The sequence below is a fragment of the Neodiprion pinetum genome, chromosome 3 (genome assembly GCF_021155775.2).
Source record: "Neodiprion pinetum isolate iyNeoPine1 chromosome 3, iyNeoPine1.2, whole genome shotgun sequence".
Lineage (NCBI taxonomy): Eukaryota > Metazoa > Arthropoda > Insecta > Hymenoptera > Diprionidae > Neodiprion > Neodiprion pinetum.
Window position 1 is genome coordinate 18,057,359 of NC_060234.1, and position 144,179 is coordinate 18,201,537.

General features: G+C 36.4%; 5 protein-coding genes and 1 long non-coding RNA gene across 20 annotated transcripts; 3 read left to right on the plus strand and 3 right to left on the minus strand.

Annotated features, from left to right (window-relative positions):
• Window positions 1–1,490: 1,490 nt before the first annotated feature.
• On the minus strand, window positions 1,491–12,649 carry LOC138190666 (uncharacterized). Of its 2 annotated transcripts, none has more exons than XR_011176688.1 (3): window positions 12,439–12,649; window positions 10,666–11,507; window positions 1,491–3,671 (listed from the first exon to the last, which is right to left on the minus strand). It is a non-coding gene; the product is annotated as an uncharacterized lncRNA (long non-coding RNA). The 2 variants fall into 2 exon arrangements; XR_011176687.1 differs by lacking the exon at window positions 12,439–12,649 and adding an exon at window positions 11,717–12,431.
• Window positions 12,650–18,584: 5,935 nt separating this feature from the next.
• On the plus strand, window positions 18,585–22,395 carry LOC124214966 (uncharacterized). 2 transcript variants are annotated; one of them, XR_006882244.2, is made up of 4 exons: window positions 18,585–18,681; window positions 18,873–19,032; window positions 19,132–19,972; window positions 20,132–22,395. XR_006882244.2 is itself a non-coding variant. In XM_046617776.2 (4 exons), the coding sequence occupies exons 3-4, from the start codon at window positions 19,810–19,812 to the stop codon at window positions 20,792–20,794; spliced, it is 816 nt and encodes a 271-aa protein (XP_046473732.1). In that variant the 5' UTR covers window positions 18,597–18,681; window positions 18,873–19,032; window positions 19,132–19,809; the 3' UTR covers window positions 20,795–22,395. The 2 variants fall into 2 exon arrangements, 1 of the variants encoding a protein (XP_046473732.1); XM_046617776.2 differs by having other exon boundaries at window positions 18,597–18,681; window positions 19,132–19,962.
• Window positions 22,396–26,021: 3,626 nt separating this feature from the next.
• LOC124214967 (uncharacterized) lies at window positions 26,022–27,675 on the plus strand. Its single transcript, XM_046617778.1, has 2 exons — window positions 26,022–26,131; window positions 27,219–27,675. The coding sequence occupies exon 2, from the start codon at window positions 27,219–27,221 to the stop codon at window positions 27,513–27,515; it is 297 nt and encodes a 98-aa protein (XP_046473734.1). The 5' UTR covers window positions 26,022–26,131; the 3' UTR covers window positions 27,516–27,675.
• A 1,729-nt stretch (window positions 27,676–29,404) lies between these two features.
• On the minus strand, window positions 29,405–37,862 carry dre4 (SPT16 homolog, facilitates chromatin remodeling subunit dre4). 4 transcript variants are annotated; one of them, XM_046617764.2, is made up of 20 exons: window positions 37,443–37,862; window positions 37,256–37,360; window positions 36,426–36,590; window positions 35,845–35,997; window positions 35,613–35,759; window positions 35,244–35,510; window positions 34,827–35,162; window positions 34,355–34,724; window positions 34,067–34,265; window positions 33,376–33,757; window positions 33,064–33,246; window positions 32,051–32,182; window positions 31,745–31,914; window positions 31,461–31,641; window positions 31,287–31,365; window positions 30,850–31,015; window positions 30,595–30,681; window positions 30,430–30,495; window positions 30,245–30,364; window positions 29,405–30,121 (listed from the first exon to the last, which is right to left on the minus strand). In XM_046617764.2, the coding sequence occupies exons 1-20, from the start codon at window positions 37,509–37,511 to the stop codon at window positions 30,115–30,117; spliced, it is 3,384 nt and encodes a 1,127-aa protein (XP_046473720.1). In that variant the 5' UTR covers window positions 37,512–37,862; the 3' UTR covers window positions 29,405–30,114. The 4 variants fall into 4 exon arrangements, with proteins under 4 accessions (XP_046473720.1, XP_046473721.1, XP_046473723.1 ...); XM_046617765.2 differs by having other exon boundaries at window positions 30,245–30,361; window positions 37,443–37,861; XM_046617767.2 differs by lacking the exon at window positions 30,430–30,495 and having other exon boundaries at window positions 30,245–30,361; window positions 37,443–37,861.
• A 1,819-nt stretch (window positions 37,863–39,681) lies between these two features.
• On the plus strand, window positions 39,682–55,064 carry Sf3b1 (splicing factor 3B subunit 1). 4 transcript variants are annotated; one of them, XM_046617760.2, is made up of 19 exons: window positions 39,682–39,937; window positions 40,255–40,433; window positions 40,561–40,647; window positions 42,785–42,911; window positions 45,350–45,429; window positions 45,864–46,031; window positions 46,138–46,354; window positions 46,682–47,086; window positions 47,169–47,632; window positions 47,768–48,125; window positions 48,281–48,573; window positions 48,654–48,779; window positions 48,871–49,092; window positions 49,195–49,377; window positions 49,826–50,014; window positions 50,112–50,287; window positions 50,383–50,655; window positions 50,753–50,969; window positions 51,078–55,064. In XM_046617760.2, the coding sequence occupies exons 1-19, from the start codon at window positions 39,910–39,912 to the stop codon at window positions 51,234–51,236; spliced, it is 3,951 nt and encodes a 1,316-aa protein (XP_046473716.1). In that variant the 5' UTR covers window positions 39,682–39,909; the 3' UTR covers window positions 51,237–55,064. The 4 variants fall into 4 exon arrangements, with proteins under 4 accessions (XP_046473716.1, XP_046473719.1, XP_046473718.1 ...); XM_046617763.2 differs by lacking the exons at window positions 39,682–39,937; window positions 40,255–40,433; window positions 40,561–40,647 and adding an exon at window positions 44,888–44,956 and having other exon boundaries at window positions 42,895–42,911; XM_046617762.2 differs by lacking the exons at window positions 39,682–39,937; window positions 40,255–40,433; window positions 40,561–40,647; window positions 42,785–42,911 and adding exons at window positions 42,933–44,078; window positions 44,888–44,956.
• On the minus strand, window positions 53,666–109,922 carry LOC124214965 (prominin-like protein). 7 transcript variants are annotated; one of them, XR_011176759.1, is made up of 16 exons: window positions 109,546–109,922; window positions 85,744–86,011; window positions 82,977–83,329; window positions 82,750–82,871; window positions 82,583–82,606; window positions 78,740–79,035; window positions 77,064–77,213; window positions 76,747–76,962; window positions 76,077–76,632; window positions 75,761–75,919; window positions 75,061–75,182; window positions 69,215–69,265; window positions 67,059–67,220; window positions 59,649–59,702; window positions 56,942–57,052; window positions 53,666–56,584 (listed from the first exon to the last, which is right to left on the minus strand). XR_011176759.1 is itself a non-coding variant. In XM_046617770.2 (15 exons), the coding sequence occupies exons 1-15, from the start codon at window positions 109,865–109,867 to the stop codon at window positions 56,572–56,574; spliced, it is 2,925 nt and encodes a 974-aa protein (XP_046473726.1). In that variant the 5' UTR covers window positions 109,868–109,922; the 3' UTR covers window positions 53,666–56,571. The 7 variants fall into 7 exon arrangements, 6 of the variants coding, with proteins under 6 accessions (XP_046473726.1, XP_046473727.1, XP_068990841.1 ...); XM_046617770.2 differs by lacking the exon at window positions 59,649–59,702; XM_046617771.2 differs by lacking the exons at window positions 59,649–59,702; window positions 82,583–82,606.
• Between the last annotated feature and the right edge of the window lie 34,257 nt (window positions 109,923–144,179).

Genomic DNA, 144,179 nt, shown 5'->3' on the forward strand with positions numbered 1-144,179 from the left:
GTGAAAACTTAAACATCAACGTTGTGCATTTTTGATAATGTTGGAATGGTTAGGGAATAATTTCGCACGAATTGTTTTATTAATCAGTATAAAAGTACTATCATTTATGTGGTAAAATACAATATTCGTTTATTGCGCTATCGTAGACAAACATGACAATTTATATTACATAAATAATATGCCCTTTGATTTTCACGATGTCTTTTTCTTTTATCTTCTTCTTTTTCTTCCTTCGAATCTTTTTTCTTCAAATTTTTTTCTACGCTGACGCCATGCACATTGATATTTTTGATTTTTATTCCTTTTTTCTTTTGATTTTCTGAAGAACGAATATTATTTATTATTATTTTATTTCATTTATTTTCATTTGAAATTATTTGTTTGGTATCGTATTTTTTATGATTTTTTACGTAATACACGTTTTTAAACTCGTTTAGCAAAGCACTGGATAAGACAATGTGGTCAGTATCACAATTGATACTCCTAATATCAAGAACTAATAAGTCACGCGCGAATTGCTTTAATGTATTATTAAAAAAGAAACGATTTCCCTCAAATATGTCGCTAAAATTTGTCGCGCGTATATATAGGTTAGCGCTATAAAGTATCAACATATTACAAATATTACATCTATAATGTGTAGGTACATATGTATATTTTTATAAAGTACTCACTTAATTTCTTTCGATATTTCTTCGTCCCTTTTTTCGTTAATAAATGCACTTTCTTCCATTTCCATCTTTTAAGCACTTTATATACACAAATTTCACAAGTATACAAACGATTGACACATCAGCAGTCACCATCTGTGGATGCGCGTAGCAGGCTGTAGTACAAACACACGCGCGCAGGCGCCCAGCGCTACTTAAACGAGACAGACGGAGCAGGCATACATTTTCGCCGCACGGTAGAAAGAGAGGGGGATATTACCCCCTCTCCATCCGTCTTACGCTTTTTCGATCAGGCTACGGATCTGACGCGAATTTAACATTTTGTACCCATCTGAAAAAGTGCCAAGTGCCGCTAAAGAAGTTTTCACTTCAAAAAAAAAAAAAAATATGCTACACCGTGAACTTCAGTACACGTTCATAAATATATCTTTTGAATTTAAAGTACCTTGAGAAGAGAATGGGAGTTGTTTCAGCTAGGAAGAGCTAAAGTTACGATGAAAGATTTTTGCTGCATAGTTCACAAAATTTGCAAATATCTCATTGTCAGTAATACGTTGTCATGCACGTTTCTTGGTTATAGAAGTCAAATGTCCAATGATCAATATCAAAGACACTTCGAATTTCAGTTCAATCAATTTTTCTCAAATAACGGGAAACCTTATCAATTACGTAAGAAGTTTGTAGTCCCATCTATCTACATCTATTGACTTATAGTTTGATGACTTTATATGGGTAATTTACAGTTACCTGAATCAAAAAGATACGAAATTTCAGTATCATATTTCAATTGAAAATTTATTGGACGTCAGGTTTTTTTATCGTGAAACCACACTACAAAGCGTTTTTTACATCACGTCGATATTGACTACTCCACTAACAATTACTACAAAAACTGTAAATTGAAAAACTCTGATTTCTTAATTTTGTGTTTCTTTTTCAAAGCATGGATCGATCCACCAATTTAACTAAGGGGGTGCATCGGCTCTTCCAATTGTCGCGAATGAGAGACAGAGAGGCACAAGATTGTTGTCCGCGCGACCGGTGCGAGAGAGAAATTGCGCGATCATAAGCGACCACTGATATATATTGTAACGATCTTAGCCGTTACGGAAATAAATATGGATCCGTGAGTTTGATTACCAAGCCAAAATCAAAGGCGTAAATAAAATGTCGTGAAAAAGCTTTAATTGCAAGATATGTGTTTCTCGTTTTAAGTCTGAAACAAGACTGTTTTTACAATAATGTTGGTTGACACAGCAACCTTATTCTTTTTAAATGAGTTTTAAATGACTACTAGATCATTAAAAGGGGGCAAAACGGGTGATTTCACCCTTTGTAACGATATATACACCAGTGTAAGCGACGCAGCACACACGTAATATACATGCATACATCGTATGCCATGTGCTTTGCGTCTCTCCTCCGCTAGCCATTGTAGGGGGACGAAGAGAGGGGCACGGGATTGTTGTCCGTGCGACAAATACGAGGGAGAAATTGTGCGAGTCACAGGTAATTCGGCCATTCCGGAAACTAGCGAATTTCACACCGGCGTACGTCACATGCGTAAGGTTCACTCGATCTGGCGGGAATAGCCTGTCAGTGTTTAACCATGTTGTCATCCTATGCGCCGTACTCAGGTCAAACTAGGAAATGGTGCAACATGTTTTTCAAGAGGCACAGATAGACATCACCAATAATATGTTATGGTGTTGGTGGATCGATTTAGTTGGGTTTTTGGAGTTTACTCCTTAACCCTCCGTAGACACACTATAATTTGCGCACCTCCCTAGACACACACGGGTCTTCGGTGTCCTACCGTTTTTTATCATACATAGGCTTGTTCAAAAAATCTGAAAAAATTCAAGAGAGTAGTTTGAGATCTATAGAAAGAGAGCATGCATTGGGTTATGGATGAAAATCAATCTGTATTATTGTTATTTAATTAATGGAAATAGAAACAAAATGCGAGAAATTCACGAATTCACTTAAAAAATCATAACTTTTAATGAAATTAATTGAAGAAAGTAATAATACCCGATATGTTACTTGACATATAGGAGATGAGGAAAAAAAATATAGCATTATGAAATTGTTATAAAAGTATAATTATTTGAATAATTGAAAAAGTACAATTTTTTCGAGCGAAAATTGCGAAATTATGTAGTCCTCGTCGTTGTCTGAGGAGCAAGCACCAAACAAATCCTCCTCAGGCGCTTCTTGCAACATTTGCTGTCGTACTACCTCTGTTCTATCCATCGCGTCTCTAATTTTATAAATTGAAAAAAATGTTTAAAACAATTTTTTTTATATGTACAATTTTTTTTATAAGTATAATTTATAAATCAAACTTGTACTTATTTTTGAAGTCCCAAATAATGCACACAAACAAAAAAAAATTCACGTTTTTATACTTCCGTAGACACACATGGGCCTCTCGTGTCCACTGACAAAGTAAACAGCTCGGTGACTCACCAAAAACTGAGGGCCATAGCCGCCTTTCGGTACCTGGGTGCTTTTTATTATTGGTTTACATGAAAATAGTTGATTATAATGATTTATTTTGCACTATTGTTGTATACAAATGGTTGAAAACTGAAAGCAATCAATAACTATATACATAAATATTTATGTAACAATGAAGAAAGGTCAATAATAAAATCAGATAATGGAGAAAAAATAACTTCTATGTCGGTTCAAAGTGAAAACCGAGTTCTTCAAGTGCTGCCAAACGAAAGATCGGAAAAAGTACACATATCAATAAATACGATAATTTTTAAGGGAAAAGGTGATTGTCGGCTATTTTATTTTTTTTTTCTTGATAGGCAGAGAAACAACGATGATTCGTAAATCTTCGAGTGTATTTTAACTCACATTTGGAATCTACAAGAAATTTTTTTTATCATCAATTGTCACAAAATGGCGAAGTTATTAGCTTACTATTGAAGCGCCTCGCCGCTGGAATCTCGAAGTAGCAGGAAAGATGAAGTGCGTAATTCGTGTCTGAAATGTAAAAACTAAAATTATTTTGAATTGACATATACTCATGTAATAAAATAATCATGTTAATTTTCGTTCAGAATTTTCTTTGTAAAAATCGTCACTTTTTACGTTCGAGGTCGACAATTAATATAATATCACAGTTCTTTTTCGGGTTGTTTTAGTACATAGATAATTAAATGATGTGGCAATTAAAAATAATTGTAGTTTTTACATTTCAGACACGTAATACGCACTCTAACTTTCCGGCCGATTCCAGACTCTAGCGGCGAGGCCCTTTAATGGTCAGCCGTTGACTAAAGATACTCGTATATTCTTCAATCAACGGGTTAATTAATAACGGTGCCGTTTTGCAACAATTTGGTGACGAAATTTTTGCTCGAACCTTTCAAACATGTGTTAAAATACACCTGAAGTTTTAAGAAGCTTCGTTCTTTATTTCCTTATCTAAAATAAAACCACCGACAATCACCTTTTTTTGGCCTCTAAGTCAGAACACTGCGTTAAATACTGTCTCATATACGGAGCATCTCATTTCATCTCAATCAAAATTACCGCATCCATGATATTGTTACAAAGGGTGAAATCACCCCTTTGCCCCTCTTTAATGATCTAGTAGTCAGCATAGATAAAAGACGTTTATAAACCTCTTATGTCTTTAAAAAGAATAAGGTTGCTGCGCCAACCGATATTATTGTAAAAACAGTCTTGTTTCAGACTTTAAACAAGAAACACGTATTTGCATTAAAAGCATTTATCACGATATTTTTGTTCACGCCTTTGATTTGATAATAAGTAAACTCGCGGATCCATAATTTATTAACGTAACGCCTAAATCGTTACAATTGGTGTCAGAAGCGGGATCTTGAGTTCTTATTAATTGAATCAACTCAGTGCGCGAACTTTAATTATGAGTAGCAGTCGTTTGACGCGCTCACGAAGAAGAGAAAGTAGCGGAGAAGAACCTTTTGTTATGGAGAATCCGCGGGTCCCTGAAACAATTCCATCGCCTTCAGTGGACCCTCTTCCAATTCCTTCGACAATCTCTCAAATTGATCTGCTGAAGATCATGTCTCAACAGCAAGAGGCTGCTGAGCGCCAACAACAGCAACTTCTTCAGCTGCTTCTTGATCAACAAGAACAGCGAAAAAGAGAACAAGAACAACAGTTGGAACAGCGAAAAAGAGAACAAGAACAACAGTTGGAACAGCGAAAAAGAGAACAGGAACAACAGCTGGAACAGCGCAGGCTTGATCGAGAGGCACAAGAACGATCCGAAACTAGTCTACACGAACTGTTCCGGACGACTGTGGCAGCTCTTCAGACTGTTCATCAGGTGAATGGCTCAGGAGAACCGGCTGTCACTCCACGAGGTTCCGGAGTCATTACGCCGCTTCCCTCTCCTGTTCCTTCTCCTGTTCCCGTTCCCGCTGTTCGACAGGTCCGACATCCAGGACAGTTCCAGGATGTACGAGACTTAAGGTCTGTGCCTTTTACTAGGGGAGTAGTTGAATCCCCAATTGGTAGAGTAACGGTTAATAATGAGGTTGGTTTTTCCGAGTCTTTGCCTCAAGTTCGACCTCAATATTCTCATTTTAATCAATTAAATAATTCAGGATTTCCTGAGGTTGCTTCTCAGATTAATGAGAAGCCTCTTTATCCTTTAAAACCGCCAATTTTTGACGGAAAAATACCATGGGCAGATTATGAACGCCAGTTTAATACAATTGCTAAACATAATCAGTGGGACTCCGCCATGAGGGCCCACAGTCTTGCCTCCTGTCTTCGAACGCCGGCTTTGAACGTTTTAACGGCGTTGTCTGAGGAAGAAATCTCTGATTATGAAAAACTTAGTTCTGCATTAAAGTTGAGGTACGGAAATGACCACTTAACAAAACTGTACACAGCACAATTACAGACGAGAAGACAAGGACGAGACGAAGACCTTGCGTCTCTTAGTCAGGACATTGAACGGCTTTCTCGTATAGCTTTGCCGGATCACGAGCCGTCTCGTAACTTATTAGCAACGCAAGCTTTTTTGAATGCGATTAATGATCCGGAAATTAAAATGGCCGTTGGAACGTCGGGCCTCACTTCTCTGCGGGAGGCAACCGCCAAAGCCCTCGAGGTGGAGGCAATGAGAAAGCAATATTTTGGGTTAAGCAAACTTCGTCGGATTGAGGTGTCTGAAAACACCTCAGGAAGACAGAGTTTTGAATACTCGGAGGAGCCAAAACCTCAAAATTATAAAAATAGAAATAACGGTAACAATTTTAAATCAAGAAATCGAGGTTCTTTTCAAAACCGTCGAAACGAGCGTATAAATAAAAACGTGGTTGTGACAAGTCAAACTAGCTTGACTTGTATATTTTGTAAAAAAACAGGCCACGACGCCAATCATTGTTTTTTAATGAAAAAAATTAGTGGAAAGCCGATGCAAGGCTCGAATCCAAATTCTTATAATTGGCGTAAGAAAAATATAGAAAAAGGGGAAGCAGATCCTCAATCGAGTTCTTCAACAGGAACTCACTCAAAAAACTAGTTTCAGATGATTTGTCAGGGCGGAAATCATCGCAGATTGTTGGTAGTGAAAGCCCTCTTAGAGAACAGTTTTTAATTAGAAGTCTGCGACAGTCTGGTCTTTACGCGCGTGGTACTGTTAATGGCGTCGATTGTCTGTGGGTAATAGACACGGGCGCGGAAGTAACCGTAGTTCGATCGGATCTCTTTAAATCCGATGACCAGATTGTTCCCTCTTTTTCTCTGCGAACAGCCACTGGAGAGACGACCCCGGTTTTGAGACAGGCTACTGTCCAAATTAACCTTTTTGGGTGTATCGACTCTCCACATAAGGTTTTTATAGCAGATATAGAGGATGAAGGTATTTTGGGAATAGACTTTCTTACAGCTCATAACTGTGTTATCTCGACTAAGAGAAATTCACTAGCTTCAAACAATCGCGAAATAACTCTTTGTACAAATAGGAATGGAATTTATTGGACTCCTCCTAGAATTCGAGAAATAGAACTGTCGGAAGATGATTTGCAACAACATTTTCCTCTTCATTTACGGAGCCTTGTTGAGAAATCTTCGATTTCGTTAAATTCAGCTCAGGAAGAATCGTTTAAATCTCTTTTGCTAGAATTTAAAGATTCTTTTGCCAAAGATAGTGGTGATAAGGGCCGATGTACTTCTGTCAAGCACAAGATCGACGTCGGAGAGAGTTCACCAATTAAACAAGCTCCTCGAAGACTCGCTCTCAACGCCCGAGAAGAGGTGAAGAAGCTTGTGGAAGACATGTTAGCGAACGATGTGATTGAGCCATCGTCTAGTCCCTGGGCTTCACCAATCGTCCTTGTTAACAAAAAGGACGGATCCAAACGATTTTGTATCGATTACAGGAAGCTGAACGATATAACGAAGAAAGATTCTTACCCTCTACCCAGAATCGACGAGACCCTCGACCTGATAGCTGGTGCAACTTGGTTCAGCACCATAGATCTTCAGAGCGGATATTGGCAGGTCGAAATGGATCCTCTAGATAAAGAAAAAACAGCTTTTGTTACGGGTTTAGGAGGATTATGGCAGTTCAAGGTTATGCCGTTTGGTTTGAGTAATGCCCCGGCTACCTTTGAACGAATGATGGAGGCTGTTCTCCATGGGCTCACGGGCAAAATATGCCTCGTTTATTTAGACGATATAATCGTTTTTGGCAAGAACTTTGAAGAAGAAGTTCAAAATCTCAGACAAGTTTTCGCTAGGCTGAAGCAAGCAGGTCTGAAAATGAGCCCGAAAAAATGCCATCTGTTCCAGAAAGAAGTAGGCTTCCTCGGACATATCGTTTCAGCACAAGGTGTGAAGACCGACCCATCCAAAATAGAGAAGGTTTCTTCTTGGCCGACACCTAAGAATAAAGAACAAATTCAGAGCTTTTTAGGCCTTTGTACGTATTACAGAAGATTTGTAAAAGGTTTCGCTAGTATAGCTAAACCTCTCCATCATTTGACCGGAATCAAGATTCCTTTTGACTGGACCCCGGAATGCGAAGAGGCTTTCAAGAAATTGAAGGAAAATCTTATTTCTTCGCCGATTTTAGCTTATCCAGAGGTCGAAATTCCTTTTATTTTAGATACGGATGCATCTCTTTCAGGAATAGGCGGGGTTCTGTCACAAATTCAGGGAGGTCAAGAGAGAGTGATAAGCTATTTCAGCAGAGTTTTGAGTAAAACCGAGAGGAATTATTGTGTCACTCGTAGAGAGCTTTTAGCTGTTGTTAAGACCGTAGTACATTTTCACCATTATTTGTACGGCAGGAGATTTTTTATACGTACAGATCATGCTTCTCTCAGGTGGCTACTTTCGTTCAAATCTCCCGAAGGTCAGGTAGCTAGATGGTTAGAAAGGCTCGGTCAGTACGATTTTGATATTCGTCATCGAGCCGGAATTCATCATGGAAACGCCGATGCTCTCTCTCGTAGACCCTGCGAGGAAATGCCAGAGTGTAAACAGTGTGCACGATTAGAGAAAAATCGTGACCCCTCTCTTATAATACGGAAGATTTCTTTCAAAAATAACCAGGAAGAATGGAGAAAATCACAACAAGAGGACGACACTTTGAATCAAGTGAAGTCTTGGAAAGAAGCAGAAACTCGCCCAGACTGGCAGGATATATCTTTAGCCGAGCCAGATTTGAAAATTTATTGGGCTCAATGGGACTCTATTCTTTTAATTGATGGAATTTTATACCGGAAATGGGAGTCTGCAGACTTGAAAGAAATTAGGTGGCAACTTTTGGTTGCCAGGTCTCGAGTTCCAGAGATTCTTGCTCTTTATCATGATTCTCCCGCAGGAGGACATTTCGCTTCGAATAAAACTCTGGGCAGAATTCGCAACTTCTACTTTTGGCCCCGTTGCCGGATGGACGTTGAAGATTGGTGTCGAAGATGTCGAATCTGCACGGCAAAGAAAGGACCTCGAGCGAAAGGACAAAGCTCTCTTCAAATTTACAACGTGGGAGCTCCACTTGAAAGAATAGCGATGGATATTCTTGGACCTCTCCCGATAACCCATTCTGGAAATAAATATGCTTTGGTTATTGCTGATTATTTTACTAAATGGCCTGAAGTGGTTCCTCTCGCTGATCAAGAAGCCTCTACTGTAGCACAGGCATTCGTTAAAGAATTTATTTGTAGACACGGAGTTCCTCTAGAACTTCATACTGATCAAGGCCGAAATTTTGAGTCAACCTTAATGAAAGAGGTTACTCAGATTTTAGGGGTTAGGAAAACTCGTACAACTCCTTTGCATCCGCAATCTGACGGCATGATAGAGCGTCTGAATCGGACTTTGCTACAATATTTGTCGTCCTTCGTAGAACAGAATCAGAGAGACTGGGACTCCTGGATCCCTTTCTTCCTTTTATCTTACAGATCTGCGATTCATGAGACGACGAAGCAGACGCCAGCCCTCATGCTTACTGGAAGAAATCTTCGACTTCCGTCAGATTTGGAAAAAGGCCCTGTTCCTGTGCAAAGACAGCATCAAACAGATTATGCCTTTTTATTACAACAACGTTTAGAAGAAATTCATCACTTTGCTAGGAATAGAATTTCTATGGCTTCAGATAAATTAAAAACTCGTTATGATATTCGAGCCAGAGATTTAAAATTTAATCCTGGAGATTCTGTTTGGCTTTTTCAACCTCGAAGACAGAAAGGACGATGTCCAAAGCTACAAAGAAATTGGGAAGGCCCTTACTTAGTGGTTAACCGGATAAATGATGTTGTTTATAGAATCCGAAGATCTCCTCATTCGCGTCAGAAAGTGGTTCACTTGGATCGTCTTGCTCCTTTTGAAGAGGATCAACCTGGAACAGTCTCTCCAAGACCAGGGACATCCTTCGAGGTTAGATCTTCAACCGAACACCCTTGACGACTGTGATCGACTTGACCTTCTTTACAGTCGATTATCGATTGGGAGAAGAATTTACCTTTCGGAATTCATTTGAGTAAAACTCGACCGCTTACGATTATTATAGAAGGAAATATCGGATGCGGAAAAACAACTTTCACCAAGAGGTTTTTAGCAGATCGCCAGGTCTGTACACTTTTAAAACCTCTTGAAGAATATCGAAATGTAGCTGGAATTAATCTTTTAGATTTGATGTATCAGAACCCAGATCGTTATTGCTATTATTTTCAGCATTTCGCTCAAATGGTTATGTTAGATAGACATCTGCAGACGACTTCATTGCCTGTAAAGGTGATGGAAAGATCGATATACAGTAGCAATTGTTTTGTAGAAGCTCGTCGAAGGTTAGGTAATTTTCGCGACTTCGAATCTCATTTATTGACAAAAAATTTTGATCTTCTCATTCGCTCGTCTGAGCTCAGAGTAGATTTGATTGTTTATTTGCGAGTTTCCCCAGAAACTTCTTTTGCTCGAGTTAGTTCCCGTTCTCGTGAGGAAGAATCGAGTATTTCTTTAGAGCTACTCAGAACTATCCATGAGGTTCATGAAGATTGGCTAGTGAAACAAACCTTTTCTTCTTTATCGGCTCCTGTTTTGGTTATCAATGCAGAATCCACAGCCGACCAAGTTTATTCTAATTTTTGTCTTGCAATGATACACGGACAAAGTTAAACCTTTGAATTTAATATTGAAAGAATTTTATTCTTAGAAAAAAATTTGGTTTAAAAAAAAAAAAAAAAAAAAAAAAAAACTACATTGAACTACATTAATGGGAAAAGGCGACTAATATTTAAAATCTTCTTAATTTCTTCTTTGACATTATCGCATCCCTCGCACCCTTCCGTTTTCTTTACTATATCGAATAGACTCTGTTTGCAAGAGCGACAAAGCACTTTTTCTTTGAAAAAAGTCAGATGGAGAGAGACTTCTTGAAGAAGAAATTCGGGTTTAGAACTAAAAAAAAATGATTGAAACAAAAAATTATTTTCTTATAATTTATTTGTGTTATTCGATATGATGTACTCACTGTGACTCAAAGCAGCTTAGGCATAGCAAGCCGCTTCTTCCTTTTTCGGAAACGGCATTCAGCTGGCCGCAAGACATCTCTCTCCAAAGAGAGTTAAAATAGTTAGACCTTTCCATTTCGCTTAATTCGTCCGAATTTTCGAGAGAGAATACTTTTATCATCATAGCTGCATTCGTCGAAGTATGTTCTTTTGCATCCATGTCTTGTCTGTCTTTAACGACTACTTTTCTTATAATGATTTGTTATTTCTGCGTTGCTAATCAATTTGAAATTTGTTTTCTTCGGTTGTTTCTTTCTAGAAACTTCTTCTCTGGAATCGAGTTTTGTGTCGGATAGGCTTTGGTTTAAGGAATAATGTGAAATGAGCCACGATTATTTTTCGAGGTCGATGAGCGATTGCTTGATTTTCACATTTTATTAACCTTAAGTGTCAGTTTTTGTGAGCACTTTTTCAGGTTATTTGACACAGCCCTTTCCTTCCAATCTTCCCCGATTCCTGAGGATGACTGGTGGTTTTATTTTGAAGAAGGACGCAGAAATAATTCAGATAAGATCGTTTCTTTTCTTTTGAATACATATTCAATTTATTTTATTCAAGTATTCTCCCAAATTCACTTAGTGAATTTGAATTGTTATACCATCGCTCACATTTGTCCTTCCAAAACTCTAGGGTGAACTATTTCTAAAGAAGTCACCCCACGATTTCCTTATTTTATATGAAGAGAAGTCTGTTTTCGTCTTATTTGGACCTGGAATTGTCGGTTCCCGTTTCGGTGTTTTCATCCGAACCTGTTTCGGAGGGATCCTTCATGAAGAAAATCGAATTTCTTCCCGACGTCAATCTGGGCCGTTGCGGAAAACTTTGTATTCATGAAGCCACATAACACTTAATAACACTAACCTTTATAAAACATGGCACATAAATTTTTGAGATTATTTAACACTCGACTACCTGCTCAAGGTTTTCTGTGGTTTACCTTGAGACTGTGGGCAAATGCCAGATAGTAAAAAAGGGAGTTCTTAAATTTTTAGAGCCACAGCTCCAACTCACCTTTGAGCACTGACTACTAGAATACTTTTATAATTGTTTTATCTTTTCCCGAGTCGGGACGACTCTTTTCCTCGGGGGGGAGTAGTGTTACAAAGGGTGAAATCACCCCTTTGCCCCTCTTTAATGATCTAGTAGTCAGCATAGATAAAAGACGTTTATAAACCTCTTATGTCTTTAAAAAGAATAAGGTTGCTGCGCCAACCGATATTATTGTAAAAACAGTCTTGTTTCAGACTTTAAACAAGAAACACGTATTTGCATTAAAAGCATTTATCACGATATTTTTGTTCACGCCTTTGATTTGATAATAAGTAAACTCGCGGATCCATAATTTATTAACGTAACGCCTAAATCGTTACAATATGTTAATAGTGGCTCTCAAATTTTTTTGACATCACATATATTAATATTGTAACGTTCTTTGACGTTACGGAAATAAATATGGATCCGCGAGTTTAATTATCAAGTCAAAAATCAAGAGCGTGAATAAAATGTTATGAAAATGCTTCAATTGCGTAATATTTGTTTCTCGTTTAAAGTCTGAAACAAGACTGTTTTTACAATAATGTTGGTTAACGCAGCAACCTTATTCTTTTTAAAGACATAAGAGGTTTATAAACGTCTTTTACCTATGATGACTACTAGATCATTAAAGAGGGGGCAAAACGGGTGATTTCACCCTTTGTAACAATATTATATGTGGATCGCATATGAATATTTACTTTTTGGTCTCTGCATCATTATGACATCTGATCTATTATATTATTATTCATGATCCACGTATACATTCTTTTCCCGGGTACCTATACTTTAATTAAATCACGTTTTTGCTAAAAATTTTGGAAGAATCTTATTCTCATTATTAATTTCTTGTATGGCCGACAAGTCGGTAACGCTGTAACTCGGTAAGTACACACAGGCTAAGTGTTGACTTGGGCTTACCATTACGAAGACTGTGTTACTCGGAAGCAGCCCCCTGACACACGCTACTAAAAGTGGTTCGCAAAATGTCCCTCGATTCTGCCGCCAATCTCCACCACTAGTGGCGCTAGTAGTTGTCTGACAATCTTGCGCGCGGTCAGCGAGGGCAGCGAGCGTGTCAGAAGTCTACTAGCGCCACGTAGAGGAACTAAAAAAAAAGTGTGTGTGTCAGCTCCGACGCACGACTGGAGTTTACTCCTTACGAACGATAATTATGATATATATCGAATAGAAAAAGAGGGTAAATGAACGCATCTTCCAAAATGATAAGAGAAACAAACATATATCTATAATTATTCAGATTATTTATATTACTTCAAAAATTTCCAAATTTTGAGTGCATATTCGTAATAAGTGACCGCAAAAAGCCCTGAGTACCAACTTTCGTTCCCGGTAAACGACATTTTACATTTTCGGTCCGCCATATTGGATCCGCCATCTTGAATTTTTAACTTTTGACTGCGGATTCGTAATTGGCGACTCCGAAAACTTTCAAGTCCCAACTTTTGAGTACAGATTCGTAATTAGCGACCCCGAAAACCCCCGAGTACCAACTTTCGCTCTTGTCACACGACTTTTTACGTTTTGATCCGCCATATTGGATCCGCCATTTTGAATTTCCAACTTTTGAGTGCGGATTCGTAATCAGCGACCCTGAAAACCCCCGGGTGCCAATTTTCGCTCTTGTCAAACAACTTTTTGCGTTTTGGTCCGCCATATTGGATCCGCCATCGTGAATTTCCAACTTTTGAGTGCGGATTCGTAATCAGCGACCTTGAAAACCCCCGTGTACCAACTTTCGCTCTCGTCAAACGAGTTTTTGCACGTTTGGTCCGCCATATTGAATCCGCTATCTCGAATTTTCAAATTTTGAGTGCAGATTCGTAATCAGCGACCCCAGAAACCCTTGAGTACAAAATTCAAGTCGATAGTAAGTAAGAAAAAATGTGTGCCGCTAAGGGTTAATATACGTAATGAAATTAATATACATATAAATATAAAATATATTAAATCAATTAATCAAAAATAATAAAAACACCAAATGTAAGATCTGATTGTTCGTATTTGAAATGTATATTATTCATAAATGTAAACGATAAGCTTACCAATTAACCGCATCCATGTGTTTTTCGGATTCTTCTTCATTATCATCTAAATCAATTTTTTCCATATTTTCAAATATTTTGACGTGATAACGTCACGTCTTATAGATTCATACGCATGCACACAAACACACGTACAAACATACGTACACATTCACCTCTCAGACCAGAGGTAATGAACTATACAGTGAGACTACGAAGCACCGCACAAAGAGGAGACCCCAAGTATAGGATACGCTGTGTAATGTATTTCATCTCATTCTTTTGCACGTTCAATATATATGTTTGTCTCTTTCTATAACGCCTCAAGTTTTCGAGTTACACTTGATTTTACTCCTCATATAATTTCCGTACCGGGCCCTACAACTCAAATCGTTTCTTAAGGAGTAAACTCCAAAAACGGGGACAAAACGCGAGCAGTGGTGAGTGTCAGGAGGCTGATCCCCGCGGTATTTTAAGGTTAGATTCGACGGTCATGGGTTATGTTATGTTTATCAAGATTGAGTTTGTTTCGCGCTCAGCCGACTATGGCGCTGTAGGTTTCTCTGTGTCGCCAATATAACTGTCTTGTGTAGAAATTAAACCGTCTCAGATCAACGTTACCAACTGTACCATAATTGTCGTAGATGTAGCATAATTCTGGTGTACGTACAATGTAGCATAACGCTTATACAATATAATGCAAATCTACGATAATTTTCGTAAGACCAAATGAAAACAACATATGCAAATTGTAAAAAAATGTATGGTATAAGTTGAAAAAGAAAGAGAGAGAGTAGACGTTCATTTTACAATTGCAGCGATACTAGCGAGAAACGGAGTAATGATAAGGTAATATTGTGGGAGATCTGTTCAAGCAGGACCGGGATCCCGGTCCCTTACTTGTGGCACATGCCCCCAGAGGGTGATAGCCAAGATGGTACCTACCACGCCATCTGGAGGAGAACATACCTCCCTAAATATTATCTTAGTAATGACAGATAGTCTTTCAACCTGTAACGTAAATAAACTTTATAGTCCGATTTATTGATATTCATGGCAAAAAAATGCATAAATGGAAGTTTTTTGTGGTTTTTATTGAAAGTAAACAAAAGTACGATAAATTTCTTGTTAGTACCATAATTTTACGGCCCTGATACCATAATTTAGTCTGTCAAGGTTGGGAACACTGTCTCAGATTCAATATCCCCAAGTGTACGTATAGTAATGTTCATTGATTCATGCACCGTGGCTAACTTTATTTTTTTGACTTTTGTTTCATTTCTAATCGTGTTGTATGTGTCTATGGCTGGCGAAGCAGATAACAGAAGCTGAGAAACCAGAACGAGAGGTGCGAGAGTACGAGATCTGAGTTTATACGGATGACAGCGGCGAGAGGCTGTGTCGTGGCTTCTCAGCTTGTGCTGTCATCTGTATCTGTGTGTGTGTGGGTGCGTAACAAAAGACAAAAATGAATTCGTCAGGTCCTGTAAGTATAAAATTCTTCAGAATACGAAATTCATTTATTTAATTTTTCGTTGTAGTTGTGTTGAAGTGGAAATAATTAAAACTCTCGTCACGTTTGACCTAATATTACCCAATTTCTAACCTATAATTCAAGAATATTCATATTCATAACCTCTTATTTGCAGCCTAACGTAAGCATGTAAACAATACATATGCTTGTGTGAGTAATACGATTCCGTCTCTGTCAGCATCGGGTGTCCTATGACACGGAATGCACAGGCCCAGAAGTGCCGACACCCAATCACAGCGCATTTCAAATTCAGCGCTAAAGGGAACTATCGCAATTTGCCGGCGATCGTTCCGTGCGTGTCATTTCCGTATCATGGGACAGTAGTGTAACATCCGACCGGAACGTCCGTATGTTTTATCGACTATTATTACTGCATGCTACTTTTATCAACTAACCAAACTCGAAGTACGAGAATCTGGTAACCATAAAGAATTAAAACAACTGTCTAACTTTTTGGAATATCCCTAGATGGAAAGAACTATGAAATTAACTAACCAAGGCTTAAAAACCATGTTACGAGATCTTGGCACTACAGAGAGCTATAATATTATTATACGTTATTATATATCACTATCATATTAACACCATAATTAACTAACACGATTATATCCAATTATCATATAGCACTCGACAATGCCATTTGTGCATTCGAAGCTGAGAGCTATACTATAAGCAACTTACGCTTTACCATATAGCCTGGAGTATAGAAGACTGTAAAACCATAGATAAATGTATAACCAATATAATGTAAAGATAGCACTGCTGCAATAACCCATAAAACCAGAGACTGCAAAACCTTCAAAACCGTGAATACTAATTATCCAGCATGAACTATACCTTCCTTCATAACGCCGTATTGTAGGCAACACGCGCAACGTTTTGAAGGCAATGCAGATCTCCAATGTGAAGCCATACAGAGCTTCACCTAGAGAATACATTAGGAAACTTACCGGCGAAACGAGCAAAGGTAAATCAACTCGCACTAAACTCAAAGATGCATACGTGGCAACGCCCAATGACAGGCAACCAACAAGTATAAAGAAAACGTTCTAGAAGCTTCCAAGCCGATTTATATCAATATAAGAATTAACAATTACAGAAGAGAATTATATACAAAAAGCACACATGTAAACCTGCTCTAAAGCTATGAATTATCAAATTATTAAATACCCTAAATCTGTTAAGATAGTTATAACACAAACACCTAAGAATATTCGCAGCAGCGCGATTCTAATAATGTTAAGCAAATAGCAACTATGTTTTATAAACAATCGCTATTGTACTTCAGGTGAATACCGACAGTAATCGATTATAATACATATGTAATTTTATATAGATACACGCTATAAAACTAACAAACGACGGGTAACCAATATGACATATGGACTTTGTAACGAGCAAGATAGTAAAAATATTAAGAAGTAAACAGGAAGAAGCTCAGTAGCCGAGGGGCCAAGGGGGGCTTGCGCCTCAACAACGAAACTCACGCAGAAGGGAAAATTACAGAACAAAGTCCCCGCACCTACACCACCGCACCAGTGCAGCGTTATACCATATGTAAAAACTTACAATACAGTAATAGCTAATGAACTAAGATCACAGGCGTGCATGCGGCGAAGATGTCGTGTCCTGATTAGAATTCCTAGAAAAAGGGGGAGGTGCGCAAAGGTGACAAAAAATCTAAAGAGGGGGATCGTTCTGCGCAACGATCGACCCCTATAAAAACGGCCACCGATCGCTCGATCATCCTCTTGGTTTCTACCACCAGATTCGTCATCTTGTTCCGGTACAGTCTCGCGGTAAAATCCTTTTGTCTTTTGCATTTAAACTTTTCATACAACGTTACTCTGCCCAAAAGTCCAGCGAGCTTTCAGCTCCATTTTGTCATATTAAGTTTAAGATCTTACACTGTGTAACTCCGTTTTGTGACTTGAAATATTAAACTTATAAAATAAATCGAAGTTAAGGGGGGGGTAAGGTTAATTCGGTGAAAAAAAAGCATGTTTTTAAGATTTTTTTTTGGCAATACGGATGGTGTTAGTTTATTCAGGCAATCCATACATGATAATGTAACATCTGAACAATATTTCCCTAAATTTTCATTGCAAAATATCAAAAATTGAGCGACTGACGATGAATCTCCGGAGGCGCCTCGAGAAAAAGTTGTTTTGCGGTGCCCATCATAACTCGCAACCAAATCATGTGAAACGAAAAAATCAAAATGCATTTGTTAAAGGAGATCTTTGTCGAGGTATTCACGGGAGGATTTTTTTTTTTTTCGATTTTTCGATTTTTCGTAGCACTTGGAAGCCAAAAACCAGATTTTCGCTAAAAAAAACGTCTAATTTGTTGTTGTAAAATTGATAATTATTGAAAAAAAAAAAAAAGCTCCCGACAATACCTGGTGAATAATGTGAAAAAACACTGTGCAAAATTTCAAAACGATTGGTCCAGTAGATTTTTACTTATGGTGGGCACGGACTTCAAAAATGACAAGTCTCAGAAAAACGCTTTAGAGTTTTGCGTACTGAAAAATTCAACATAAAATTCGATAATTTTTCTATACTCCCACAGAGTCGTCGATGCCAGGTCCGTAGAGCAAAAGGCTTCCATCAAGATGGTCTAGAGCATCTTTTTGCATTTGTCTACGCAAAACTCTTTCTTCTTTACTGTCACGCGCCGCTTGCTCCTCTGCTTTACTAATTCGCAACTCGTCAGCTTGTCGTGCCCATTCGTGAGAACTTGGCCCTGTCGGGATGTGCATCTCTTGCATAAAGGCCAGCAACGCAAAAGAACCTTCATTGAAAGTACATGCAGCTACATGAGCTGCAATTTCAACGATTGTAGCGGTGCCACTGACAGACTTTGGCTAATTTTTCGGGGCATTTTTCGATGTACGAACACGAACGATAACAAAGTAACACTTTCGATGTACGAATTGAAGGAAAACAGAGTCAAAATTTTAGCGTCACTTGTTACTGCTCAGCACGGCGTACAGTGTTTAACTGATGTATATACCATGCCTCGAATATTCTTGACTCTACCTGAACAGACCCGTTCGGTTTTAATTGGGCCGGGTGAGCGCGTCGCGTAACTGTCGGTCAGGTATAAAACCTCATCCCGGAGCAACGGACGCTTACTCATAACTTCCTCAATTTTGCTTCAATCGACTTGAAATTTTAACACAATATTCTTGACATATTGTGCAATCAATTAGAAAAATAAAAAAAAATTGAAAAAAAAAAAAATTTAATACGTTACCCCCCCCTTAATCAAAGTATTCAAATATATTAGAGTCAGTTATTCCGTTAAATCCTCTCACCAATCTACGCTGCAACTCGTCACATCCAGAGTATTCTCAAGAGGTAGGCCAATTAATTAAATCTTTTATCCAATTATTACTCCTTCTTCGGTTCATTCGATTAGAGCGACAGAATGCCCGTTGTCCGGTGTATTTCAATACTTAATCGGTAATTGGTGACCCAAACTACTGATGTGAGTCTAGCTGTGGCTGTGTGAATGATTCCGGTGTCTAACATCTGGAAATTTCCACCAGGTACCGTTCGACGTCACAGTAGGAAAAATGCATCCCGTAAATCAGTGGAGCCGGAACGCCTCTGATTGGGGCTTGAAAAGTCACTGGATTCCGGGTTCGTAGACACGGAACAAATTCCGGACTGTGGGACGGCAGCCTCGCTCTGGACCGATAGCTATATGTATATTAAATATAATAGTTCCATGATGCCGCACATATTTACGTTTATTATAATTATTATAATTTTGGTCACTATATCACTGTATTACTATATTTAAAGGATCAGAACGTCCGGAGCGACGCTGGTGATAAAACCGTGCACAATTAAATCTCGGAGTTTCGCGGACGCCTGTTCTGCCTCTCCGCCTTAGAGATTGGACTCTTGTACCCTAGTCTCCGTGGTCAACTGCTTCGCCGGCTATAGACACATAAAACACGAGAAGAAAGGAGATAAAAGACGAAAAAATAAAGTTAGCCACGGTGCATGCATCAATTACTGTACATACATACGTAACCGTTGCTGAGAACACAGCCGTCCTCTTCCACTTATTTGAGAACTCTGATAGCATTGCATTACCACAGCAAGAAAAATAAATGTTGCCACACAAATTGACTAGTAGGAGTGGTAGCATTGATATAATAATAGGAAACATTGAAAATTTGTTTGCTTTCTATCTCGAGAGTGCGCTGGTGGTGCGCTGCGTTAAAATTGTGTTACCAACAAACGTGAAGGAAAACTCAAAAGTTCTACTATCCTTTGGTTATTTCATCACCCAGCTCGATTCAAGTGGTAATACTTGCAATCTGTGTCGAATCAAGAATCCTGTCCTAAACTGTCCTAAAGCAGTGAGTGTCACCCCATTGCACTAATCTTCAGTCGAATGAGCCTCTAGTTTGAAATAGACAGGAATACTTAACTGAAATATTTTGCTGTTGTGTGGTTCGTAATGAAAGAGTAATGACTGGGTGTTCAGTTCGAGGATGTTCGAATTCCCGAGAAAAAGGTTTTCTAATGAAAACATTACCAACCGATCCAGATAGGAGAAGACTTTGGCTGACAGCTATCAATCGGCCTGCTCTTATGAAGAGTAAAGCACCTGCTTTATGTGAGGTATGCGAATGTATGTATGTGTATATCTTTCCATCATACGACATTCAGTAAAAATATGTTACTGACTAGAACCATAGTCTTGTATACAAGACCGTGATCAGAACTGTATAAGCTGAAAGTATTTAGTTGCTTACAATAAAGTTAATGCATTCTGCCCCACAAATGCCAGGTACATTTTGACAATGATTGCTGGGAAATGCCGGGTGTTGGTGGGAAACGGAAGCTGAAAGATGATGCAATGCCAACCCTCTTCCTGAATTACGTTGGCAGAAAACAGCGTGATGATGTGCCAATTGTTACTCCACCTCCAAATTATGTATTCGAAGTAATGGTTCCCGACCTAATCATCCAAACAGACATGACCAGGGTGAACCAGCAACACGCAGTTATTACTCCATCTTCAAACTATGTATATGAAGTGATGGTTCCAGAACTAATCGTCAAGGCAGATGTGAACAAGTCGACAGAAGAACCAAAACCTAAAAGTTCAAACACAGATCACGAACATTGTAATAAATTATATGACAGATGCTACCAAAGATTGATGTACTTAAAAAAAAAATTAAAAGCGTATCGAGCTGAAAATAAGCGGTTGCGAGCCTTGACTTGTGATGGAGATACGTGTAAAGGCATCCTGAATGATGCCGAGATAGAAATACTTGAAAAAAGATATAAGAGGTGTGAAAAGTGGTCCAAAGATACATTAGAACAAGCTTTGTGGCTCAAGTTAGCGTGTGGAAATGCTGGATACACTCAACTAAGAAAACAAAATATCCCACTGCCATCACTGCAAACACTAGCCCACATGCGACACGTTGAATTTGACTGCTGAATTAAAATACAGTAGAATCTCAATTAACTTATTCTACAAAACTTCACACGATAGAAATAAAACACTACTTTTTATGTCATAGTTGCATGTTGCAAACAACATATTGTTTGTTATATAATGTAAAGCAAGGCAACAAATTAAATTACATTTCACTTTCTGTCATCCAAGTACAAATAAGATCTTGAAATTTAGTAGTCACTGCGTGATGGATGGAAAGGAAAAATCATAAAGTAATAAGTAACAAAGTTCTATAAATCAAGATTCATCATTTACTGTATGAAACGAAATGACTGTACATCATACTGAGACCCTGGTTTGATTACATTCATAACAACGGGTATGTGGGATAATTGTTTTTTACTACTGAACACGATAATGAGATCAAATTACAAGATACTAAGTTACTAAAGATCACGGAAATGATAGCCAGATTTCCCATAATGAGTTTGCAACTTGGTGCTAGTAAGAACAAAAGCAACTACATGGTTCACAGTTGGATCAGAGATTAAAGCAGCTAAACCTAGATAGTGATCTATACAGAGTGTTTCTATCGAAGTGCTAACAAGATATAATAGGATTTAAAAAAAAGGAAAGAATCTAGCCAAAAAAATTTTCGGTTTAGAAAATTACATAATGAGATAGACTCAGACAAAATATTAATCATTTTGCATCGCTTGCCAATAGGGATCTAGATACAATAAATCAACACAATACATACGTTCACAAACACAATACGTAGAATTTTTACGTGTGGATTAATTTATATTCCGTTTTCATTGCAGTCTCAGTTGTAAAATGGTGAACTCATAGTTTTGTTGGCATTGTAAAGCATATTGTTCAAAATGGAAGTCAAACTCTTTAAAGCTTACTTTGGACTCACAAGGAAACAGAAAAATTTATTTTACATTGTGAATAAACGTTAAAGACTATCAGTTATTTGATAGGGTTGATTGTTACTCCTACTACTCCATGTCAATTACATTTCTAACTCTTAAGTTTACTTTTTTCGTTCTCACGCTGATACATCTCCAAATCATCACAATATAAGGTTATTAAATATAATTGACGTGTGTAAATATTGTAAATCAGATGTTATGCAAATAATTATTTGATATATGAACTATCATATCATTTCCGAACAATGTGACTTATATAGGGCATTCCATGCCAACTCAAACAATGTTGAACCCTCATCACTTTTGATATTGTTCAAAAAAATTTTACCAGATTGTCCCAACTCCAAAACAGTACCCAGAATTGTTTCAGATTTTTTTGAGTAAATTTGTATTACTGATGATTTTCGAAAAACAACATGTCTTATACCGTAAATTGAAAATTTGAAAAAATATTCAAAAACCTTGTGTCAAGTATAAAAATTTTTAGGCCTAGACCCAGCGTGGGCTGGCGATCCCTTCTGCTCTTTTCTGAGCTTTCTAAAGAAATAAAAAAGAATTGAAAAAATTATCATTAGGGTGGTATTTTTTTTAATTTAATTTTTTTCTTCTTACGTACCCGTTGAAGTTAGTTGTTGGCCTCAAACGAAGCTTTGTAAAACCGGAATTCTGTATCAAAATACTAAAAGATGACTCGTCCAGTTTAAATGTTTCAAATACTAACCGCCATAACTCGAAAACTATCCCAGTTGGGAAGCTGTTTTTAGTTTCGTATTATAAATAATGAAATTTTCTAAAAAAAAAAAGATCCAGACTACTATACACCTAAATATTCATCTTCTATTCGATTCGAACGTGTGTAAAGTGGATGGAAAGTTGCTCATTTCGAGTAGAGACTTCATTACTTCCCTAGGGAAGTAATATGCAATATAACAAAACTGAATGATTTTATTTAAGAATGAGTGTTCTTACATTTGATTTATATAAGTAAAATCAAATATGAAACGTAATTATTTTATTTTGCCCTACATCATACATGCACAAAAAAGGGCCTATACGTGCACTTATTGAAAACAGTACTGTGTGTAACAGGAGGAGCAGGCAATTACTTACTACTCGTATAAGATGATGATGCTCAAGTCGAAGTCGCGGTTGCCGAGGACACCCGGCATCATCTTACCCATTAGACATAGCCCATTTCTCTCCTTTGTTGCACGATGTACTATTATAAATTTCTGGCAGCAACAGGATATGTATGTTTCGTTCAGCTGCCATTATTTTTCGAGTTAACTATTTACACCAAATGAGAAAAAGCTCGGGATTGTCACGGTATTGTAGTTTGCAAATAATGATTCAAGCAAAATTCAAAGATAAATTTACTTTTGCGAAAAACCATAGTTCATACCTAAATTCGGAAGTTAGGTATCCAAGAGATCGATAACGCGATTCTTAGAGTACAATTTTGAAGAAATTATTACTGACACGATTGCTTTTATTTTTATTTTAAGGATCGATATTTGTCCTCACAACATATAGTCTTCTCGGAAATCGGTTACAACGATATGTTTGACATATTGTCTTAAAATCTAATTGAAAGTATGACAATTCATACATATCTTTGAAATTTACGAAAGCAAATATCCATTTATTATTTCTCCCTTCCCCAATGTCCCTATTTTTAATATATTCTGTAAATATGAAATTTTGTTTCTGAATAATCCAAAAGTGTTGCATGAACTCTGAAAATATTAGATATATTTTGATACAACTTCGTAAATCTTACAATTATCTATAGTACTATAATTTCTTTGTAAACTTGGCTACCAAGTTGTCCAGAGCTACTGCAAGTTCCACACAACATAATGCAAAGTTAACCGATACAGATTCTTCCTTTTTCAGCTTATCGCAGTTTACTGAAAATGTTTTGCAGTGATCAAAATAATCATGCGATTCTGTTTATGCAGTGTTTCGCGTATCATGCCACATGAAGTACCTTGCTACTTTCATTTCGACGATCGGGGTCGCGGCTTTTTTTACTTCTCTCGCACTTGCCCATTTATACGTGGCACAATTTTTTTCGAGTCGCCGTGTGTATCTCTCACGCACGTCTTTATTCACTACACGCGTACAATAAATCCCGCGTCAATAATAAAATACAGCGTATTGCAAATATTCTATATTCACCGTACGTGATCTTCAAATCATCTGATAGCCAATAGAATCCTGACGTACCGGTATCCTTAGTATTGGCCTGTAACATAATCTACAACATGCACATACAAAGAAAGAAAATTAATCGTAATTGTTGAATGTACAATTTGACAAAGTTTATCATTACATGAACTGTGGTATTGCTAGAAGTGGCGAATAACTTTATAGTTAATCCAACGATCCAAACCTCTTATATTCTCACAGCGTGTAATCATTATTGTGCCGAAAAGCTGTTGATTTTTCTCGGTACTTTCTTACCAGAAAGTTGTGTAATCGCTTGCATCGATTACTATAACTAATTTCCGGTTCGTGAAGTATATATCATCTCAATCTTGAATATTATATATTCAAAAATTTTTGGTAACTGATTATGTCATGTCCTTCAAATTTGTCAGGTGTAAATTTCACGTAACAGCAATGAGAGTGAGGATGTTAATAATGATAAATACGCACGGAGCACGGTGAAAGTTGGGCGAAAAGCGAATTACACGCACGTGCATTGGTGAGCATCTGAAAGTGTGATTGAAATGATTGAATTTGGACTATAAATTCTGAGCTTGACATTGGTTCGAAATTATTTTTTATCGATGCTTGGCACGCAGCAAAGGCTGTGGAACTCAAAAGTACTCGCAATTCGCAGCTTTCTCCAAGTTCATTCTGGGTCAAAATCACGGTTACACGAGTTCCGTGATATCTTTACTAAAGTTTTAACCGTAATTATCAACCAAGTAGGTTTATGCATCCCCAAGCGGCACATCAACGTAGCCTAGAATTATTTTCAACTTATTGTTGGCGAACAATTGCTAAATCACCTAATTCAGATAATAAAAAGTGCTCATATTTCAAGACTGCGATAATTAATTGAGTGCCATCTATGAATACACTATCTCGTCTGAAAAAATCAAGCGGTAATCAAAATAGGAACCTACCGGCAGTTGACCTAGATAGTATGCAAATTCTCATGTCTTATGTGTTCGTGTAGGAATTCCGTATTTTAGTTTTCACGTTTCCAGTACGAGTGCTAATAGATTAAATTCCAAATATCCGCACATCCCTGCAGACAGTGATCGATCTTGCATGGTTTTTTTCTATATAAGATTATTTACAACCACTAACATATATAACAGCCAGTAGTACAACAGTTAAATGCAAGTCGGTAGGAAATTTGTCATGGGATGGTCAAAAGAAAGTATCTGCAGTTTCGGATAACTCGACGTGGCTTTTGAAGTATCGCTCGTTTCTAAGAAGTATTATTTATTGAGTTCTCGACAACTTAACAATATTTTGTTGCTGTCGGTCATTTTGGTTTTCAATTTGATATAATTTAACAGGACGGGCATATACAAGTGGCACAATGTTGACGTAAGATCGTTCTTTTGTGTAGTTTTATGGAATTCTGCGTTGTTCTACAGAGAGTCGCATAATGGCTCATGAAAGTATCAAGCCATACTCAACGCATGTTACTCGACTTGATGTTTTTTGGTATCTTGAACATGCGTGATATGCTGTACGCATAACGACTGACAGAATTAAATTGTAATATAATAATTTAGTAAGAAAGTATTCAAAAGTCACTCATCCTGAAGCCAACATCACAATAGCACTTTAAAAATTGAATTGTATAATTACCGAAGTAGATAAATAATTTTTTCAAACATGCAAACATGAAAGCTACGGATAATATTAATTGAAACATTGAAAACATACATGTGGCTAGAGCTCAATTAAACGTAACGTTTTAACAAAAGGTGTGATTTAGCAATGGATTGTAATTTATAGTTTTTTTAATGTATTTAAAGTAATACACATAACGCATTAAAGATATTGGAAAGTAGCGAAAATAGTCGGCTGCTGTGCGAAGCTGTATATTTGAATTTTAGAGATCTACCACCGAGTGAAATCTCGCAGGCCTTGGTGACTAAACTGCCATAATGACGGATTAAAATCAAGCGCGAAGCAAGTTCAGAATAAATCTGAACGTCTCTGTATCACGAAACCTACACGGTAGGTCTTCGCAATATCTAAATTCCTGAGGCAAGTAAGAGGACGTCATTTGGACGTGCAGACGAAGTGAACGCAATAAGCAAAGAACCTCGGATAGCCGGAGAAGAGAACCGGTACCCTCCACTAAGCCGACTTCAACCGAGTTTCGGCTTGGATATAAAAGCTACCTCCAGGTATGCTCCGTTTAGTTTCGTTCCAGTACATCTGATCATAAGTCCGAATACGTAAAGTGAGTACCTTAGCCAAATATTATGCTGATTGATGCATCAACATCCGGTTACCAACGTAGAACGTGTTTCTAACAATGTTAAAAAGTGGTATCAATTTATGTGTGATTATAATATGCAAGCTAATACGCTATAGTGAAGGATTACGTAGAAATTGAGCGAATATTAATTTCATTTCTTCATTATTCAAATCTAGGGAAAAAACAGTTTCCATTTGATAAATTACATCATCAGTAAAAGAAACGTCATCCGGACTTAATACGAGAACTAGTCAATCGAATTCTTTGACACAATTATAGCCAATTCTTTGGAAGTGCTTGTGTAGCTACAGAACACAAAGTGACCAGTACATGGTCACGTGACGTACACTTTTATCCAGATATTTCTTCTTATTTATACTAGAATCTTGGGGTAAAATAACCATGGTTCAACAACTGTATATTTCCAGAGTTATTTCCATATTTTCACGGTTGTCCGTTACGTGCAGGGAATATTTAAATACGCTCTGGCTGATGAATATGATACTTTACTGTCGACATCGAAAGTCGAGATATTTTTAACATGTGAATCGCAGCTATTATACTAATTCATATTTTGTCATTAAAATAGAGAAAGTTGAATATTGAATACGTGATAGTCTCACCACGGTGAAAGTATTGTATCTTCACTGGGCAATTCGCTCACGATTATCTTACCTCGGTTATTGCTAAATCAGAACATGCATTCATTTTTCCAACGTTCATCATTACGACATTATCGGTAATAGTTTGAACAACAGCAGCTTTTGTGGTTTACTTCGTGATATTCACTGTAATCACGTATCCTATATAGCATGCAGATTGTTGCGGTTCGCACTTTCGCTACTTTACTTACTGTGCAACTTATCTCACGATTAAATATACTATTCAAACTTACATCTAATGCACAATGGGGAAAAATGGCTTTGGAAAAACTCGAAGGAAAAACGACCGTTGAATGAGGACATTTTTTTCCTTCTACATTTCAGTTTTTCGGCCCATTTTTAAACTCGCGGGCCACGGAAATAATTATTTCTTTTGCTTGCACCATTGACCTTTACTTATGTTTCAGATGAATACGTACGTGCTCTTTTTGGTTGCGGCATTGGGCGTTCTATCAATAGCAACTGCATTTCCGCAGAAGGAGGGGCAAATCTTCAGTAACGAAGCAATAAAGCAGGCCCAAAACACTTTCCTAATCCCCAAAGATGCTACCATCCAGAAAGTCCAGGAAGGCATTGAGTTGGCAGCTTACGAATCGATCCCTGGCGACCAGAAGATCAACCTTTTCGAAATCCTTGGCGAACAGTTCCCTCCTGAGGTCGTAAATAATCTTCAAGCGCAAGTTGACCAAGTTGGACGCAACTGATTATTATTCAAGACGCAGCCTATTCGACTAGCTACATAAGATGGTCGACTTGATATCAACCTGCACTCAATTATCGTATTTATTCATTAAGTCATGCCCTGTACGATCACGAGTTGTATACCTTTTATATTTTCGTAAATAAATATGTACAAATTTTTAACCGATTGACAATCGTATCGCCAAACTTTTCAAAATTTATGCGAAAACAAAAAACAAATAACAAAAACGAAAAATCTCACAACGAAACAAAAAAAAAACTGATATTGTGATAAATCAATCATGCGATAATTGACTCCAATATGAAAGATTAATTTCAACGGCGTTATGAAATAAATGCATAAAAATACGTAGATATTTTGTCAAATAATATATCTAACTTGGCAATTCTGTCCCGAGAAAGTTACAGCACAGTTTAAAAGGTACACTTTCACTTCATGCCATGCAAGTGTAGTTAAGCAACACTTCGATCTTTCGCGTCATATTGATGCACGGCGTCGGTAATTATTTTTTGAAGACAAATAATACAAGTTATATAACTGCGTATAAATTATGTACTTGGATGAAAAGTTTGAATATCACGTTACAGTGTTATCGATATTAATTAGAGATAAATAATCAATAAACTAACTTGAATGCACTAGATATGATTTGTAGTCAAAGTTCTTTTGCACGGAAAGACGGAGATCAAGATTTTAATTCACACAGATTTGATATCTACGAATCTACATAAATTGAAGAATTTCAGCTATTTTCACCTACTTCGAAATCAGAAAATTAATTTTTCTTTGTTAAATTTCTATTGGCACGAAAAATCGATCTTCAACGATGCAATATTTGAAAACTATAAGTTAAATCGAAAGAAAGAAAAATACGAGTGTTCTTGCAGGTGGTACTACTGGGTGCCTGAAAAAAAGATGGGCTTGCACATTTATGATTTTCAAATTCGGTATGGAGTACCAGCATTACACATACATAGTATTAATCCAATCTGAGGAAACAGACATCCCTATATTTTGTTGATCAATAACCTGGACAATGTGAGAATTACTAAGATGTAAGTTTCACAATATTTCATTTATTTAATAAAAACAATTGACGGTCGCTATAGTAAATATAGGAAAGTTGCGTATATTTTGGGATATAAAAATCATGAGATAATGTTTGTACAGTAATGATAAATAAGTTACAAATGATGAGAGCTTGAATCTATAGAGTGTTAGAGGAAAATATATTTGAACAGAATTATAAAAAGTTGCCTAATATGCAGTTTTTTCTCGTGTACAATTGCATATGATTAATATCTTCAATTGTAAAACTTCTTGTTGCATTGAAATATCTGTAGTTTTGTTAAAGACAGTACATCATATCTGTACCCAACTACATTACCGATCTGATTCAACCAGAAATTCAGAATTGTATCATAAATTTTTGCACATTAAACCGTTTTTACATCTGAAAAATTGAGTAGAATGTACGAATCGAATCTCTCGACTGTTCCCAGAAAATTAGTTCAATTTTGTTTTGATTGCAAGTATTAAAAAATAAATTTTCGAATAGCTAACTATCCATTGGATAAAAATATCTGACAATTTCAATTTTCGTCAAATTAATTTGTTAGTGTAATCGAAAAATCTACCTGTAATTCTATAATTAGCAGTATAACTTATAGAGCAATCAAGAAGGATATTGATGTATGAAGTTGAACGTGAGTTGAATTCAGATAACAAAGTTTGCGCTCAATTACGGTATTTTAATAATTATAGCAATAACTGTTTTCACGTTAAAATTATATTTAATTCCAAACTGTAGTTATTTGGTGAACGGTAAGTAAATAAGAATTATTGTAAATTATTTTACAAAAAATCCTACCATATCATTTAAATTTTCAGTTTATGCTCGAATTTGTATCATTATTTATTCAGCTTAAAGAGGAAATCATAAAACATATTTGATCGTGGAATAAAATGAAGAATGCTATTTAGATTCAATAAACTTAAGTTGCTAGGGCAAAATTATATCAACAGAACGAAAAGAATTTTGATACTTTATTCTGCACTATCTTTTATGGGAATTATGCACAACTTCGATGGGAAAATAAATATTGAACTTGACCTCCGAATCATACGTGTATGTAGTTGTAATATCGTAAGTCTTGTAGTAGTTGCAGACCTCTCGAATGAAGCATCACAAGCTGTTGTTCATTCCAACATATAATTGTTGTTTTTCGCTGTGATTTTCAGTCCATAACATTTCTTTTAATTATTATATTATTATCATTATTCAGTGTCGTTTAGGGTAGCGATAGACTATGGTTTTTAAAAATTTTTCTTTACCATTATCATTTTTTTCTCGGTTGAAGATATTTGTAAGTGATTCTTAAGCCTCATTGTACACCGAGTAAGAAAAATGACGTTATGTGATTACACATCATTAAATGTGCATACTAAGAAATGTATGCAAAAAAAAAATGTAATACTTAAAAGTAGCAATACAACGGATATACAAAGTAAAAAAAAATTATCAAGTTCTGCTTATGTTCACCACGCATTTAGGTTTATGTGATGCACTGTTTAAGACTGTATTAGTCCCGGCTTAAGATTTATTTCCTGTAACATAAACATACACATCAGTTTAACGATTATATCATACTCCGAAAATGACGTATAAATAAAATAACACTAAATAAAGTGATCAAACAATAACATATACCCATTAGTCGTTTTACGTACCTAGACCTCTTGGAACTTTTTCCATTTCTCTCAGAGCTCTGATCACGGGAGCGTTTTCTGCTACTGGATGATGAATGTGAAGATTTGTGTTTGTCGTGTCTGTCACTCTTCTTGGGGCTACTTGAAATAAACATTGAACAGAGTTTAGTTTTTTTGAAAAATAATGTTGAGAAAATGTGAATCACCTGTGTCTGGATGATTTGGAAGGAGACACTTTCTTGTGTGACCCTCCACTCCGAGACCGATCCGATCTTTATCAAATGATAAATTCCATTTTAGTAGCAATGCAGCACAAATATAAAAAATTAAAAATTAAGATTTGGTTTTATTTAGTGTTGTTTGCGTAATACCTGTGTTTTTCTGAGGATTTTCTGTCTCTGCCGCTCGATGAGTTTCTGCTCTTTGAACTGGATGAACTCTTATGCTTTGAACTATGCCTTGTGAATAAATAAAATAGGATAAGTATCTATTTTACTATTTTCATTGGAATGAATTATGTATTGAAGTCGATATTATTTACATGGATTTACCACATCTACAAAAGTACAATTTTTCTGTTCATCACTATCATAACTTTAGCACTACTTTTGAAAAGTTATACACACCTATTCTTGGAAGGAGATGATGATGACCCTTTCCCAGATTTTTGTTTACCAACATTATTGTAATCATCCTGAAATCGAACGTCTCCTCTTTCTTTATCTTCTTCTGCAGCCTCTCGTTCGAGATCAGACCAATCCTTCCCAGATTCTTCAGAGGTTCCTAATTCCTCTGTTGTGAAAATCAGAGTAATCGAAAATCATTATCACGGGTTATATGGTTTTTATTTATATACTTGCGACATTATCCCTATTCCTTTCATGTTAAATGTTATCAATAAAGCGATGGAATAATATACTCGTATGTTATACGTAATTAAAGATTGCATTCTTATATCTCATAAAGTAGAAAAATATTAAACTAGGACTTTGAATCGACTAATAATTGTAAGTTTGAGTTGAAGTATGAATGAACAATTTAAATCAGGAATGTTATTGATTACCTTCACTATCAGAATCTTCGGAAGCCTCCGAATATTCTGAGTCATCATCAGATTCGTCCTCACTTTCGATGTCTGTTGGCTGAAAACGGGAATAAATATGATAATGGAGAAGATGTAATTCACATTTCGAATTTACAATTATCATTAATCTTCTCTCTATTCATTATAATTTACCTCATAGGCATCATCTTCCTCTTCTTCTTCATCTACATCTTCATTATCATCATCGGACTCTGGGTCAAGGAAAGTCCAACCACCGCTATCGAAAAATCCCTCAGGATCATCCGTGATTGTTTTCATAATTTTTGTCCAATTCAAGGATTGTACACCTTCGGAGTATCTGATATCACAAGAGCTGGAAAGAAGAAAATTTTTTAAAAATAATATTCATCTCGTTTTATGACATTTTAAGCATTTAGACATTTATATAACCATAGAAATTCAAGTGTCCAACTTACTTTAGCCACTCTTTAACATGATCGATCATGTTCATTGGGACTGCATTGACCATAGATACTTTTCGATGGTAATCCTTAAATACAAATATCATGTCGAAGTTCTTCAAATGAAATTGAACTCGTTCAAAGTGAACGAGCTCCACATCTTCAAGTGTGATCACAAATGGGGGCTGGAATAATACACTTTTAGTTATACTATTTTCAGAAGTAAACACAGCTATACTAAACCAAGTAATTGAGCAATATATTTTAGCAGAGTAATTATTATGAATTATCTACTGTGTATTGGTAATATTGATATTTTACCCATTCTGTAAGGTTAACAAGACAACCGCTTGTAGGTTGCAGTAGTACGGTGCTGCGGAAAGGTGCACCTGGGAAACCCAGCTCCCTGAATGGTGTATCAAATTCTATCTCTTGCTTGGTCATTCCTTCTACCTAGAGGGCAAGTATTAGTAAAGGAGATTCAATATTTGGGTTGCGGTAGCAGAGTTATAACAGCTTGAAATAACTTACAATCCATTTCAAATTACAGGGCTCAAGGTAGCGAGAAAAATTAATTTCTTATTCTGGGCCGTTTTCAAATTTGATTAGTCAACCTAGCTCAATGTTCAAGATTCTCCAAGTTTCCAAGATATATTCGAAAAATATTTGGCGGAATAATTTCGCAAGCAATAAAATTTTTGATACCTCGATAAGATGTATGTTTAATCCTCTACTAATAACATTAATTATTATGTGCACGATCATTTAGATGATTCAAGGTCAGAGTGTTATACACATCATTCTGCTCATCGTTAACAAAAGTTTGTACGAAATTAACGGTCTGCTAAACATTATAAAATACTATGACAAAATTAACTTCAAGTTTCTGGTGCACAGTGAGACATAAATGTTATTCACCGAGTCTTTGGTCATTCTGTTTCCTACTCTCAATTTTTGATATAGGTAGAACGTAAGAGATTCAAATCCTTCGTGTACTTCGCTTCAAACGAAAGTTAATCATACATTACGAATTTTCTAGACTTTCTTTCATCAGTTAAAAAAAATCTTCTTCATTCTTTCAACTTCTGCCCGATTATTAAAATTCCTAGTTTTTATGATTGCTCCGAATGTTGTACATTGACCCTGATGAAATGAGTAAAATACAAAAGCATAGAAGATATACCATGAGGATTTGATGAAACAGACCTTTTCAGCCAACCAAGGGTACTCAGGGCTTTACGTAAAATGCTACAGGTTAGCTTCATCACCAGCGTGATGGGTCAGGTTCACCCAATCCTTACGGTACGTATTCAAATGTACCATCCATGTCGTACTTTTTCGCAAAAACTCTTGAAAGCAGTTTTCAATTTGTGACGAAGTTCGCGTTCTGACTGCTCAGCAGCTAGATCATCACGGTCATGCATGTGTTGATGTTTCCCCAGATCTGTTGTAATTTCTCCCACTTCTGTGTAGAATTGAACATCGACATGTTTTTTCTTGCCAAACATGATAGCGTGCTGAAATCCATCAAAAATAAATATAACATCAGGAGATGATTAGGTTTGTAAAAAAGATTACAGTGAAATTTACACTTACAGGAAAATTTGCGATTTATAATTGTCGAACTGCGATTTTCAAATACTCACTTTGAGATGGAAGTGTAGAAGAATGATCATTTCTCCGTCACATGGTTGGAAAAATGCATTTTTAATATTATTATACAGAATGTCTACTTTGTCTCCTCTAACTGAAGTGTAACGGAAGCCATTTGTATGAGCTTCTAGACCTCCCGTCATCCTTTTGCTAACAATATTTGGTCGAATATACAGATCTTTTAACTTTGGATTTCCTTTGTTTTGAGAAAGAACAAGTGTATCTTGTTTTACTAGATCTTCCTTTTCTCTTTCTTCTGCTTCTCTATTCTTGAACTTTTTCTGTACTTCTTTTATTAGTCTGAACGCAGTATTCAAATTCGATGATGGCGCAGATATTTCGCCAGGCTCTTTGACATTTGTACTTCGATATGTTCTGAAAATTGTTTAAAAGAAAATAAAAGACACTTCAATATTACAGTCAATCCCGTGTTTTCCGAGTATAAGCTGACTCCTAATTCTGGAACAGTATTTCAGGGAGTTTTTCTTAGTTACCCACGTATAAGATGGGGGCGATTTTGGCGAGTATTATAAATGACAAAAAACCTCAGTTTATAATCGGAACAATACGGTACTTGATTTGGGTATTAAAAATAATCCAACACTTAATGTAATCTTAGTATAATCATTTGTACTAAAAATTCTGTCAATATTTAACATTTTCAAGGTATAATCATATACTGACACTTCTTTGACAAACGTAGCATCCGGTTGTGGATAGGTACCACCTTCATTTCGGCCCATCGTTGCCCCGGGATGAAAGAAGTTTATTCTGAGGTAGGTATAGTCTCCTTCAACGGACTGAGATATATTCTTTATAGTTGAAATGTGAAATGGTACTGGTATACTGAATATTGGCAGGATAACGGTTTCGTATTTTTTATCTGAAAGTAAAACAAATATTGCGTATTGTTGATACTATTTTCAGGCGTTTGATCATCTGAAATAGCAAATGTAGGCATATTATCCTTACCAACATAGAGCTTTAGTTCTTTCACTTCCGTTTCGCGCGGCATGTGACTGAGACTCTTATAAGACACGGTAGATTTTCTCACTTTCTCTTCTTCTTTTCCTCCAGATTGTTGGGCCAAGCGAGCTTTTGCAATTTCGTTGAGTTGCTGCGCTAGTTCCTTTTGATGCTGTTTCCGCTTCTCTTCTGAACTATGTTCTGTACGCAGCTTTGATTCTATAACGGCTGTGCGCTTACCTCGTCCCAAAATTTCTGGTTTTGGTGTATTTTCTTTGCCACTTTCCTCTTCTTCCTCCTCTTCATCGTCCTTCAAATATATTCCAATATTCTTTACCTTTTTTTTAGATGGAGTCAAGACAGTAGCTGGTTGGCCCTGAAATATTATACAAATTATCATTCAATATAATAAGTTAGTAAATGTACTTCTGAGAATTCGTATTTAAAGTTTATAACTTTTTGAATATGAGGACCCCACCTCGTTAACCACGACTGTATCTCCTAAAAACAGGGCGTAAATTTTTCCTTCTTTTTCAGTTGCATCAGGGTTTGCAAGGTTGGAAAGACCGATATTAATATTAAAAACCATTCCCTTCTTAGCCAATGAATTCGTTTTAGGAGCCAGTAGCAAAGAGCTCTCCCTAAATTCAATGCCCATAGCAAATCCAAAGTTTTTTGTCAGATGGTCCAATAACTCAGGTCTCTCTGACTTGACGTATTGATGGCCAGTCTCATATACCTCGCTGATTTTTGCACCAGCTATCAATTTTTTCAATATTTCCTCTTCCAATTGAAGAAGAAAGTTATAATTGTCCTGAGAAAAAATGACGGCTTCGATAACAAATAGTAGTACAACATATTTGATACAGAAAATTCGCTGAAGTTTACTCTATACCTCGATACTTTTCGTTGGGTTCACCAGAAGTGTTCGAACTATGTTGGAACAGTAAGACTTGTAGCGAACTCCTAAGGAACAGACGATAACACCAAAGTGAAGTGTATTTTTATCGCTAACAACACTGAACTTTAAAGAGTAGTTGCCTCCGCTTTGAATAATTGCAGGGTAACACATATCAACTTGCGTCAAATCGACTCCAGTAACATATTTTTTGTTTGTTATAGCTGCATCTACTCCTTCAGCCAGTTTGGAATGTTTGACTTTCTGTAAAACACAAGCTTATGAATAAACATAATAATGTTTCATCACGTCGAAGGATTTGTCATTTAGATTCAGGTGTACTTTCGAAAAAAAAAACTCCAGTACCTTATCAGAATCAATTATTTCCATAATTTGGTCTTTCAGGTATTTTGTAAAAACGTCTACCGATACTAGACAAGCTTTTTTTATAGCTAATATTTCCATGTCTTCTTTTGGGCACATTACATAGGCTGCTGCGGCACTGATGTCAACCTAAAAATAGAAAAAAAGTTGACAAATAAAATTACAGAAAAAATTCAAGCATTTAGGTTAAATGAATACAATTAAATTAGCATACTGTTTCAAAGGATTTTGCTTTCAAAGCAGCCCTCCACGAATCCATAAATGGACCCGGGTAATGTTCCTTTGAAAAAACTCCCAGAGTTTTGCCCTTTTTGCTGTTCTTTATTACCTCGATTAGCTTGGCAAAATTAGCTTTATCCTCGTCCGTCTATATAACAAATAATGTAATTTCAGATTAAAAAATTTATTTCAATTTTAAAATGCATTTGAAATAAAATGATCAATAATAACGCACTAAAATATACCAACCAGACCTCAAGGCTTACTGCTAACAATTAAAAATGCGATAAAACATGAAAAATGAAGTCTCTTTACATGCTTTCTACTTTGCACTACTGCTATGTCTTTTGATCTTCATAGTGTAATATTGTTCGATATCTTATTTAAGTGTAACCAGGATATTCTCGAGTAACATTATTTATCAATAGTGAGTTTCATTGTGAGATAGAATTTATTTTGCTTATGGTATTAGATTATGACCATATCTTAAATAAATAATGCTTAGTCTAGATGGTCAGAATCTAACGAGCTAAGTATACTTCAATTCCAAATAAATGCTACAGTTAAATTACTCACCCTATCACGAACAAACAATTTTACTGGAGGGACTCCAGTGTCTTCAGTTTTCTGATTTTCTACACTACGTAAAAATTCAATCTTCTTCTTGCTGGCAAGAAAATTGATCGAGTCTTCAGCTAATATCATAATAGTATCGGTGAGCTCGTAACTAAGTAGCCAAGTCTGAAAAAGTTCCATGCATCTTTAAATATTTTATAGATATGCGGCATGAAGAACTATTGAAAAGATTGATGTTTAAAGATGTGAAAGATCGAAGACATCAAAATTCTACAAGATTGTAGTTTGCATTGTTGATGCAACAAAACATTGAAGAATAAAGAACCATGTTTTGGAACTTTAGAATTACTTCGAAGGAGTTGAGTTTGCAAAATAGAGATTTTTCTCAACATAGTTTTACATTGACATTATAAACTTTGACTTGATAAAATTCTTTTTATCAGTATACGTAGCCGGATGACAAGATTATGAAAATTGCAGTCAATAACAGACCAGCAAACCAGAGACACCTTTCGTGAAATGATACAAATATCATAAGATCGTTAAATAATGGTTACGATTAATGACGAATTCAAACTATCAATAACGTTAAAAGTAGGTCTGGCCAAAATTGAACCTTAAATTGACTATACTGTGCTTCCAAATGCCATGAACTCTAGGTTTCGCCAAATTTATTAATTAAGCAAGAATAATACAATGTTTACAACTTGGATTTAATCGTTTGTTTACATTAATTTTTTGTACACTCTGTAAAACAATTTATGATAGTTATACATCTAGAAATATAGAATGGATAATTGATAAATTTAGTTATATGATCAGTATCATACCTGGAGGGCTGTAGACTTGCTGTATACAATATCTTCGTCAATTCCGACCGCCGACACGAGACTATCCATCTTCGCAAAACTATCATCCGTGCCGGATTCACCATCCTGTATAAGAAGTAGACATGTTTATAAAGGCCAATGTATTAAGTAAAAGTTTTCAAAACGAGACTAACATCGTTATACTCACTTTCCACGCTGCGTATAAGCGTTTTATTCGCCGGAAAAATGTGTCTTTATCGAGAGATACGTTTGCCATGGTACAAAGTTTTTAGGTTGATCTTTGTACACAATAAATTATTACGTGAAGGATGACGTACTCCTTCTGAATTAAGGCGAGAATGATAAGACTTGTTGAAACATTCACGGTACACCGTTCAACTTCAACTCATCACGCATACTTGTGTTACCAAGATTCCAAAATTCCGACGGCACGCTCAAACTCCGACTTCCGATGCGGACATGGCGGGATTACAACCAAAGCCTGAGAGTTTGTATATGAAAGAAGGGGCAGCTTGTATCCCTTCCGAATTTCCGGAAATGTGGTTATGGTGGCTTTTACAGGCGTTTTTCACAGCCCTGTAATATCCGACCGGAACAACCACGGGTATGTTCCGATATACACTGCGAGCACTGTTCAGTGTCCTTACTGGGGAGAAATTCGGTCCGTTATAGACTGACAGTATACAGTCGCAGTATCCTAGGGAAATAAATGACGTCATAAGTCGTCGTCATTTTTCTACTCTGAACACTGGTGTTTTCGAGGTAAGGTGCTATCAGTGCTTTGCTCACGTGATCAACAGCGTTCAGAAATTTAACAGCTTCCACTATTGATAATTATTATTATTGAATATTGTCATTTAAAAATACCGGTCGTTAAAAACAAATATGGAAAATTTGAATAAATTGTGTTTATTGCAGTGTGAAACAAATATGATGTATGAAATGAAAGTAACGCCAAAAAATGTCGATCACAGTATACTGTACTGCGTTCCGTTTAAACAGTAACCAGTATAGCTAACTATAAAGGAACGGCTTCGCAGTATATTAAATTGACGTCACACCTTACAGTGCTCGCAGTGTATGTCGGAACATACCCCACATGTATATGTAGCTCAGTTCGTTTTAGTTACACTTTTCTACACTTTTCTTACACTTACCCTGAATTTAGCCAATGGAAGGTGCCCTTTCCTAGGGAAAGTGTGAAAAGTGTAGAAATTGTAACTAAAACGAACAGAGCTATCAGGTTTGTTCGTGCTAGCTACACTCTACACTCGCGAGTGTAAAAAGAACTACGGTAGTGTACTAGGGATTGCTGGGGAGGTACGTCGGCTTCTCGAGTGTAGCTAACACCCGTATTCATAGTCCCTCCTTATCTCAAGGATAAAGGACGCCTTGATGAAGGCTTCCTTGAATCTCAGCGGCGTCCTCGTTTCATAGTCACAACTTGGCTCTCCTTTCCAGAAGGAAGACATATTTAGGGATATGTGATTGCTTATGGTGGTAAAACTGCTGATCGAAGCGCCACTCGGCTATATTTAAATCTAACTTAATCCGCTTGGCTCTCATTGTCAAGTTGCGTCGGTTGATTTCACGTTTCATAGACCTTCCTCGACAGACTGAGTAGCCGTATTGGCCTCCTTCTTTCAAGGCAGGTCTCGAGCTTCCTTGAGGAAATCTTCGGCACTGCGATTGGCTGTTTCGTTTCATGTAGCCAACGCTTGCGCTTGCGCTTGGCGTCTATGCACTTATGACCCGTATGACGCAGGATCACAGCCAGTCTACAGGTTAACTTCTTTGAGGTTATACACACTCTCATCACCGACGCAACTTGACAATGAGAGCCAAGCGGATTAAGTTAGATTTAAATATAGCCGAGTGGCGCTTCGATCAGCAGTTTTACCACCATAAGCAATCGCATATCCCCAAATATGTCTTCTTTCTGGAAGGGAGAGTCAAGTTGTGACTATGAAACGAGGACGCCTCTGAGATTAAGGAAGCCTTCATCAAGGCGTCCTTTATCCCTGAGACAAGGCGGGACTATGAATACGGGTGTTATTATTTATAAATAGAGGTGCGTTCCGAAACTAACTGTTGACAAGCCTTTATTTCTTTTGCGCTGCCGAGTTCGTAAGTAGCTTTGTCTCTGCCCTAGGGGAGTTTTCAGCGCTACCAGCTAATTCCGGAACGCACCTATAAAATATTCCTCACAGCACTGCGAGCTAACACATCGGAACCACGTCTTATAGACGTGATCGGAACGCATTCCTGGTGTATACTGAATACGAATTACCTATTTTATTGGTATTCCTATTGGTTAAGAACTAGGCAGCAAAAGTCCTTCCGCGGTATTTTACTGCCCATGAAAATGCAGACTTCGCATGGGAAAACGCCACGAAGTAATGAAAACGCTATCAAATGACAGCACAAGAAATCATAATAATGAAATAAACCGAACGCTTTGCTCGCCATTTTAATTGATCGTAGTAAATCTGTTATCACCCACATCCATGGTTATTACCTGTTCAGTTGATTCAGATTCTCTCTGCCTTGTGTGTGTCGGTCAATCGTAAATTTGTGAAGAAGCAAGTGCTTGTTTATTCGATCAGTATAAAAGAAGCAATATTTGTAAAATAGTGCGCAGAAGGCTGTAAGCCATGGATTCAATTCCACGAACCCACGAAGGTAGGTTTTGCAAATTAGACTTCACGCTAGCCGAGGCATGACCTGAGCTGAGAATGTTGAATTGATAACGTCGCGCCGACGAAGCTTGACAATATATTGTATTGTATTGCTGATGATGCACACTTTCATTTCTTTGCATATTTTCGCCGAATATTTACACTCCCGGCACACACCTAAATAAGCAATATATCCTCTGTAAGAAAGTCAGCCGACATACACACAACACACCTTAAACAGTTGACGGTTATAATTGGTATATAGTTTTTAATAGTTGTATTACAGTCGTACACCGTTATGACCTTTTACATGCATTACAGACATCGAAGCTCAGATCCGTGAAATACAATCGAAAAAGGAGATACAGAATAAAGAGCTGACTGAAAAAGAGCAAGTAGGGTTGGGAAAGACTGGATTCTATGATCAGGACATATATGATGGTAGCAACAACAAATACGATGGTTATGTCACCTCTATTGCAGCTAATGACGAGGTTGAGGTAAATATCTATGTTTATTCGCAAAAACGGATTGCCAAACAAAATTGAAATAGCTTAGGTTGAATGGGGATAATGAAGAATTGAAATAATCAGGTATACGTAAGTCTGATCAAAATATTCTTTTCAGGATGAAGATTATGAACCAAGTACATTTAGTCAAAGCAAGAGGCCAGGCTACAATGCTCCGGCAGCGCTGCTTAATGATGTTGCTCAGGTAAATAATGGTTTACTGAAAATTCGAATGCCAGACCGTCAAAACTTGCAGTATAAGTAAACGAGTTTTGCTTTTGTCTCAGGAGGTCCAACAGGATTGTAAAAATTGTTCATTTTGTAACTATAGAGAAACTGTCCGTTTAAGATTTGAAATTGATCTATTTCATAAGTTTTCCGATACATTCCATTTGCCAAATTTACGGAGAGGCGGCGCAAAAGGGTTGGGGTCAATGAGGGGGTTATGTAACATCAGTCATATTGAAATAGTTGGAATTACTTAAATTGCAGGACCAAAGATGATACTTCCATTTATTTCAAAATGTGACTAATTTTTCATTTCCTGTATGACTACTCGTATTTAATTTCAATAACAAGTGTTATCTAATTATCAATATTTTTCACAATATTCCACAACCTGTTAAGAATGTTTCCTCTCCAATCTGATTTTTTTTTTAATTCATAGGGGTTTCCGCAATCGCTTAGAAGCACCTAATTCTACAAGGTTGAAATTCGTAATGTAAATGTAACAATTACACTTTGTAAAAACCATTATTTTATAACTAGGGTTGTCGGAAATTCGGCCAACTATAAGAATGCAGAAAACACTCATATTCTTCAAACTCAACTCTTTTGAAGTTATTTTAATATTGTAAAATAGTGACTTCGTGTTCAGTGTTCTATTACATTGGCATTATAGTCGAACCTAGATATATGGCCTTGTCATGGGGCCCGAGAAGAGAAAAAATTCTCTATGAAAAAACTAAAACTAAGGGTTCCTCTTACAATTAAACTAAATCACATCATGCTATTTCTCCTTTAAAATCCATGATTATATTTAACAGCTGAATAATTTTTTCTTCAAAAGTATTCCTTTTTTTAGTTACGCATACCATGTCATTGAACATCTTTTTTCTTTAGTTATTGAATACTTGAGTTTTGCGAATATACTTTTTTTTTTATTAAATATTCACATGAACAGATTTCATCAGTTTGTATAGTACCAAAAAAAAAAAAATATAAGAAATCTAAAAATATCAAGACTGTACAACTGTTTCACAATCCATAACTGAAAAATGATGTTCTGGATATGCTCCGTCTCCATGCATGCTTTCAAAATAAGATTTAGTCATTAATAAAGATATCACTATCTTGTAATATTGAAAAGACTTGAAACAGTTGAGTTCTCACAACAAGAGTATGATTTGCTTTATTGTGGCTTACTTAATTTCAGACAATGCCAAAGTTATGAAATAATAATTTATCCTGAAGGTTCAATGTTACATGATCGTTATTAACTTTAACTTCATCTTTGAGACACTGTCTCCAAGTGTGGCAGTTTTGCAGTGTAGTTGGATACTTCATCTGACTTCAAGTTTTTGGGAAACTCATTTTAAGATACCATGTCATTCCTGATCGATACTTTTTACAATATCAATAAATTAAATGTTGTAATCCTGTTAAATATTAAGTAATGGTTATGTAATCACTTTCAGAATTTGAAAACTGAAAATATGAAGATATCAATGTTGACATTCGTATGAAAAATTGCGGTATTAATCTACAAATGGAAATTTAGCATCTTATCAAAGTTGAGCTTACCTGGGAAAAATGTTTTTATATGATCAGAGAAAGTTCTATGAAATTATATCTAGAATTTGACCTGATAAAAATATATAAAACTATATGCATGTGATTTCACGTGATTTTGTATAATTTTATCTAAGTTAATATTTTCAAATTTGCGTTATAATTTCACATGAATTTATCTGATTATATAAAAACATTTATTCCCAGGTAGATAGAAAGTGATAGTTCAGTTTAATAACGATGCTCTTGAAAATGCAATTTACACCCATTAATATTATCTAATTGTAAGACCCTGATTTGCAGATTGCCATGTAAACATCATATCTAGACCAAGCATTATGTTTAGAAATTTTTTTACATTTCCTGGAAATATCTGTATTTCTCAAGGAATATTTCTTACATTTCAGTAGATACTCTGTCTTGCTTTATTTGATCATCTCCTCGTTGAGTGATGAGAGTATATTGATACATTGAGATTATTGTAATTTGTATCACATAAACCTCCCTTCAGTTTGCCTTTTTGAAATAGATTTTTTGCTCATTTTGAATAGAGTGAAAAGGACTATGATCCGTTTGCTGATAGACGACGGCCGACAATTGCGGATAGAGAAGATGAGTACAGGCAAAAGCGACGACGGATGATCATCTCACCAGAACGTGTCGATCCATTCGCTGAAGGTTGGTAGTATTTTTTGTAAGGCTATAAATTACATTTTAAGTACACTGCAGGTGATTTATATTTATGCATTCTATACCCATAAGTACATCATACAACAATTTTATTTTTGTGACTTCATTTTCCAATATATTTTTTAATGCATCCCCTCATTTATTTACTTAATCAGATGTCTCAAGACTAATGCATACGGTTTACACAACCGTGAAGTCAACAATTGATCGGGTTTTGCAGAATTGTTCATTGATGGAAATGTAACATTTTTTTACATCTTACGCAAATTTGTCAGGCATCATAACTATCAGATAATTGAGTGGGTGGATTTAATACTTCAGCGTGCGTCGCTTCATTTACGTGCTTTCATTGAATACTGCTTGGTCGAGTTTAATTAATTTATCACTTTCACATTGCTATTGTTCGTACCTTTCATCATCATATGATAATTTGGGCAATTTCAAATCTTGTTGAAACTTGAAAATCCTTTTTCTGGTTGATGATGTACCATTGAATAAAAATGGGCCTATCTGTTTTCAAGCATGAAGATATTATCCAAAACTACAATCTGCGGCGTGTGACAGTAGGTTAATCAACTTTGACATTTCTTGCCAATAAATGTTTGGGAAAAAACAAAATAATGTCGAAGACCACAAGATCCCATGTTTGGAATCGTGCAGTAGCAATTAGATTTTGGATATTTCTTGCATGGATATAATTTGTATTACAAAGGATAACTGAATTATTTCATTTCAACAAAGTCAACCTTATCTCTGGAATAGTGAAAAGTCTTTCATTAGACTGTTCAATACCATCTTGAGGTCCCATGCATGTGTTGCTACATGACTAGTTGTGCTTTGGCTATTTAATGAAACCAAACAGGAAAATTGGCATTTGTATTTGAAGAGTCAGTTAAATCTTGAAGTCAAATTTGATATTACCAATTGACTTTCACAGAAGAAAGCAATGCATTCCTCTTTACGACCAACCGAAGGGATCTTGCGAATTCAATGAGTACGAAACATCTGTAAAGATACAATAAAATTGTAAGGGGTTTGAATGGAATGAGCGAGTGAGTTTCTTGAAAATACATACTAATGTAAACATTTTTTTCCAATCTTAGTGACGGTCTGCACATTTGGAATCATCTACTTACCCAGGATACTATGTCGAAGGTTAAACGACATTAAGTCGTCGCCATTTTTAAAGATTGTCTGTTTCAATAAAAGATATGATGAAACTTTTTTTTAAGACATGCAACAAAATTTTAGTGAATAGTTATATAAAATACTGAAGTTGGTACACTTTAGATAACTTGGAAAAGTACCAAATTTTTTCTGTTCACCTACATGGATTAGATAGTTTTAGATAATGTTCTAAATCCTGAAAGTCAGTACATTTGTGACAATCTGAATATAAATTTATCAAATCGTAACTTCTACTACATAGACTGCGAACTTACACAATTACATTGTAATCTGTATCACGCTTCATTTTCATGTCTGTTTATTCTCTATGTTACTTATTTTCTTTCCAACTTCCTTTTCATAATAGAGAATCTGTTCTTCTATATTAGTTAAAATAGTTTATCTCTATCGTTTTTTTTTTTTTTTCAGTTTTTTGTATCATCACAAAACTGCATGATTTAGTTTGAAAAGTTTCATCATATGTTACAGGCTGTACGGAGTCTTACAAAGATTCTGACACATTCGATATCCCTAGAAATTTTACGACTCACGATGTTGGATGAATACCGTTAGCATTGCCGGCCACCCGCCGCAGACTCTGCTTGGCTTCTGCTCGGGCCTAAGCGCGCGGCCGGTAGTGCAAACGGTGTTCAATCAACACTGTGAGTCGTAAAATTCCTAGGGATATCGAACATGTCAGAATTTATCTAAGTCTCTGTACATAAGAATATTCAGTCAAATAGAATGAGTGGTCTGAATGCAAATATTATTAATAACGAGAATGAGTTGATTTTTAGATGGCTAAAGTATTTTACGATGTGGAAGACTTGAGCGGGGCTCTGCTCCCTATGGCACCAAACATTCACGTACGTATGCCAAATGTCGGCTACTGTTGCAGCTCTCTTACACAAGACAATGAAATTTCATGCAAATATATTCTCAATGAATTTATAAATCGTTGAGTTACATTTGTTATTTTCGTAATGTTCTTCACTAATCTGTTGATACGAGGCATATATTTTACAACGAAGTAATGCTATGAATAATCATTATTCCAATGTAGTAATTACAGCAGGAGAGCGAATTCAGTAGCTTACTTGGAATATTAATTAATATTCTGAGGGCATTGACCAGATCTTATAAAGAAATCGTATAGGAAACAATGAAAGAAAAATCAGCAAACGTTTTTGGAAATTGAAAATTTTCTAGACAATCGACTAACAGTTACGCTTTGCGTGACGTTTGATTCATGGTTACAGGCGGTAAGACTCCAGATGTCGGCTCAAGGACTTACACAGAGATCATGCGCGAGCAGTTTCTTAAAGGGGAAGAATCTGAGGTAAATAAATTCAATATCAGACCACAGATTATCCCATTCGCTTTTTTGTACAGTATCACGTGCAGTCTTGATTTTTGTTGTTTACAATTTTCCTGAGATATACTGCATATTAAATAATTGTCAAGTATACGAAATAGGGGTACAATTTTCTGACAATATGATTGCTGCTATTTATTATGTAGAATTATTCTTACATTACGAGAAGAACGCAAGTTTTGAAGAAAAAGTCAATTTTTGAAACTAGTCGAAAATATCTCAAAATTGTTCAAAAACTCAAATAAAGGCATTTTGAGTAATATTTTCATTTTAAAGTGAACGGGTTATTTTATGAATAATTTCTGTGTTTTATTTAAAAGCTAATTCTGATTAAATTACCGTATACCATATCTTCGATGCCCTAATTCTTCATTAATACTTTAATATTATATTTATAGTTGAGAAAAAAATTAGTGGAGAAAGCTAAAGATGGCACTTTGAAGGCCAATGGAGAGCCGAAGCCTGCACCGAAAAAACGAGGTCGTTGGGATCAGACAGAGGACACGCCTGTTGCAAAAAAACCGGCCGGTACAGCAGCTACTCCTACATCCTGGGATAATGCTGATGTAAGATGAAGAACGGTGGTCGAGTTTTGAGATATCAATGGAATCACCAAGTTTTTGTACCAGGTTTAATGAATTCGAATTTACATGCTTTAAAATTCACTTCCAGGTTACACCAGCTGCTATAAGATGGGATGAAACTCCTGGCCATGGCAAAGGTGGTGAAACTCCAGGAGCCACTCCTGGGGTTAGTACAAGAATGTGGGAGGCTACTCCAGGTCATGCTACACCAGGTGCAGTGACTCCAGGGCGTGAAACACCATCGCATGACAAAGCCGCATCCAGCCGCAGAAATCGTTGGGATGAAACCCCGAAAACTGAAAGAGGTAAGCAAGTTGTAGATGGTGGCCAGTGGTAAGTGAAATTCTGGAAGTTCTGGAAATATCCTTGCATTTAAGAGTCCTCATTTATCTATTCTTCTATTAGCTTTCATGAATTTTGAAGAGTTCGAAAGTGGTTAATGTTTTTCCCGTAACCTCAATTTGTTCCGGAATCATTAGAGTCAAATTTCTCCACTACATCATGTAATTATTTTTTCTGTCAAAACACGAATTAGCTTCGAAAGACTGTTGTCAATCTTTAATAATATTTTATTGTTGTTTGTTCAATAACGCAAAAGAAATTCATACTAACCTCAGCTTCAAAACTTGTAGAAACTCCTGGTCATAATAGCGGTTGGGCGGAAACTCCAAGAACCGATAGAGTTGCCGGTGATTTAATACAAGAAACACCTACACCGTCAGCCAGCAAACGACGCAGTCGTTGGGATGAAACACCCTCTAATCAAACACCTGGATCTATGACTCCACAAACACCTGCCACACCGCTGACAACACCTCATCAAAGTTCTATCTTAACACCCAGCGGCGTAACACCTACGGGACCCAAAGCAATGGGACTAGCAACACCGACACCCGGGCACTTGATGTCTATGACGCCCGAGCAATTGCAGGCTTATCGTTGGGAGCGTGAAATTGACGAACGTAATCGACCTCTGTCGGACGATGAACTTGATGCCATGTTTCCCCCGGGTTACAAAGTGCTGCAGCCACCTGCAGGTATGCATTCCGTTGACAAAGTAAAAAGTGATCAGTCTTCACTCATCTGTTGATTGATCGATTAATAAAACTTTTGTTTCAGGGTATATTCCAATTCGTACTCCAGCAAGAAAGTTGACCGCAACTCCGACGCCGATAGCAGGCACGCCGCAAGGATTTTTCATACAGCAAGAAGATAAGAGTGCCAAGTTCGTTGACAATCAACCCAAAGGCAACCTTCCATTCATGAAACCAGAGGACGCTCAATACTTCGACAAGCTTTTAGTTGATGTTGATGAGGAATCTCTCAGTCCTGAGGAACAGAAAGAAAGGAAGATAATGAAACTCCTTCTCAAAATAAAGAATGGTACTCCGCCAATGCGAAAGGCAGCGCTCAGACAAATTACAGACAAAGCCCGGGAGTTTGGAGCAGGTCCTCTTTTCAATCAAATTCTACCGCTTCTCATGTCACCCACATTAGAGGATCAAGAGCGACATCTACTTGTTAAAGTTATCGATCGCATTCTGTACAAATTAGACGATTTGGTCAGACCGTACGTGCACAAAGTAAGTTTGTCCATCATTATCGTTAAATATAATTTTATACCTGTTATTAATTCGGAATAAGTGACTATTCTTTTATGGTAGGAATGTATCGACAGGACTTGTTTTTATCTAGAGTCTAAAACTGTTATTTTTTAGATCCTTGTTGTAATTGAACCCTTGCTGATTGATGAAGACTACTATGCTCGAGTAGAGGGTCGAGAAATTATTTCTAATCTGGCAAAGGCCGCTGGATTGGCTACAATGATTTCCACAATGCGACCTGACATCGACAACATTGATGAATATGTGAGAAACACGACAGCTAGAGCATTTGCTGTCGTTGCCTCTGCCCTTGGAATTCCATCTTTACTACCTTTCTTGAAAGCTGTGTGTCGCAGTAAAAAATCATGGCAAGCTCGCCACACCGGTATTAAAATTGTGCAGCAAATTGCAATTCTTATGGGATGTGCTATCTTACCGCATCTGAAGAGCTTGGTAGAAATTATTGAGCATGGTACGAGAATTTCACGTGTCTAATTCCTTGTAAACTTATATTGTCTAGTTTTATTTTGTCATTGATATTTTTCTCTGTCACATTTACTTCTTAATTAATATTTTGCATTCTAAACTGTGTTTCGAAACGGCATTAAAAGAAAACAATGTTCACAGGTCTCGTAGATGAACAACAAAAAGTTCGAACCATCACAGCGTTGGCCATAGCTGCATTGGCTGAAGCAGCTACTCCCTACGGTATTGAGAGTTTCGATTCCGTCTTGAAGCCCTTGTGGAAGGGTATTCGTACTCACAGAGGAAAAGGATTGGCAGCGTTTTTGAAAGCAATTGGTTATCTGATTCCGCTTATGGACGCAGAATATGCAAACTATTATACTCGTGAAGTAATGCTGATTTTGATCAGAGAGTTTCAATCTCCTGACGAGGAGATGAAAAAAATTGTCCTGAAAGTAGGTTCAAACCTTGATTCAGGAGATTAGCTTAGCTACAAATTTTACAACTCATTTCGTTATCTCACTTTAAATTTTAGGTTGTTAAACAATGTTGCGGTACAGATGGTGTCGAAGCTCAGTATATAAAGGATGAGATACTTCCACACTTCTTCAAACACTTTTGGAATCATCGTATGGCTTTAGATCGCAGAAATTACAGACAGGTAGAGTGAAAGGAAACAAGATTTACGGCATTACCTATATTGTATTGATTGACTAATAGTGCGTTACTAATCTTTAAATTTATTCTGTCAGTTGGTAGATACCACAGTCGAAATAGCAAATAAGGTTGGTGCATCTGAGATAATAAACAGAGTCGTCGACGATCTGAAAGATGAAAATGAGCAGTACAGAAAAATGGTCATGGAAACAATTGAAAAAATAATGGGCAATTTGGGAGCTGCCGACGTCGATTCTCGATTAGAAGAGCAACTAATTGATGGCATTCTTTATGCATTCCAAGAACAGACCACTGAGGTATTTATTTGTTTTTTTTCGAATCAATCCTATTATTTATTGCATATTATGAACTTGTAGAAATTCAATAACATAATACGTAATTGTATGATTCTCGTATAGGACGTCGTAATGCTCAATGGATTCGGAACTATAGTCAATACGCTCGGTAAAAGAGTAAAAGCTTACTTGCCACAGATTTGTGGTACGATTCTTTGGCGTCTCAATAATAAGTCCGCTAAAGTACGTCAGCAAGCCGCGGATCTCATTTCACGAATTGCTGTTGTAATGAAGACATGTCAAGAGGTAAATAAAAACTTCATTTAACGATATATCTGGTGAAGAGTCCGAAACTCGAATGAGTAGACAGATGTAAAATCTCAATGAATGTACACAACCCGCCATATAAATTACATTAAATTGTTCACTCATTGGCACTATTACCTCATATTATTTGTATTGTAATAATCGGTTTTCTGCTTCCAGTATAAAATTGATTTTCTAAGCAATGATTTCCCACGCGATTTTCGCACTAAAATGTCACATGATGTGTGACTGTTTGGATTTATACGTAAACTTTTTTATACATAATATTTTTCTGTACTATTGGTATTGTTACTGTGTTACCGAAGTGACATTCGCTTCATTGGTGAAATAATCCTACTCGTGCAGAATCAGTTTTAACTGGAAACAAATACTTATCTGAAAAAAAATTTCAAATGATCTATCTGCTCACTGTTCTTAACGTTTATAGGAAAAACTGATGGGTCACTTGGGTGTCGTGTTGTACGAATATCTGGGGGAAGAGTATCCTGAAGTATTGGGAAGTATTTTAGGTGCCTTGAAAGCTATTGTGAACGTTATAGGCATGACAAAAATGACGCCGCCTATCAAAGACCTGTTGCCACGTCTCACGCCAATTCTGAAAAATAGGCACGAAAAGGTTCGTTAGTCTGTGATTATTTATCAGTTTTTGAAAGTAAAACTATCGTCATCTGAAATTGTTTGTAAAATTTTATCATCACTTCATTCATTTATAGGTACAAGAAAATTGTATCGATTTGGTAGGAAGAATCGCAGACAGGGGACCTGAGTATGTTTCCGCACGAGAGTGGATGCGAATCTGTTTCGAATTACTGGAATTACTCAAAGCGCATAAGAAAGCAATTAGAAGAGCTACGGTCAACACCTTTGGATACATCGCGAAGGCTATTGGGTAAGTTGACCAAGTGAAACGAATAATGAATAAAATTGCCACTTGAAAGATACTTTGTTTTATATTTATTACTTTTTTGTTAACGTTTATTTTAGGCCTCACGACGTTTTGGCAACGTTACTCAATAATCTCAAAGTTCAAGAACGACAAAATCGCGTTTGCACAACAGTCGCCATTGCTATAGTTGCGGAAACTTGTAGTCCTTTCACAGTTTTGCCAGCATTGATGAACGAGTACAGAGTTCCCGAGCTTAATGTTCAAAACGGTGTATTAAAATCGCTTTCCTTTTTATTTGAATATATTGGAGAAATGGGCAAAGATTACATATATGCCGTTAGTCCATTACTGGAGGATGCCCTTATGGACAGGTAAGTGCATGCATTATTCACGACTTTATTAACGATTCGTCATTCCATTTAGCTCAAATTAGTTTGATACAATTTCTTCTTGTTTCCTGATCACTAGGGACCTGGTACACAGACAGACTGCTTGTGCTGCAATCAAGCACATGGCTTTAGGAGTTTACGGCTTTGGCTGTGAAGATGCTCTGATCCATCTCCTGAATCACGTTTGGCCTAATGTTTTTGAAACCTCTCCCCATTTGGTTCAGGCTTTCATGGATGCTGTAGATGGTCTTCGCGTCGCATTGGGCCCGATAAAAATTCTTCAGTATACATTACAAGTAATTGCAAATATTAAGCAATCGTTAATTCTAACTCAGTTGTCAGTTTGTATATGCAATAAGTGTTATTATCAATCATTGAAAATTAAATATGCTATTTTTTTACAGGGGCTATTTCACCCAGCTAGAAAAGTTCGAGACGTCTATTGGAAAATATATAATTCTCTTTATATTGGCGGACAGGATGCGCTTGTGGCCGGGTATCCACGGATTTTAAATGACCCGAAGAACCAATATATTAGGTACGAATTAGACTATGTTTTATAACTGACATTATTTGAGATGTAATTTATAAATCATTTCATCAAATCGCAACGTGGTGACTTTTGCAAGAATTCTTTGCAGAATTTGGTGATTGATCACAATTTATAAATTGTACTTGGCAAATTATCTATAACAATGAAATCACACCTCAATTTGTATATGTATCAGGGGAACCCAAAAGTCATTAATAAAAATTATGACTATATTTGAAATTGAAATAAAATAGGGTTTGTAAAATTGGAATTCAGGTACATTAAACAACTCTGTAAAATGAATGACAATACCCAACACTAATCTAGTAATATACTTAACTCTATTACTGGATGCAGAAAATTATGGCATAGATATTTTAGTGACAAAACAATTATCATTTAGTTGTGCTGCAATTGGTATGTAAGGAATCTTATTTGTGTCACAAACTTTCACGGGAACCCAGTCACGACATTTCTTACACAGGCTTAAAGTCATTGTTTGATATATAAAACACAATTCTGCCCTAATATTAAAAATTGCACTTCAACAGTTTGGTTTGGTTAAACTGGATTAATCCCAAAAGTATTATTACTATACACACATATCTATGTTCACTTGTGATCGATAATTTATAACTCTGTGAACAAAACAAGATACCTCAATTTCTGGACATCAATTCATAACTCTTGCAGAAAATACTGTAAATTTAGTAATGGCGTACCCTCTATGGAAATGCACTAAAACAATCGTGATTACGAACATCTAATAAATATCGAAAGTAATGGTGATGTGCATGGTATCATTTTAAATTTCGGAGGTGGCTTTTTATGGCTTGAAGTCTGCATAAAGTATTTCATGACTAGGATTCCGCGATACAGTAAATGTCATCACCAGGCCTTCCATGGACTTGCGATGTAAATAAATTGAGAAGACGAAGCAAAATTATGTCTTTATCGTCAGAGCATAATTAGTCACATTAATTGGTCACCTGACTGCAATGGTTTCATGAAATTACAATTAACTATTTGCAATTTATATGATCACTGACCCGCTACTATCCACTAAACGCGAATTTACTTTGTACCAATTTAGTATCTATAAGCGTATAGTGTACACTCACAACTATTTAGTGCTCTTGAGTAAACCACCTTTTTCATAGTTAATGATCGAGTGTCACAGCAAATAATAAATATTGTATCATGTTCATCTGTTCTAATTTGTCGAATTAACACCTGTTAGTCGCTACTCCTAGTGAGACTTTGACATCACCCCTCTGTAGCCTTTACTACTACTCAGTCGTATATTCACATCATTTGAGCAGATAGCCTGTACGTGATAATCATTGAGCTTGTATTGAATTAGCCTGAAGAAGTAAGCGACGCAAGTGGGAGCTCAAACTTTATTTTCAGTCCAGTTATTCGCAATGTATTTGATGCTTCAGTTTCGGAAAGATTAGGAATTAATAATATTAAATTTAAACCACTTTTGTTATCAATTTGATGGCGAAATATCTAAGAATTGAAAATTATATTCATTTTGGTGTAAATTTACGTCGTTATCAAACAAAGTACAATAAGTACTAACCTATAATATAGTTGTATAGACCAGTAAAGTTGTCGACCCTTTCCTTACCTGGGGCTTACTGTATTATTAGTTGAATATTCAGTTTTACGAATCAAATTACAGCTGATATACCTATATGCATTTACATGCAATATGTATCTATATTGGTGTATGACCAAATGGCTATCGTAATAATTTTATGTATCAATGAAGAAAATTGAATACCCATATTTATGTTTTACAAGTTTGATATTGATCTGCTAAAATAAAAAAATGATATTGCTAGAATGATGTAGATACGAGTGTGGCAATTATCTCTTATTATTATTATTATATGTATATGTATTTAACACTACTGTTTTTAGACACCCGATCGTGGAAATAATTTTGTAACATAGTATTGTATTTAGCGTTCGTCTCATCAAATAGTTTCATCATGATATTTGCAGATTGACCGAGTAATCCTTAATCTAGTAGTCTTTGTGAGTAAGTTCGATAATAAATCTAAATGTACCAGAATGTATGTAAATTATGGTTTTCTTCACGATCCGCTATCATGAAATTGATTCCTTTAATTACGGTAGAGACGCCGTTTGGGGTGCCATCTTTGGCAAGCCATCTAACTACTCAACTTTCAATTACTTCAAGTACTGAAAATCTTCTACAGTAAATGTCGATGGAACTTTTGACCACTCGATTGTTTGCAAAACAAATGTTAGAACGATCAAAGCTCGTAACACTTTTGTGGCATTTCTGGTCAGATCTTTATTTACATGCAATTGGTCAAATAGATCAATTCAATTAGATGGTCACATATGGTATTAAAGTAGCCAAAAATGGTACTTAAATCATATGTAGGCATCATGGAGGTTGATAGAGGTAAGTAGCAAAATATGTTTAATATAAAATAGATATATTTTAAACTGTGATACACTTATTTTTTTCTTTTGCCTTTTTATAATCAATTTCAACAAACAGAATAGGTACAATTGAAAAAAAGATTTCATCTACGGAAAACTATCATTGTTATACATTATTGACTCAAAGTTACTGAAATATTTTGGAGAAGGAAGAACAAAGTGTTACAGGAATAGGACAGCCATAAAGCTTGAAACAAGCCCAGCATAAAAAAGTGTGCTAAATCATGAATGGACCAATTTAAATACTATGAAGTAATTATTTGTATTCTAAATGTATCAAAAAGAACGCGAAACTCCTCAAGTGAATAAATAATTTCAACAGCTAGAGGTGCTTTCAGACTAATACATCAGAATCCATATTTTTGTTTGTAAGAAATTTCGTTAGTTCTCCAAAATATCCTCATTGAAAGTATTGAAATACGTTCTTTGCTAAAGTTTTTGAGCAGATTGTATTATCGAAACGTTTACTTTTATAATATAAAATTAATTTAAAATTGCATTTCAATGAAACAATGAACTAAGTTACTCTACTTATTTTTACATTTCCCTCTCTGATGAATGCACAAACGTAGATATATCTCCTTCAGATAGAAGTTCTACACATTCGACATTAATCATGTAGCCCAAGAGTATAATTAGAGAAAGAATGCTGTACAATAAAGAAACTTGCTGTAATGAACAGCAAGCACCACAATGGCAAGTTACTTACACGTTATAGTGCAGCTTGCATGCTTTGATTTACCAATTTCTGTATGTTAATATGCTGGTATTTGACAGAGTAATAAGTATCGAAGAGTGGCTAAAAAAATGTTATATTCACATTATACCCAACACGCTTTCTTTGTGTATACTCTTTTTCCGGTTCAATCTGCGGAAAAAACATTCGCGTAAATCGCAAAGTATCGTTTACTTCCGTTTTCATTTATGTATATAGTAGTAGTCGCATCACAACTGTTAAAATATGTGTGATATTTTGTGTAAATTCAACTAGTAATAATAAAAAAAAACAAAAATAAAGCAATTACTTTCTGTTCATTCAGATTTTTTCCATTATTGATCGAGATGAGGGTCAAATTCAAAATCGTTTTTTGAAGAAAAAAAAAACACTGTTCAAAATAAAATAAGGAAACTGTAACTCTCTGCACCTAATAATTTCAAATGCAAAAAACAACTGTATGGATTTTCCGATGTCTCATGTTAGACAATAATAAATGGATCTAAAAGGTTTTGATATAAGTATGTAAATTTTAATTCTTTCACAGTTGCATTATGAGTGAAAAGGTATTTACAAGTGAAAATAAACGCACTGTGATACAACGTCAAGTAGATGAATGCAAAGCTGGTTGACCCACGCAATATAATCATTTCACTCTGTCCATTTTTAAAAAACCCACATTCATCTCACAATCAGCCACGTACACATACATACAATATTATTTAAAAATGTAATACATACTCTAGGAGGAAATTATATTTAATTATTTATATTGATACAGTTCTATAGCTTGATATATATTTAAAAGTCCTTGCCATAAGGATTAAAATTTTGTGCTTTTCGTTCTTGAGAATCTTCTATTTTCAGGAAACTGCCACTGACTAAATAAATTCATATAATTGAATTGCCGACATATACTCACATTGTATATGTGTGCATGGATAATACTACCATGCCAATTTTCAATCTCCGAGATTACAAGGAACAAACTCATAAATTTCATGGTCAGGAGCTCAGATCTCTAAAAAGTAATGACATTCAGAATACAAATTGTACCTAAGAACATCAATGACTAAATGCAAGTTACTGGTTTACACACATATCTCGGTATCGACATTGAAAGATAAGCCATTTGTGTTTTAAACTGATTGCAAATAATCAATACCATTAATCAATACCATGCATTAGAGGCTTGCAATGCATGTGTGTGATTTGAAGTTTGGATTTTATGGTCCGAATTATAACATTTGCTAAGTAAAAGTGTAGTTAAACTTTGAATATCCTCCCTTTTGGATTATTTATACACAAATATATAGAAGGTCTTATGCAATGTAAAAACAATCTCGAATTCTTATCAATAAGTTATAGAATGATAAAAAGTTCACTTATACAATATGGGGTATTTATAATAAGTGATCTTATGTCTAGAAAATTCATTTTCTAATACAATGAAACATGAAAGTGAATAGTCTTAATTGAAAGTAATAATTGCTTCGAGTTTTAAAGTAGTAGAAATAAAAAATTTCTAGATATAAGATCGAATAACAATCCGTACAATCGCAAAATATCACAATAAGTATTTTCAGATCGTAGAAATTATGCAAAATTGTTTGGCATTCTAATATGGCTTTGTCCACCGTGAAAACGATAAAAGAAAAAAAATATTCAAGGAGAAATAACTTAGAAACCATTCAAATCATCAGGTTTCATTGAACACACTCATCGAAAGAACGTAACGTTAATAATAATTGAGAACATATTTATTAATAATTTCTCCCTATCATAATAATATGCTAAATGAAAATGTGAATCTGATAAACTTATGGCAGAGAAATATGTTAACCAATTATTATCTTTGTTTGTATAGATGCTGATTATACCTCTGATAAATTAGGAACTAATTGCAGAAAAAATATCGAGTTAGGTTTTTGTATTACAATATAATTGATTGCTTACAAATCATTTTAAAACAGTCTATTCTATCTTGGTCTCTGAATTTTGATGTTTTAATGAGTCGTGGCATGCACGTTGACCCTCTTCGTTAGACATAATCCCATTTGTTTTTAGATCTATCCTTCTGTCTTTGGGTTCGCTTATAGCTGCGTGTCAAGCTGTGCGTCGCTGCACTGCTGAGTGCAGTCTTGGTACATGCCACGGTACCTATTTCCTAATTTCTGTCCCTGAAAAATAAGTAAAAATTTGTAAAGAAGTTCGTTGTGAATGATAGCATGATAACTTATCGAATCTTGAAGCACGTCAAGTTAAGTAAGTTAAGTAAATTCACCACCACCAATATTTTTGTAGAAACTACATATATTCAGCCTCTAAAAATTTTGTAAATGACATCTTGGCATGAGGTACGATTCTGTCCAATTGCCTACCGAAGCAGGATATTTTTGAATCAAATTCTGAGGTACGTCATTGTTAAACTAAATTCTAAAATATTTATGAATCAAATTCTGAATTACGATGTTGTTAAAACATATTCTGAGGTACGGTGTTGTTCTGCTAAGCTGTCCACCTTAGAATAGACTTACCCTGGTCCAGGATAGTAGTAAGGGGGAGGTCGCTCATACTCGGTGCTGAGGGGTGGTGCTGCAGCAGCTGGTTGATACCTTGGTGGTCCCCCGTTTGGAAAATCCCAATTTCTAAAACAAAAAATATTTGTTTTATTCCTAATAATGCCAATGTCTATTGTATACTTGAAGACTTGCTAAAGTATATCAAAGTCTCATACAGTATATCAAGATATTCCGTAAACGAAACTGCAACTTCTCGGTCTCTTTACATTTTTGTGTAAGTGTCAATCACATGAAAAAATTATTGAAATAAATGTCAGCAAACATGACCATGATTTATTAAAGAACATTGCTGTTCGGCTAATTATGGATGCCGTTTGAAAAGTATTGAAGTATACTGCATGTCAGGTGGAAATTTGTACTACATTACTAAGAATATTCTGGAATTTTCACCCAGTTTTTGCAGAAAAAAGTGACTGAACTACATGAATTAATAAACAAAAACTACCTTAACACATTAGAGATGTAACGTAGAATCATTTAGTTCTTTACCACAACACACGTAACATAGAAGCATGTGCATGACATGAACAGATCCGTCATTAGGTGGCCACGGAATATTAGATGTGACTTTCAAGTTTCCCAAGACAGAAGGTTCATTTGTTTCCTGCTTATTATTTCACGATAAAGATTGTAACACCAAGTATGAAATGTGTTAAAGAAGATCGATGTATCAATTTAAAATTACTGTATTATGTATCTTTTTACACATATTACGCTTCACAAAAGTAAACATTTTACCCCAAATCAACCGTTAACATTCCCAAAGTATACAATCTCTTGACGATCATCAAACAGTGAATAATGGGTTTTAAAACTCTCAATTTCTTTACCACCCAGATTATATTGGTTTTCTTTTCAGCTATTTTGAATTATACGGAAATATATCGTTTGCTTTGATAACTTTACAGAAAAAACATCTAGTAAACTAGTTCATTTGGTATAAACAATCCTTAAAAAACGACAATAGTAATATTTGTCCGCTAAAAACATCTTTCCAAAAGAAATAATCCAGGTCACTATGATTGTGAGAATAACTTCACTAAAAGGTCTGATATTTAAGCTACAGTAACATAATACGTAATAAGAATCAATTATTTGGTTAAAATTTTAAGATTGAATCATTATTTACAATATATTACTAAAGAATAAATATTAAGCGTATTTTTTATCAATTAATATTGTTTGTGCATTACAGTGAAAACTAATATGCAGGAAACTACCGGCTTTGCAATGACCTTTTTTTCAATAAAGCTGCTTATGCCTTAGAGCATATACCATGGAGGTAGCCTGGTATACCCTTTCGTGTAAATGGAAAACGGCACAGAGAGGGGAATACTAAACGAGAGTACCTTTGTCTCGCACGCTCGCGATTGATTGCTGTAGAAAGAGAGAAATACTCATCTTACTATGTTCCTCTCTTTCGCACTCGGGAACACTTTTTCCGCCGCCAGGCTTCCTCCATGGCATATGCTCTAAGGTCTATGTACACTTGGGGTCAATGAATCTGAGACGGCTAATTTTTTCCACTAGACAGTTATGTTGGCAACACAAAGAAACCTACAGCGCTACAGTCGGCCGAGCGCGAAACAAACTCAATCTCAATAAACATAATATAACCTTAGGATATGTGTCAATCACTGAACTCTAAAGTTCAGTCGTGTCAATCTAGCAAGTCATCATCCCCGCGGTATTTTAAGATTAGATTCGACGGTCATGGGTTATATTATGTTTGCTGAGATTGAGTTTGTTTAGCGCTCGGCCGACTATGGCGCTGTAGATTTCTCTGTGTTGCCAACATAACTGTCCAGTGTAAGAAGAGATAATGACTTGTTGGATTGACATGTCAATTCTAAGGTTAGATTCGGCAGAAATAACGATTTGTTGACGTGTCAATCCAACACGGTATTCTAAGGTTAGATTCGGTGATCATGGATTATGTTGTGTTTATTGAGATTGAGTTTGTTTCGCGCTTGGCCGACTATGGCGCTGTAGGTTTCTCTGTGTTGCCAACATAACTGTCTAGTGTATAAAACTAGCCGTCTCAGATTCATTGTCCCCGAGTGTACGTACATAAGTAAAGATTGAATCTATACGCATCTTTGATACAGATTTTATGATATTGAGCAACGCGTGAAGCTGCGCAATTGAATCCAGTATCGAGAGGCAACAGTGAAATTTAATAGGCTGAGTGACCGACTAAGCATGGGCAAAATAATTAAACTATTGGCTGGCAAAATCGTACCGCAGTGATATTTTCGTTTGCAAGGCAGGGGAGCTAACTTACTCAAAGCGGAGCATGAGATGTCTAACTCTCCTCCATCAAATGGCAATTTGAAATTATGTCGTTACAATGGCTCGTAGTAGTCATCAGTGAGCAGGTAGTTAACTACTTAAATAATATTTAACCAACATTTTCAAATTAGCACATCAAATATTCTCTGACCTGAGACCTGATTGACCTAAAAAACTTCGGATCGGTTACATAATCTTCATACGTCACGTTTGATAATTAAAGCTCGAGGTGGTCAATCTGCATAAAAATTCGGAAAAGCTCGCGCAAGCGCAGTCGGACGCTCAATCTGCTAAGTTTCATCGCTTCTTGTCGGTCTGTGAAATTGGTTGAGTTGAGTGTCATAAAATCAAAATGGGTCTTGCGACTTACGTGTGGAGGTGTTTTGAGAGATGTGAGAGGCCTCCCCTCAAGGTTCCCACTCACCTGGAAATAACCAGGACAACAATTTCACGACCGCTACACGAAATTGATCAATTAATAATTAAATTCAAAAGAAGACAGATATTCTACGTAAAAAAAGAATATATCTGATGAGTGGGAACCCTGTTAAAAATAAATCGTAAATAAAAACCTCATACATAGTTATAACACGGGTTCGGTAAATAAATCTTTTCAAAACACCAAAAAATATAGTCGAAGAAAAGTAAGAGTAAAATACCAAGATTAACAATAGTGCTCATAATCATAAAAATATAAATAACTCATACAAATAATAATTTTTGCGAAACGTGAACTCTCGCCAACAGAATATCCTGAAGGCGGACTTGAAGATTTATTGAACCTATAACGACGTACAAGATTGTACGATATCGGTTGATACCTGAAATTTAAGATTAAGACCAACCAATGGAAATTGTGATCTTTGGCGAGGGAGAAATAACTCGAGATTTGAGTGACACAATGATTTTTTGAGTTAAATTAATTTAAAATAATCCATGTCATTCAACTTGAGTTTTCTATTTCAGATAAATTTCTTGAAATCAACTTAATTCATTGAAATTAATGAATTTCAATTTTTATTTTCTCGATAATTCTCGATAAATCTCTTTACCTCGAGTGAGTTTAAAAAAATTTCAATTTATTCGCTCGCATTTCCTGTTAATTGAAATAATTTTTTTTTTAATTCTACGTTAAGGGGGTCATCTAGTTAGGCGCAGATGTATATTCGAGTGAACTAGGACAATTGTGATTGCTTTGGTAGTTTTTTTATGAACTAAACAAATGGGAAAAATGCAAATTAAAATTTTGTTCTATCGAACTGTGTAAAAATATTAAATTCAAAGATTTTGAGTTCATTCTACTTCATTTCATAGTCACAAGCCTAAAGACTGAAATTCCGTTCGTTTTTTTGATTTTAGATGAGCAGAACAGCCGGATTCATGTCAACACTCTAACAAATTTTTTTTACATATGCTCCTATCGGGCAGTATACATTAGATTATATTCAACAGTTCGTCTCCAAAAAATGTACAAGGTTTGTTCAAATGGCAATAAATATAATGTAAAAAGTCTGACAAATTTTATTTCAATGGTTTGTCTTAAAAAATTACCCAAAAAACCTTAAAAAAAAAAATAGCCTTCACACTAGACGACTCCCTTCATTTTTTTATTTCAATTTAATTTTTGGTTTTCTCTGAACATATAATGCTGGCACGAACCAAATTGATTCAAATCAACTTGATTTCATTTTTAATAATTCAGTTAACTTTCATTAATTCAGGTGAATTATAATCAACTCACAAACCTATTGACATGTCAATTCAAGTCGTTTCCCCCTCGATCTTTGGTGTAACAATTGCATTGTCGTCAAACTGAAAAATGGATTTATATGAATAATATCACAACGTAACGTACGTTGATAAATTTCCACCCTAATAGAAATGGTACCTAATGTATATAAAATTGGTAATATTTCAATAATAGCTTGAAACATTAGGTCAGTTTCCAATAACGAACGTTAACGTAATGAAATATTAAGAATAGAAAATCCGTTTTTGCAATATCAGAGTGAGTTTACAGGATTCAAGTATCAAATACTAAATGTGTACACTTTTCTGGTTTACTGAATTTTACGACCCTAAACTTACAAAATACCGAATTTTCTTGAACCGGTATGGTTACATTAATGTCCGAAATTCACCTTTAAACCGAAACGGGCTCACAGATCGAAATATACTTTGATGATCTGACATCGGAATGTATCCGTGTATATGAATGTAAGTTCAAATAATTTCAGAAATATTGAAAAATACTACGAGAGGCAAATTCTCACTGATTTTACCCTGTATACAAGTATGATGCGAATGTGATATTTCGTCATAGTAGGCGTAAAATACGCTCGAATATGCACCATTTGCATGCATAAAGTTGAATTTTCTTTACATCCAGTAAGCGTAAAGTAATAAATTTAAATTGATTAAAAAGCGTGATTTAACGTGAAACAAATGATTGCACGCAATATAACGCTATCTGGTAACTACCACAGAAACTAATTGGTAAAATGCGTGTATACACATTTCACAAATGATATCAAACTCAAATGAATACAACGCTATCCCGAAGCGCATCGCACGATAAAATGACCGCTGGTGTGTCTTGGCAGTTCGCGTCATAGCGTGATAGCAATAGCTTTTAATTAAATAGTTATTTTCGCGATTTTAAATAGCAATTGAGGAAGATCAAAGTGCAGACGGTGTAGACTTTATCCCTTTGAAATTACTCGCGGCTGTCAATAAGAATAAGAATTATATTTAATAAAATTTACTTTCGTTCAATAATAGATTTACTTTACTTATTTTTATTCTCTCATTGCTTTTTTCAATTTCTCACAGAATATTTTTGACTACAAGCCCCCCCCCCCCCCCCCCCCCCCCTCTGCAAGGGGCTGCCCGTTGGACCCCCTCTCCCGCTCTGATCTCGCAGCTTTTCTTTTTTATTATTCGTTTCAATTAATGTTCCACCAAATGCTTTTTCCTCCGACCTTGATTACGTACTTTCCATATACTATGACGAAATAGTACATTCTGTATCTAGGGCGGAAAGTAAGCGATTGACGCGAGTGCGAGGATCAGCTGAAATTCGCACGCGCGTATATCGCTTTTCGCGCATGGTGCACACGATACTTTTTGTCCACAACCTGTACCGAAAGTTTGCCTTTGAGTGAAACAGAGAAGCGGTATACCACTTCATTTTGCACCCGGCATTCGTCGAAGCGGTCGCAAAAACATTTTACGATACGCTATTTGTGCTCGCCAGCATTTTGCGCCCGCTCATTTGTCAACGCACGGAAAATAGTGTTTTTCGATACTAGTGCGCGAAGATGGCAATGCTCGCACAAGCGTGAAGGCGCAGCACGAGCCCGGAGACGAGTTGAAGGGCGAGTGTGGCGCATTCACGCGAGATAGGTACTGCCAACTTTCGCGCGTGTATCGAACTCTATTTTTTGCTACACCTGTAATGGAAAGTCCGACATACACGATTATGTTTACACGAAACCACGGCACGATGTCTGTTCAGTGACGATGTCGAGCACGGCAAAGAGTGACAAACTATTCCGTCGGTGGCGCTAGTGCAGCTGTTCGCGAAATGCGCAACTGTGGATAAAAGCGCGACCGTCTTTTTCGCACACCGCTAGCAATGTGCGAAGGTTTATCTTATACCGCCGGCAATGTGCGAAGGTTTTTTTCTCACACCGCTAGCGATGCGCGAAAGTTTTTCCCGCATGTGTGTATAAAAGACTACTTTCGGTGCTTGTAAATGGTGCATAAAAATGGACTTTCCATGCAGGTGTTGCAAAACAGTCATTTTGCGCGCACTTTACATGCACGAAAAATCATACTTTCGGCGCAGGTTGTACAAAAAATATTGTTCACACCACGGGCCTAAACCTTTGCACTGCGGGTTCAACTTTACGCCCTAGATACGAAAACTATTATTACTGATAGCTCATTTGCAAATACGTATAAAAGTTCCATGATAATCTAACACTATTTTCATGTAAAACTTTTCAAGTTTTCTACCGTCTTTTAAGGATAATTATCCAGACTTGTTACGTTTATATCAGGGGAATCCGGGTTATCATTTCACCCACCTTTAAACGCTCACCACTCTCATTTCAATGAAATAATATAAGCATTTTGTAACACTGTCAAATAGAGATAATTTCACATCTTTTATTCTCAATTTTGTTTTCTGTTTCAGAGTTGTACGCACCATTTACTATTGACCAATTTTATTATTATTTTCTTATTAAATAAAAGGACGAACGTAAAATAATTAGTCACTAAATTCTTAACTGATGTTGAAAAAAATACATTCGAATTATCAAATGATCGCAATTGTATAGATTTATAGAGGATTTATTTAGAAACAAAACTAGGTCGAATTATTCTAAATTCGATGAGTGATGTCCTTTTTTCATTTATTCCAAAGTTTGAATATTGCACAATATTCAACAGTATAAAAGGGTACGTTTTACAATTTTTGTTATTATTTTGGAATGAAAATCTGTCTCAAACGACGCTCTTAAGTGGCTGTAATTCTTATGGAACGACAATGTTGTGTCAGAAAGAGCAGCAAGTAAGCCCAGCGAGTTTAATCATTGCACTAAACGAAGCGCCAAAAAATGTTCTTAATAAATATTGGCAAGAAAGGAAAGTAAACGCGATCATGAAGGATGCCATGGTCTGTAATTTTTAAGGTGGAAATTTGTATTCAACATTACATTAGAATTGCGCTAGCTACTAAATTTTTTTTTGTCAGTGATGCCGAGGTTTTTATCATAGTCGAAATAATTAGCATTTAACACGTTCGGTAAGGACTGACTGCAGTCCCGCATCCTTCTGGGGATGGATCGACAGATATTAATCGTCTGAATCAAAACTTGGGAAAAGAGGAAAAATTGTTTGAAAAATGTCCAGTAGTGATATTTGCACCAGTAGAACAAAACAAATTTGAGCAAATTCGTATAGCACAAGGTGAAGTATCAATCGTATTAGAAAAGGATTTACAATCAGAACGTTGAAAATTTTATCGGGATGATTTTGTTCATGACAGAGATTTTCAGATCTCTGGAGTGAATAAAAATAGATTTGTGTAACTGTGGTACAGCAGATTTTTTTCGATAATTACATTTGTACGAATCTCTGTGCAACGTGCGAAATAAACCTAAAAATATTAGAACTGGATGAAAAACGGCTGAATTTGATCAATTTGGATGTACTTACTAATTATAAAATCTTTTTCCAAATTGTTGATATCTTGACTTGTGTTATTAGAATTTGCCCGAATTTAATTTTATCACATAGACGTCATTTTGTTTCATGCGTATTCCTTACCATTGACGCAAATAACATTGTTGGAGATTTATTAGACAGTTTTTTATCTTTTCCCAAGATTAGATTTAGACGGTCCAGTCAATTCACCCTTCATCCGTGTCCACAGAAGATTGATTTCTTTGACACCGTGATTATAGATGAAGATGATCATGATTACCTACTTGCCTCCCTTTTCAATCCACGATGGTAAAAAAATAAACAACCAACCTTATTCAGTTTGATGATCACAGTTGCCAAAACGATGCATCAAAAATTTTAAAACTGGTTCACTGGCCACTAGCCTGTACGAATTGATAATTAACTCGAAATATTTCAATTAACTGGGATTATCGTTATGAAGACTCACAATGATCAAGTTTTCTCTGTTCAGAGGCTGCGTTTTTTTAATTACGTTTGATTCGATTGACTTCGGTTGCACCATTGAAAACATAATCTCATTACTTTTTCATGCGTTGAAAATGCTTTTGATAGAACTACTCTGTATTATGTTGTGTCATATTTTTAAGACATCCACCACCAGTTGTATTGCTGTAGTATTCGTGCTAATTGTAAGATAGAAATATTTACTCTTAATATAAGACAGTGTTGTAAGGAAAAAATCGACCCTGAATAATCAAATAATTTGAGAATGAACAAGTCTGACTGCAGTTAATTTTTTTCACTTTTCAAAGAATACGCCAATCAAATCTTCTCTGTTCCCGAATAATGGAGCTAAAGTGTCGAAAATTTTGGCAACTGTGAAGAGGCTGATTACCGATTGATAGGCAAAAAACCGATGCCTGAAGAGATTGGCCAGTGTCGGATTTAAGAGGGGGGGGGGGGGGGGGGGGGGGGGGGGGGGGCTCCACAATTTTTGGTAAAATTTGCTAGCAAATGGTATGTAAAATTACACTTCTGACAAAAAAAAATTTGACAGTGAAATATGTATAAAGAAATTTTTCTGTATGGACGTTTGTGATCAACTCTCTGAGGAAATCCAACTAATCTGTGATATGTGTTATATTTCCCATTGCTTGGTCTCTCGCGATATTTAATATTCAAGTACACTTCAAGACAGTGCATTCAGTATTATATCGGTTCATTCTATTCGATTCTAGCTATCGTTGGATAAATATCTTCACTTGAGCCAACGTGGATAATGGTTATACATGCATACGTGTGTTATCATTTGTCACAGATTATTGGCTGTAGCAAATAAACTGCAAATCTCTAGCACGAGTGATAGAAAGAAAGTTGAAGCTATCTGTCAAAGTTAGTAGTCGAATGTACCGAATGCTGATTAAAAATTAGGTAGTAAAGCTTGACAGTCAGAATTTTGTCATGGAAAGAAATTTAACGTGTTTAGTTGCTATGTCTGGCTGCTAATTTCACAAAAGGTTCCTGTTCAAGTACCACAGTTTGTTTACTTGGCATGGAATAACCCGTTTTCAGAATTGATTCTAGAATAATCACAACCTTGAAAGATCTATAATAATTAATTACCTCGATGCTATAAAAATCTATCTTTCACAGGGTGGCGACAATTTTGCTCAAAGAAAATTCCCTGACTTTTCCCGACAAAAAATTCCGGATCCCCTTTTCGTTTTCCCACGAAACTCAGGTAATGTTAGGCAGCTTTTATGATAAAAAGCTTCCAGAAGTTGCGCTCCTTGAATACATGAATTTGGATCTAAAAAATACATAGTATTGATTTGTTTCATACAAGTAATTAGAAATTGAACAATACCATTTCCGAAAGTTAGCTTAGCTGAATTCACGAAGCATAGCTGAAGTTTAAAACGATTTGTAATAAAAGTATGTTTTTCCCTATGGTTCGTCATAGTTCCCCGATTTTTTCAATAGTCAAAATTCTCTGACTATTCCGGGTTTCCCGGTCAGTCGCCACCCTGTTTCAAGACTGGATAAAAGATTTTGCATAACTATAATGCAAGAAGCGATTTATCTACAAAGCTGTTTGTGGTATTTGCATAGATAAATGTACATGTTTACAAACAAACATACTCAACATAACGCTTGTGGTAATGTGCAGAAGTATTCTAGCTCGCAGGCCTACAAATAAACCAACAGCTTTATTGTATTGTTAGTTACTAGTTAACCGAGGGGTTCAGGCTCCGTAATTTTATGTAATCCGCTTGTATCCCTCATATTATATTGGAAATCATTGAAAAGATTGCAATCTTTCTAATCCCTTTGATTCTTATAATCACTTGTGATCTGTGCAATCTGTGTAATCTTACTGTAATCTTTGCAATTCCTGCAAGTTCTGTAATCAACTTGTAGTTTTTATAATCATATTCAGTGTAAGCCATTTTTAGATAGCGATTTTAGATTTCTATCTATTTAACTTGCTTTTGGGAACAAATCTGCCATGTTTTTCACGTTATATTCATTGGCTTTTTTAAACTGTTTACGTTCTAAATAATTATAATCTCAATTTACTCACTTCGGCGCTAGATCCGCATATCTTGAATCGTGGTTGGACGAGCTTTGATGAGCATCGGACACCCTTTCTCGATCACTATATGCAACCGCGGGTCCGTCGTAGCTTTCAACATAGGGTGCCGGATGGTGCCTACTGTGAGCACCATGTTTTTTATCGTGAACACTGTAATTGAATGGAAAAAAGATGTGTAGTTGCATTTTCAATTAAACCCCTTGTCATCATGCAAGCTAGCACTACCATATAAATTATGAAATGGATTGTACGAGTAAGTATATTTAATCTGGTGGTCGTTTCGCGATGCGGGGTAAAAAAGAAAGTGATCGAAAAAATCGGGATCATTTACATCCAATAGTGGTGAGAAATATTTTACAAGGTACGTATTTGACAAGATGACTAACCATACCTTGATGAAAATTTACTACTGCGCTATCGGGTTATTTAACAATAAGTACCACGTTAAAAAAAAGATTGTTGGAAAATTGATTGAAAATGAATAATCTGGATTAGTTTCCAATAATATTTTTTGTCTCCTGTCAGTTTTTTACCGTAATGTTCAATTTTTATACCAATTTTCGCCACTATACCAGTCATGCGAAATTGGAGTATGTGCTAATGAAATACCATTTGTGCAAAATAACAACTACATTTGAAATGAAACCTAATTGTGATGACATATCATTATCAATTGTAATGAAGATTTGATTTCGTTGGATCAATTGTAATGTCGATATACATAGGATATTAATTTTTTTCTTCGGTGTATTGTTATTCTAGAATTATCATCAACTGGATTTCAGAGGAAGGCGAATGAATTACGATAGTTTCAATATTATTGGGAATGTGCATTATCAAATTTAATAACAAACTCTAAAAAAAAAAATACTACTCAAACCAACAGCGAGAACTTATTAGTCTAGTGAAAGCTGAAACTCGACATTACTGGAGATCAGTACACTGAAAAAACTGTACCATCCATTTTACTAAAAATTCATTATAAACCATTGTCCTCTCAGAGTCATAGAACTTTTTTTTATAACACTGAAAAATGCACTTATACAAACTACTTTTTTATGCTGTCTGGTATTATACTTAAATTGCTGTTGGTTTAACTATAATATTTTCTAGTTGCACTAGGCATATCGTTTTTTTTCAAACAAATTAATTACTGGAAATCAGTAATTATAGGACGAATTCCAGTAATATTAGAGAAAGCCTGTAAAATGAAAAATAATTTGTGTGATCGATATTTACATATGAGTATATCAAAAAAATAGAACAAAATAATTGTTCTAAGCATGAATGTTAAAAGTGTACAACATAGCCAAGTGTAAGATTGATTTTATTCAGTAAAACATGGTATTTGTAAAAAAAAAAGAAAGATAACTTTATTTCGAGGAAAATAAAACTAAGTAAATATATATAAATAATACTCCTTTCATTTACAAGCATTATTCATCAACAGAATGTAACATTACAAGGGTAACATAAAATTAACGTGCAAGTATATTACGTACAAATATAAATATGCAATGGAAGTAAATGTCAGAGGCTTCTCATACAGAAGATTTACAATTCTCAAATACGTGCATACATAATAATAACAACAATAATAACAATAACAATGGTAACAGTTTAATTTGTAAAAATTTCGTGCTTAAAACTTTATTTTGTTACTTTGCATACACGAAAACTGTTATAACGTAGTTTTATGAGGTACATATCACTACACAGCCAAAAACGGTAACCAATTGTCAAAAAAATTTTTCATTCCAGTTGCAACGTTGTACACATGCAACCGAAAATTGACATATTTGAAATTTTCGTCACTTCACGTATTGACCGCACGCTGCATAAAATTTTTGAGAAACGATTTTTTTTAAATTTCAAGAGAAATATACACTATCCGTTTACGTGTGATTAATGATAGGAAAAAATTTGCTCGACGTCCTGTTTAGCAAAATCTGTAAAAGACAGTAGACTCTTATTGGAGTGTATTCAACACAATTAATGCGGGTGCAGAAACAGGATAGAAACGGATAGCGAACTGACTTTTCATATCAATCCGTGTCGGCATGATTTTTTTCTTTACCAGGGCGTGTCCTAAACTATCAACATGCTTGATGACATGCTACTGATTGACTTGTAAAAATACTTACTGGGCAAGGGGTATGTTATCCCTGTCAGCATATGCGTCATACAAATATTCACTGGAACGGAGTTTGAGTTAGCAGTTAGATTCCGATAGCCATTCCAGACATTAAACAACTATTTAATAACCTACTTGATTAACTTGATGGGATACGTATAATTTCCTAGTTGTTTATTTTACAGAAAGCAAAACAAAAAAAAAAAATGGGTGTTCAGTATAATATGCTAATTTTATAGGTATATATAAAGTAGAGGATTGAAAAAAATTGAAGTAATCAATTATTGGCGTAAATGGTGTCACGCAAATCGAGCTTGGGAAATATAAAAATTATATTATAATCAAAGTTCAGAAGAGGAAATTCAGATCGATAAGGCGGTTACAAATTTTTGGGGAAAAAATAGAATGATATTTTTAGATTTTCCAGGATCTAAAACCTGAAGAACCTAAAGAAAAAATTTTCTCAGTTCTAGTAAGTTACTAAAATCTAAATCGTTCAGCTTTTTAACTCACTTTTCGGTTCAAATGCGATTCGAATTGAAGAAAAAATGTACAAAAAAGTTCGTTTAAGCCAATTTGTTTCGTCCACGAAAAAAAGTTAACTTGTCACCTTGATATTTTCAGTTTTTTCCACGACCAAATTAATAATCCCCTGACAATTCCACGTTTTATGTAACCCGTTTTAAAAACCCTGACTTTTCGAGGTTTCCCAGGTTTTCCAGGTGTGTGGCTACCCTGATCGAATTAGAGCGAATGAAAATAAATGGTGTACAATGGATAGCAAATAATATTATATAATGGGGGATAAATATTTATAAAAAAGAGAAAATGAAAACGGTAACTTCAAAATGATCCAAGAAATTTTGATATACGCTGCATTGAAATTTTCTTGTCAACATTCTATAAAGTTTAAAATATTTTAATCACTAGCTGCCATACCATATCACTGTTTTTATACGCGTAAGAAAACAAAAAAACATTTCTTGTTTATTTCAACTTCGGTAAATAAAATTTAATACAAGTTACCTTTTTATCATAATGTGGACGTCAGCCGCCAATAGCGAGCCGTCGATTCACAAAAAGTTCTTATATACAGTGATTTTCACGAAAAAACTACTACTGTGAATTGGCGTTTCGCTATCGACATCTAGCGTCAGCCTAAGGAATGAATGAGTAATATGCAAAGTAATGAACCTCTGTGGAAAAACCATGGTGATGTAGATATCAAACTTTTTTCCTATGGACATAATCTTGAACTGATTTAAAAGCCTATTCCGAAGGACTGATATTGATAATTTAAAATTACCCATGATGCTTCATTTCACCTACGATTAAACCGAATAGACAATCTGTAATTGGGACGAGTATAAATACATGTTACATTTGTGATTTGTAACCAGAGAAAAATAAAATACGACTTACATTTTCATTTATAGTTAAATTCAATATTATATACATATACATGGCGGTACTGGTGGTTGGTTGCTTTTGCTAACTCTTCTCAGTTTCGCTTTGTTTTGTGTCCTAATTCTTTGCTGATGCCAAAACTAATGTAAGTCGAGCTTACTATTAAATTGCGAGTTGTATTTTTTTCCTAAAAATTACTATTCTTGCCTTTATTATTGGTAATTATTTTGAACTTTCTTAATATAACAAATAATTCGCGTTGTGCATACTTTGATTTGCAATCCCAGACGTGAAATGCTTCATGTGCAAGAACAAAGATGAAAACTTGGCTATCGATAAAGCTACACGCTGCACGTCCTGTGATGCCTGCTTTCATAAATCCTGTGCCGTTCGTGTTTCGCTTAATAGGCGTGATAATGAGAATATTTGTTATGCCAGAGAATGCTGGCAATGCTGGAAATATAACTAAACTGGTGAGGCAGCGCTCTCAGCCAGTGAAGCAGTTGGATAAAGCTGATGATTCTGACATTTTTTCACATCTCGATCTTTTTTTGCACGGTCTCTGGAAGCGCATTGGTAAACATATTGTTACTAAGCTGATGTTCTTTCTGCCCTGGATGATCGGATCGACTACGTAGAGGATAGAATGAACATCCTGAAGGATAATCGGTAATTGATGAAATAAATGAACGCGTAAAGTGAGCGAAGAATATAAATATTTTTAATTATAACGATTCGCCTGGTGCTTCAGAGAATGACCTTGCCTTGGTCAAGTCATTGTTGAATGACTGCTCACTGGATATACCATTTGAAATTATCGACTTCTCCTTTGTTAGACTGGGCAAAGTGTTTGTAAGTGGAAAACAGGGACCCCTACGCTTTTCTTTTAATTCCAAGTCCGACGTTGACCGGGTCTTTCTGAACAAGAGCTCGCTCGGAGGGGGTGGGCTTTTGATTAAGGGTGGTTTAACTCCCAAGCAACTTGCCACTTATAACAAACTTAGGCAGGAACTGAGATCCAGGATTGCCAAGGGAGAGCATGATCTTTTTTTCATTGGTTATCGGAACCGCATTTTGTACATTGCAAAGAAGAAACGTGTCAGACCTTCATTGAGTACCGGGAAACAATATGTGATGATGAATGATGTCAGTGACGAATAGATTAAAGGATTGGCGAACATATCTCAAAATATTTTATCAAAATCTAAGGAGTTTGAATGTAAGGACAACCAAATTAAGATGAAGGATCAGGATTATTCTGGATTATGATCTTATTGTCATCACCGAAATGTGGCTATGTGACGATATAACTGACTCTGAACTTGGCCTTGACTCTTGAGTCTTTTAACGTTGCCAGATGCGATAGATAAATAGTTACGAGTATTAATTTAAAATGTGTTAATCTTCCTTTTTTCGATATATCCTTCGAATGTTTGCTGGTAAAAATATTCTTTGCTCACTCTTTTCTCTACGTCAGTTCGGTTTACATCTCTCTTAATGCCTTGGCTATATTCTTACTACATCAACTTCTTTGCTAGTCTTGTAAATTCCTTTGCTGATCAGGTCACTAGTGTTGATCTAGAAAATCATGGCAATAGTGCCACAAATTCATGCGGTAATGTGCTGGATCTTGTTTTCTCTAACTATCGAAGTATTACGTGCGTTGTATCACCCGACCCTTTGTTTGATTGTGACCGGTTTCACTCCGCTCCTGGATCTCTTATCCTATTAGTATTTTTATAATGATTGAGCCGAACGAAGAAATTTTTAATTTTAAGAAAGCTAATTTTGAGCTGCTACTTGCGGACTTAACCTGTTTTGGAATTGATCCTCCTAGTCATGATGATGCGTCGATTTCTAGTCTTAGCCGATAAATAGTTTAACTCTCTAAATACCCTTATTTCTAATTTGGTTGATAAATATGTTCCCAAATCTACCATTAGGCCGCATTCTTATCCCAAGTGGTTCTCCGCTGAACTTCTCAGATCGCTGGGTGATAAAAAGTAGTACCATAAGTTATATAAGATGTTCAATTTCCAATATTGTTATAGTTTACTTAAAGAAAGGCGATCTTTGTGTGAGACATTTTATGCTCGGGATGAGAATATTCACATCTGTAATGTTGAAGACTGTTTCTAGTGACCCCGAGTCATTTTTTCACTTTGTAAACTCGGTTAATAATAGCCGGTCCTTGCCTTCTTCAATGTCTGACGATTCTGATATTGCCAATGAGGGGCAACAAGTTGCTGAGCTATTTGCCAAAAAGTTTGGTAGTGTTTATGTAACGAGTGATCTCTTATCTACAAACGGTGATTTCGACTATCCAAATTGTGTTAATACGCTCCAGTTTAATGATGCGAGACTGCAAAGGCTATTTCTGATTTGAAAGTTCACCCGCTATTGGTCAAAAGGTCCTCATCTTTTTTTATCCCTATTTTAGCGCGAGTATTTAAGTTGTCATTAGCACTTGGGTATTTTCTGGGCTATTGGAAACAGTGCTATGTCACACCGCTGTTTAAGAGGCGTCATTGCTCTAATATAATCAACTATATGCCTATAATCAAATGTATAATTTCTAAGCTCTTCGATAATCTAGTTTGTAACTCATTCACGCAGTTTTTTCAAAAGTTTATTATACATGAGTAGCAACATATCTTTGCGTCCACACCGACTACATCATTCATAGTTTATGTAATGGAAACACAGTCGACTCTATTTACATTGACCTCGCCACTGCTTTTGACATTGTCAGCATAGAACTGCTTGTAAGGAAGCTTGCTGCCTATGATCTGGCGGGATCTTTGCTCCACTGGGTCAAACCATTTCTCAGTGATAGAGTTCAGTATTTGAAAGTTTTTAATGGTTTTTCTTCACCTATTAAGGTTACTTCTGGTGTAGGTCGAGGTACACACCTTGGTCCTTTGTTTTTCCCAATCCATATCAACAATATTAGCCTGGTTCTATAGTCTGTTAAGTTCTTATACTTTGCTGACAACGGCAAAATATTTAAGGCTACTACAAATCCGTATGACAGGATGACCTAGACTGCATGTTTTGTTGGTTCAGTCGTAACTGGTTAGTTTGCAATGTCGAAAAATGCTTCTGTCTAACTTTTGATGAGCTTCTGTCGACTACTGACTTAAGCTATTACATGCTTAATAACTCGCCTTTGAAGCAGGTCAATGAAGCCAAGAACTTGGGGGTCTATTTTGACAGTTCGGCTATGTCGTTTCCAAATCTCGCAGGAAAATTAATTTTGTCAAGCGATTCTCTTCATCGTTTAAGAATGTTGCTACTTTTCGTTCACTTTATTATTCGTTCATTTTTCCCTATCTGGCTTATTGTTCTGTTATCTGGAGGCCCTGGACCTTCACTGCTCCCTATAATCTTGAAAAACTCAATCACTTTTTTTTTTTTGCGGTTTGTGGCTTATAGAATTGGGATGCCCATGCATTTTCGTAATCATGACTACAGCATTGTTGCATCCACCCTGGGCATTCCTACACTGTCTTCTGCTATGTGCAGATTTGATGTGGTGTTTGCCTTTAAGTTTTGGGTAATAACATTGATTGTACTGAACTACTTTGTAAAATCTGTGTCTTTTTTTCCGGCTCGGTCTTCGCAGCACAACAATTATTTATTCTATCTTGATTATAATCATGACTCTCAATCGCCTATTTGTAGGCTTTCATCGCTCTGTAACGAAAATGCTCGAATGACTTGACATATATAACTCCACCTTGCATTTGGTCTCTCGTCACTCACGCATACTGTTTTCATGTAATTAGCGACTCTAATATACTATTTATTTACATGTTATTACGTATTTGTTCTTCCTATGTACCGCCATGTAAAATGCTTCGTTTTTTATTTTGTTATATTTGTACTATGTAAAAGGGTATTAACCCATTAATACATAAATAAATAAATATAGGTTTATAATGCTTTCGTCCCACTTACAAAATAAAAATGTAATTTGTGATTTATTTATTTTACGTAAATAATAAAAAATCATAATTATACAGTGCTCAGCACTGTTTGTATTGCTCATTAAAATATGAAAAACACTCTTATTTTTCAACGTGAATTTATAACGCACTTATCTTAATATGTAAACTCCCTATAACTGGAGAGTGTTCAAAAATATAATACACAAAGCAACAACAACAAAAAATAATATCGAACAGTGAACAAACATGTGTTATCGATGAAAGATGAAGGGGTTTGGTATTTTTTATGTGGAATTAATGAGCGATCATAAGAGTTAAAAAAATAAATAAATAAGAAAAACCCAACCTTCTACTATTTATTATAAGAAACTAATATAAAACCCATGTCGTTATACTCAAAAGGAATAATTGCAAACGTACAAATTACACTAATCATCTATACAAGAAGTCATAAGCATAATCAGCTTACAAGCAACGTTGATAAGAATTAAGTACTCACGCTTCGACCAGTGGGCCTGGATATGGATCAGACTTCTGGTAAAGAGCACTGAGCTTAGCGCAGAGTATTATAGTCGGTATGAAGAGAACTAAGCACCATCCAACACTCGCCCAAAAACCGTTCTAAGCAGAAAAAAAATTAATCGTAAATAGCTAATTAGTACACCATAGTAAATATCTACTTTCAAGATTGCCATGTGATTAACAGAGTTAATGGATGGATTAAGAGAATATATTAAAAACTACGGTATATACCTAATTTTCGATTAAATCTTACAGGATGCTTCTTACGCTCATATTCGAGTTTAATGATTAATTATTTATTCAACGATTCAGTATACAAGGGAGATAGAAACGGAATATAATTTTGACCTACTCTTTTCAAATATTGAAGCTTATATTGAGAATAATAAGAAAATCTATCCATAACATCGATAAAACATCAACATCTTTTCTGTGCCCTCTGTTTTAAAAGTTTGAAAAAAAAAAATTTCGGAATCAGAGAATTCTTAAATACTTGAGTTTATAAAAAACGATCAGTAGCTAGTTACATTCAATAGTGGGAGAATGTAAAAATGCGGTAATTCATGTATTCTATGTCCAATTTTGGAAGAAAATTCTTTACTGTAGAATGAATTTTCCCAAGGGGTATTGATAATAATATTGAACAATCATAAGAAATAAATAAAATTTTTACTTACAAATGGGTCCAAGATTTTGTTACATGAAGCAACGAGTGTTGCGTCGTACGCATTTGACACTGGGGCACATTTTCCAACTGTTTCCATGCCATTCGTAGCAACGAAATTCATAAAATCATCCACTAGGCTGAGGAATTTGTCTCCGAACTTTTTAGCAACCTATCATGTTGAAAGAAATATTTGTGATTATTAAGAGCCAGGTAATTCTGACCTTTGGAGATAATTTTTTAAATTTCTCTAATACTCTCTGAATGAGTGAAAGATGTGCGTTCTAAATATTTTTCTCCAAAGTTCTGTTAACCAAACGTTTACTCACATACTGAACATACTTCGGGCCCTCTTTGTTCAGTAACTTTTGTGCCTCGGTTGTCTCATTGACTAGATCATGTATCGCTTCCGTCATAGAGCTGTGATTAAACTTAATATGCTCTTGCAAAGTCAACGCATTGACGCTTAGTTGTTGGCTAAGCAACGTCATCGGGGTGACTAATGTTCTATGACATCGTTCCAAATTAATCGCATTGGTCTCAAGATTTCTTTTTATACCGTCATGTCCTTCCGGTAATTTTGCCGCCACATCTCTCAACTTGTTGGCGAGGTGTTCTAAGTTTAAATTCGTTATATTGTTTTCCAATAAGTCAGTGTACCGAGAGAACATGATTTCACTCAAACCACTCTGAGCCAAATCATTGAGCTTTGACCGAGCACTGTCACTCAAAATGACAACCCCTGGGGAAAGATTTATTTTTTTTCGTAATTGTTGGATTGTATTGTTGATGTCGTAACGTTCTGTATAAGTATGTAAGCTTGTCAAATCGATTAAGTTCTCAAGTTTTAAGACCTTGTAGAGAGTTTCGTTTGCATGGCACATACTGAAACAGATCGGAAAGATATAAGCATAATGTGGAGAAAAGTTGGAAGTACTACGTAGGAAGGAGGATTTTTCGCGTTTTTTACTCCACAGACAGAGGATATGCATGACTTACGTGATAATATAACTCATGTTAATATTCACATCAGGTTTATTTGGATACAGCTTTGATTTTATCTGAACAAAATCATCGACCAAATTGAACATCCGGTTGTCTTTGGGATTTTTTAGCGGCTCACAAACGCCGCGTTGAATGATAACACCGGTAACCATGTGAGCCACAGTCACAATCATTAAAATACTGGTCAATAGAAATATAATCCACACTGCCCTGTAAAGCACAAAAAGATTAATTGGTGATACACTTACACCAAATTTATGAAAGTCGACACGAATGGTGGCAGGACTAATTGTCGTTACACGTATACTTACATCATCAAAAATCGTGCACCTGCGCCCTTATTGCAACAATCGTCTCCGTAACCATCGGGGCGTTTTCCACAAACACCGCAGAGTAAACCGAGCGTCAAGCAACATAGGACTGTCAGTAATATTCCAGATATCCCAAGTCCTACATAGTACCTGGAATAAGATAATCTTTTATGTTTCAACGATGTAAGAATTCAATATTTGTCTGAGATTTAAAATGATGAAGTCTTTCAGCTTTGAAAGCAAGAATTCCGTTCCAAGGAAATTGTGCGACTTTTTGTGTTGACGGAAATTATGTAACACGAAATTCCAAAGAGAAATAACTGGATTGTTTCAACAGACCAGTTGTTTTTTTTTTTTTTTTATTGGTAGGCCATTATTAGAACATTTTCACATCAGACAGTTTAAAGGGATACTTTCTGGAAAAAAACTGTTTTCACATGCGTGAAAAAATTCGAAAAAATTGATGGATGTGTTATTTTATACTAGAAAACATACCCGTATCCGAATAACGTTGAACTACGAATCGTTGAAGAGATAAGAATATATTTTTTTACCTAAAAATTTAAATTTAAAAAAAATCCAACGCTCATTTTTCAGAATTTGTTTGCTGAATGCGTACACCAAATACCAGATGTCTGTATTTATTTTTGTAGAACCGAATTCAATTTTAAGATTTCATAAATACATTATTGGTAACAATGATACTAGTTTTTAACATTAGCGTACGACTAAAAAAATATATGCTATCAACATTTTTTCCATACTTCGAAGATTGCTAACGTGATTCGAGCAGTGAAAAGGGTTATTTTTGGCATTTGCAGAAAAAACAAAACAGTTATATACAAAATTTGTAATTTGAACATAGAATGGTATTGGAAATATACGAATGGAACAAAGTCTTATCGAGTTTAGTTTGATTTATTTACGATGAGGACAAAATCAGTAATATCTGAAAATAATTAACTTTTGCGCAAACTCACTGTACGACAGTCGCGTGAGACTTTCCATAATCAATAAATGAAACTAAATTCGATTATTATTTTACTTTATTCTATTCCATTTTCGAATTACACATTTTTTATATAACTTTTGTTGGCCTTTCTACGGATACTAAGTAAAAAAAAAGTAAACCTCTCTGTTCCCCGAAGTATGTTATTATTCTTCAAATAAAGAAAAACATTTTTGCCGCATATTCTTGACAAAATCCATAACAAATATCATAATTTTTATCATCGGCCAGGAGTGCATTTTCCGTATATCCAAGTCTTAAAAATGGATTCGCTCTTAGAAAAATCAATAGACATCTGAAATTTGGTGTACCCGTTCAGTAAACGTATTCCAAAAAATGTGCATGGAATTTTTAAGTAAAAAAATTATCTTATCTCTTGAATGGTTCGTGATTCATCGGTAATCGTATACGGGTATGTTTCCAGTAGAAAATAGTATTCAAACATGAATTTTTTCGAATTTTTATCACCCGTACGAAAAACAATATTTTTCAGAGGTAAATATCTCCTCAAACATTTCATAATATTCAAACTCTATCCTATACAAAGTTTTCAACTCAAATGCAGTTTTGTCGAATGCTGGTGCATCGCACCGACCAATATCAGTGACCAAAATAAGGAAAATCGAAAAAAGTCGAACAACGTGATTACAAAAGCATTGAAACTTACCGGTATTGGGAATATTGATTTATATGGGTGCCGGCAATATCAACATGGCGAATATATTTCGTATGGATATCGGAGCTGATTTTATCAAGTAACGATGTAATGTTGTTGGCGATTCCTTGCAGAGAATCACCAGCTCGTCTAATGCTAGCACTGATAACAGGGATAGTCTGATTTACAGCGTGTTGAATGTCTTTCTGAATCTTGGCGAACGAATCCCTCCCTTGGCTTACTTCTGAGACAATATTGCCTTCCATCAAAAGTGTTATGTTGTGCAGGGCATGTGAAACATCCGGCAGCTATAATAATTATATTTTTCTTTTGATTATCAGAGTCTTTAGAGATGTCCATGAAAGTAAGAGATACATAGTGTGTTGTGATAAGAAGTAGGTTTCTAATAAATTGTATTTAATCAAAATTGGGAAAATGATTGACCAAAGTTTACGGAAAACACCAAAATACGAAAGTATGATATATTTGATAAGTTATACTTGTTCCGATGACGGAGTAGCTCTTTCAGGGTGACCTTGGTAAAAATTTTGATAGACACGGACAGAAACGTAGAGAAAATGTGTCAGAAATTCTAAAGAAACAGGCAGAAGACTGATTCTGTGTATGCTTTCTATACGGTTTTTGACACAATTTTTGTACGTATCTATCTGCGTCTAACAGAATATTTACCAGATGGGTATTCACCCTATTGTGTATTAGAAAGCACACCGCTGTTTGTACAAATTTTGGTATACAGTGGAGTTTGGTGGTCTTGTTGCAAAGTTTTATATTGAATGACAGAATAAATTAATACAACAAAGCCGCTATTTCGAAATGTTAATTTAAAATTCAAAATGCAGCTCAGGAATGAGGAATGAAAATAATTGGTAATGCAATTTGTATAAAATTTGTTTTCAAGCTGTTTTTGAAGTTATTGATTATGAATCTAACCTTTGGAGAATATATAATACACGTAAAGTATCGCACAATTGACAGCAAATTTCAAAAAATGATTTCCGATATAATAAGATGAAAACTGTTCCGAATGCAAACTCGATAAAATTTGAATATAAATATAACGAATGATCGATCGAAAATAATAATTGGTTTAAAATTTAAAAAGCTGCCGATTTTTAAGAGATATGAATCTTTTCTATTTTTTAGATGAATCTATGATCCGAGACTGAATATAACCATGTGCTGATTTTTTTTTTAATGTGTTATAATTTCAATCTCGAGTTATATTCATTTGAAAATTGTGAATAGGATTTAAAAAACGATGATCTACGTGCTCTAGGACTTGATCATAAAAAAAAAACAAAAAAAAAAAAACAAAACTGAAACTGGCGAATAAGGGACTATTAATAAATGCTCAAAGAATTCAAATGACTATCGACACTCCTCATTGTTCTAAATTTCATTCAATCATCTCGAATTTCGAGATATTTTATCAGATGGACAGTTAACAACTCCTAAAACCTCTGAAAAGATACTTCTTGTGAAAACTACTGTATCTGTTATCTTGAAAGAGCGATTTTTAATGTAGCAATTGATAGTCACATATGATTGGTCAACTAAATCCACTTCTTATGGTATAAATAACACTGTGACACCTAGATATAATGTTTGAAAAGTTGAAAAATAATAACGTGAAATAAAAAAGATAGAATGAATCTATAATATGCATGCTATGTAAGCCAGGGTTCGTACGATTTTTGGAATCTAAAATTCCCTGACTTTTCCAAGTATTCCAGCCCGAAAGTAGGATTCTTTCAGTAACCTTTCATGAAATATGCTGCTGATTATTGACAATTTTTTTACACATCAATATTAACACCTTCGATATTACCTAGTAACTAACTTACTGTCTGACTATCAATTTACAAAGGACAGACTGCGATTTTCCATAAGAAAAAAAAATTGAAAAAGGTTTGGCGTTAAGTAATATATTATATAAAATGTATGAAGTGGTGCGACGAAACAAAATTTTCGGTGCAATTTTTTTTTCCTAAGATCGACAGTACTTTCTATAAGAACGAGTTTATTTCTTCGACAGACTCAAAATTCCATTCACGTTTTTGAAATTTCCATACTTTTCCCTGCTGTAAGAAATTCCCTGATATTTCCAGGTTTTCCCTGTACGTACAAACCCTGGTAACATATGAGAAGTTCTCAGTGAACTATGACGTCAGCCACTTTCTTTCACCTTCGTCGATACTGATTTTTGAAATAAATTACCGAATGTATTTTCAAATAGTAATCATTGTAAAATCCGACCAATTGTGAGGAATATCGATGAGAGTTAGAGAAAGAAGCGACTCTTCACGGAGAATTCCTTTTATATATCACGTATATCTATGTATATGCCTATATATGTATATGTATATATATATCTTTTACACGTAGCAAATGAAAACATGAATGATCGTAAGAGATAAGATGTATTATGCTGATTGAAATTAAGTATGAATAATATATAACAAGGTGAGGAGGGTACATGCTACGCTTACAACTTACAGACTGAAGCTTTTTGGCGGGCATGGAATGAAAACAAGTTTATATAATAAATTCAGAGATTTCTAAATTACATGTTACTTCAAATTTAATACTGGTTTTCGACATGTAATGAACATTTACAAAATGAAACGCTGCAAAATCCTTATACGTTATATTGCTTGCAGATCTGACAAAATTCTAATGCGTACAAGAGAGTTTCGTCTGCTACGGCAATGAACGAAAACAATCGTTTCAATCGTCTGAAACATTCAACAAAATATATGCATACGAGTGTGTTTCGTAAATTGGAAAGATTCACGTTGCGAATGAACAACAGGTACTCGAATAAGGTATACGAGATTAGGTTCACGGAACAAATACCATAAGCTAGGTAGCTGAAAATAGATTCGCTCTGGTGTTACAATATTACCTTTGATGACAACAGATTTTCACAAAGAACATCACAGTTGTCACATTTCAACGAAAAGCACTGAATAAAAGAGGGTTAAAATAAAGAGTCATAATCTACTTGGTGTATACATACATTATATATACCTATATATATGGGGCATACTATGATATCTCAATTAAGATTCTACGTTGATGTCTCAGATTAGCTTTATAATTTTTTGTATTTTCGAAAGTACACTACGTAAATCGCTGTCAAAATATTTTTCAGAATTTTTCAACTCAGCGTATCTGAAGTAGAAAAAAAAACCCCCAACTTTCTACAATATGAAAAAATTTAGAAATATCTTATAAAATGTAACACAATTTTTGACACCTATTAGAAGTTCATCTTCTTTCATAACTTTTCGTAATTTCAAAAGATTAATAAGAAAAATGAAAATAGAGAAAAATGATTGAAAAAATTTTATATTTTGCATCCCTGTAACTCTCTAAATAGACATTTTTCGGCCCATATAACGAGCCTATAATATGTTCATTATCATTTCAAAAGTGCTCTCGAATCAATTTTTTTTTTTTTTATCTTTAGAACTTATGAAATCTCCTTCTTTTAATAGATATCAAAAATTTTGCAATATTTTGTAAGATTTTTCAGGTTTTAGAAAGTTGTTTTTTTTTTTTTTTTTTCAAGTTTTTGAATCATAGTTCAGATACGCTGTGTTGAAAAATTATGAAAAAATTGCGACTGCGTTTTATGTCGTGTACTTTCGTACAAAAAATTATAAAGCTAATTTGAGATATCGACGTAGAATCTTAATTGAGATGTCATGGTATGCCCCATATATATATGTCTACTCTACATAAAATTCAATTAGATAAAAGCAGTTCCATTAAAAAATTCAACTACTATAATTTCCAAGTAAATACAAAACGATAGTGAACTACTTATACCTTCGGGAAATATCTATCCAGGTACTGCATGTAAATGGCAAAAACGTAATTTTTTTAATATACAAATGATTTATATTTTTGAACACTCGGTGATATATTTTTTTCATTAACGCTGACAAGTTATTCGCATAAAGAAATGCAGTATTAATGGTAGTAACAATACTGACCTTGTCAAAATGAACTTGAACAGCCATCCCGTTGACATTGTACTCGTTCCTAATTTCTTGACAGTACTGTATCGTACATTCTTTTAAAGTGTACAGCAAACTATTTTTCACCTGCCGGAGTTCTGCAATAAATATTCAAAACATAAGTAGGAATTAGTATTCGCAAGGAAGAAATGTTATTCCTGTAAACAAAAGCTGGAGAGAAAATGAAAATAAGTTATTCTTACCAATTTCTAATTGAGTCGCATTAGTCCGTAAGCCTTGAGTGATATCCTTAATCATCTTCAAATCATTACCAATCTCACCAAGTCCAGAGACGATATTATTCAGATTTGTCAGTGAGGCGGCGTCAGAGTATTTCGCTAACTGTTCCGTAACGATTCTTCCGCTTGCTTGGAGAATATTGTTCAATGTGTACTCGAGTTGGTTGTAATTGGTGCCAAGTAAATTGTCAATTTCACGGGATGTAACGCGGAGGTACAATTGGACATCCTTTAGGTTAGTTTTAAGATTGTTCGGCAGTTCGTTAGTTCCTTCTTGCATGTATTCGTTTGTAACAAACGCACAAACGACACCAAATCTGTTCGTATAAGAGAGATAGACATAAGATGTAAGACGTATATTTTAAAAAATCGAAATTTACATTCTGGGAGTCGTTTCATGTGAAACCGAAAGCTTCGCAGATAAAACATCGATCGACAATTTTAATTTTCCTGAACTTTTTTTTGTGTATTCTTTCAACTTTGAATTGAGATAGTTGTTCGACGGAAAGAGTGCAGTTTCCATGTATTCGACTTTACAATATAATTTCAGATTTCAAATTCGGCACACATGCTCTTCTCCTAGTAGCTATATCTTCAAAAGTAATGAAGATAATTGAACAAACACAGAAGGCATAAAATAACTTCGAAACTGATATAGATATAATATAATTTTTTTTATAACCATTTTGCCGTGAATTTCATTGATTTGATTATTTAACCTTATTATTTGTCATCGACTGCCAATGTTAGAAATATGAAGAACACTTGGTTGTATTCGTTTACTAATTGTCTATTAACCCACCACTTTTCAAAATGGACCTACGGTGGAATTCTATTTAAAGATTCAATCTTTTCGTCTAATGACGGTACACACAAAGTATGGGGTTCGTTTTCAAATGGCACCTCTGTAAATATTGAAAGTCGTACTTTATATTTTATTTGCTTTGTTAAATATTGAGAAATTTTTACAAAAAAAATATCTTTTAGAAATATGTAAAAATGAACGATCTGATTGAGTGTCAGTAAAGTTCTTGTCGTTGACTTGTTCGAATCTATCGTTAAAGGCTTGCAATTTTCCTTTTTTATCAACCAACCAAACTGATCCTAATTTTTCATTATAATTATTAAACTATTAAACAGAATTTGTTCAAATTTCGTTAGCGCATTACATTTTCATTACAGTATTCGGAAGATGTCATCTATTACGGATTTTAAGTGATAACGATGTGTATAGGTGAAGCTGAGAGGATATTCACTCTCGAGTATACTCGCTTCTTAATACCTCATTGAACTTATTTTTTTTTTTTAAAGTTAAATAAGGTAGTAAGACGCGAGTATACTCGAGAGTGAATAGCTTCTCGGGTGAGTTACTTTCCACCATTCTCAAACTAAGCAGGAGTAAAATGAGACATCACAGAGTTATTTTTGAGCAATATTGAGGTTGTGGAACGTAAAGTACGATTCCAAATGGTTTCTGACCAAAAGAAAAAAAAAAAACGATTCGAGGCAGCCGACTCCGATTTTTTTACAAGTGCTACGTCAAAAAAATCAAATGAAGTATAAAGTGTAAAATATAAGTTTCAATATTTGCAAAACGGTTATTTAAAAGAGAATTATATACCTTGGTGCGTATCGTCATAAGGCAAGGAGATTCAATTTTACAAAAACACCTCGTCGTTCGTCAATTTTGAAAATTAATGGTCTCATGTACAATTAGTTGACGAATATAACAAAATTGGTTTTAGATTATTAAAATTAGCAGTCAATTGGGTTCGTTCAACGGAATTCACGGTTAAATAGTTATAAATAAAATTATTACATTAGTTTGAAGAATATTTCATACCCCATCCCATGCTTCTTTGTTTGTTCAATTATTTGTCCTACTTTTGGAAATATAACAATTGGAAGAAGCCGAGGGCGTGTGTCAAATTTGAAATTATCAACTAGAATCGAAAATATGAATATTAAGTATTTTTTGTATAACAGATAGTTATTTTTTCGTCAGTAAAATATGTAAAAGAAAAAGATTCAGGTAAATTAAAATTGGGAATGTTGCAAAAGAGTATTCTTATTGACTTGAAATAAGTCTTATTGTTAGGCAAGTTATTGTTAGGTAAGTTAGGCACAGCTAGTAAATAAAAATTGGAGAATTAGTCGCTAATGAAATGCTTTTTAATAACGGAAAAATTTTTTTTTTCGCTCTAGCCAGTCTTGAAAAAATGCGACAGACCCAGCTTATTATGATGCTGGCATCGCCACATAGTGAAGATAGTGCAAGCGAAACTGAATTCGAAAAATTCCAATATTTATTCCTTAATTAATCACTGTCGATTGACATCAGTTTCGTCCTCCTAAGACCACCCTCACCACAGATATTCTACCCCTCAGCCAATCCATTACGCAAAAAATTTGTTAATATATCGACGCGTGAATTATTCGCTAATTAGTCGACTACTTCTCCAATTTGTATTTCCTTGTTACGCTATATTGGTATAGCCAGCTTAACGGAGGTGGCGAGTTCAATTAAACGTTGAATCAAAAAACGTCGGATTTTGGGGTATGAGTAACTTTCCTGAATTCTGTTAGAAAGGAGCGATGCACCGTCGAAATCTTAACACTTTCCGTTCGTTCGTTTATTTAATACAGGAAGAAAAAGAATGAGTTTGCTCGGTCGGTAAAGGCAGGAGTACCACATGATCTTGAGAACAGTGTATACTCATAATACACTTACAATATGATCGTCGCAACAGCGATCAAGACAATGCTGAGCATAATTTTTCGGCAGTGATCATGCTTCTTGTCGAAAGGTTGACTTCGCCCGCCGCAATGACCAGCGCAACGACAGCAGCAAAAGAACAATCCAATACACGGTAGAATAGCCGCGAGTAATAGGCCAGCTATGGCGAGACCGGCCACACCGCTGTAATGCTTCAGAATGATTTTCCACTCTTTAACTGGATCTGCAAACTTCGGTTGACCATCTTCCAGCGTTATCATCCCTGCAAAAGGATGAAAGGTTGACTTTATTATTAAAAAAAACATTCGATTTTTAACAAACTCAGAACAAGCAAATATGGGACTTGTGAATGATTACATCGAATTTTATTTTCACCAACATTTGAAGCTAGAAACATAATTATCGTCGCGAAAGGATGTGCATGAATCGCGGGGTTGTAATTTCTTGCACACGCGCCCTGAAATTTCAAGTGATCCTTGTAACCACTTTTAATCCTTGAAACCTTGTAATCTTTGTAATCATTTGAAACCTCTGTAATGCCTTGTAATCTTTTATATCATCTTTAGATTCCTAATGTTATCTTTGTAATCTTTAAAATCGTTTAAAATCGCTTCGTGTTATTCACGTTATCTGAACGATTCTTGTAATCTCTGTAATCACTTATAATCGCTTCTGATACTTTGTGACCGTTAGTAGTCTTTATGTTACTTTTGTAATCCTCAAAATCCTTCTCATCAATTGTACCTTTTGTAATCTCTTGAAAACTTTTTCACTCCACACATTACCTTTGTAATCTGCGCAATCTCGTTGTCATTTTGTGAAATTTTTTGTACGCGTTGTAATCTGCTTGTAATCTTTATAGTCGTAATCAGTGTACAGTATTTTTTTAATCATATATATAGCATTATTCAGTCGAAATTCAATTAATCAGAGAAGGTTTACTTTAACACATACCCTACAATCGATAACCAATTAATTAAAGTTAATTAATATTTCCTTTAGACGTACCGGCTCGTAACTCATTTGGGCATGGTTTCGAGTTTTATAGTGATGAATTCTTACATGGGGAGGGGGGTCAGAGTAAATATTGTAATTGCTAACATTGTTTCTATTTTTAGGGTGAAAAAGGGTTGAACCGTATGTTGATCTAAAAAATATAGCTTGGAATTTTACACTCCCGCACATTCGTGATCATTTTTCGATCAGGCTGAAGTTCGTAACGTTAATGTAATGTTGCATCTTTTGAAAAAGTCGAGGTTATGCAGCTTTAGGATTACCTGTAATTTAGTAAAATGTTAATACATCATCAACAAGCTCAGATTTTGTAAATTCAACTTCTTCAGGTATTCTACAAAGGTGCAAAAGAGTAATTTTTGTTTCAAAGTTGCGATACATTAGCGTTACTAACTTCAGCTTCATATTTTTTGTTGGTATAAATAATAGAATTCAGGTCGATCAGGAATCGGTGATATCATAATTAAAACTTGAATATTAATGATTTCTTGTATAACGCGGTGACTTGAGTAAATGACGAGGAAATCCAAGGAATTGTTCAAGCAGAGCATGATCGGCAATTGTGAGGAAAGATTAGGCGAGCACATAGCTATGGTAATATCGGAGATGCAGGTTATAATGCGAAAACATATAAATACGTTGACAATGCGAGAGGATAAGCACGATAACCCGTCGCGTCGTCGGCAACTGTGACGCGGAGAAGAGGTCAGTGACTTTGAAAAATCGATCGAGACGCCCAGTAGGTAAAATGTGTGCAACGAATGTACACTCGGGGACAATGAATCTAAGACGGCTAATTTGTTACACTAGACAGTTATGGTGGCAACACAGAGAAACTTACAGCGCCATAGCCGGCCGAGCGCGACATAACATAACCCGTGACCGTCAAATCTAACCTTAGAATACCACGGGGATAATGACTTGTTGGATTGACACGTCATTTTCGACGATTCGACGGTCATGGGTTATGTTATGTTTATTGAGATTGAGTTTGTTTCGCGCTCGACCGACCGTGGCGCTGCAGGTTTCTCTGTGTTGCCAACATAACTGTCTAGTGTAAAAAATTAGCCGATTTAGATTTATTGTCCCCAAGTGTACCTTTATACACATCTTATGGGTCGGTCATACATTGCGTTTGATATACGTACAATAGGTGCCTGCGTAACACAAACATATTATGGGAAATTAGGCGGTGTGTAAGACACGACATCCTAATATAGTACCTATAGAAGTATAAAATCCGATACAGACAGGATTCCATAAGCCATAGCCATAAGGTAGAAGACATATAAAAACAATGGCGCTACGGCTTCTGCAATATGCTTACGGCACCGGGAATTTCAATCTAGACAATAGTCAATATTCCGTAAGCAAAATCACAATTGCGGTCTACAATGCTTATGGGATATGGACGGTGGATTTTTTTATAGATAGAATTATTCTAGGATCCGTTAAGCATTTAAATTCAGGTTATGGCTTTTGCAGTCCGTTTATGGCTTATAGAATTCTTCGTACTTCGGTTTTAAGGCGAGGTTGGTTGGTCGAAAATCTATAGTTTTTATTAACCCTCCGCCAGCCATGTGTGTTTATAAAAAATTCAGGTAATCAGTTTCAGGTGCCTACTTGATATTCCAACAGTTTACATTAAGAAATTTTCAATTAGTTAATTAGTAGAAATTGTTAAATAATGAAAAGTTCTCCAGACACCGATAAGTGAGAAAGTCAGGGTGGAGGATATCGACCAGATTGGCTGGCGCAGGGTTAATTTTATCATGAGGTAGTTGTAAATTTAGTATTCGTCAAATTATTATACATATTCATACGATACGAAAACCTCTTTAAAAGTATACAACGAAAATAGAAAATACGGAAATTTTTAACAAAATTTTAGATGTAGGTGATTTACTTCAGTTTGCGTCAAACTGGTTAAAAATCTAGTAGATATATTAGTTTTAATTCTATGACAGCTCTTTTTATTCAGGAGATTATAGTTCACGTATCAAGATTCGCGGCATAATTTACGAGGCTGAAATTAGGAGCGTTAACGCAGCGAAACATCAGGGAAAAGGTCATTACTGTGCAATATCTGAACAACTTTTAAGGAGTTGGCTTTTAAAAATATGAGTATATATTTTGTTAATCAGGGTTCATCAAATTTCAGACGATCCTAATGGTGCGAAGTAACGAGATCTCCTAAACATGCATTATTAGAGTAACGTTACTAACTTCATCCTCATCATAATTTTAGGTAGGCGAGGATTCGTAGAAAAATATGCGTGCATTAGAAGTTATAAACCGCAAAACTCATTGTTATGTAAAAATTTCGGTAATATTCTGTGTTGTTTCAACGTCTTTAGTGGCTAACTTATTGACTTTATATGGAAAATTCAATGACAAATTTGTAGGCAATTTAATTATCTATATAAATGACTGCAGAGCTGTTTGTGATTTGTTCAAAATAATCTCGTATAGACTTCGTGTAATAATTGAAGTCCATACAAGCCTCGTGCGAATCGTACTCGAGTTTATGAGAATTTACATGAATTTTACTAGGGTTAAGAAAAGTTGCGCGAACTTTACATGACTTGGTGCAAAATTTGCACGGACGCGCACGCACTCAAATTGAATCAAGATAATTTTTGGTTTTCCACCAGAACGTATATGAAATTCTATACGAAAAGTACTAGCAATTTTCAACTTTGTACAGCCTCAGCGATATACAACTTACGTTTTTTGCCTAAAAATTCACACTTAAACGTCGTTAATAGCTAAACTATTGACTTTACAGCAAAGTCAGGTAACAACTTTTTAAAGACTTTAATTCTCTACAAAATACTTCCAGGATCAAGTCAGTACCAATAAATGAGATCGAGTGGTAACAGTTTTCAAGAAAGATATCACCCTCGTGTTATTTAAATGGGGAAAACTTCGAATTCGAAGAGCGACATATTCGAATTCGCTTTCAGAAACATGCTTTGATGAAAAAGAAAATATTGTTTCCAAACGAAGCACCCTAATGCAAATAGATTAACAGAGCAATAGGTGGACAGGACGTAGTTGAACGAAACCTAGGTTACATAACATCATGAGTGAAGGAAATTACGGCGCAATTGTCACAAGAGCATAATGCTGTTTATTATGTGGAGGCTTACGTGGAATGAACTATAGTTAAGCTTATATAGTAGAAACATCATTTTTTTTTTTTGGTCGAAATTTCGGCCCTAGTTGTGGGCTCTCCTCGGGATAAATTTTTATTTCGTTTAAACGTCTATAATAAACATATGAGAGAACATTTCAACGAAATCCAGAATATGAATTGAATCAGCAGTGGATCAAGTACTGACCTCATAAACTCAGAGCTAATTAAGCTGGAACCGCCAGATTCGAAAATCGGTAAATCTCTTGTGGAATAATTAAGGGCTAATTGAAGGCTAATTAAACTAAGTGCTCATTTTCGAATTAAATTCTGTACGTTTTTTTAAAAAAACCTGTGGCGGTGCCGCCTCGAGATAAATCTGGAACCGCCACGCCAAGAACCACGGGATCGAAGAGAAATTGCGAAAAACTGTTCACGCTAGAATTGAAGGCTCCAGGAATCCACGTTTAAAAGATTTTCTGAAAGTCACCCATAGGTGAGAACACCCCTCGAACTCGAAAAATCAGCGTAACTCTTTGACAGAACAAGTTACAGGGTTCCTCTTTTATATACATAGACATAACAGGTTTGAGAGGACCGAAGAGGTTGTTCAGGTTATGCCATATTTGAGCAATCGATACCACTCATCTCTCTATCTTATGTCCTCCCCGCTTTACGTCCGTGATTACAGAGGATTGCAAAATCAAAAACCGATGAAAATGTCCGTACTCTCTTTTCGTACGTTAATCCGGAACGAGGGTAGGGAAGAAGAAGAACAGGGAGAAGACTTATTATTTCAAATCTCAAACCTTACATATTTAACCGATTGAACATCGTAAAGGAGTATAAAATGGGAAGGTCGCAAAAAAGATTATGAACTGTAATCCTGAGACGCATCGTGATCATGACTGCATTGGTTTCAATTCGTAAGGACATGTAAGAAATGTACGCTCCATTGAATGAAATGTCGAATTTGTATATAATGTATAAGTAATCGATTTCACAATCAGTTTCGACAGCTGCTATTCTCTGTTGACTCAACGACAAGTATTTCATAATTAATACTTTACATCTTTTAAAACAGCTGCAAATCGAAACTTGCAAATAGCTTCCTCGATATTCCGAACGATGCTCAAAAAGTCCTCTCCATGAGGATATCTATCTTAATTTTGGCTCGCTTATAGCGGAATATCACGAAAGTGCTTTGCAGCTTTTTTGAAGTGATTTATTCTTGTTTTTATGTATAATCCAGTAATCTCATTTCGTATCAAATCATTCTTATTAATATTACAATATGTAACGTGACGAAATTCAATCCTCGAGATTTTCTGCAGACGACGTTCTGCTTCATTATATGTATTGTTACGATTACCGTAGCCGACTGATCCACCGTTGTCTACTCCTATGCTCATTGATTTGATTAAAATTGCCGCGTCTTACATAGTACCGAAGCTGACTGCCAGGCGTCGCAGTGGTTTCTATCGGGTACATCAATATGTCGAAAAACCAGTATTTAGTTATTGGTATACATCAGTGGTATTACCGATATTTGTTCTCCTCAGCAGTAGGCAATCCAACATACTGAAGCATTTACTTGAAAATACTCGGTAATAGGATATTGTTTCATTCGAGTTCACCATCATTTGCGTAAATAGCACCAATGAAGATCATTTAAACGCTCTTTTTTTACTGTCCTAACTTTTGATTCATCCCTAACTGGAATCCCGATTTCATCCACATAACGGGATTTGTAGTCACCATCATAGGTCGTGGATCTGCTTTTGCGATGAAGGATCTGGCAGTCGTTCTGAGCTTACGAGGTGTCAAGCACGTATCAATGGCATATCAAATTCCCAGACGTTTCCCAATTTTCCAGAAATTCCCTGACGCTAGATACTCCGGTTTATAACCGTTTTTGAACGTACTGATCATGAGTTGTTGATAAAGTGGCTTAAAAGAAACAGCACCACACGATGAAAATGGTTTTATTAGGTATGTACGTGACGTTTGGTCTGGCGATGAGATGTAGCAGCTACACTCATATATACATTTCAACAATCGCGGTTGATGATTTACGAGGTACGATAAGAGCCGGATAGCTCGTTGAAGTTTAAGATTTAATCGAAATTCACCCTGTCGGTCCACACTAACCGCTAGAAATGATGAACAATCAAAAATCCACGCGCTATTTGCATATAATAACGACAACGAATGTTCAAACATATTCAAGTCGATCAATCGACTCTTCGACATCGTCCATACACCCAGCAAAAGAAAATTAATGAATGCAGAGTAAAGATTGTCGAGACATGAATATTTCCAACCGTAATTTAGAGGTTTTTTCTACTTCTATGCCATTTTTAAGTGGAATCGATTACTATCGGCAAAGAATCTGTAAATTTCGGCAGCAAAATACTACTACAGTACTTTACAAGCGTTCATTTTTTAAACTACGAATACTATGAACTGGGAACGCTTGAAAAATAATTTCGGTTGATCCTTCACAGAGAATGAATCAGATATGATTCATGTTTCTACACCTACTTGAAAGGTTGTTAGGCAGGCGAAACATGATTTTAGCGCTGTGACTTACACAGTGTTCGTTACAGTGAGCGAAGTCGTGAATACATACATAATATACACACGTATACCCATCTCATTATTTTTTGTATGAGAATGAAAGCGTCGGAGTTCTTTGAGCTTCGTTCGAGCGTTTTTATTCACACTTCTTTCATATTTTAGAAATGAAGTATAATTGGGCTTAACGAATATTCTATTCTAGAGGTACGAAACGAGGGACTTTCCGAAAAAAAGTCACCATCGAATGACTGAAAGTAGCGCTTTTGCACGTATGCATCAACTGTGCTCAAAAATTATAAAACGAAAGATGTACGGCGATTTGTTTGCTAAAATGAAAAGAAATGAATATTTTTACAACACAAGTACAATATTTATTTACGATGAAAATTATTGCATTGTGAGAAATTATTAATCATTTCATTTCTCGAAGAGTGAGTTCAAATGTGATGGATAAAATTATAAAATCCGAAGAAGTGACTTTACAAAAGAATTTATCGATTCACTGGGAACTTGGTATTTGTTCACAGATTTAAAACTACGAACAATCAATTCCCCGAGGAAATTTGAACCTGTTGTACGATGTCATGTTGATATACAAAACGCAGCTAGTCTTAAATAATTTAGTGTTGTTCGTTATTGCCCAAAATATCAGAGGCAGTGAATAACATTAAATGTATAGGCAATTAACGATATTCTAATTTACCGGGATGTCGGCAGATTTTACCGTGTTGAGAATATTGTTGTTGAAACTGAGATACATCCTTTACACTTTTGCTGGATTTTTTTCCAGTACAGATAAGTGATCGAGTAGTGTTGTATTGTACGTAGATCGTTTATTGTCGATTTATTATAGTAATAACATTTTTCCTAACTGTCGTAGGCAGATAACGTTACACATCTCTAAATTAGCTAACTTATCGCAAGTGACGACGACACCATTTCTCAACATTCTCTTTCAATTCCATTTTACAGTAGGTACAGTTACTTATTTGCATAGTAAAAAATTGTCGATATTTTGTCGTAATAATTTAGTATTCTTTACGACTTGAGATTGACGTTTCCTTAATAACAGAACATTGTGAAAACGTATGTATAAAACGTGGTATATTGTATTTTGTTTACAAAATCAGGAAAAAAGTGAAAAATAAATAAAGCCGCGTAGCGAGGATTCCACGTTAATCTTGGTCAAAGAACGGGGGAGGCGAAAGTGTTTTTTTATTTCACGTCGTAACGCTTGATCTATCCTCGTTTCAATATGTGTAATGGAAACTTCAGAATTTATGCATCAAATGTGCGATGTGTAATATTTTCGAACGTTCTTGGTACAAAGAATTCAATTTCAATCATCGGTACTACTAACATTAATGGTTGAAAAGTAGTTATTTAAACATGTCAATATTCTTCGCTTTTCTATTTTACGAATATGAGTCTGAATACCCATCGATCGTCGGAATGATCTCGTCTCTAAGTCAGAGGTTGATAGATACCGGACACACGTGTAGATCGTTACAGGTACGTAGATGTACCATCTGCATTATAGTTGTAATAAAATATCGGAAAGAGAGGAGGAAGGAGTGAGAGAAAGAGAGAGAGAGAGAGAGAGAGAATCGACCAAGGCCGGGTCTCCGTTCCTTTTTATTCTTTTAAAACGTCAAGCCAAGGCCTACGTAGCGTGGAGTAAAGTCATTGCCATCCTGATGCCCGCCACGCATCACAGCGTTCCGCAGTTTCTGCACCGACAGAATCAAACTCTCTGTCCTTCGTTTAATTTGCCTGTAGCAAGCAAAAGGCATTGTACGAATTCATACAGGATGTAATTTCGGGAGTATTAAAATAGTACAAACAGGCAAGTTTTTGTCCCAACTAAAAGCGAATGGCCAATCAGAGGCGCTGAAGTCGCAGTCGATTAAAATGAATTTAATTAAACACAAGGTCTTTCCTATATGCCGTTTATAGAAGAACGGATTTTTAAGCCGACAAAGTACAAATAAGAGATTCCATTTGTCGATAATTTTAGAGCGGTAAGTTCACTTATTAGTTTATTAGGAACGTATGAGTGATTTACAAGAGATACTTGGGCTTGAAAGAGCAACAGATTCAGATATTAATATCAGACAATCAGAGTTCTTAAGAAAATTTTTGAGGTTTCGGAAGATTTTATAGCACTATATCGTAATTGGCGCAAATAACATTGCTGACTTTTTGATCGACCTTTTTGGTAAGCCTGAAAGAATTTAAAAATAAAAAATAATCGTATTAAATTCTTAGAAAATAAATGTTTTTATTACTTTTCATTTTTTACTATATTTTCACGCGACATCGACTATGAGTTAAAGTAAGCATTTCTTACGTGTTATTTCAACGTAAAAACGAAAACTGGAAAGCGGGACCTCTAATTCTTACCCGATCGAGCTCAAATTTGCAGAGAATTTGTTCTTCGTCATGAACAGCAGTTTTATGAGGAAGCAGAAATTTTTCAAGTAAATATGTATCTATATTTTACAATTATGTATAGTTACCATACTTACATATTTTACAACCGTGCGCGTAATATATCTATATTTGTCAACCTTAATTAGAAGACGTAGCAATGCCTTAGTGTCTCTTTTTGTCTTGCCGGTTTAATTACTGCCTAGATAAAACTCAGCGGAGAAACCGCAGGAGCCAAGGCCTCAAGCTTAATTGTGAGATGTCGGGCGGAGAAGCAAATGTAAAGTCTCACGAAAATGTGACGACGAAAGTTTCATTTTCACTTAGAAATCGAACAGAAAATTTGACAATGGACCAATTCCTTGGAAATGAAAATGCCTTATAACTGTGATAATCAATTCTTTTTTTAAGTCTAAATTATATATATATATATATATATATATATATATATATATATATATATATATATTAGTGGTTGAAATAATAATAATAATAATAATAATAATAATAATAATAACAACAACAACGATTTATCATTTTTTCACCGTTACGCATTTTTTGGACATAATGCATGCAATTTTAGGAAAGTTCGAACATTTTCTAGACCTGCATCTACACGCCGAGAGGAATTTCTAGTTGCTGCGGTTAGTGCAAAGTCCGTCCATTACAATTTTCATTTTTACCGTATGTAAAATGAAAAATATAGTTCTGAGTAGGAACAAAATAAAAATGAGTTTTTTACCTATAACCTGAAAATCAATTTTTTTTTTTTTTTTTTTATAAACAAGCGTGACAAAAAAGAAAGTTTAACGACTAATTTGCGGCTTATTTACGGCAAATTATCAACGAAATCAGAAGTACGCATGATTTGATGATGATTAATTTTTGAAAAGTTGGCACGCCGTCCGATTTTTTTTTAAACATTGAGTGCGACAAAAAAAAACGGATGAATAACGGCAAATTATGCAATAGTCCGAATTCACATTCTCGACAATTGGCGAGCCAAGTTCACGTACGTGAAATTACTCTTGTTGGGAGTATCAGAGCCACCTTGATCATCTACGCATACGTGCAGTAAAATCGTTCAGACTTCGCGACGATGGCAGGCGAGGGCCCAAGCATTGAACAGACACTGTAATTGGGAAAATGAGCGTCGAGTTAAAAGCGTTTACGGAGTAAGAACGACCCACGCAAGGCTGGGGCGCTTCGTGTTTATTGTAGGCTACGTGTAAACGGTATACGCAAAGGCTGAGGAAAGTGAGGGAAAGATAAAAGGCGTAGGTCTGCAGGGCAAGAGCGGCCATTCCTGATCTCTCTGATCCACGTGGCATCCACTTGCGTGCTTGCTGGAACGCGGTAAGATACACAGACTGACTGTAACATAGAGGTTTTCAATTCCCCTGCAGCGCGATCCTTTCCTCTACATGTGGGCCATTCCACGTGTAATCGACCGGGCCAAAACCCTCTGCATCTTCTCAAAACGTGTTCAAACTTTGTGAGATATTTTTTTGAATGACGAGAGGAATGTGGTGTGATGATGTGTACGAGTATATATATACATATATTAGGGTGATTCAGGAAAAAAGAAACAGAAATTTTTTTTTCTTTCAAACAGGCTCAAAGGTTTCGTTTGGATGTAAAAAAAATTACTGTGAAAAAATGAGCCCTTAATATTAATATTAAGATGGTCCTCATCGCATTTTTTTAATTCCCATAAGAATAACATGTGAAAAATTATTTTCGCTTCTTCTGATTTTTATACCTTTTGAACGACCAATCGATTAAAAAAACGCTATTCTGATCTTTGTAGAGAATTGAACGTGCGTTCTACAAAAAAGGTCTGAAAACATTTTTTGATTAGTACACTCGTTAAAAAGCGATTCAAGATCAAAGTTCAATTTTTGGAGAAATCTAAGAAACTAAGGTTTCTTTTCAAATTTTTTATCAACTTTAAATTTCACTTAAAACTGAAACTTTTTCGTGTTAACTTTTGCTTCGCGTGATATACCGTTTTCGAGTTATATCTCAGTTGAAACTCGAACATTGAAACATATCACAAGGTAGTGATCGTGGTTTTGAGAGGGTCGCAATTTCATTCGTGTCAATTACACGCGGAACGTCTTACATATACTAGGGTGATTCAAGAAAACTCGATATTTTATATTTCGATGGAGCTCTGACAAAAAAAATAAAAAATATCGCCCGTGCCGTGCGCCCGACGTACACACAGTTGTATATTCAAATTTACTATGAAAAACAGTTTCCGTTTCGGACGCGTCAGACCTCGAAAAAATTCGATGTTTATGCCTCTTTCTTTACCTTTCTTCTCCTTTCTCTTATTCCATCTGCCTATTATACGATAAGTGTAATTGTACACGCTTACGCAAACAGTTATTACAATTTATAATGAACTACTCTTAGTGCCGGTAAATTGCTGCGCATGCACGTGTATGAATGCGGTATGGATAGCTCGGAACATGCGAGACATATAGCTATGTAATATACATGGGTCGTCCGTAACCGCATTGATTCCGGGCTCGATTCGGCAGGATTTTTTATTGAAATAAGTTTTCCGAGTTAATATTCAACTCTGCAGAAGAAACCCGATTTATTTTCGTCCGGTAATGGCAAGTTAACGAATGCTTTTTGATTTTCTTCACTCCAAAACGAAGCTGATCTTTGTAACGATGGCGCAATAAAAAATTTTGCAACATTTCTAGAACTAATTCTAAAGATTTGAAAATGAAACGGATCTGCAGATGATTACGAAGATCAAAACAAGCGAAAGGTATGCAGAGCAATTCTTATTAAACAGATTGATCTAAAGGCCGAATGGCCTAAAGCGCATGCGCTAAAATTCTAGACAAAGACAGTTGTTTCGTCAGGTCAACCAACTGTCCGTAACTGTCAAAATTTTTAAGGTTACATACATCGCGGCGACGAACTGTTATCTGAAATTGTGACGGTTGGTCCACCTGACAAAACAACCGCTTTTGCTCTAGAATTTTACCGCATGCGCGTTACGCCATTTGACCGTTAGAAAATCACTCTGTATACTGAAAGAATATTTTGATAAATAATTTCTACAAGTTATTTTGAATAAGACGTCTGTTTGACCAACGGACTTGCATCTCTGTTAGCTGAGTGTGTGCCAAATTTCTAAAAACTAGGCTACACGTCGCCATAAAAATAATCGCTAATCGTTTTAAGATTGCGTCAAACATGAATTTTCGTTGCAATTATTATAATTAGTACATTCTGTATTTATAGCATGAATAATTATAATTCTATGTCGAATCAATACTGTTATAATATAATGGGAGTTTGAAACAAAGATTTTCTTTCAAGTTTGGAATTTTTCCAATTGAGTGTTTTCAGAATAACATGATTATTAGAGACACCATATCTGGGATCATCTCTGCATATTGTACAACTGTAGCTGTTGCTACAAAATACAGGGTAGTTTTTTTTTCTGTCATCAAAATTTGACGCTAATATACATTGGAGTATACTATACAAGCTAATTATTATAATTAATAATATTGCGAAATGAATAACCCGACATCATGATGGAAAGCTAAAACTTCATCCCGTATATACAATGTACATGGGATGCATTTTGCGAAAGCTGTAGCAGACGCGCGGCCGGATCTCGCGGCGTTTTTTCTTCTGGTGAATCAAGTCCGAGCAGTTCCGTTTACAGAACTCGATCTTGTCTTTGAAAAGTATACCCAGTATCCATACTTATAAGTATACAATTTTATATCCCAGTGAGTGGTAATTCCGGCGTATTTTATTTTAATTTATTTCTGAATGTTTGAATGAATGTGTAATTTTTATTATTTTGACGATGGACAGGATTTAAAGAGTTTTTATATCTTATTTATATTTCATTTACATTTTATTTATATTTTATTTACATTCCCTTCATATTTTATTTATATTTTAGTTATATTCCATTTATATTTTATTTATGTCATGCATATTTCATTTATATTTGATTTATTAAATTCATAGTCAATGTCGTATTTATTATCGTTCTCGTCATTTTTTTTTTTGTAAGCCTGTCGATTTTTTTCATTTACTTTTTTTTATTTGACCAATGACTCAAATTCTTACCCGTCCCCTTATTTAAATTTGTTTTTGACCTGCTACACTAATCTCAATATATGCAAAAACAACAACAAAAACAATTATTTACAATTACTACAGAAGAAATTATGTATTTATATTATTTTCGGAACATGTGATTTAACTAGAATTCAAATTTACCTCCATTCCTCAAAACTTTTTTGAAGAATTGCCTTTTTTTTTTTGCATAACGCAGTTTAACGAGGAACTTGGCATAAAAGACTTTCCATATCATTTTTCTTCACTGACAGTGAATTTTGTCGCGTAAGACCTGAAAATCAAATTTACTTTTTTTTTGGCTAGAGATTATTTGGAAGAAAGATTTCAATGTAATTTTCATGCGAAGTATGTATATTATACAGAGAAATGAAAATTTCAGACCTCAGCTGCCGTACTTTCAAAGTTATAATGAAGTTTTGGCACAATTAAAACTCTCCAAGAATAAAAATTCTTTGTAAATATCATCGGAATAATTCTACATAGATATGTCTATTTGCAATTTCATACTTCTTGAACACTGCAAAAATAAAATTTCGTTTCACGAAACAATAATATTTCCGTAATTGAATTATTAGCTACCATTAATTACGGGAATATAATTTTTCTAACGTTGTTCCAGCATGATACTAAAAAGTTTTCATGAATATCTTTGTTTGGCTTTGCACGTAAAATTGCACCATTTGCGGGATTTTCGCGTCAATGACACGTGAGCTTTGATAATAGTCGATAATAAGAAACATTTCACTCGGTCGGTAACAAATGTGACTATTGAATAGCATTCTCTCAAAGGATGGTTATGGAAAGAGTGAATTGCTAACGATAGAATGGTGCGTCGTCTGCTATAGTTTAATGCGCATGCGCTACAATTCAAGAGCAGTTGTTTGTCAGGGCGACCAACCGTCATGAACGTAACCACAAAAATTTTGACAGTAGTTGCTCGTAGTTTTATCCAGCACCGACAGCTGTGAAAATTTTCGAGTTTACGTTCATGACGGTTGGTCGCCGTGGCAAAACAACTACTCTCTTTTAAGCTATAGCAAATGACGGACCATTCTGTCCTTGGCAATTCACTACGTATATCAAGACCATGGTATATTTTTTGTATTTTGAAAATAGAAAATATAAAACGGCACGCAAAATGTCGCTAGTTATATTTTTAATAAAAATAATTATTGACATACCCTGACTTTACGATGTGCGAAAAGAAGTTGATATTTCTCTTAATTTCGGTGAATTTCGTATGCTAGCTCGAACGTATTTTCCATATAATTCATCGAATAAATTAATTTTGTATGTTAATTGGCAGGTATACAAAAAATTAACTATACCTTACGGTCGGTAATAACTGGCTACCATGAAATCCTTCCTTACGGTCTACGTTACGATAAATATAATTTTTATATTCCCAAATGAGTATCCCGTTTTAGCATGGAATCAAACTGCACTTGCCTGGTATTTGTAACGCTATCAAAATAGCGTTATAAAAAGTTGAAGATTTACAGTTAAAAGTGAAGAAACTACGACGTATTGTTGGTGTGGTGCGATTTCTTTAGTCAATCACATCTGTAGCGAACTATAATGTATAATATTCCGTAGGCCTGCATGAGTGCTAATAAAGGTACAATAAAACACAGGGCAAGCAACTGTCATTTTAGTCTGTGAAAATAACAGAGGCCTAATTCGCACGACAAGAAGCGTTATGGTAATCATGAATACATGTATGTATAGGAAGTGAAGCGAAAAAAACGCTCGCAGAGCGCACCGAGAAACAGTTACATGACGTATAGTCGCGGATTACGATCCTAACTGTTCTCAACTTTATATTCGAATATTTGAAAATACCACTGAGAAAGCAGTGTTATAGGTATACGCTTGCTACCTAAATATATTCAGCTGGAAAAATCGTTGTACTTTTCAGTAGATTTGAATTAAGAATTTCATTTAAGAATTCGTGGGACGTACGGTCACGTGAAAAAGTATCGAGACGAACACGTGACGAAACAAAGAGCTGAAATGATCAACTTGAGTTAATTATAACTCCGGATAAAAAAAGATAACCCGAACTTAAACATTAACTGAACGTATTTATTTTCGTCTTTTATTGTACCGTAACACATAAGTGGGTGAAAAATACACATTGACGAATCGATCATTGCTGTAGGCTTTAATGAATGAAACTTTAATTTCCGTTAAAACTCGAAAAAGTGCAGAAACCCCGAATTCAAGTCTTTTTAGCGATAAATCATAAAATGTGGAAACGATGAGAGCCTGTCTATTATAGTATTTCCTTTTTCGATTAGTTGGAATAATTAACGTTATTTATTATATTAATTTAGGTCATTACTAATATTTTTAGTGTGGTGAACCCAGTAAAACATTGTATAATACAATAAGCCGCATCGAATTTATAATATTTTCTTTTTTTTTACTGTGATTTCAACCGATTTTTTCATAAAACAAAAAATTTCCAGAACAAACGAATAACTTCAAATCATAAGTGAGTATGGAAATAAGGTTGATTATCAAAATGAATAGTAATTTTCTTTCAACATCCTAACGAAGTTTTGAAAACTTGATTTTCAATTATTTAATCGAGGCTTTTGTAAACGGACAAGCTTTAAGGTTTTAATATTTGTTACTTAAAATTGATTCCTTACGTAAAATGAAAAAAAAGGACGAGTTTAGGAATACTTCTCATCCCATTACTTAAAAAAGTTCCAGCAGACTGAAAAATTGAGAGGGTTAAGGAGTTGATTTAAACGTCGACGAATATATTTCCAAATATCGAAGTCCACGAATCTCAAACTCGAACAGGGACTTAACAGCCCCATTCCATACACAATTATGAACAAAACTACACGAACGCATTTTCATTTGACGCATAAATAAAGAAATTGCATGGATTCTGCGAACCTACCATTGCGGTTTCGTAGAAATCGTGCCATCTGTTTATTTCTACGTAAAATGAAAATGCATCGGTGTGTTTTGTTTTATAATTGAGTACAGAATCGGGATATTAAACCCTTTTTTGCGTTTCAGATACGTGGACTTGGATATTTAGAGGTACGTGCGTAAACGTCGAAATCGGAACATGGCACCCACGTAAAACTGGTTTATTTTCCATAGAATGTCCCGTACGAAAAAATCTCCACAATTATGAGTGTAATCAACAAAGCGTCTACTTTTGTTGTTTACGAACGGAGTTCATGATGTAAAAACGGTTTTCGACTTCCCAGAAGCAGCCGCTGTCCGCGGACGTACGAAATGAATATAGTTGCAATGCGCTTTGCCTCCCATATGGAGTGGCAGCACACATCACACGCGCACACATGCAGAGTGCTCTAAAGATCAACGACACGTGGTACAGTCCCGTGTGAAAATGGCGGTTCTCCGCGCTCTCTGTTCGGTGGACTGAAAAGCGGATACGCGCCATGCGGGGAGTTAATCACCGATTAGTTATGAGCCGCGTTAGACTCCAGGGCCTGATCGTGTAGGAGCAGGGTATATAATGCACGAGATATTTTATCAAGAGTATGATAATACCGGTGACATCGGTACGGAAACGTGCATGAAAGGTTAAAATTCGAAGAAAATACAAATGTGATGAGAGTAGCTATTTAATGTAATTGCAATGGTCGACACCACATTTTTTGATTGTTAACTTTGAATCTGTTTCTTTGGTTAAAACATTATTTTAGTAGTCTAATAACAGTTTCCAACTGGATGATGTAGCCAGTCTTTACCGGCTGAGTACAACGACACTGTTTTTGACGATTATCCAAGCCTGATGTGAAAATGCCGCTGAACGCAACGCTACATGCAATGCCGAACGGAAATATCCAAAGCTTTTTCACTTCATGCGGGACAAATACCAAGAAATGTATTCCTGTTATCGAATTATGTGCCGCTGATTATAAGGATACATTTCCTGGCTTTATTCTTGCAGCAAAAAAAAAGCTCTCTACAAAAATATACTTCGAATTTTTTTTTTTAAACGGAAAATTTTGCCAACTGAAGACGTTTAACGATGAATTATCACATAAAATTAACTTTCGAGACTGATAACTTTTGAACCGTTTGAGTTACGGATATCGATCACAGGATACTTTTGTAGGAAATTCAATTCACTACGAAATGCTTCCAGAATTAAGTCCGTATAATTGAATCTGGCTAATCGTAAGCTGGCAAGAAATTAAAAAGAAACTCGATATTTTCTCTGGTTAATTTGAACGGAAAAACTTGGAATCCGGGAGCGACTTTCTAAAGTTCGATTAACGATAAGAGATATCTTTCCGCGAGGGTTCTTTCGCTATTTAAAACAAAGTCTCGAGGTGAGAGCTAAGTAAAATATTGCTTCCGAAGGCAACACACTCATACTTAATACTTATATACCGTGTATTTCTCGATCCTCCGTCTCTCTGGTCATACTTTGTGACTGTAAAGTGACCGACTAGCCGCGGTCACTCGCTCTAGGTGACTAATGCCTCGTAACCGTCAACTATAAATGCAAACAGAAAGCACAGGTTGATAACCGTTACTAGCGACTATCAGGAACTGGTTAGTCACTGGTAAGGAAATCATGTTTCAATATATGTAGATCAACCCTCGAATTCGGTATTCAACTGTTTGTCTGCATGATTTCTATTCAATTCTCCGTTGCCGTTCGTATCTAGTCATAAATTTTTGAAAATTATTTAATCTTCATCGAAGCCTTGTATCACAAAATAACGAGTGATTCTGCAGAAAATTTTGAAACGAAAGATTTTCGCCGTTCAAAGTGAAAAAGGTTCGTTCATTCTTCAAATACTCCACAGGTATAGGAATTTGTGTATTCAAGGAAATGAGAAATCTGCCCAGGTATTCTTTGGACCAGCAAAATCGACTACAGGTCTCAGCATTGGTTTCATTTCTTTGCCATTGCCCTAAACCTTCAATACTTTATGTACCTAAATTCTGTCTTCGTATTTAATCGCATTAACGTTGTGCATAAATTTTTAAAAGAAAAGTGAGTGTTGAAATTATTCCAACTAGTATACATGCTTAAAATACCATATGTAATAGAAAGGTCCGTATTAAAATTGAAAAATTTTTAACATTGATTTTCCGCTTCTCTCTTCTCTTGACTATTCTACAGTAATCTTGAACCGACGGGTACTAATTGAAACATACCGACTGGGTTACAGGTGTTTACAGATTCTTACGTAGATTGAAAAATATTTTCAAGTTCATGATGATACTTCCGTGAATCAACACAACGTATGTGTGAATGAGAACCGACTCAATTTCAAAACTACTCATTGTCAGCATTTCGATACCTTACGAGGTTAAGGTTCCTAACATTATTGTGATGATCAGACATTGGATTACATTTATGTGCGTGTTTGCATGTGCAGATGCCTGCAACGCGATATTTATAACGTTATTGCATAATTTAGTACTTTCTTGCCGATGATGCTTATTTTAGTAGCGACAAGTGTAGAAGTGTAGGGTCTTGAGGCAATTAAGAAGATTGACGTATATATCAACGGCACAGGTCAAACCTTGTCTCAAGAAATATCTCTAGAAATGGCGCCAAATTTAAAGTTATGTCCAGTAACGTCAGTTGACGCAGAGAGCTCGTTTTCGGCCTACAAATTAATATTAAGTGACAAACGACACAAATTTGCTCGAGAAAGTTCAGAAAAATATGTGATTGTGTATTGTCACAAGAATTATAATTGACTGATTAGTATTATTAGTAAAAATAAACAAAAATTCAAATAAAATATAATATAATCCGATATGTAGCGATGATACAATTTTCGGAAAAATTATCATTTCGAAAAACCGTAATACAGCAGAACGTACTCATATTTTGTGAACTCAACTGCCTTGTATAATTGATAAAAATATATTTTTTATAACGCGAACATGGCTTACGCGTTTTTCAAGCGTGGTTTCTGTACGCAAAGTACCCGTTTCTATGACGGTAGCGCGAGTTGGCGAATGCGCATGCGCGCAGTACAAAAGTATTAATTCCTAGGAGTTAAAAGCGGTCTTTTCTGTACTGCGCGCATGCGCCGACGAAAAGGTATCTGACATTACGCGACCCTGATCTCAATTTCGTGCTTCGTGAGAAAATTCGCAACATACTTTTGTCGTATAAAGAATCGTGTGCAACAAGGAGGCAACGGTTTTCCACTTTCGTCTTTGGCTCGTCTACGACTCATATTGCAAACTTACGGACCACCCAAAAAGACCGAGTTTGCCTCCTGGTTACACAATGTACTAATTCTCAAAGCTTTCGTGAACCAGTTACTTTTTATGAGTGAACGTGAATTGATTCCTCAAATCCGCAAGTCCCAGAAGCATTAGCGTATCTTGAATCAGGTATCTGAGTTGATATTTTCATCGACGAAACGCGTTTGTCTGGGAACGGTTGTGAAGACAAATAAAAAATAAAAAAAACAAACAAATAGTCAAAATAAAAATGGGTGAAGATAAACTTTTCTTTGTTTCTTGAGTGCAACCTGCGGATAAACACTTTATATGCTTACAATATTCCACTTATGAGATTATATCTTCATATATTATATCGGGCTAAGCGAATACTTCTAAGCACGGTAATCGAGCACAAAAGACATCCTTGTTCCCCCGTGGAGGAATAAGATTCTCGTAGTTGATTTCCACGCATATGAAAGATACGTGCATCAAATAGCATCGACATATCAGTATATAATACTGTATATCAGTGACAATGAGGATGAGAGATAAAACATTAAAGTAGGCTGAAATACATACATACTGCGAAGCAATTTGATGCTTATTAAAATACGCAACTCGGCTTATACACCACGTCTCGGTTACGAAAGATATGGCATAAGCTGGTACAGGTATAATATACACACAGGGAATAAGCATTTCTATATACATATATAGTGGCAAGTTCCGCCCGCGTGGCATTGTGCATAACCATGTAGAGGTAACCGCATACTGACGATAAGTATACCCACTAATGTTACGGTCATGTGTACACATTGCGAAATTGGCATTTGTTCTACTTTTTGCCGGCGTCACAAACTTCCCGAAACGAATTATGCCCCAGACATTTACCTTGTATGTATGTATAAGCACGGAGAATGCCATGAATCTCGATTGAATACCGTGACTTCCGGATACCAATGAATATCGATTTTCACAGATTCGATAGCTTGTCGAGTTATTACGAACAACTTATCTTTCTCAAGATAGATTCACCTACCCAGAGAAATTTCTAGTTTTTGTTACTATAGTATTTAATATTTATTCATTTTTATTTTTTATTTTTATTGTTGCCATAATAGAAAAATATATTTCTGGAAGGGTCAAAATGACGATGAGTTCTGTAGCTGTAACCAAAAAATCTAGCATCTGTTATGTACTATTCGTTTTTGTAATGGCCACTCGTACTGCATATATTACCTCGTAACTGTGCGATAATTTGATTTCGGTGAAAAATGTAGTTGAATGAACAAAGAGATTTGATGTTAGCAATAACCGAAGGATGTGTATTATTTAGGACTATAATCATACTAATTGTAAATAGGGTTATTTGTGTAAAAATTTTCCTGTAATCTCAGCAATATTCAAACCGTTATTGTAACGATATACAATTTTATCGGAAATATTGATGATGAGACTGAAGTTAGTAACGTTAACGTAACGAAACGAAACATCAGAAAAAAAATCATTATTGCCCACTTTTAGAATCAATTTCAAGGAGTTGGCTTTGCAAAATATGGGTAAATTTTATTTATCATGGTTTACTAAATTTCAGAAATTCCGAGAGGTGCGAAGTCAAGATTTTTTCTAAACATGCATCGTTACAATAACGATATTAACGTGATTCTAATAAATTCTAGTAATCACAGCAAATGAAATTTTTCTCAATGTTATCAGCGTAGCGATCGTAGGTACGTAAAAATATGAAAAAAAGCGATTGTCTTCGATAGAGATGATACGGAAAACTGTTGACATCCATATGTGTTAGTATATATTATCGTTCGAAAGCTGTGCATACAATACATGCTATATTATAAAATTTAAGCCTTTCCTCTTACATCTCATGTTTTGTATAACGACTATATAATTATACGAGCAACAAAAGTTTGTCGCGATAGCTTACGGTATTCTTCAGCTCTCAGAAAAAATTTCCCATGATTCATTCGGTTAACATGACTCATTTCTGTGGCAATTTTTTCCTGTTTTCCTGCTCAGGCACGCCTTTCTTTTTAATCGTAACTTCGAAGTAAAATATGAGCAAAAAATATACTTTGTTACCTAGTTATTTATAATGATATTGCTATCGTCTAATTATTGTAGTATCGATGGTGAGAGCTCACCGAAATTGGATCAATCAAAGATACTTAAAATCAATGAACTCTAAAATCCATTGAACTTTGTTTTATTGCTAAAATGTTTTATACACGTGTGAAAATACGTTACAGGTATGAACGTATAAATTATAGACAGATGCGTTATACTCGTATACGAGTATGTAAAAGTGATGTTATGTATATGCACGTATGGAATGAAAAAAAAGATACTATTGTAACAACATCAGGGAATTGTATGTCTTTTTTGTGAGTTCCAACTTTTGTCTCCAAGTACTTTTTTGTGGTAATAAAAAGCAGCTTTGTTGGAGCAAACTCTGCTGCGGAGAAATTTTCCCCGTTCAAATTTTGGACAAGGCCATTGAACAATAATCTTCTCGACGATCGTTTATTAACATGTGCATACGTATAGTGAACGAGAAAAGTTTGACAAAAAGCGTCGATAATTATTTTGGTTAGTATATTCCTGCAGAGTGAAGGAACCGAATATAGTACATATTATGTATGCATGACAACAAGAAGTAGCCCTGGTAGTAATGAATTGTTAGACAAAGTGAGCCAAGTAGAAATGCTAGCTTTCCTGCATCGTCATTTTCCTGTTTTTCTACTCCTTTTTGTTCGACCCTGAAAGCAGCTAGGATGCCGATAGATCGACTCTCGTTCAACCCTGACTAATTCGTCATGCTTGGGCAACGGAGGAAACGCTAACAAACGGAATCCTATAAAAGGCTGTGTAACAATTTTCGCTTTGTCGACGGTATTGAATTAGAGTCAGTCGCGTAATTATTAAGGCACGCACTTCAACTTGAAAATTTAAAAACCTTATGAATATCTGATTACAATACAAAAAAAAACCTCCTACACATTTGCATAACTAACGTGCCATGTTATATTGATTTCTTTTCAGGGTTAAAAAACTATGGAAATGAACATTCATTCCGGGCTTCATTTTATGAACACAATTTCATACGGAGTATGAAGTATATTAAAAAATATTTCAATATCGAATGAAATCTATTGCAAACTTAATTACTCGAAACTCACTCTAAATTTGGAAAATAATAATTTTCCATCTCCATGTGTATTTCGTTATATTATCGTTACGAGCTTTCAGCCTCATTGTAACAAAGAGACCGGATTGTAATTCCGTGAGAACAATATTCCCTATAAATTCAGAAAATACTCAATTGACTGTGACGAAGCTATAGAGAGAAAAAATTATTATGTCTGAAATGCCACAACCACGTCCTTTATTCAACTGATATGAATCAGGAATTGTCGGTTTCTCTGCAAATTCTCTATCGATCAACTGCAACATACTCTCAGTAATACCGACGTATTTTCGAAATAAGGTGTATTTTTCGTGATTAAAAAACCTACGCGTATCACCTTTATTGATTGTCAACCGAACAGCTGAATAGGTGACATCTTTTGCTGTTTTGGGTTTCATTTACAAACAGAGAGAGCCGTTATCATCTCTAGAATAATTGAACTCTCCTCGCAGAAGGTGTCCATTACTGTAACAATTCGGCACGTCGATTTTCAATCGAGCTGAATTCCAGCCGACTGACCCCGAAGCTGCACATACGCAACGTCCAATTATCCGAAACCGTTATTTCATAATTCTGTTTTTACCATCTGGGTCCCGGTAACAGTCGTCGGTACGACGATAAATCAACCGTTTTCAGAAACCGTTAGAAGAGAGATTTCGCTCCCTGCGTGTAAGAGGTACATGCCCACCCATACACACGACGAGGACAAACTGGTTGAAAACAAGCTTCACCGAGGCGCATCCATACGCGTATAGATTCACTTCCATGCGCGCGTATGGCCCTGCTATACATGCACGGGGTTAAAATCAATACGTGAACAGGTTGCAGCCGAGGCTAGGAGGCGGTGAGGATTAAAAAAAAGTGGCGAAATGACAGGAACAAAGGAAGAGGAATAGTAAAGAAAGGAAGAGAACGCAGCTACCGAAGACAGCGAACGACGCGTTTCCGCGACTGACAACGGACAACCGCTTCGTCGGGCCTCTTGACAGCTATCTTGTTTACCAACAATCCAGCCATTTTTACGCCCGCCGCCCTTCGAGGGCGTATCCGAGCGTCTGCAGGGGTTGCGAAGGGAACTGAACGCGCGGATCGTGCGACTCACCCTCGGGGTAGGCCTGCTTGCTCTGTATGAGGTCGATGAACATGTTCGTCACGTTGTACAGCTGACCCATTCCCTTCGGGTTGAACTTGGTCGAGGCGGCGTAGGCCGTCCCCGTTGTGTTTATCGTCGAGTAGGTAACCGCAGCCTCGGAGGCCATTATCTCGTCCAGCTGACGGTCGAAGTCCTCGTTTATGTCGCGCATCTTCATCGGGAAGCTCTTCTGCGCCCCGATTGGGGCCGCGAGTATCGATAGTATCACCACTTTGGCAACAAACCCCCTCGCAAGGCGGATGACACCACGAACGAATCCGGCGGCGGCCATCGCGACCACTTTTAACTACGACTGGCGGCCGAGACGCGCCGCGAGCGACTAGCCTGACAGTCTCGACTCGAGTCATCATTTCGCTGGACGACGGAACGCGCGAAACGGACCAATCCGACCAATCCCCCCAGCGCGGCGGCTTCTGCACTCGATGCACGACAATGCACGATTCGATCTTCTTTGCGGTCGCCAATCGCTGTAGAACTGCGTTTAACTCAGCACGTTGCGTTGTGTCGGTTTTCAATCAATGCGTTAACTTTGCGACAAATGGGAACCGAGATGCTGCGAAGAAGCGAGCTGCTTCGTTCGATCGGTCAATTTTTCCCTCGACCTCGCCTTTCGCATGTTCTTCTTGTCTGTTTTTTTATTTACGATTTTTCGTTACAGCAGTAACTCTTACCAACCGAGTCAGGTTTGCATTGTATGTATACGCACATTTGGAAGGCAATGGTATCGGCACGGTTGACAAATTTTCCCAGATTCTGGAGGTAACTAGGAGTCAAATCGTATCATCTATGACACAACACTACTTTCATGCAATATTTACGGCACAAGTGCACGCACAGTTCAAAAATTATTCGGTCATCGAGGGTCTGGGTAAGATTGTTACATATCGTTAACAATAAGAATGAATCAGCTGGACGTCTGAATCAAAAGTTAGGACAGGGAACAATCGTCGAAAAAATCTACAGTAATGTTATTTGTGCTGATGATGGTGAAATCGACTAGAATAACGTACGTTTCTATACTACGCGACAAAAATGATTCAAAGCTGATTCGAATAATACATACTAACGATAAGATACCGACGATTTGAGAAAAATTTTATGTAATTAGAGAATTCTGAATAATGAAACCCTAGTGTTTTTGATCCGACTCGAATGTTTTTGAGCTCAGTTTACTCGCTAAGTAAATCCCCATAAATTAATTGAAAACCTTTAGGAAGAGTCTTACTATACATAGTTTTGCCAAACCGCGCCGATTAATGTAATTGTTGACTAACATCTGCTGTACTGTATTGGCACAAATCTATTTTTATCCGCTCTGGAAATAACCATTTGCAAAATTTTTCACAAGCTATCTCTACAGCTAACAAATTTATTCGAAAACATTAAATTCAAATAAAAAATACCAGAGATTAATCATTTTGGACTTTTTAATTATAAAACCTTTTCTGAAATTACAGATATTATCGGTGGTTTTATTTGAATTTCCTCCGATTTGCTTTTATTTCATAGTCCAGAAATGTGGTTTCATTAGTGTTTATTATTTTTGGCATAAATAACATTTCTAGAGGTTTGTTAAACGATTTTCTTTGCTTTTCTTAACTTTTGACATAGACGGCACGGCCAATTCATCCTTGCGAGAATGCTAAAATCAATCTTTACCGACTGCGTTAATTTTAATTTATTTTGACTCTTATAAAAGCCTACACATCACTAATGCGAAAATATCACAGTCAGCGCAATTCTACAAGTGATGCCGAATACAAATTTCTATAAAAAGCTCTAATAATGCCAAAAAATGTATTCCTGTTGTTAAATTATCACTCGTAGGAATACATTTCCTGACTTTGTTTTTGCATGAAACAAAAGTTTTTTGTTTGGCATTACATGTCGAATCGCGCTGACTGTGACAAATTTCGTCAAATTTTGAAAAAGTTTGCAATAGTAACAAATATGAACCTTTGAGATTGATTTTCGATCTGATTTAGAACGACATGACTTTTTATTCCTATACACTGGATCATACTAATTAGTTTTATAATAGTAGCTATAGTAACGAAAATATGTATTTGAAAACGTAATTATACGCCATTACGTAATTCGAGGGTTACCGTATATATGTGCTGTTGCGGGCATAATTTGAGTTTAGTTAACCCCTTGACTGTAAGTGACACACATGGGGAGAAAAAAAAGTCGTGCCACTTTTGTGTCATGACACATATGCGAGCATTTAAGAAAAATTTTTATTTTTTTACTACATCAATTTCAATGGTCGCTGAATTATAGAATAAATGTATGCAGTGTTTTTTCGAACACAAAAGTGGCACGAAAATGTCATTCTCACCTGACTGCCAACGGGTTAAACGGTTCTGATTTCTTTTGGCGAAAATTGTGTGTTGGTTTATGACAAAAGGGCATATGTCACGTGTCCTGCAAACTAAATTCATTTTTGACATGTAGCAAGACCTGTGATGGACAAAATATGCGTGTTATCATCATTATTTTCATCTCTAGTCAAGTGATCGCGGATGTATTTTCGTGTAGCTACTTCATACTTTGAATATAAACTGATTCTTTTCTCACTGATCAACGGTTGTTTTTTATTTACTGTGTACATTGTACGTATGTATTTTCGCCAATTTTGTATCTTACTGTCACATCGTTACATGTAAGAGTTTGTAGGTATATCTAAGGACGAAGTAGTGTGAATTATTGTTTTCACGATTCTCATGTATTATGAGCTACATATACTCGTTTTCACTACAGGATAAAAATTATTTATTCAACACGATTATTAATACTGTAAATTGGCGTTCTGCGCACTTGAAATAAAACATACCAATTATAAAGGTTAGAAAATACTTTTGAACACACTCGTATGACAACTGGGGCTTTGCGTAGCAGTTGAGCGTGACGAAAAGGGTAGGGGTCAAAACTTGGAAGGGTCAATATTTAGAATGGCCGATATATCGAAATTTCGAACATGCGAAAATAAAACAACGAAAATCAAGATTTTGAACAATTCAAATTTCGATGTATGTGTCGGTTATTCTAATTATTGACCCTTCCAAGTTTTGATCCCCACTCAACAAAAGTAGCCAATTTTATCTCATAGTCAGTGTTGCAAAGATAGGTGCGCGCACGTGCAATCCCCAATTACTTCACTTTCGTCCCTAGAGGGAAGAAATTGAGCACTTGCATCCCGCAAAACTACCACGCATATCACCACCACTTTTCATTCGCTTGTTATAAAAACTATCCTGTGTGATTCGGGGCAAAGATCGCAACTCGTGCGATTGCCAACCTCTCTTCGATCAGGCGAACCAGTCCACCTCTTCGATGGACTTCACGTCCATCGTAATCGCCAACTATCGTCCCTTGTCACACAAGTTTGGCGGTAAATCATTCTTAAACAACAATTTTTCAAAAAATTTATTATTGTATTTACGTGGTTTATTTATAAAATACTGTCCTGAAACTCATCCACCACCTAAAAAAAACTGTCCTGAAGAGATATCGGTAAGTTTTGTCCAGCCATGTTATATAATTTAGCAATAATGACCGATTTTCGTAAATCCGGCGTGTCGATATAGCACTTGTTCCACAAGGCCGAGAAGGTGCAAAAAAATCAGGGTGATTCTTTTCAGCATGTACATTCAGGATTAAACTGAAAAGAATAGGTTTTCAAAAAAAACCATGTTTTTCGAGGATATAAAATTTTAGCTTATAAACAAATAGGAGTTACGCCTTAAATATTTAAGTCATTGAAAATGTTCTTCAAGATTCTCATAGGTCTTAGCGAGACGCGTAATTAAAAAAAAAAATCTCAATATCATTATTACAATCGAGATACAATCATTTTTACGTTTGTTTAATTTGTTACTGTTTAAATCAACATTTTCGCGAAATTCAAGTTCGCGGGCATTCGTAATAGTGTTAGGCACAATATTTGATATTATAGAAACAGTTTTGAGCATTAATCTCATGGTAGATCATGATTGCATTCGGTCGCTCGCGCGCGGAATATACGGATGGCGGCGTGGGTGCCGCTGGGTGGCGTGGTGGGGGCCTGCGTCTCGCCACGCGGCTCCTCTCGCGCGGCTTAGTTAACTATTTTCATATCTCCCTTATAAATGTCGTAAACAAATTTTTTTTTTTTTTGATTTCACGTAGTTTTTTCTCACGAATTCGAAAATGCTCATGAAAATTGTTATTCTCCAAGCCTCGCGCGGCTTAGTTAACAATTTCCATATATCCCTTATAAATTGTCGTGAAAATTTTTTTTTTTTAAATCACGTAGATTTACAATAATAAATTTTTTGAAAAATTGTTGTTTAACAGTGATTTACCGCCAAACTAATAATTCTACGTGATTTTTGCATAGGACTTATCTTGTAGATTTCATTACGGCGCACATTTTTTGTAGAAAACATTTTTCGATAAATCTCATTCCAAAGATAATAACATCAAAATAGTGACATTTGTTTATTTAAATAATTTTTTCGGCCAAAAGTCGTCATTTCGCGATTCCGCGAATTTCACACTATATTCTTTGAGGTCCAAACTACCTACAAAAAAATTGGGCGATTTGACACGGCTGTTAAATAGAACTCATGTAAATTCCGACTGGACTAAGTGGTAAACGACATTAGCACATGCGCTTGAGTGAAATTCTCAATTTTACACACTCATACTGTCTTGTTGCAAGCGCACTTTCTGATAACTTTATTTTACTTATAGTCCAGGGAAGATAGGAAATAAATCGGAAATTTTTGGAGACAGCAGATATCGAGATGCAGTTTTCTGCATTGAGTTCAGGAAGGTCCCAGGAAAACAGTCTATATCGTCTGGTGGGGCCATTTTTCGAAAAATGCATTCTGGGCCAATAAATCCATTTTGCAATTGCATAATTACTTGCAATATTATAAGAACGACTGGAAACTCGGAAAAATCGCTCGCAAATCTTTCCTCGGGGGTTTTTGGGGATGCAAAATTTAACTCTGGCATTAGAATTATCCAGGGGTATAAGTTATAAGAATTTTAATTTAATATTGAATCATATTACACATATTATAAAAAAAATTGGTTCGGAAATCTTTCCTGCCTGAAAACTGGATTCGAAAAAGGCGCCAAAACTATCAAGAGAGTACAGTATCGTTACCGCGGGTACCTGCGTGAACAGAAATTTTCTGTGTCGACTGGAGAGAAAAAATATAGGACTAGAATTTGTACTTTTTAATATGTGTAATATGATTCAAGATTAAATTAAAATGTTTATAATTTATACCCCCCGATAATTCTAATGCCAGAGTTGAATTCGGCATCCCCGAAAACCCACGAGTAACGATTTTCGTTTATTTTCATGGACGCTGCAATTTTCCCCCCAATCACCCCCCCCCCCCCCCCCCCCCCCGGGCGCCCCCGCAGAGTCACCCCCGAACGCCCTCGGGTAATTCTAACGCCAGAATTGAATTCCCCATCCCCAAAAACCCCGGAGTAACGATTTCCGAGCGATTTTTCCGAGTTTCCAGTCGTTCTCATAATATTGCAAGTAATTATGCAATTGCAAAATGCATTTATCGGCCCAGAATGCATTTTTCGAAAAATGGCCTCACCAGACGATATACACTGTTTTCCTGGGACCTTCCTGAACACAATGCAGAAAACCGCATCTCGATATCTGCTGTCTCCAAAAATTTCTTTATTCCGGTTGATTTTGATCTAAATGCCCTGGACCATTACGGACTGTGCGCACGACCAGTGATGTCATTGAGTTGAGTTCAATTTGAAGTTTGCGCGTTTAGGTTAGGTTTCGCGGAGTTGGGCCAGACCCCAGACATTGCAATTCTTGGGTGTACCGTGCCCGTGTCACTGTCCCCCGACACTACGTAGCGTCAGTAGAGTCACCTGCTCGCAATACCAGATCCCTATTGGTTATATGAAGGTTAGAAACAACTGATGAGTAGATTTGGGGCGGTTGGGAGGCATAGGGGACAGAGCAGGTGACCAGGGCAAGTAGAGTCAGGGGACAGTAAGGCGGACATCCTGTTATAAGCGAATCTAGTCCAGTGTCAGGGAGCTGAGTTGGGCTCACGGACTTATGTACAGTTCTGAAAACGACTATAAAATGATAGGCACCCGTAGCCGATACAAATATTTTTACATTTTTCGCCGCTACGTAGCATTGCTGCTTTGCAGTGTGTGGCAAGGGCAGAGTAGTTTCTGCTGTCCCTCACTCTCCTGAACGAGGCACATGCGTGGAAAATAATAACGTAGCAAAGGGCAGAGGGGAGCACAGAACACCGTGGGTGCAAGACACTACTAGACCGCAGCGACGCATGTGACGGTGAGCGAAAGGAATAGTGATGCTCGTAACAGAGTGACACGGCTTCATTGAAATGAGGCTTCGTTTCCAGACCTGTATACCGGGACAATTTCTTGAAATTTGAGTTTTATCGTCTGTTCGTGCAGGCTGGCGATCCCGAGTTTTCAGGTGTCAAACTTTTTCTGCCGGCGATGTAGTTGATACGAATTTTCGAGGTTAGAATCTTAAATAATTCAGGTAGTGACTCGGAAAGGTTTGGGCAGCACTGTTTATAAGATCGGAAAGTTGATTCTTCAAAGAACGGTCGGGATTTAATGTTTATGCTCTTTGAAAATTCAAACGTACACATTTTGTGTACGTTGGCCCCTTGCATCGCAGACAAAAGTATCGCTGCGGGAAGATTTCGTCGACAAATGAGATTGAATTATTTGGCGCATGCGCCGTTGATTTTGAAGTTTCAAGAAATTGTCTCGGTATAAGACCGTAGTTGTGCCTATGCCTTTGGACCTTTTAATTGCCTTTGATCTGCTTCTTTTAAATGACTATATTACATTCATTCGCTCCGTAAATTAAGCTTTCGTTCACAGGTGTTGGAAAAAAAAGCGTGTGTCACATACACGGATGTGTGGATGAGCAACATATAATCTGTATCTTTACAGCGCTTGCCGTGGCTCTGACAACGCATTACGTGACTTGGCGTGCGGGAGCTGCAGCAGCTATGACAATTGTTGTTGTCCGCTCCGATTGTCAAATTGTTAGTTTGTTGTGTTTCGTAATATCAACCATGTTAATGCCTGACGCTTCTAAAACGTGGTGCATGCAGTGAATATAAAAAAAAGACAACACCATTGGCAAAATCTTTGGCAACGTGTCAATGCGCACAAACTGTCACAGTCCAAAATTTGAATGGATTGTAAAGAAACCCCCACGCCGCCACCGTTAGTCGACCATACATTGTGCATCAGTACTGTGAGTGCTAAAAAGAGCTAAAAATCAAAGCAGGTTTTGCTGCATGGAGATCGGTCTCCTTCCCTCTTACTCCCTGTTTTTTAGGCGACCACCAATAACTTTTTTAACCACCCACACACGGAGACTACACGCGGAGCACGAACTCAAATGGGTGAATTGATAAAACTTGTCACAACAATTGTTCATATTAGGTTTATTTTTTGTACATCTAGCGTCGCTAGTGTTCCTTTTGTACCGAAGTGTTATTGGTTCCAGGGATGCTTAAGATCGAGTAATAAATGATTTTGCAATGCGATTCGTAGAAAGGTTTCACACTGGCTTCGGTGCATACGGAACACTAGTGGCATTTTATTTCAGGCAGCTATTTGTTTACGTGGAGTTCGTGCTCCTTTTGTAGTTTCCGTAGACCCACATTTTACGCATACAGTAGACTAGACCCCAAACTAACCGGGCTGCTCGGAACCGAAGAACCTACGGATAAGTGAAATTACGATTAATCCGAATTATCAGTAATTTCCGATCGATCGATGAACGATTGCCGAGCATGAGACGCAATCTCCGAGTCGTGTCACAATTACAATTACCCAGGTCTGCAACAAAATCATACTTAAAAAAAAATAATATTATAGATACGAAGGTTTTAATGTGCCGAATCTATATAATATCTGCTTCTCTTTTTTTGCTGTCACGTATATGTTGCATATGATTTTTTTTATTGTTCAAAATTCTGAATTATTGTGTTTCGTTTTTATATTTACACAACTTTAATCTATTCAAATAGTATCTGTACATACAAAGCTAGTTTGAACGGCTGCACAGTGAAAGAAAGATGTCGCCTAACGTCATTTTACACGTATGCATGCGCCTGTGCAGTTCTCGTTGTGACTTCATGTCCCGCAGTACGTTAAAAAGTAGTCTAGTGGTTATTTCTGTGTTATGCTGGATAGATACTAGTGGATAGAGTGTCTGACGATTTTATTAGTTAAATATTTTAACTTTATAACTTTTTTTCTTTAAATAATATAAATACTGTTGCTATCATTAGTGTTTGATTATAATTTATAAGCAAAAATAACGTTTTATTAAAAAGAACATTACATGCAACGTATAAGTGGTACATACTGTTTTTATTACTATATTTCCATTCAAGAGCATCAAATCTATTATAATTACATATAATAATAAGGAGAAGAAAAGTGTTTCCTTGGTACCGAAAAACTGGTACGTTTTGGAAAAAAATATGTATATATTCTTATTAAGGGATAAGTATAAATAAATAAAAAGGAAATTTTAAAGATGGTACTCAACTATTTTTTATTTGTACCGTAGTGTTATTGTTATGCACGGATAATTGAAATAACTACTGAATTATATCGATTTTGATTATTTGTTTTTTTTTTTCTAAATTTATTACCCGACTATAAATAATACTTATGGTACATGGTCAAAATTCTCCAATTAACCCTTCAGGACATGGGTTATGAGATTTTCTCTCATGCTCAACGTAGATCTCAAATATCTTTTAAAATTCAAATGGAAAGACTACTTGAAAATTTTTGTATCTTCCTATAATTTAGTTTTCTAGATACACATTCACTAAAAATTGTTTTTTTTTTAAATCAAAATTGCGAAAAAAAATAATTTTTTGGAGAACATGAGATTTTTTCTCATGGCCAGAGTATTAAAGGGTGAGAGATTTTAGCTTTCGTTTCTTTTCGGCCTAGTTCGGGTCGTTCCGTAGTATGCGTCCGCCATACTTGTTTACATGATACATATACCTAAAGAATAATTGTGCAATGTTGTGCTGTGTTAAATGTAAAATTTATAATTTAATTGTTGATATTCATTAAATGAATATTATTAAGAGGACTGTTAATCTTGAAAAATAAAATAACTACTACTTTTAATTTCAAGTAACACAATAAAATGATAATTATTAATAATATTTGTTTCTATTATTTTTTTTTTAATTGATATTACTTTAATAATAAATTTGAGCAATTATTTTACCTTAAAAAACATTGAAAATTAGAAATAAATGATATTTTCTTAAGAAAGCTGTATTTAAAATATACTGAGCGCATGCGCAGAAGCCATGAGATTTTTTCTCATGGCCAGAGTAAATAATGGCAGTCAAAACACCCATGTCCTGAAGGGTTAAACTTACAAAATCAATTTCTGATATATAATGGTCAATTGCCTATATTGTGGTTGAATAATTTATTAATTCAGCATAAGAGTTTATTAATTACATTTACGATTTGAGTCAACAGGATGAAATATTTTGAAAGATACTTCTTCCTGTGAAATTTGGTATTCAAACAGTAAGTCTACAGACACAGTGAATTCTCGCATGTATATAGATCTTCCTTTTGAAAAAACGTTAAACAGGCATCGGATCATTTGTAGGATATTTACGAGAGTATCTCTGGTGGCACAGTCTTGCACAGACAGCATCTTTTTGGGTTTAGGCTTAGCTGTGTTTACATTTAGGAAATAAAGTATGTCTAGATTTAGGTGCAAGAAAAGCTCAAGTGGCTTCTTGGTCAGAAGACGTCGGCTGGAGTCACCATAAAGAGGCAGTTGGGTTTCAGCAGAGCCTCAGCTTTCTGCCTGTTGGAAATAAATGGGGTTCTAACATCCTTCGACCATTTTTACAAACTGTTGTGCTGTCAATCACGATAATCGAAACAATGGAAATTTACTGCACAGGATCGATGTGATTGTTGGTTTGAGGTTGCATCTATGGAAGTTTACTCAATAGTTTTACATCTTTTATATAAACAAAAGATTATTTATTATGTTAAGGGTAGGTGATAGTTCCTTTTTATTGACCTCATCGACTGCTCAGTATTTATCGTTATCATTAATAATGTAATTAATGGAATTTGAACAAAATTGGGCAAAGCATTGCGTTCACATTGGAGAAATTGGGAAATGAATACAGTGTATAATCCTTGCTGATTGATTATTTATTAGGGTTATACTAAGTGAATGCAAATAATAAAATTGAGTTTTTGATATCTACTCTGAAAAAGGAAAGAAAGGAAAATAGGATGAATTGTTATCTTGCGTCGGCTATAACATATTTATACCCGGATAACAGTTTGTTCCTCAGTAAGAAATCTCTGTCACGTGTTGTGGTTATAATTCAAAAATCTAAGATGAATTAGTTTGGACGACAGATATATGAACTACGTAACCAGGTGGAACGGTAAAGTACCATAAGTTTTCCGTAATATGCGGGTAAATTTTACTTTGGTTGTCATTTTGTTGTCAATCTCAATTGATCGCAATTGCTAAAAGTACATGCTGTTATTAACGTTTTTCATCAAAAACAAAAGCCAGCATTTGATTACGCAGGAGCGGTCGCCCTGAGGTAAGAGACGGGTAAGCAGATAAAGAATAATCAGTCACCATTACCATCTGCAGGCATGCAATCTTATTTAGATGATCAAAATTTAATCTAAAAGATTACCTGAAAATTGGTGAATCGATTCAAATATTCTGTCGATACAATTCATTCTACCGAAATATCTATGTTATTACACAGTAAAAATAATTTGCTGGACCAATAAATGTCTGTATTGATACAGTCACGGCAAGATTTAAAAGAAACAACTAATCTTATCCATTCGTAATACTTTTCTTTATCTTGCCAAATTTTTACCGCAATCAGTGAAAAGCGTGTTGCGAATCCTATGATATCGTAATTATTCAAAAGCTGCGATTTATTTATTAAAGTGTGGTTTACTGAATTTGAAAGTGATGCGGGAATACTTTCACTTTCTTCGTGCAAATCTATGCTTCTATTTTTCAAGGTTGCAGTCGTAAAACGTTACATAAAGGTAGACTAACGAACTTCAATAAACGTCCAACAAAGAATTGCTATTAAAATTAATTAACTCGGAGAGTTTTATGTGAACAATTAATGGCCCATTAATAAATTGAACTCATTTCCACACATACGTGGGACCAATAGTTTTCTATCTGGAATAAACCCTCCATAAAATCATTTATATTTCCACAAGTGCAAAAGGAATAGACAGTAAAACGTATATTTAAGGATGTGGAATGAATATGTATAATTCAGGCCGAAATTTTTTTTTCCTCTTTGGACATGATGAGAGTAAGACCACAGTGTGGTATTGGTTCGTAAAAAGAGGGGAGAGCTGCGTATACGAGTTTGCGATGTATTATAGCCATTACAGCTACAACATATTAAGGTCGTGACACCAGCTTGTAGGTGACGTATTTCATTCATTCGCTGGTCACCCATAAATTGCGACAAGTTTCATCAGACGGAGCTTATAGTTTTTAGTTGTTCGCATCTACAGAGCTTCCTATTCCTTCTTATTCGAATTATTCACATAAAACGATCGGCTGATCCAGGCTAATTCGTTAGTGCTAAATTACTTAGTCACGACTCTGTATTTGTTTCTAACACATAAAAATTTTTGACTGAAAAACGGTTGTTGAAAGTGTTGTGCTTTCGTAGTAATCAACTTAAAAAAACGAGTCACTCGCTACTAAATATGTCGTGATATAAAAGAGCAATACCGTTGCTAACTGTTAGTATTAAGTCGATACATGATGTACCTTACAAATCAAAGCGATATTTCGGCGAAGAAAGGTACCCATTATTTGGCTATCTTATGTTTTTTTCAGAGCTCTGATAATTGTTTTCATTAGCAAAAAGTTTAAAAGTATGTGAAAGATAAGAAAAGTTTACTAATATTAACGATACAGAAAATCATCCCTTCCAATCACATACAATTTAATTTTCTTCATTGCAGATACTCGAACAAGAAAACCGTTGAATATTTCCATTTATTATCACCACAGTATACAGAGTGAATTCCTAACGGCTACACGTCCCGTCGTCTGGTCAAATTTAATACGCACGCACTACAAGCCGAGAGCGACTGTTTGCCAGGGCGACCAACCGTCATTTAGGGCTCATCTATTGCAAGTCCACGTCGAAATCGAGTATAGCATCCCCTTAACGTGTATTAATATTGATGGAAGATATGAAGGTCAATGTCCGCTTCAGATTTTCAAACTTGCTTAATTCGTATGGAAAATTTTACGGCAACATCGATAATTTGTAGACAAAAAAGGAAAATGCTAACTTTCCGAGCGATCACAAGTGCGGTCTTGAAATATCGAGGAGGAATTTTTTCGAAAATTTAGAAATTTTTGTAATCATGAGATTCCGAGTATAAAATTTATATTTTTTCTTAGCTTTAATCGTTTGTCAGTATCAATTCCATCTATTCTACCCTCTTGTTCAAATCTGTAACAATGAGCGGGTTTGTTTTTTCTATTAGAGCTTTCTTTTGTTGCACAAGAATTATTGGCGAAAAACTATGTACTATAAATTGAAAATAAATAAGTTGAAGTACATACAAGCCAGCCAACAGATCCTTGGAAATATTAAAAATGGTACGCCGTATGCATTGCTTTACATCAAAACTCCTGATAAGTTCGTAAATTTCCGTATTCCAAAAACTTAACCAACTAAGAATGCACGAAAACATAGAAAACCTTCGGTTCTTCGGAAGCCTTGGAGTGACGAAACACCTAATTGGACCAGGTAAAGAACGATTCGATCCACCTAACTCATGGTATGTTCGCGGGAAAGAAATTCATAAAGCATGACCTACTTGATCGTCCGTAGGAGACCAATTTGTTGCAATCAGCCGCCATGCAGGGATCTAACAAAGTGTGTGTTTTTGTTGGTATTGTGACTGATGAGCTGTATTGTTGCAGGGTACTGGGAATAAGCAACTGCTCGAAGAATGAGCTTGACGGATGATTAATATGATTATATCAAATGAATCCTCCATAGCGCTGGCATTGTATTCCCTTTTAATAACAAATTGGTTATAGTAACTTTCTACAAGTGATCACGTAAACTGGTAAAGCAACAAGGCAGAGCATTTTCGAATTTGCACTATGTAACCGATCGGATAAGATACAGCTGTAGTAGGGTGGTCCTTATTTTGGGTAAGTCGGAATTTCAAACCTCTCACCCCTTGCATATCTCCCATTTGCCAAAAAAAAAAATGTGTGCAAAGTTTAAGCTCAATCGGACAACGTTTACCCATGGCCCAAGAGGGTCAAAGTTTAATATTGGAGCCAAATGGTAAAAACGAGCTTGAAGGCCTTTATTTAAGTAGACCAGCGAAAAAAAATCGTAGCAGGCTATAATCCACTAGATTTCTAACTAAATTCACAAATAATTGAATGTACTGATACCGAGTTCCGCCAAAAATTTCTATGTCGAGTTGTAGATGTACGTATGTGTAGAATCTACGTATTTACATCTACAACTCGACATAGAAATTTTTGGCGGAACTCGGTATCAGTATATTCAATTAGTTGTGAATTTAGTTACAAATGTAGTGGATTATAGCCTGCTACGATTTTTTTTCGCTGGTCTACTTAAATAAAGGCCTTCAAGCTCGTTTTTACCATTTGGCTCCAATATTAAACTTTGACCCTCTTGGGCCACGGGTAAACGTTGTCCGATTGGGCTTAAACTTTGCACACATTTTTTTTTGGCAAATGGGAGATATGAAAGGGGTGAGAGGTTTGAAATTCCGACTTACCCAAAATAAGGACCACCCTAAGCTGTAGTATAGAAGGAGGCCATAGCATGAGCATGAGACTGTAACGTGCAGTGTACACACTTATAGTACGACTCTTTTATCATTTGTACCCTGATCCATCGCGACAGAGGGGTTAAACACTCGTCAGTTTGTGTGTAAAACACCACATTTCAAGATTGCCCGATTTCAAAAGATTTCACACAATTTCAAAAATTGTCGAAAAGCCGAAAGATTTCACAGGTTTTTAGAAGATTAATTCATTGGATTTTAGGGATTTTATGCGATTTCAAAGATTTCGGAGATTTCAAGACAAGCTTGTGAAATCCTGTGGAATCTTCTTGAAATCTCCAAAATCTTTGACATCTTTGGAGAATTTGAAAGAATTCGAAACATTTCGTACAGGATTTTGCGAATTTCTGAAAGTTCAAAAATTCCGAATCTGGTAACTTCCGAAGTTCGGACTATTCGTGATTTTGACTCTTTGGTATTATGGTCTGCCTGACCTTTGTCCATTTGAAACTTTAAGCAAGTGAGCTGAATAAACTCTACATAGTCGGCGAGGCATTGATTTTGTTGACGTCTTTCTCGGGGGAAAGAACTCTTACATACGTATAATTACTACATTTTTTATATATAAGTTTCGATGAAGAATATCAACGACTCTTATGACGAAGTTTAAGTAATAAACTATGATCCAGGAACCTGAAGACTTGAAACTATAACTTCTGAAGTGTTTGATTTTACGCAGCAGGGTTCTTTTTTTTTGATTTGCAACTCACTTTCGAATAACTCAATTTTACGCACTGCGTCATTCAGCGTAAGCTACCTAACCCCACAATTTTACGTACTGTCAGTGACACCTGCGTCGTTTCTCAAATTAATGTTTCCTTAACAGGTGTTGGGAAATAGTATATTGTGCAACGAGTGGGCAAAAGTGACGATTCTCAGTGAGTACGGATTTCACACAAACTCAGAATCGTTATTGCTCACAAGTTATAGACGATATTTTTCACAACTCCAACGTGAAAATAGACGATTTTGGCAGCCTGCTGAACACAAACGAAATATGCTATATCCCAATGAATGACGTGCGCGTTGGGCAATGGCAAACCATTTTTTCCCTAGTGGCGAAATATTTTTCCACAATTGGCAAAAACATTTTTTGGCAGTTTGGGGAAATTACGTAATTTTCCGGCATAAATTATGTATTTCATTCAAGGTTTCTGTGGTTGAGTTTCTGTTATTTTTTTCGAATTAAGCATCGTTTCTCTCGTTTTGCACTTGAAACGAAAAGAAAATGGAATATTACCAGAATGAGTATTTTGAAACCATAACCCAATAATGTGTTGTCAAGTTTCTAGTTTCACAAAATGTTTCATGAATTTTTAAAATGTTTTCACGTTTTATCTCATTCAAATTTCATCTTCATGTCAAGGATATTTCCTCACTTCATGCGGTTGCCACACTTTTACAAAATGGTGGAAAATTTTCGAAAAATTGGAGATATTATTTTTGAACGAAACATACCAAACAATTCATTGGTCATCAGAATCCCAGAGAATCAGAGCGATGATCCGTTGATTTGACGTGACCCTATACACTTGCACTTACACACATGACTCTTCATAACGTTAAACACCGAGTACTTACTTCAAAAAATATACGTGGTTCGATGTATAGCCGTGATGAACGATAAAGATTTGTTTATTGTGGCCGGTCTATTTGAGCCCGTCTAATTCAACGAAGAGTATTCTGAAATAGTTCCACGCTGGTCTATCTATTATTTTAAGAACTAAGGAAGCTAAGGAGTACTACTCAGCTTTATTCCTATATTGTACTGTTAGTCTCTTAAATTAAGTGATTTTCTACCTTAGGGTAATGTAGATAGGTATCTCATTGTCAGTGAAGATTGAAGATAAATCTAACGATAAGAGATGAGTTCATCAGGCGCCGAATTACGGGTTTAGTTCTTCAGTGATGTTTTCACATGCAATGCAACTAGAGATGTGCTGGATATCCTGTACCTATCCGGTATCCGGTATTCGGTTTGTTTTGTGATGTCCAGCGGGAGAATCGAATAACATTTATGTAGATCCGACCGCATAGTCGGATAGCAATAATATTCGGCAAAGAATTCGTACCGCTAGAGGGCAAATTAGACAAAAAAAAAACTCGAAAGCAAACAGAGAAATAAAAACATTAAAATACGTCGTTATAACAGTAGAATTCTTGAACGCTTATAAAGCATTTATTTTCTTAGCTTTTCAACACCAGATTTGTGAGAAAATTATTTGTTTAATCCAAATTGAGGTCAGATTAGGTGAATTCTCAAGCAGTTTGCTTGTCGCCTTTGAGTTTATAATTTCAAAAACTTTCACCTGTCATGTGTTTGGAGTGGCTATACGGATCAATGATTCAAAGCTGGAAAATTCTAATACATACTTAAAGTCTTTTGAGTCAGGGTAGTAAAAGTATTCATCTTTGACTTTGTTTATTTTAGTAAAAGCCATTTTGAAGGTTCCCTATTTTGGCTTATGAATCGAATTGGATTTTTCCTAATTATTGGACAAAATTTTTGGTGGCGTAAGCATTAATATGCTTCCATTAATTATATGGAAACTGGAATGGTGAAATATCATTCGAATAAACATAATCACGTTCTTTCCGTAAGCGCCCCTCTTTGTGCCAGTCTCCTATACTCTCTACGTCAATGAGTTGACAACCAAATTTTCACGATGTAGTCATTTGTTGGAGTGATTTTTTCGAAATTCATATACTTCAGTACTGCTTACAGAACTTGAAGATGAAATGTCATCAACGTGTGAAGTGAGTCAATTACCTTGTCAGTAAGGTGAAGTGAGCATTACTTCTATCGTTGATTTGAAAGACGTTTATAAAGATTGGCAGAGAATTATCGATATGTGTGGAGAAATAGTCAGTGAAAATTTTACAGTCAAGTTGTGTTTAGAGAATACTTTAACCCCGTTAGAATAATCAAATTTCAAAATGCAGAAAGTCGAAATCTAGAAACAAATGTCAGAATGTGGAAAGGTCAAAGTTTAGAAAGCCTAAATATAGAATCGTCAGGATCGTCAGGAACATCATTTGGCCGTGATGTACATTCTAAAGTTCGGCTTTTATTATCTTTTATATTGTGTTGTGCGGTTATTATACTTTTTAAACCGCATCCGATCTTTCGGTACCGGAATACCGGATACCTGGTATCCGGCAAAGAACTAGCAATGGATATCCGGTATCCAATAATTCCGCAAATTCGCTATCCTATATTTCACAAAATGCGATCCGAATCTACAAATTTACTAAGAATCAAAACTGCAGCAAGTGCTATTCTCTCAGCTCCTCATCAAGCACTTCAATTATTTCTGGCAGGTATTTTAATGTTATCATAATAGCGAAAAATTTATTTGAAACTTGGTTCATGTGCACATTCCACCTCATTCGGAACAGTGAAAAACTAATATAGTGTTTTCATTGTATATAATTTCGATGTTGAAAATCTGTCTGACTTATGCATATCGTTATTCGTCTTGGCACAAGACTTGCGATACAAAATAGCACAGAATGCACACTTGTAATTTTATCCTCTGTTAGAACAGAATTATTTGTATCGACCGATATGTTTGATTTATGGTAATTAGTTGTTCGAGATATAGAAAGTTAAGGAGAGAAATAAAAGCAAATGTTCGATTCAGAGAAATGACTTGTAGACTCTTATTTACTTTGATGAACGAGGTGTTCTTTTCACTATTATATTAATATAGTAAAATGAAAGCTATAGAATAGAATAAAGTCGAGTATCGGAGAATGGTGAAACATAGACTTATTTCCCACGTACAACTTTTGTCGCTCACCGTAACGGTTTCTTAAATTTAGAGCACCTTTCCTACTCATCTCGATGTGCCCCGGGACTCCGAACACACTTTACTCGATTCTGGGACACTACAGATACTAATATTTCCAATTCCCAACAATTGCAACCATGCATGAAAATGAAATGCCAAACATTCCCGAAACTACATTGGAAGAAAATGGTTCAACCCGATGGAATATTTATATGAAGAAACCGTAATTGATAGGTTATTGTTTGAGAAAAATATTTGAAAGTAATCTAGTTACGCCAATGCTAGTTTTGATGAATTCTCATCGTTCTAATTTTGAAAATTGAGGTGAGATTCAAACACATTTCAGTTCCGCCGATTTAAATATGCAGGATAAGTTATTCTCTTGGACACCAGCGGTATGCAGATATGGAAATGGGTAGAGATTTGTGATAGATTAGATCATAAGCGCGTCCCAGGATTGGCTGGCGTAGCTGTCACGTGGTTCTAACAAGAGCTACACGTCGACTGTTGTGTTCCCTAGCCGTGCGATCATTGTTGCCGCGACAATGCCGCAACAATGCTGCGACAATGGCCGACCGGCAAGTGAACTTAACGTTTGACGTGAAATTCTCGCTTGAACCATGTGATAGCCATGCCAGTCAATCCTGGGACGCGCTTACGATCTAAACTACCACGAATGTCTCCATCGACTTCCACATTCGTATAGCGTTGGTGTTCAGCAAACGAATAAATTACCCTAGATATATCTTATCTCTATTTATAGTTAAAGAATTTTTATTATCTACAATTCATGCAATCAGGATATGATTTTGAAAAAATACCAAAGTGTTGTTATGTACAATCTTTCAAGGCTGACAATGCGTCGCATGAGCCAACTCCAAGGAACGTCATACTCGATTGACGTTATCATGTACAAGTTAAAAAAATTTGCACCTTGTGTCTTATCGTGGTGATTTGTTCGACAGATTTTATGATGAAGTCAACGAGTGAATAACCGTGTGGTTCATTAGAATAATATAATATCATTTAACAATTAAAGCTTACTTCGTGTCATGCGTACGTGTACCATTAAGCGAATGTCATAAACGAATTTATTTTTTCCACTTGAGCTTCTCAAATATCATTTGAAAACAAATATAAATTTTGTTTACACATTTGTATACACTGTTGTAATAGTTTAAACCTTTAAAATTCCGATTTCTAATCTTAATCGAAATGGTAAGTCACAGAGTAATGCATGTGGCTGAAAAAACGGTCCAAGTGAGAAGTCAGCGCGTGTTAAAGTTACAAAAACCAGCCATAGCTGGAGCTGTCCCAATGAAAGCAATGACCTTTGGTCAATGAAAGAAATGAATGTCCTGCAATCAGGAAGATAGCTCGTATAAAAGTAGGCATATTAAACACGGGCAGTTAATACAGCCGTCTTTGTGTCCCGATTATCTGAATCGATGACCCATGAGTATAAATAACGGTTCTGGAAAAAAAAATGCTGTCACATCCTTGCTAAATAATAATTGAATAGCTTTACTTATTGTATGAGAAAGGTCAGTGCTCTCATTCACTCCAGATGTGATTTTAATTTTCGTTAAAAATTATATTGATTGACACAAACTTCAATTACTTTGTGAAAATTAAAATATAACTAACATATGTTACACCAGGTATGAGAAGATAATTTTATTACAAGGTAGTTCGCTCGAGGTATATTAAAAATTGTATTAAATTATCGGCAGGTAACAGGTGATACTCGGTCTGTAATCTTTAGGTAATGAAGTTGCAGACAATGATGCTGCTGCCAAGATGCTCTGTGACCAAGGTGCCGACTTTGTTACGAAATTTCTAACAATAAATTCTCAATCTATAGTATAGATAAATAAAGTGGCACGATAAATATTTATTCCTCCTGGATAGCCAGTCCAACATCATTTGTGCTCACTGGTACGGAAAAATGGCGGAATACCGCGTAAGTCCCATAATTTTTACATTCTTGGGAGGATCATATCGTACGATCCTCTGATCTTTACGTTGATGATATCTTCATACATATTTTCTAGGTATTCAAGCAACCACCTGCTGACCGATCTTGATCCTGAATCTACTGACTGCGGTACATTGAACTTCGTAAAGTCAAAGAATATACAGAAGAAAAAATGATGCTGGCTGATCTAAATATATTTTGTTTATTTTCGATAACCCATTTTCGTAGTCTGAATCAGTGTACAATTAGCCACTTTCTGTCTTACTTCTATTGCCAAGTGTTGAACATACCGAAAAGAAATAAAATTATACAAAGATCTAGTCTGCGGTGCTAAGGAAGAATGGCGTAGCTGTATTTTTCACATTTGAGGTAAGAACGTTCGAAATCGAATCGTTTGAGGCTTCAGCCGGAACAGCCAATCGCGAGACGCAATATGAAATGTTCCTCCGTGTGTGTAAAAAGTGATACCTGTGGAACGATGTTCCTATTGTATTCTAAGGCTGAAAAATTTCGGAATCGAAAATTTGTTGGTTACATCGTTCATCCGTCTATATCGACTATATCGAGTCATACGTCTGCCGTATGTTGAGGTTGACTCACAGACGAATTACAACTGAACAGTGTGGAGAGACAATAGAAATTACTGGTCAAACTGCAGCAATTACGATGAAAATTACAACGATCGCTGAAATCGTGCACATCTGTACCAGATTTCGTACCAGGAGACAACCAGAAAAAAACTTTGCAGTATTTGCATTAAGTCGACCTGATCTGATAAAAGATTTTTTGCGGAGAATATTGTTCAAAAACTACTTGGTGAAAAAATTGGTACTGAAGGAAAAGCAGGGGCAAAAATTTATGCTGCTATCGGTTACGACTCTACATGAATTTAATCAAGGACTGAAGAGTTTTCCTACATGAAAGTAGCTATTCGTTTTCATCTGCTCTACACCTATAGATGTGATGTGATGCAAGAATAAACCTTTTACTCGAATAATTTATCGTTGATGCGTTGATTTAAATAATATTTATTTGATAGTCGGTGGCTGCTGAATTCGTTTTATTGAAATTTTTTTTTTTTGGTTCTATAACTTGCCTTTTGTCGTGTCCGAATTGTACGTAGACTTTGTCTGCATGGCACCGACTAGTCTAACAGCAGTGACTCAGAAATGCATCTGAAAATAGGATTCGTTGCGTTGAGTTGTGTGCAGTCCAAGTTTCAGGTCAACTTAAATTGGAACTGCTAGCTTTTCTCACTGGCTCCTTCCGCCCCTCAGCTCTCTCTTCGCATATTTTCTAGACTTTAGGTACGGTATCAAAATCGTTCTACATATGAGCCGTGTGCGGCTTTGAAGAATTTTGAGTATTCCGAACAATATAATGACAGCACCTGCCGTGATACTTTCTCACGCAATTTCTATCCCACAATTGGCGATATGCATTTGTACGATGCCTTACATGACTCTCGGATACAGTGTATTATTACAGATGATTTCCGGATCAAGTCATTCTCACACGCACGCCGCCAAATGCGACGATGAGAACCAAGAAAAGTCTGATAAATTGATCAAAGTGAAAATATTTTCATCTTTGAAAGGATGGCTATACAAACTGCAGTGATATAAATATTTTTATGGCTCAATATTTATCCATACTATCCGCAGGAAAAAGTATGGGTAATATTTCTGAAATATTTCAGATATGTGTATGACAAATACAACATAAAATTTGTATAATATATCTGAAGTGTGGAAATACTTAATGTACCTGAATTAACTGAAAGATTTTAGAGATGTTTCGTGTGTCACATAATATCTTGGTTACATTTGAAACTTGTTTCCGAAACATACCATTGCAAATCCAAACATTTCTAAGACTTGGGGTTTGCATTATTGAAGGAAAAAATTGTAAAAAATGCGACGAAAATTGTTAGAAATATTATTGCATGTTTCAGGAATATTTCTGACACATTGTATTTTAGTTACCTTAGAGAACATTCACATGCTACTAACGCATCTCTGATGTGTTTTAGAAATAATTAATTAAGTCACTTGCCTGGAATATTACAAGCCGTATTATACTCGTTTAGTGTGAGTAAAACTTCGGTGAAGAATTTGTTCGATACTGCTTCATACCCTGTTGACAAGTCGTTCATTATCGACGAAATTACGTGACTCTTGGTGAAAGTCATATACAATACAGAAGATACTAAATTTCGTAATTGTTTTTACACACTTCATTTATTGAAATCAGTGAAGTTGACAGTCTTGACTCTTGAATTCGTAATGTTCATGTTTTTCGTGTAAACATCTATAGATGGTTTTCATTTAATTTACAATGATAATTTTTCCAAAATAGTTGTATACAATGGGGCCGTTTTTATTTCAGAGTATGATCTGAACTCGGCGCTCTTATCGAAATAAAAAAAAAACGTTAAGGGGTTACCCCAGTCGATTTCGACTTTGATGTATATATCTCCTTTCTTTATTTTTGCGTCAAATGAAAGTATGTGAGAGTGTTTTTGTTCAGAATTTTGTGTATAGAATGGAGCTGCTAAGTCCTTTTTCGTATTTAGGAAACGTAGACTTCCATATTTGGAGATATATACGTCGAAGTCGAAATTGACCAGGGCACCCCCTTAACCTTAATTTGGAGAGATATCATTAAGGTAAAGAAAAATAATTCTTACTATACTACGTATAGTAACTATAATAACGTATTATTGTTTTCCTTCTTTTACACATACGCTCCATCTCTTTATCTTTCGCACAGTTTTTTCATTCGGTTTAGGCGTATCCTGTACACGGGTTCTCGGGTAGTCTGAAATTATTAATATCATGTTGAAACCGTTAGGTTTGTCTTTCGATATACACTGTAATAATTAGTAGCAAATCCAATGTTCTTAGGGTGCAACTACCGAAGGTGATGCCATGACTGAAGCTTCGACACTTCTTGGATCTGCCTGTTACATACAGCCGTGCCAAAAGTTTTGGCTCAACGATTCCGAGTCTTGCAACTCATGGGTTAATATCCCGGTAAAGTCAGAAATGTCTTAGGCAAACAGGATTTGAAGTGTGAATGATTTCAAAAGAGAATCCTATAAACAGCGATTAGTACGAACACGTTATTCTCATCAAACTGACGTTTTATATTGTCTGACCAACATATGGTAGTTGTTATTTCCCAGTCGATAATTATTACAGTGCCCTCTCTGCACCATAACTTACCGACGTGCAGTTACCATAAGAGCGTCCTGCGCACTCTTACCGTAGTTTTTAGCCTAATGCCGACATACATAGTTACCATCATAACGTGCAATACTGTTGCATCGATAGTACTTACATGCCACATTGTCCGTTATTTCATAAGCTAAGCTCATATCTATGAGGCGCTAACCGGCGTATGTATAATTTTCACATTTAACCATTACATCTTTCAACCTTAGGTCACATATGAAACCCTTAATTTATGATCGCAGCTGCAAGGACTCAAAGCAATAAGCACTTGCAATAGATTTCAAACTCTGCCACCGCTCAATCCAGATGGCTTCGTAGACTAAATATAGGAAACGTGGGATGAGAAATCATGGAAAGTTCACTACCAGAGAAGCCCTTATTCCCAGAACTGGGGATAGGTCTTTTTGCTTTAACAACGACTCAACCAATTAACGCTTCACCGTTTGCTTCTCCGCACCAATCGTCTCGCGCTAACATATCGCCAAGGTACTACGCGCTAATCAGAAACCTTGCCCTTAGGTATTAATCCCCCCAAAACGTACCTCTGGTGCAAAAATCTCTCACAAAATATATTCAAAATGTGTTCTTATCCTTTATCACAAATGATTCAAATCACATACTGATGCCAGGTATATATCTGGTAATTCACGATAAAAGTATAGTTGAAACTTGAACCTAGGCTTCTGCATCTCTCTGGAATTACACTACTGCCACACTAGTGCAAACCGACCCTAAACTCATCCAACTACAGAGTATAAATAAAAAACAAAATACCTCATACGTTGATGAAAATCCAGATAACAAATTAAATTGTTACGTGAAACTTGGCGAGCCTCTTTCAAGGCATGAAACGGTAATGATAGAATTTGATTTATTCTTCAAGGTATTGTTCTAAAGAGGCCTGCAAAGTACCACGAACCAATTCAATATTTTTCTGAATTTTCATCAATTTAAGGGTTATTTTTTTTTCAATCATACTTAATTATCATTTGTGGTTGAATAAGTTTAGGGTCAGTTTGACCCCAGTGTGGCAGTAGTGTGATTCCAAAGAGATCTGGAACCTAAGGTTCAAGTTTCAATCATACTTTCATCGTGAGTTAACAGATATGTACTTGGCAGTAGTATGTGATTTGAATCTTTTGTAATACAGGATGAGAACACATTTTTAATGTACTTTGCGAAAGGCTTTTGCACCAGAGGTTCGTTTTGGGGGGACATCACTACTTCTTGTACAAAATTATTTGTTACTTGTTCTTATGTATAATCTACTTTTAGTAGGTAACGATAACTTCGAAATTTAGATTTTATAATTGTTTTGGAACAAAATCATGGTTAATCTGAGACGGTTATATTGCAGGATCTAGTTGGTTCGAAAGTGCTATGGATTGTCAAACCAAGTTTACCCAATTACATGAGCATACACTTAGGCTTCGCAATACTACTAGCTTTACATCCAGCCTTATCGAGAACTCCGCTGTTTGTCAAACTAATTTAAAGTAGTCTAATAATTACGATTCCTCAAGAGGAATCAGATTAAAATCACTGAGAATCTCTCAAATTCAAACTGTTTTTTAATGTTAGAAATCACCAGGAAGTCACTTTTGAATCGTTGATGATTTCAAAGCGAGTGGCCCCTTCGACTATCATCCTAAAATCTATTCACAGTATTTTTCGTACAACTTTAAGGTGCATCAAACGTCGTCGATGCGGGTATTTGATCCTGCGTTTGATAGTCCACATTTGAAAAATTAGCTGCCCATGCTCACATCACACCAATTCTGATTCAATCAAAGCTTTTAGTGTCTAAAATCTAGAAAGAATATTTGAATGTTCAGAATACATAGAAAAATAGATTAAATAAAACAGAGCATAATACATTTTATACACGCAAAGTTATGACTCAAAGAATATATGAAACCATGAATAGTGCTTAAGTAATTATTCGCCAACCTTATAGCTTACATTGTGTAGCACAAAAGTTTCCAATCTACATGATGCCAATCGGTGTGCAAAGCCAAGGTACATGTGTATCTGAAAGCGGATGGGAACATCACATACGATTTTACGGTTTCTCGTCTATATAAGATATGGTCTTCCCAGCAGCATATTCATCATCGAGTTAGATTTCACAACTATGCCAAACAATAATCAGGCAATGAAATACATTCGCCACATGATATACATATTTGACTACGTTATTATCAATATTTTAGTATCTGGGGAGCCGGGAACTGGGAATACACAGTCAGTAGATAAGCAAGGGGGGTTCTACACGCAGATTCCTGTTACCGACACTTACCGACCGAGCCGCTCCGCGCAGCCCAGACTCAAACCCTTTTCCGCGATGACGTCACAGTCTGCCGTACCGGCTTGAGGTCAAAAACGTGCAACCTTACCGACAGTCGTATCGATCGAGGGTCAAAATCGTGCTGTTTTACCAACAATCTTACGGACCCCGCGCAACCTTACCGACAGTTGTATCGATCGAGGGTCAAAATCGTGCTGTTTTACCGACAATTTTACCGACCGAAGGTCTGTAGTGCTCGCCTGTTCCACGATAGGACTGCTGATGTGTAACATGAACCACTCCGAATTCCTTTCCCACGGTAGGACTGCTGACGTGTAACGTCAACCACCTCACATTCCTTTCCCACGTTATCAACCACGTGACATTCCAAAATTAATGGTTCCGAGAATTGTTTGTCCCAACGTCGCACCGAAATCCTTTGACCGCATACCGCTCGCCGTCGAAACTTGTCGAACGCATTGTTTTGTCTAACCACCTTATCAACCACGTGACATTCCAAAATTAATGGTTCTGAGAATTTGCTGATGCGTAACATGAACCACTCCGAATTCCTTTCCCACGGTAGGACTGCTGACGTGTAACGTCAACCACCTCACATTCCTTTCCCACCTTATCAACCACATGACATTCCAAAATTAATGGTTCCGAGAATTAGTCGCGGTACAGAGCCTGCGGTGTCGGGTTACTATCGCTCTTGGAATGCCAAAAGGTGCGCGCGCATCCGTACAGCTGCCCTATAAAAAGACGTCTATCGTGATCTTCACTCTGTTCTCATCGTATTCTCATTGTGAACTGTTCTCACTCGTGAAATAACCTCGAAACGCGATGGATCTAGCAAAAGTTAACCACGTCAGCCGCCTGGAGAATCTGCCAACCAAGAAGATGTCGGAACTCGAAATTGGGGGAGTGTATGACGTCATCGGGTTACGACTGGTCAAAACAAAATTCGGGGTACGTGTTCTGGCGACAATCGATGGAGAATACAACGTCTCATTACCACCGAGAATCGCAAGAGTTCTACAAGAAGATTCCAGTCAGCTGACTGAAATGTGTAGCATGGCCGGGGAAAATCGTCTGCAAATGAAATACCTTGGTGGAGAATTCAACAAGTTCGAATTTTCATGCAGTTATGCGCCTTAAATGAACTATGCGATCCCCCTCTACTTCCACAAAATTCATCCACGGTTCAAACAATGTTCTGTGTAAGTCTTACGTATAATAAACAAAAAAGATTGAAATTATGAATATTTTTTCATTTATCCATCCTGTATACCTTTAATCCTACGTACGTTTTGTATCTAGAATTGAGTCTCAAAATCTAAGAAAATGACCGAACACCACTAAGCAAAGACGGAGGGTTTCGAGCTGCGTCATGTGAACTCTACGATGAGTATTTGGACGGGTTCAGACCGGAGTGCAAGGTCGGCCGATAGCCGCGGTACAGAGCCTGCGGTGTTGGGTTACTATCGCTCTAGGAATGCAAAACTCGGTTTGAGTACAGCTCGGTCAAGGATGGAGAGCAAGGTCGAATCTTACATAAGCTTCTGAAAAAAATTCTCTCTCTTAAGAGCTAAGGTGAAGGTATAAAATTATTTCATGAATATTCTTAAAAAGTTTTATTGAGTACAATTTTTAGAGTACGGTTGACAATTACTTCACAAAAAATAGTACAATAATTCTATTCAACAGTGTCATGACCAGGGTGATATATTCGCCAGGAATGCGGGACCGTTCTTGTAGACGCTTCTGCGCAGTAACACAAATCGTACAGCCTCGCCATCCGGACAGTACGATGATTTTGTAGCCAATTCTGGAGTATGCAAACGTTTCGTGCTGCACAGATTGCGTTGGGTATGGTGTGAAGGTCGCATCTCAGAGCTGAAGTTTTTTGCAGGGTTTCAAGCGACGGACAGTCAAAGTCCAACATATCGATGATTTGAACTTTCGGAACGATTTTGAGCAACCAATCTCGTTTTTCTTCTCCTTTTACGTACACGGTTTGAGCTTTGCACAGCCTGTCTTGAATGGTCCGCTCAACTTCCTCAAAAGGTATGGTTCCACAGCTCCAACGTAAGCCGTGAAAATCGCGTTCTAACCAAGAATTTTGGCTTTTATATTTGACGTCCAGTAAATTCCATTTGTAAGGTGGTTTGAAGAAAAACACTGAAGGAGATGCTTCCGAGTAGATTGAAATTACAGCCAATTCTTTTAACGTGAAGGTGTTGTTGAGAGGTCTACGAAAGCCTTGTATGTCAACGATGAGCTCCATCTTTGAACGGTGCGAGATGGTGGAAACGGGTCAGCTTTTATACCAACTTTTTCACCCCACCACTGAGCGGGTTGTATTCGACAATACGATCGTGAACGATCAAGCAGTACGCCGATGTTTCAGCGGGAAAGTTGGTTCTAGCTTCAAATTCAAGACGGATGTCGACAGGTCCGTACTTCAAAGATTCGTTTTGTTTCGAACAGTCGATAACGAATAAGGGGACGTCTCGAAGGAATTCACTCTTTGTCAGCAACGGCTCGGGGTTCTTGTCGTAGTAGGTAGCTTGGAAGTTTGCGTACATCTCGTACAGGAGCGCGTAGAGATTACGACTCATGTTGAGGTTCAGGTTACCGTACGGATAAGATTGAGAGTTTAAGAATAGCTTGACGTCCGTGATATTGCAATGATCGAAATGACTCGCGTTCTTGCCGGTCTTGTTCTTTCTACTTGTTTGGAAACTCAAAATGACGTACCGAGGTTTTTCAAGCTGAGTGGAAGTTTTCACAGTCCAAACGTGTTTCGATGTTGTGGGAAGTAAGGGATATTCGTACAATTCCCAACTGCGGAAGCTCATCGAAACAGGCGGATCTCTCTGAATGAAATTTAGTAGGTCAACTTTTTTCTGATCCGCGAGTTTCAAATACGGTATTAACCATTCCACTGCATTGATCGTGATTTTGAATTCCTCCTCTTGAGTCTGCATGATTGCGTTGACGTCAGTTTTTGATCTCGTCAAAATTAACTCATGTTTAGCGTTGACAACGATCTTGCGGTAGTCTTCGGCGAAACCCAATATCATGCTGAGCGGTATCAGTACGTCAAAGTTACCATCGGCATCGGTTAATTTTTTCTTCTCTTCCACATCGAGCCATCCAGCGTTCTCCATCAGCCAAGTCTGACCAGGGTGCAGGGAAGCGTAACCCTTCATGAGACTTGTCAAGCTAACGTTCTTGCTTCTATCAACCTCAACTGCGTTAATTTCGTAGCGAATTTCTTCAAACAGATGACAGATGGCGTTGTTTACGAGCTGTGTGTTCACAGTAGCTGTACCATCAGGTTTGAGGAGTCGTCCGTGGATATGTACCGAACTTTTGCTGGGTAATATGCATAAATCCTGATGCTGAACGGTGATTCGAATTTCATCGCTGTTGTTGAAAGTTGACGAGGCGTAAGGTTTGTGAGCGTGAATCTCGTAATGCGCAACGGATTCGTCAAAGACGACTGGTGTTTGAATGCTCAAGATTTCCTCCTCCATGGCACGTAGCAGATGATAAAAAAGCAAAATCGGATTTTTATTTGTCGGAAATTCCTCTTCCAAAAGGTGTCAGTTTCAGACCCAGAGCTATCAGGAACTCCACGTTTCGAGGTGTTAGCGGTTCGGGAATCGAACGACGACTGACTTGATCGGGGCATGTCGACTTACTGATATACCTACTCTTTGACAGTCTGTTATATACGATTCCCATCGTTTATTGCGATTTGATGTGTAGTCTCACAGTGATAACTTCTCCACGAAAATTAACCAGGTCTCCGTCTTGATCCACTAACCGGAGCTGAACGTGATCTATGGTCTTGACGGTGATCGGAAGGTAAATGACGTGCGACGGTACTTCCACGATCTTATATCCTGGTGGGACGGTCGGGAAAAACTCGTGAATAGTGTGTACTTTGTGTCCATTGACGTAGGCGCCCGTTGTAACGCTACACTCGACTCGCAACGCGTTGACCTTGAGTATAGTTACAGGCACGTCCGATTCGTGAGTTTTGTCAACCTCCAATACACGTGGTGTAAATCCCAAAAGTTGAGCAATGGAATCATTCGGCTCAAAGTTAATCGTGTGGTTGCATGTGATTTCGCTGCGTAATGTATTATTGTTGGGTTTGATGGCGAGCCTGATATCTGTATTTCTTAGCACGTTTTGAAGATACTTCTCTATGTCCTCGATCTCGTAGCTGCCGGTAGGTATGGTGGTCACTTTGTCAGCTACGTAAATTTTATTGTGACCGACATCAACGTTGGGAATCGAATTAAAGGTTAACAATTCTACCAAGCCAAGAGCATAACTTTTATCACGAGCAAGTTCGATCGGTGGGAAATATTGTGCCTCGAGTATCGAAGAGGTTCCCGAAATCGTTAACGTTAACGAATCATCCATGACTGCGAGTGGTAGACTGACTTTGACGAATCACGCACCATGTTTATATAGCTCTCCACTTAGAAATTTCAGACACAAGTGTCCGCATTCAAATGTATCGTAATCCTGGTACCTCTCATGATTGTATTTGACGCTACCAACGCCGAGGTATTTTATGAGGTCCGAGGGTGGTTGAAGGTTGCCGAAACTGTCAAAGTAATCGATATTATTGTCGCGTTTCTTGTACGCAACCCAGTGTGTTCCCGGACCGTCTTTGTCGTCAAGGTTGATTATAGCTGACTCGTTTTTTCGTGGACCGTTTCCGGGCATTTCGTTTCGCATGAAAACACCGCGGAAATGCGGAACCCTCAAGATTTTTGCATATTTCAACAAGTCCCAATCAGTCAACGCTCGACGTGGTAGCGTCGCATCTAGTTTTTTGAAAGATGGAGACCAAGACCTGTTTTGTACGGTTTCATATGAAGCCCTTTGCCCAACGCGATAGCTTCCATAGTTTTGTTGTGTCGTTTGCTTTCCTCCAATTCTCGTTTAGCCGCGCTCGCATCGTTCACAGCTTTTGCTATACCTGCCGCACCACCGGCTAACGCACCCGTAGCGCTGAGACCAGCAAAAATAGGAATCAGAAACGGTAGAAAACCACCGACTTTCGAAGGTACCGGTAGGACGCGAGGTGTTCGCACTTTACATTTACCACCCGCTTTTTTAACGGCGTTCTCAGCTCCCTTCAGCGCAGATTCGATAGCTACTTTTGCATCGTTGCTTGGAACCATGGTACGTTTTGCAGCATTTACAATTTTTCTCAAGGTCACATTTTTTGACTTTCGCATTCCCATTCCGAGTTTTGATTTTACTTTCATTGTATTAGCTACTGCCCAAGCGGCTGCCTTCTCACCCAAATTTGCGTCCTTTGCGAGAACCCGTTTCCAAGCTTTCTCAGCCAACACCCTATCAGCCTCGTTTCTAACCTCAAGGTTCTCACGATTTTTCGAATACGCTATATCGTGTTCCTTACACGCTGCATCGAGAGGGTTGATACCGGAATCGCCTCTCGCGAGTCTTTTCGTCAACTTCGTACCGGGACCGCAGTATTGGTAACCGGGAACATGCAACTCGATCGGAAGTTTGTTGATGATTCTATTCACCAGACCCTTGCCACGATGTTGCCGCCTGCTGCTGCTTCGTTTACCTCTGTACGCGATCATGTTCGTGCGTTGACTGAAGAAAAGTGCTTTAAAACGGGGTATTTATAGCAAATCCGGTCAGTCATGTCCGAGATGCGATTTGAGAAACAACCTACCAAGCTTCCCGTGATGAATTTTGACAAACTTTCGGAGCAAAATGTCGAAAAGCACAAACGGCACGGTGAATTACTCCCGAACAGTGTACGTGCGATATTCTGTGGACCGTCGAATTGTGGTAAAACTAATGCGTTGCTCACACTTATAACCCATCCCAACGGAATCAGATTTGAAAATATCTACATCTACTCGAAATCTCTCAACCAACCTAAATACCGATTGTTGAAGCAATTGCTGGACCATGTTGAGAATACGGAGTATTTTGCGTTTACCGAGCGTGAGCAAGTGATTCCACCGGAAGAAGCACGGCCCAACTCAATAATCATATTTGACGATGTAGCGTGCGAGAAGCAGGACAATATTAGAGCCTACTTTTGCATGGGTAGACATCACGACGTTGACTGTTTCTATCTCTGTCAGACGTACGCGCGTATTCCCAAACATCTCGTGCGCGACAACGTAAACTTACTCGTGTTATTCAAACAAGACGATATGAACCCGAGACACGTATACAACGATCATGTGAACACCGATATGTCTTACACAGAGTTTAAAAGTGTGTGCTCTGCATGCTGGAACGGTGAGAAGTACGGGTTTCTGGTGATCGACAAAGACAGTGAGCTCAACGAAGGACGATACAGGAGGGGATTCGATTCTTTTGTTAGCCTGGAAAAGGAATAAAATTTACCGTTTTCGAGCGAGAGACGCAGTAGCGCTGCAGACTCAGTTGCGTCAACATGCAGAGCTCTGAGATTTCCAAGCAAAAAGATGTCCTACATCAGATCGCTCAAGCAAGTGCTGCGATCCGTCGAAAACACAGATTGCTCAAGTCGGGCAGGGAATCTACGACTCAGAAATTGAGTGACGTTTTCAAACCAGTAGTGACTCCGTTGCAAGAACTGGTGAATGTTACAAAAGCCCCCCAACCTGTCAAACAAGAGGTGGAAGAAATTAAAGAAGAAATAAAGGAGATGAAAAATGAAACGAAAAATGAAACTGTCTCGGAAATGGACGATTCCTTTGCTTCGGCGGGGGATGAAACAGTCGTAGAAACACCGGTCGAGGACGAGTATTTTGCACTGATGAAAGATGCGAAGACAAAAGGCGAATTGGACAACGTGTACGGTGTACGCAACCTCTCAAACGGACTAATGATCGGTGATTCGTTGATATCTTTTGAGAGTGACTACGTTCGTATTGGCGACACGCGTTACCCGAAAACGAAGGGTTTGCTGGAACTTTTGTTCAAAAAGAAGCCCGACGGTTCTTCTGTGAGCGCCGGAGATCGGGAAAATTTTAAAAACATAATCCTCGCAACGAACGCGCATAAGAAGTATTACTCATCCGACGGGGCTGTTCGAAACGATAACAGTTACAAATTTAGAAATGTCATTGCCGAATTAATGGATTATTCCCCGTCACCTCGCCGAAAGGGTAAAGGTCTACTTCCGCAAGCTATGATCACTCGACAAGGTGTTGAAACGGAATACGTCTTCTGGGATGATCCAAACGAGTTGGTGGAGCGTCTTCGTTTACTCCTGGCATCTCAGGCAGCGGGAAATCTGAGTCACAATAACGAAATGATCTCCATTATCGAAGAGCTACGCGAAGCAGGAATCATTTATTAAGCAGCTCCCGTCATTTTTGCATTCATTACCGAGATGAGCGTCGACGTGTTTGGACATCAGCTGAATAAAAACACGACCGCGAACACTCGCGGTCCTCCGGGTGTCGGGTTTCAAATAACAGCGGACGGGCATTACGATATACGGAACAAGAGACTGTGCAACGTCGCAGATCCCACAGAGCCGAACAATGCTGTAACTTTAAAAACCTTGAGACGAAAATTCAGCGTGCTGCAAAAACGAATCGACAACCTCGATCAAATGATCAAAGCTTTGGAGATCACCACGGAGAAAGCCTTGGATACCTTCTACACAGACTTTAAAACAGGCAGAGACTTGTCGATTCGAAACGCGGAAATCATTTCCAAATTGGACACCAGACTAATAGCGTTGGAATATGAACGAGGAAAAGCAAGCACTGGTGACGGAACTGCATAAGCCTGCACGCCGGAATTACCCGCGTCGACGTGTAGACGTGCGCGGCATCGACGAGACCTGGCAGGCGGATCTTGTTGATATGACGTCGTACGCTGGACAAAACAAAGGCTACAAGTACATGCTCACAGTCATTGATGTCTTTTCAAAGTATGCGTGGGCTGTACCGATAAAGAGCAAGTCTGGAGATGATGTTACGAAGGCAATGGAATCTGTGCTTGTCCAAGGACGGGTACCGAAAAATTTACACGTCGACAGAGGAACGGAATTTTACAACTCGAAATTCGAATCGCTTATGACACGCTACGGAATCAAACTTTACTCCACGTACAGTAATTTGAAGGCTTCGATCTGTGAACGTTTCAATCGCACGCTGAAAGGTAAAATGTGGACACGGTTCAGCATGCAAGGAAGCTACAAGTGGCTCGATATCTTATCCGATTTGGTTTCGGCTTACAACAACGTCAAACACCGAACCATAAGAATGAAACCGTCGGATGTCACCGTTGCAAACGAGAGGCTGTTGTTACGTCAGGCGTACGGAGGGCTTCGAGCGATACCCACCGTATCGGCAAAGTTCAAATCCGGCGACAAAGTTCGAATCAGCAAATTCAAAAATGTCTTCGAGAAAGGTTACACTCCCAATTGGACGACTGAAATATTCACGATAAGTCGAGTGGAAAATACTCATCCTGTGACGTACAAGCTCAAAGACTACCGAGATCAACCCATCGCTGGTGGTTTCTACGAACAAGAGCTCCTCAAGGTTAAGCATCCGGATATCTATCTGGTGGAGAAGGTGCTCAAGAAGCGTGGAAGAAAAATATACGTTAAATGGTTAGGTTTTGACAATACACACAACAGTTGGATAAACGAATCGGACATGTAACATTTTAATAAATGAATTTTTTGTAAAAACGTATGTCCGTCTTTATTTTATATCCGACACACAACAAGTATGCGTCTTTTTTAGACAATCGACAGACATGGTACAGTTATAAAGCTAAGGTGTAGGCTTGTAGCCCCACGGAAGCGTGTCGGTTGTATTTTGAAACACGATCCGCTTGTCGTCATTCCAGCTCAGTGCTACTTTCTGCTGTTCTACGGTGTATACCTCGTGCTTTCGACTCATGATCAAATGCTGATTTGAGGATAGATTTTCACGTTTCAACGCACAGTCCAAATAATCGTTAAAGGTTATTTTTCTTAATGCTGATCCTCTGACACCTTTGGCACGTTTAGTGTCTGTCTCATCTCCCATGACTCGGAATACGTACAGTTTAGCTCGTAACCCTACAAATTCGAGCATGATTTTGCCGTTGTTCTCGTCTTTCATCAAACCGAGAACTTTTTTGTTTGCTCGAGGTATTCCATAAGCGTTGTCGAGCGGATAATCAGACGTATCGAACTTGTGCAAGTCCTCCTTTATATGTTCGTATATATCGGGGACGGTAAAATTGTAAATCAAACTGTCTGTATCTGAGTACATAAATTTTGCTAAGCTGCCGAA

Bases quoted from the DNA above. Each gene is read 5' to 3' on its own strand.
- LOC124214966 (XM_046617776.2), top strand. From the start codon at position 19,810: ATGACTGGGTGTTCAGTTCGAGGATGTTCGAATTCCCGAGAAAAAGGT. The intron at 19,963-20,131 runs GTATGCGAATGT...CACAAATGCCAG, and splicing joins AAGCACCTGCTTTATGTGAG to GTACATTTTGACAATGATTG.
- LOC124214967 (XM_046617778.1), top strand. From the start codon at position 27,219: ATGAATACGTACGTGCTCTTTTTGGTTGCGGCATTGGGCGTTCTATCA.
- dre4 (XM_046617764.2), bottom strand. From the start codon at position 37,511: ATGGCAAACGTATCTCTCGATAAAGACACATTTTTCCGGCGAATAAAA. The intron at 35,760-35,844 runs GTATGCTAATTT...TTCTATTTTTAG, and splicing joins AAGCAAAATCCTTTGAAACA to GTTGACATCAGTGCCGCAGC. The intron at 33,247-33,375 runs GTGAGTATTTGA...GATGGATTTCAG, and splicing joins TTCTACACTTCCATCTCAAA to CACGCTATCATGTTTGGCAA.
- Sf3b1 (XM_046617760.2), top strand. From the start codon at position 39,910: ATGGATTCAATTCCACGAACCCACGAAG. The intron at 46,032-46,137 runs GTAAGATGAAGA...ATTCACTTCCAG, and splicing joins CATCCTGGGATAATGCTGAT to GTTACACCAGCTGCTATAAG. The intron at 50,015-50,111 runs GTTCGTTAGTCT...ATTCATTTATAG, and splicing joins TGAAAAATAGGCACGAAAAG to GTACAAGAAAATTGTATCGA.
- LOC124214965 (XM_046617770.2), bottom strand. From the start codon at position 109,867: ATGGCCGCCGCCGGATTCGTTCGTGGTGTCATCCGCCTTGCGAGGGGG. The intron at 83,330-85,743 runs GTAAGTGTATTA...TTATACGAACAG, and splicing joins GCTGTTGCGACGATCATATT to ATTTGGTGTCGTTTGTGCGT. The intron at 67,221-69,214 runs GTAAGTATTTTT...ATTCAATTACAG, and splicing joins GATAACATACCCCTTGCCCA to TGTTCACGATAAAAAACATG.